At 30.0% G+C, this 120104-nt stretch overlaps 5 protein-coding genes and 4 long non-coding RNA genes across 19 annotated transcripts; 5 read left to right on the forward strand and 4 right to left on the reverse strand.

Moving 5' to 3' along the window:
- Positions 1–7913: 7913 nt before the first annotated feature.
- On the reverse strand, positions 7914–10515 carry LOC128396269 (uncharacterized). Its single transcript, XR_008326787.1, has 3 exons — positions 9049–10515; positions 8886–8957; positions 7914–8801 (listed from the first exon to the last, which is right to left on the reverse strand). It is a non-coding gene; the product is annotated as an uncharacterized LOC128396269 (long non-coding RNA).
- Positions 10516–17967: 7452 nt separating this feature from the next.
- Positions 17968–20157, forward strand: LOC128396024 (POU domain, class 4, transcription factor 2-like). The gene has a single exon (XM_053356573.1). The coding sequence runs from the start codon at positions 18654–18656 to the stop codon at positions 19422–19424; it is 771 nt and encodes a 256-aa protein (XP_053212548.1). The 5' UTR covers positions 17968–18653; the 3' UTR covers positions 19425–20157.
- Positions 20158–23662: 3505 nt separating this feature from the next.
- Positions 23663–30913, forward strand: LOC128395462 (E3 ubiquitin-protein ligase AMFR-like). Its single transcript, XM_053355928.1, is given in 5 exon segments — positions 23663–23898; positions 24340–25742; positions 26066–26504; positions 26507–26648; positions 28359–30913. Coding segments are annotated over 4 exon segments (2142 nt in total). The 5' UTR covers positions 23663–23898; positions 24340–24686; the 3' UTR covers positions 28864–30913.
- A 38372-nt stretch (positions 30914–69285) lies between these two features.
- On the reverse strand, positions 69286–80072 carry LOC128385481 (serine protease filzig-like). Of its 3 annotated transcripts, none has more exons than XM_053344373.1 (8): positions 79723–80072; positions 77929–79409; positions 77320–77789; positions 73036–76250; positions 72844–72923; positions 71807–71913; positions 70792–71057; positions 69286–70689 (listed from the first exon to the last, which is right to left on the reverse strand). In XM_053344373.1, exons 4-8 carry the CDS (start codon positions 74564–74566, stop codon positions 70277–70279), a joined length of 2397 nt encoding a protein of 798 aa, XP_053200348.1. In that variant the 5' UTR covers positions 74567–76250; positions 77320–77789; positions 77929–79409; positions 79723–80072; the 3' UTR covers positions 69286–70276. The 3 variants fall into 3 exon arrangements, with proteins under 3 accessions (XP_053200348.1, XP_053200336.1, XP_053200339.1); XM_053344361.1 differs by having other exon boundaries at positions 77929–79628; XM_053344364.1 differs by having other exon boundaries at positions 79698–80072.
- A 185-nt stretch (positions 80073–80257) lies between these two features.
- LOC128385531 (uncharacterized) lies at positions 80258–98547 on the forward strand. Of its 6 annotated transcripts, XR_008324797.1 has the most exons (7): positions 80258–80396; positions 80541–81289; positions 81382–82089; positions 82360–82541; positions 95199–95345; positions 96219–96853; positions 96922–97422. It is a non-coding gene; the product is annotated as an uncharacterized LOC128385531 (long non-coding RNA). The 6 variants fall into 6 exon arrangements; XR_008324796.1 differs by having other exon boundaries at positions 80541–82140; XR_008324795.1 differs by having other exon boundaries at positions 80541–82089.
- On the forward strand, positions 85477–92302 carry LOC128385562 (uncharacterized). The gene is made up of 2 exons (XR_008324802.1): positions 85477–90604; positions 90728–92302. It is a non-coding gene; the product is annotated as an uncharacterized LOC128385562 (long non-coding RNA).
- On the reverse strand, positions 92067–94749 carry LOC128385500 (serine/threonine-protein kinase pim-3-like). Of its 3 annotated transcripts, none has more exons than XM_053344385.1 (2): positions 93839–94749; positions 92067–93688 (listed from the first exon to the last, which is right to left on the reverse strand). In XM_053344385.1, exon 2 carries the CDS (start codon positions 93316–93318, stop codon positions 92383–92385), a length of 936 nt encoding a protein of 311 aa, XP_053200360.1. In that variant the 5' UTR covers positions 93319–93688; positions 93839–94749; the 3' UTR covers positions 92067–92382. The 3 variants fall into 3 exon arrangements, with proteins under 3 accessions (XP_053200360.1, XP_053200352.1, XP_053200358.1); XM_053344377.1 differs by having other exon boundaries at positions 92067–93691; XM_053344383.1 differs by having other exon boundaries at positions 92067–93691; positions 93832–94749.
- Positions 98548–111927: 13380 nt separating the features above from the next.
- Positions 111928–114578, reverse strand: LOC128385520 (G/T mismatch-specific thymine DNA glycosylase-like). Its single transcript, XM_053344396.1, is given in 5 exon segments — positions 111928–112112; positions 112573–113268; positions 113338–113645; positions 113827–113895; positions 113898–114578. Coding segments are annotated over 4 exon segments (843 nt in total). The 5' UTR covers positions 114235–114578; the 3' UTR covers positions 111928–112112; positions 112573–113139.
- LOC128385551 (uncharacterized) lies at positions 114169–119190 on the forward strand. 2 transcript variants are annotated; one of them, XR_008324801.1, is made up of 6 exons: positions 114169–114308; positions 114435–114599; positions 115663–115942; positions 116034–116160; positions 116775–117895; positions 118039–119190. It is a non-coding gene; the product is annotated as an uncharacterized LOC128385551 (long non-coding RNA). The 2 variants fall into 2 exon arrangements; XR_008324800.1 differs by having other exon boundaries at positions 114170–114308; positions 114408–114599; positions 118039–119189.
- Positions 119191–120104: the final 914 nt, after the last annotated feature.

Genomic DNA, 120104 nt, shown 5'->3' on the forward strand with positions numbered 1-120104 from the left:
AACAACTTAATTATCCCTTAATTAGCAACTTTAATAATCAATAAACAATTTGACCATTTATAAGGTAATTTTACTATTGCTTTTCTAAGAAAATCAATGTAACTTTCCAGGAAAGTAAGCATAATAATTGAACTCAACCAATTCTCCCACTCAATTATTATTTACGATTTTCATTTTGATCTAAAATTTTCAAACTTTTCTCTTGGTAATGGTTTTGTCATGATGTCTGCGATCATTAAATCAGTTGATAGATAATTGACATTGATTACTTTCTGAGCAACCTTCTCTCTAATGAAATGATATTTCACATCGATGTGTTTCGATCTTGATTGTGAAACGGGATCTTTACTCAGGGCAATCGCACACTGATTATCTTCATTTATCAATGTCGAATCACTCATATCAAATGAAAGTTCTTGTAATAATGACCTTAACCACAGAATTTCCTTGGTACAATTAGTAAGAGCAATATATTCAGCTTCCGCTGTTGATAACGAAACTGATGTTTGCTTTTTACTTGACCACGAAATTAGATTACCAAAGTTAAATATTGTCGATCCAGAGATACTCTTTCTATCAATACATGATGAAGCAAAATCAGCATCTGAATAACCAACCAGGACATTATTATCATTTTATTAAATAATAATCCATAATCAATGGTTCCCTTCAAGTACCGATAGATTCGTTTAACACAATTCCAATGTGATTGTTCATGATTAGTCATGAATTGACTAACAACTCCCACTGAAAAGGTAATATCAGGTCGTGTACATGTCGATAAATAAATCAAAGCACCAACGGCACTTGAATAAGGTAAATTTTTGTCTACCTTTTCATTAGTTACCGATTGTAATTTAGTTGAACAATCGAATGGGGTTGAAAATGGTTTACAATTAGTCATGTGATAACGATCAATAATTTCTCTTATATACTTTGATTGTTTAAGTATAATTGTTTCATCATTTTCACCAAATTCAAACTCAATACCCAAAAATGATTTTACTTTTCCAAGATCTTTCATCATGAATCTTGCCTTCAGTTTATCTTTGACCAAATTAATTTGTTCTTGTGACTTAGCGAAAATCAATAAGTCGTCAACGTAAATCAATACATAAATACGTTGATCATGATCATTTTTGAAATATAAACAGTTATCAGATTGAACTCGAATAAATTCAATTTCTTTCATGAAATCATTGAATAGATTATTCCATGAACGTCCAGATTGTTTCAATCCATACAAACTCCGTTTCAGTTCACAGACATAATCTTTATCTTTAACAAACCCTTCAGGTTGTTCCATAAAGATTTGCTCATTTACATTACCGTTAAGGTAAGCAGTTTTGACGTCCATTTGATTAATTTTGTACCCAAATTTCACAGTAAACGAGACTAATAATCGAAGTGTCGTAAATTTTGCCACTGGAGCAAAAGTTTCGAAATAATCTCTTCCTCTTACTTGTGTGAAACCTTTAGCAACTAATCTTGCTTTGAATTGCCGATCACCAGTTGTATCAGATTTGATTTTAAATACCCATTTATTTTTGATTACATTACATTTCTCAGGTCGTTTTACCAATTCCCAAGTACCAGCATTAATGAGTGATTGATACTCATCGTGAATAGCTTTTAACCATGAGTTTGAATCAGTTGAATTGATTGCTTCATTGTAATCTTCAGGTTCGTTATTTAAAGTTAAAAATGAATTTTCAATTCCATCATCATCATCTTGACGACTATCGTTTTCATTTGCATCTTCACCATTATTTTCATCATCTTCTTCAATCAAATTAATGGTATTAGTTACCGAATCATTTTGTTTCAATAAGATCAATTTTTCATCAAATTTAACATGACGACCATAAATAACCTTGTTATCGGCTAACTTTATAAGCCGATAAGCCTTTTTATCAGAAGCGTAACCAACGAAAATAGTTTCTTCACTTTTAGCTTCGATTTTGATCTTAGTTTCTTTCGGTACTAAAACATAAGCTTTACAACCAAATACTCGAAGATGTTGGACATTTGGTTTTCGTCCTTTCCATCGCTCGAAAGGAGTCATACCTTCGATGGCTTTGGAGGGACACCGATTTCTCAGGTAACCAGCTGTAACTACAGCTTCAGCCCAAAATTCGAGTGGTAGTTCAGCTTGATGTAGCATAGAACAAGCCATTTCTCTTATTGTTCTATTCATTCTTTCGGCTACACCATTTTGCTCATGTGAATATGATACAATCGTTTCATGTTTTGTACCTTTTTCTTTAAGATGATTTTCAAATTCTGTTGATAAATATTCACGACCATTATCAGTTCGAAATATTTTGATTGATTTTCCATGTAAATTTGTAACTTCAGCTTCATATTTCTTATATTCTTTGAATATTTCATTTCGATTTGTTACCGGAATAACTTTGACCCAATTGGTAAAGTCGTCGATGAATGTAACGAAATATCGACAACCAGAAAATGAAGCTAATCTAATTGGACCACAAATATCTGAGTGAATCAAATCTAATACTGAATCAGTTTTAACTTGAGTTCGTCCAGGATATTTAGTCTTGGTCATTTTACCCTTCAAACAACCTTTACAAATTTCACTTCGTTCACCTTTGATATCAATACCAGTAACTTGTTGATCATTAACCATTTTTATCATGTTGTCATAATTGAGATGACCATATCTCAAGTGCCAGAGGTTAATGTTATCATCATTTCGTTTAGAAATGATAACTTTTTCTCTCTCTTCAGTTTTATCGTCAACATTGAGCAAATTATCTTTTTCAATTTCATCGATGAAACAAGCATCAAGATAATACAATTTTCCTTTTCGTTGACCACTAACAATTAACTCATTGTTAAGATAAACTTTGAATTGATTATTTGCGAATAAACAATTAGCTCCTTTATCTTCAGCCTGTCCTAAAGAAAACAAATTAATAGCTAATTTGGGAACATGATAAACATTTTTTAGCATGAAATTCATTCCATTTTCAGATTTTAACCAAATATCACCAATACCATGAACATCGATAAAAGTTCCATCGCCTTGAGTAACTTGTTTACCTTTAGTTTCCAAATAATTGATGAACCAATTTTTGTTCCAACTCATATGATTGGAAGCACCAGAGTCAACAACCCAATTCATATTATCATTATTACCATTAATTAGAGTCAAAACTTTATCCTTTTCATTTTTCTGATCTTTGTTTTTCTTAAAATTTGTCCAATCAGTTTTACCTTTGCCCTTTAGGTTTGGACAATTTCGTTTGAAATGACCTTTCTCATTACACTCGAAACATGTAACATTTTTGAGATTTTTAAATTTACCTTTACCTTTAACCACCAAAGCAGATTCATCACAATCATTAGAATCCCTCTTGATATGATCCTCTTCTTGTAATAATCTTGCGAGTAAATCATCAAATTTAATTACATCCAAAGAGACTCGAATGGCTGAGACAAAATGCTTATAATCATCAGGTAGTTTACTCAATAACTCGATCACCTTATCACTATCAGTGATTTGATCTCCATTTTGAGCTAATTCTGACCACAACTTTTCCAATTCGGAAATGGAATCAATTATTGGTTGATTTACCTTGATTGTAAATTTCGCCAATTTCTGTTTAATAATCATTTTTCTCGCCAAGTCTTTACGTTCAAAAGTTCTAATCATAATATTCCAAACTTCCTTAGCACTTGTTGCTTCTTTAATTAGACAAATATATTTTGCTCCAACACAACAGCAAAGTAAACCAAGAGCTTTTTCATTACGTCTCTGAAATAGATTAACATTTCGTTGATCACCAGTATCCTCTTCACCAGTAATAACCGACCACAAACCTTCCCGTTTGAGACAATTCATCATTTTGAATTTCCAAACATCAAAATTCTTACCGTTGAAAATTTCAACCAAACCGAAATTGTTAACACTTGAATTATTAAGCATCACTGAGCCCATAACCAGTTGATATTTATTGGTTTTAGTAATTTAAATGAATCACAATTTAGGTTTAAATGAAAGTTTAATTGTAATTAAATGATGTTAATCAATTGAAGGTAAGTTAATCTACTTGCTTATTGTTAATTTGAGTTAACAATTGTCATAAAATAATTGACATTTAGATAAAGAAAATAGAATTTATATTATCAACTAATTAACAACTTTAATTAATCTACAATCTTATTAGGAAAATAAAGGGTTAATTATAGTTAATTTAGATTAATTTTACAAAGAAATAACTAATAGAATTAAGATCAAAAATTTAGATAATATTAAGAAAAATAAGTAAAGATCAAGGATTAAAGATTTGCATCTCTCTTTCTTTTCTTCTTTCATTTTCTTCTTTCTCTCAGGTATAAATTAAAACCCAGAGAGAAAGAAGAATCATCCTCAGTCTCCTCTCAACCCTTCCAATGAAAGGAAGAATCTCAGTGTTGAGATTCACCTTTTTTCCAACTTTTCCTTCTCTCTATCAACTCAACTAAGGAAGGATCTCAGTGTCGAGATCTACCTTAGTTCCTTTCTCTATCTTCTCCTAAACCCTTTTCTCTCACCTCTCTTAAACAAAACCTCAAGTCAAATGTATTAAAAGTAAAATGATAATAAAGTTATTTAAATCAACTAAATCAACTAAATCAACTAAATCAACATTCAATTGTCCAAATCCCAATTCTCTAAATAAATATCACTACAAATGGAGCCCACGATGAGGAAGGGCTAGTGATGGTACTCTCTTCGTTTCGTTTCAACTCATTTTTCAATAAATTCTGTCTCAAATATTGGTAAGCCTTTGATAAATTTCTACCCATCTCTAACTCCTAATAAAATTTCAATTGTTTCAATTCAATTTTTCCAATCATATGTCTCAGTGTCCAGACTCTGATTAATTCAACCTCGTCTCAATTTCCTTTTTGATCATATGTCTCAGTGTCGAGACTCTGATTGATTCAACCTCCTCGCAATTTCCTTTTTAATCACATGTCTCAGTGTCGAGACTCTGATTCCATTCCAATTATGTCGGACTCTGACTATCCTAATGTTTATGTTAATTCTGTCAATTACCCAAATAACTTTCCACACGTTCCTACAACAACCAATCCATTCAGTGGTGAAAATGATCAAGAAGACATTGTTGAATGGATTAGTAACTTTGAATTTAACGCGAAACTTTTAAATTGGGACGAAAACGATATGTTCAGATTCCTACCCTTTTATTTAACTCAGAGTGCCAAAAGATGGTACCAGTTTATTTCAGGACCCTTTGCTTCTTCAGAAAAACCTAATAACTATCAGAAACTTAAGACTAGACTTATTCAAAACTTATGTCCACCAGATTACAGAATTAAACTCTCCACTCGTTTAAGTAGCTTTAGACAACAGCCAGGCCAGCCTTCTTCCAATTTCATCTACGAACTGATAGATCTCTGTTTAAAAATAGATGACAAAATGCCCGAATCAATGATAATAGGAATGATTAGAGATAAACTTCTTCCTCAAATTCAGTACGGTATCGCAATTCAAAATCCACAAACAATCAATGATTATATTTCTGCTAGCAGAATAGCCGAAAGAGCTAGTAGCCAGGTTAACTTTTACCAAATAACCAATTCCAATCAACCTTCTCCGATTGATAAATCAAATATATTAGAAACAGTACATAAGCTACAGAAAACAATCAATCATTTAACAAATAAGATAAGCTATCTTTCAGAGCAAAAACCCAAACTAACTTGCAATTACTGCAGAGACCAAAATCACACAGAAGAATATTGTCCGAAAAAATTACAGATGGATTACAATCGTGTCTCTTATTTACAACCATTTATCCCAACACAAAACTTTGCTAATCTACAACCAATTCAACCAATTTTACCCCAACACACACAACACTTAAATACTAACGACCCAAATCAAGACGAAAAATTGATTGGCAGCTCAAAACCCCACACAAGTTTCTCTAACCAAGAGCCCTTTAAAACTTATGTCGGTCCTATTACCTTAGAAGAAAACGATAATCCGAATTCACCTCCTGAAATAAATTTAATTTCACCTCAGAACACCATTCAATTAATCAAACATCCAATAAAGATTGATGAAAACAAAATTGAAGCAATAATAGATACTGGTTCTGGTGTATCAGTTTTGACTCTACCTTTAGCCAACGAATTACAACTGCCAATTGAACCTTACAAAGGACCTGAATTATACGATGTTAACGAAAAACCAATCAAAATCATTGGCCAATCTCAAGCAAGCCTTAAAATTAACGATGGTCAATAAGCATTAACGATTGATAACGACATCTTGATCATGGAAAACCTTAAATCTAATAAGTTCATCATTGGTAACGACATTCTTTCAAAAGCTAAAATCAGTATCGACTGTCAAACTAAGAAAATAAGAATCAACAACGAACCACCCAAGATAACAAAACCACCTCAAAGAAAACAATTGAATTTTAAACAGAATTTAACTAAACGTAAGAGAATTATCAACGAAAAACCAAACAAAAACCGTCTAACCCAAAGCGCGAGAAAACGTAAGAAAACAAAGAGACATCATGAAAAGAACCGATTTCGCAAAGTTTCTTCACCAGTCAATTGGGATTACGATCAAAAGAAGTCATTTTCCATTACCCTGAAAAACAAACTGACCCGATAGAGAAATATTCCAAATATCGATCAGTCTCATTGAAATCTAACGGTAAAAAAAATTGGACAACGGAACGAAAAGTTTAAACATCATCCCTTCGAATTTTTTAGTAGTGATTTAATTTAGAGATTCCCTTATAACCAAAATAACAAACAAAATTACCAAATAGCAATACAAAGTAATCAACGAGGATCCTCGACGTTCATCCGAGATCACTCAACCAAAATACTAAGCAAAACACAATTGATCATCGACGTTCATCCGATATCAATTCACTACAACCTTTCAATAATCTTAACTAATCAATAATTATTCAATCCAAAAACAAATCTAACCCCTTTTCTGTAAGAAAAGAAAGAAATTGAGAACAAGGGACTGTTCTCGATAGCGGTGGGGACGTGTCATAAAATAATTGACATTTAGATAAAGAAAATAGAATTTATATTATCAACTAATTAACAACTTTAATTAATCTACAATCTTATTAGGAAAATAAAGGGTTAATTATAGTTAATTTAGATTAATTTTACAAAGAAATAACTAATAGAATTAAGATCAAAAATTTAGATAATATTAAGAAAAATAAGTAAAGATCAAGGATTAAAGATTTGCATCTCTCTTTCTTTTTCTCTTTCTTTTCATTTTCTTTCTCTTCTTTCTCTCTCAGGTATAAATTAAAACCCAGAGAGAAAGAAGAATCATCCTCAGTCTCCTCTCAACCCTTCCAATGAAAGGAAGAATCTCAGTGTTGAGATTCACCTTTTTTCCAACTTTTCCTTCTCTCTATCAACTCAACTAAGGAAGGATCTCAGTGTCGAGATCTACCTTAGTTCCTTTCTCTATCTTCTCCTAAACCCTTTCTCTCACCTCTTTAAAACCTCAAGTCAAATGTATTAAAAGTAAAATGATAATAAAGTTATTTAAATCAACTAAATCAACTAAATCAACTAAATCAACATTCAATTGTCCAAATCCCAATTCTCTAAATAAATATCACTACAACAATTTATACCAATTTAAGGGATTTGATAATTGACCAAATAAGAGAATGGTAAATTAAGGTTGACAACAATCAACTAATTGTTGTTTAATTTAGTTAAACAGAAAACAACTTAATTATCCCTTAATTAGCAACTTTAATAATCAATAAACAATTTGACCATTTATAAGGTAATTTTACTATTGCTTTTCTAAGAAAATCAATGTAACTTTCCAGGAAAGTAAGCATAATAATTGAACTCAACCAATTATGTTCATCACCTTTGCCCCTTCTACCTGATGAGTATAATGATCACTGTCAAATAATTAATCTTATTATCCGAGAATCTAATTTAATATCTAAGATAAAAATTGTGAAACTTTTAATTGTTGAGAGAAAGTGGAAACCATTATAAAACTGTCAATTGTTGCCTATCACCAATACCCTTAGGCAAATCTTTCAACTATTTATTATGAACATCTAAATGTTTGGATAAAGAAACGAAATTCAATTTAACAATTAAATTTACTTGATATGAGAAATTAACTGAGATAAATGAATTAAAAAACTAATCAAAATTGACGAGAAAATTTTTGAAGGAGAAAAAAATTCAATTTCTGAACACCAGGATTCGGATTTAACTCAACGTATTTTAATTACAATTAAGAAACGAATCAAGATGAATTTATATTTCTAAACATCCACTTTAAGAATACATGTATAATCTTTGGCTGAAATGTTTGCAACTGCGAGATTCTGATGATGGGAACAGTCGCTCGAAGCACTTTGCGTTCGTGAGAGGACAGAGTGTCGAAAGGGTCAATCGGACATCTCAACGACTCAACTTCCTGAGTAGTAATAAACTGCTGGCTTTGGCTCATGAAATGAGCCAAAGCTCAGCAGTTGTCTTTATTCATTGAAAATTGGTTATACATTTTAATAATCATGTTCATCAAGAATTTTAGTCAAAATATTTTTCAATATTTTTTCATTCATTGAATGTTTACAAATTTTAAACAATGAAAAATTTTTTCTAATTCTATTAACCAAGATTAGGAATAAGACACAAAAATAACCACACGCTGTAGAATCATTCCCTTGATATTTCATTGATGAATGGCTGTATCCATTTGGTGCATCATGGTGTATCATGGAGATCATAAACTGAAAGAATTTTCAAAGAAAACTCATCAATAGAACTGAAAAGTTCTGATAAAAGGTCCTTTTGAGACAAAATAACTTTCTTACTTTATAATCGATGTATTGTAAGTGTTCGGTATCGGGAATATCGCTGATGAATTTCGCTTCACAAATTGATACCTGGCACAAAGGAAGCAAAAATTAAACAAAAGAATCAGTTAATTATTGAACAATAATTGTTGAACAATTTAAGTATAATAATCATACTCACACTTTGATAAATTTAGAGAGATGGTTTTTGAAAAACGAATTCAAAAGAAAACTTGGAAAATATTCGAATTGAACAATTTGTTCAATCTATTTGATGTTCAATGTTTGATAGACGAACTGATAATGATGATTCTTCGATTTTGTCGATCTTATTTATATGATTTGTATCATTAATTAAAAATTTGTCGAATTAATTTTCAATTGAAATTTATTCATGCGATAAAATGTGTGAATCATAGTTAATTCTATATAAAAATGAGGAAAAGTTGGAACAACATTTCATGAGCCAAAGCCAGCAGTTTATTACTACTTTTCTGGTCCAGTTTTGAGCGAAAGACTCTCAGCAACAGGGACCAGTGTTCTTGCTTGTCTTTCGCCACCCGAACGTGTGTCCCCATCGATCGATGTCCGAATCGGCGTCAACGTATTTGCGAGTGAAATTGTACCAACATCATCGTCGATTCATCAAACTCAAGGCTCTTATTTGGACTGTTTTTAAGTTGATTTTGGTTGCTTTAATTGAACCCACTCGATGTTAATTCCGTTCTGATTTTAATCAACATCCATTTCGTTGAATTTTCCTAGTTGTGCTTCCATCTATTGGAAATTCATCTAACAATTAACTTTCATTTTCTCACAATTAAATTGTTACTATTTACACAGGTAACATTTAACTAACAACAATTAGAATAGATTGTTAGACAGACAGAGTTAATTGTTTACATTCATTGCCATAGATTAATTGATGTTCAGGGTTGATAATGATTATCGTTGCCAAGAAAATGAACCAAAGTTCAGTTTCAATCCCACGAATTCAAATTAATCCTTCATGGAAACTGATTCATCAAATGCTAATGATAATCATGACTTTCATTAGCTCATCATAATAATCAGTTAATTATCATAATCACAATGATAATCTTATTACCATGATATCAACATTTAAACAATTGCCAAGTTATTATTATTATTAACAATTGAATCAAATGATTGACTAAATCATAATGAAAGTTAATTTTAGTTAATCATTTAAATGCCAAAAATATGATTGAACATTTTTTTTACAAATTGTTTATTGTTACAAAGTCAACATTAAACTAAATCAAATTTGATTGTGAACAGTTAACGGAAACAAATTTCTTGATTACTTAACACAAATATCCAATTGATTAATTGTTGTTATTCATTTTGTCAATGTATTCATCAAACTTTGATTTATTTAACAACAACAATTAAAAATGATTGTAAAACATTTCTAATTACCGATGATTTGTTTATAATCACTTGACAACAAATTGTTACAATTTAAGTTAATTACAAATACATTTTCATATATAACTTATTATAATTTAATAGTTTCCAGTAAAAGTTAATTTGACAGTAAATCAAGTAACTATAATTTACTATCGGACAATCAACAGCAATTAACCTTGAATATGATGATTAAAGATTCACAATTACCTTGAAATTATGTCTACTAATTGCAAGAAGAAAAATTTTTTTTTTCTTCAAATTTGTTATACTAATCAACTATTAAAATCAAAAGTTAATTAAATGTTTGCAAACTAATCCATCAAATTAAAGATAAAGATAACAGTTAATCAATTTTAAATCATCTTTAATTTGATTTAGAAATGAAAGTTGAATAAATTGAGGTAAATTGTTGTTAACCATTACAATTAACAATTAACATCTTAATGTATTGAACAATTAAAAACTATTACAATCTCATCAAAATGTTGAGCAAAAAAAAAACAGTTACAATTTAACTTTATTTAGGTTAATTGAAATGAAAGCATCAGAAAGTAATTAACAGATTTGTAATTTAATGCAAATTAAACACAATCAACTAATCAGTCAAGTATTAAAATAACAAGTTGGCCAAAAATTAACAACATTAGTTTATTGATTATAACAGTTAATTGTTTGTCTGTTAATCAACGTACATTTAAATTAGTTCAACATGTTCAATGATAAAATCGTAGTTGATAAATAGATGGAGTAACTAAATTAAAAGATGATTAACAATTAAGTATTTATATTTATGAAATTATTTCCGTACCTTGATTATAATCGTAATCATCTTAATCATGATAACTTTTTTTCACCGCAAATCTAAATCATTAATCATCTTTAACCGATAATCATTAATAAAGTTTTAAGAAAAAGTTGAGAAAAATTTTTTTACAGGAAAAAAATGTCAACTATTATAACTTGAAGATGAAGATCTGGCCTAAAGATGGTAAATCGATATATAAATAAATTCACCCTCCAGGTAATTTCAGCTTAGATACACTGAATTTAAACTGGTTCAGGAAATTCAATTCCCAGGTGAAGATGAAAATGATTCATGAAGATGAGGAAAAAGTTGACATTCAAAATTGGGAATATCGGAAAGGTGAATTGATCTCTCTCTCTCTCAATCTCTCTTGTGATATTTCAAAGGTAAGAAAAAATCTGATTCTGAGCCTGAGAAGATAATTGGGTGTGGTTGATGGTCTATTACATGATGGTGGCGATTGAAGCTCAGGTACGATATTTACCTTTGCAATAATTGCGATTGAAAAAAAGTTTTTCACGAAAAAAATTTTCTGTTGTGATTTCACAAAATTTTTTGAGTTCAATTGTTAACTGAGTTGCTAAATTGTTGCAATTAGTTGATTTTTTTTTTCTTCATTGTGATTGCATGATTGTCAATGAAAATACTCATTGATGCAAATCGGTCCCGGGTCAGGTATAAACAATTGACCTTGTGTATGTGTCTCTATTCAATACAAAGGTATATTCATGATTCACCAACAATCAGCTGATTGTTTATCATGATTAGATAATGATTAATGAACATGTTGAATAATCGTTGCATAGTAATTACAATTTGGCCAGATTGTTAGCTGATCAAGCGACAATCTATTTCATCAGTAATATTCCAGTTGATTAATTTGATTATCCTTTTAATCAATAGTAAATATTTACGATATTTTTGATGATTAGTTTATCATCAATAATTTAAACTAAATTAACTGTTGCTTTGATTTGCTTCATCTTAATAACACCAATCAACTTGTAATGATGATGATGATGAACAAATTACCATGATTAAACTTTTTAAATTGACCACAATGAAATTACAATTAACTGATTTGCCAAATGTAACTAGCAATTTAAATTCTAAACAATTGATTGTTTGAGTTTTGATGATTGGAAGAAATAAAAAATTTTCTGTCAACTTTTTTTCCCTCTCGCTTTTCAAAAAGCTCAGAACTTTTACTTTTTTCATCAACATTCATCATGAAAATGATCATCTTCTGTTACCTCTTAATCAAGGTTCACAATTAAGTTCATTTTAATCCTCTTCCGGATAATCTGATTCAATTGATTGACACTCATAATAATCAAAAAAAAAGAGAAATGAAAAAATAATCAACCGAAAAAAATTGGAAAAAAAGTCAACAGGTGTCGCTGTTATTTTCTTTCCATTGATGATTAGTAAATTGTTTCGATTAAGATGGAGAAAAAAATTGTTCTAATACCAGTCGAGTTAGAATTGTCAAGTGCTAATTGTTATCGGTACGTTTCATCGAATAGTATTGAACAATTGAGACAGAGAGTGAGAGAGAAAAGAGAAGAAAAAAAGTTCGAAGAAAAAAAGTTCTAACTTGTTCTTTTTTTGTGTCTTTTCTTTACTCTTTCCTGGATACACCAAATGATAACCTTGATGATAATGATGATAGAAGATCATTGATTCGAGTAGGGAAAAGGGGGAAAGGGAAAAAATTCTGAACAATCAGTTGAGAAATGAGTCATAAGTGAAAGAAAAAAAGTTCTGAATAAAGTTTGAGTGTTATTAAACTTGAATGATTTGAGAATCATCATGAAAGTTGTGAAGAGGTGTGAGTACCATGAACGTTTAGATGATGAAATAGTTATTAAGGAAATTTAATTGTTTCAGTTTGATTGCAATCAAATTTTGAAATACAAGTTGTTTAAAAATCTAAGAGACAACAATCAAACAATCAAACAATTTGTTGCTGCTGTTTTTTTTTCTGTCAACAAACAAGTTAATTAACTTAAACTAATCAGCATTCATGATGTTAGTCAATCGTATCAATATAACAATTGATAAAACGTTTTCTTTTGCTTGATTATTAAGTAAAACAAAACTTTGTCACCGAAAAAAAAAATTGAAGAAAAAGAGATAAAAAAAATGAGGAAAAATAAAGAGATAATAATTATCCAGGTAAATGGAAACGGAAAAATAATCAATAGGTTAATTTAGATCTAAATTGTGATCAATTGATTCAGTTTCTTTTTGTTATTCTGTTTGTAAGATATTGAAGGTGAAACTTTTGCAAAAAAAAACGGGTTACGTTTGGTAATGAGTCTTGTTGGTATATTGATGTGATTTACCTGGTGAGGAGAGAGAGAGAAAGGGAGTTTGTGAATGAGTGAGTGAGTGTGTGTGTGAATGTGTTTGTATGGTGACGATGACGATGACCTTGAAAATAAATGCAAGGGAAAATATTGGAATCAGGTGTGAATATGAAAAGTGAATTAATGATCAATGGGGAGGGATAGAAGTACATGTTGTAGAACGGCTTATTGACCTCGGTTTCCCGAATTCGATATATATTTATACAGGAGATTCGGTTCTTTTAGATGAAGAGAGAGAGATGATGATGATGATGATGATATGTCCTCGAGAGGGTGGGAAACTGTAATAACTGAATGGATGCTGGCTATTGGTTTGAAAAACTTGTTACCAGTGATAATTATTGCCGTTGATTAAATTGTCTAATTTTTTATGCATCTTTCCTTGCGTAAAATTTTCAAATACAATTAGCAGCAATTTAATTGTTTTCAATTGCATTTCCCTAATCAAACTGTAAAATCAAAAATTCATAGCTAATGATATTTTTATATAATAACTTGATTGTTGTTGATTAACAACTAAATCATGATTAGTTTTTTTTTGTTTTTAAGGGAAACCAGTTTTCACTTTATCAGCAAAGTCCGTTGAAAATACTTCATCTAACTTCATCATCATCATCATCATCTCTCTCTCTCTCTCTCTCATCATCCATTTTGTTTCCGGTATGACTCATTGTCTTTCTTTTTCTCTTTCTTCTCATCCTTATCATCATCAACTCACTGAGTTTGTGTGTGTGTGTGTTTAAATACATTGCTTAGATTGCTTTTTGGTAAATTGAATTGAATTAACTTTCATTGAGTTTGCTTGTTGTTTTACAGGCTTGACTTTTTTGGCCTTTAATCATTATGATTATGATTATGATTTAGCTGATTTAGTTTATATTTTTATGTGTGTGTGTGTGTGTTTGCCAATAAGCAAAGGCCAAAAAATTATTACCAACAGTTAAACTAGTTACCGTTGTTATATTATAACAATCAACGTTAGAAAATTGTACAAAAAAATTAAGGCTTGTTGATGTTACTTTCAATTTAATCATGATCATGATAATCAACTAATTGTAACAATAACAACATCTTCCGTGTGTATGTTTGGCCTGTCAGTTTAACCCACAATCTATTCATTTTAATTGTGTTTTATTTGCTTCTTGCTGAGTTTTATTATCAAACAATGAAAATTTAATCAACCACAATTTATTTAATTGCAATTAAAATGTCAAGATCAAATCAACAAGTTTAAAAGTCAAAATTATTATCATTATAATATTGATGCGGATGCTACAAGTGATCATGATTGATTATCATCATAATGATAATTTAACTTTGTTTACTTTTTCATCAATTAAGATGATAATCTAATAATAATACAATGTAATTAATTTAATCATCAACTAAGAGGATCATAATTGTTTACAATTTTAATTAACATAGACAATGAGAGAGAGAGAAATTAATTGTTGAGCTAATTACCCGATTAAAATTCATTAATTAGTGGTTAATTAAAATTAACGTAATATCTTATAATCACTAACAACTTGATTAATATTGAACATGATTAAATTACTAATAATTTTAGTTGATTTTTGACTGAAAAAAAGTGAGGTTACCTTTTTGAATTAAATGTTAACATATAAGATGAAGTTAATCATTAAGATAATCAGAATGAAAAGTGAAATTAAAGTTAATCATAATATTAATCAACTAAATTGTTACCTTTAGCTTCGAGTTGATTATCATCAATGTCTATGATAGTTACATATACACTCCTGATCACGAATGAGAAACAAAACAAAATCATAGGCTTGGTCATCTCCATCTCCATCATCATCATCATAATCTTGCCACTTTCATCTTCATCTTTATCTTCATCATCTCTCCTTTAACCTTCATCCCAATCAATCTGGAAACTGATGTAACCTTAAGACGAAAATAGAAAACAAAAACATGGCCTCATCCCGAAAGGTATAAAGAGGCAACCTTAAAGTTTAGAACTACAGAAAGAAAAAAAAAATTAACAAGGTAATCATATCAATAGATAATAGCGGTTAATAGAAGTGATATTAGGCCGCCATCTTGGAAATACCTTTAAACCCATTTTCCCTCCTTATACTCCTCTCCAATCTCCTCCTCTCATCCTAATTACTTACCTGTGGGTTTTTGTAATAAGATGATGATGAGACCATCTCACTGATGAAATACAAATGATAATAAAACCTAAAAAGAAAACTTCATCTTCATAATAATAATGATTTTTTTGTTCTTTTCCTTTTGAAGGTCACATAATTTCTCAACCTTTACCTGTCAGGTAAATTTCAACTGAGAGGAAACAAAAAAATGTTAATTATGATGGAAAACTGATAAATGGTGATTAGGTTGATAATTTGAAAAGTGATTAACTTAATCACTTCAACTTATCATCATTGATTGTTGGTTTCATTGTGAATATTTCTCTCTCTTTCTCTGAATAAATCCCAAGCATACTTACCTGGATTATGATTTCTTATCATGATGATCATGATAGTAAAGAGTAGAGAGAGAGAGAGAGAGAGAGAGAGAGAGTAAATTTTTGCCACTACCTGACTGACCAACTGATAAATTGACCATGATAATGAAACAATAATATGTACCTATCATTAAAATACACACGAGCTGTTTAGATATATACATCAGTCATCATGGTCAGGGGTCAAAGTCACCTAGAGTTAGAGGTCAAAGGTAGCCTACAATAATAACAAATGCAGTTAATGATAATTATTATTATTAGTTGAAAAGAGATGCAATAAAAACTGAACAATCAGTGTAAATGTTTAATTGAAAAGAGAGAGAGAGAGAGAGAGAGAGAACTGACCAAAGGTACAGAAAAAAATACTGACCCATTGTAAATCTTGTTGTTTGTTGTAAAAGCGCAAGCTGAACAAAAAAAATCCTATGAGGATTACAGATGATGATAATGATAATGATGGTACTGATGGTGACCTGTGGTTACCTGTAAGTCTTGTTAACCTTTAACCTCATCTTAACCTTTTTCCTTCAGCATTTTCCTATTCTTAAACATTAGGAAGCGTAAAATTATTAGGCCTTAACCTTGTAAAAATGTGTGTCAACATGAGGTCCAATCAATATCACTCACCTGAAGTTTTCCTCCTCCTCCTCCTCCCTCCCTTTATCATCCTCATCCTCATCCTCATCTTCAACAACAACAACATGAAATTATCAAGACCATCATCAAGTTAATATCAATTTAGGGAAAAATATTTGATGATATTAATACACACAAAAGGTAAGATGTTCACAAGGATGGATGAGCAAAAAGATAGACAGAGGATGAAGATGCGATGATGATAAGATAAAAAAGGTAAAAGGCCATTCCCCTTGAATTCCCGTTGATTTTGCCCTTTTACCTTTACCTTTAAATATTACATTCTAATCTTGATTACTAAAGTGAATGAGAGAGTGAAAAAAAAGTTGATCTCATCCTCATCATCATGAAGATTATCATTAACTTACCTGAGTAACAAATCAACTTAGTAATTCATCTAACATGAAGTGAAAAAATTTTTCTTCCACACCAACAATTTGCTTCCTTGATTGTGAACAATTTAAACTCACATACTAATAATAATCACCATCACCATCATCCTCATCATCTTCAAACCTCCCTCATTACGCCAACGGGTTCATGATGATTATTCAACTGAATCTCGGCATGAAATCCCCATGGTGTCTTCCTATTGGCACCTTAACTTAAATCTGAAAACAAACCAGAATTCAATTTAAATGATTCCCGTCATCAACAATCAAATTCACTTGATTAATTACCTTTCTCTTGACCACAGGTAAGTAATGATAAGATGGTCAAACATAATTAACTTGATGAGAAAATGAATTAAAAAATTATTCCATTGGGATAAAATCATTTATGTAAACACATACAGTGAATTTATAATCAAAGTGCCAACGGTTTTTTTTTCATTGATAATTATTTTTACCTTTCACTTATTCAGTTAATCAACAATTAACTCAGAAATTAACAATTAAATCAACTGTTTGTTTCTAACCTTTGATCATCAATGAAATTACAATTAACTGATTCATCAGATATTATTTTGTTTTTCATTCTCAACAATCAATCAATAAACACTTTCAACTGATTATCAATTGTTAATCATTATCATTGTAAAATTAATTGCAAATGATTAATGATAATCGTTTTTTATTGTTATTTATTTTTCAAGTTCATGAACAATGATTAATATGATTGTTTTAAAAGCTAATCAATTGTAACTGATTATGATTAATGAAAAGACCAAAAAATATTGATCATCATCATGAATAGATTTCTGTTAATTGTTAATACATGAAAGTGAAATTGACAAAATCAGTTGGTAACAACAATTACAGAATAGAGAGAGAGAGAGAGAGAGAGAGAGAGAGAGAGAGAGAGAGAGAGAGAGAGAGAGAGAAGAGTATAAGTGAAAACAGTAATTGAAACCGAATCAATTTTAATTGTTCCATGAAAACATGAAAAAAGTTCAATCGTAGATTCAGTTTACTGGTTTTAACGTTAATCCGGTTGACAGGATTAGTCCAACTAAGGATAATGAGGATTGTTTAATTGAAAGAAACGCCTTCAAAATGGAAACCCGATTCATGTGTCTGTGTGCCTGGTTTACCATTCTCCCGCTTTCTCCCTCTCCTCATCTTCCTCTTTTTCCCCTTATCTTCATCTTCTCTCTCTCTCTCTCTCTCTCTTTTCTCCCTTTTATCATCATTTTCCTCTTTCTTTCACTCATTTCAGTTTTTCTATGGCGCAAATTGAGTCAACTTGAATTCTCATTTTTTTCTCTGTTTTTTTCTCTCTCTCATCACAAACTCATCATCATTATCATCTCTCAAATTCGAGTCTCTCACTCACTCACTATCTCTCTCATACTCTCTCTCTCTCTCTCTCATGTGTCTCTATCAAATTGGATCATGTTCATTTACCATTGATCATCATCTTCAATTGAAGTGATTACTTGTTTTCATCAATCTCGATTATAATTGTTTTCTCATCTCATCCTAATTGTCTTATTGTTAATCTCAACAAATTTTGTTCTCAAAAGTTTTTCCTAACAGTTATTGATTAACATTAATCTCTTACCCGGTGTTCATAATCCGTCCAATTGAATTAATCACATCATGAAACCTGCAAAGTTACCTGGAGTTGAAAAGTTCAAATTCTGGGATAAATCATTATTGGAAGATGATGATGATGAAGATGATGATAGTAGTAGTATCAATGACAATGACAGTTTGGACAGTGGCGGTGGCGGCGGTGGGTCAAGTGTTAAAAAGTTGACCTCAAAAAGTGTTACCAGTAGTCCCGGTGGTGGTAGCGGTGATAGTATTGATGGTGTTGGTCAAGGTGCTGGTCAAGGTGAGGATAATATATTTATCCGTGGTTATGTGATACGTAATACTTGCTCAAGTTTACAATCCTCAAAAAAGTCAGTTCTTTGTGATATAATTGATTCAACTGAATCAACTGAACAACATCATTCATTACCTTTATATCAAACCTGTCATCCTGCCGCTTGTCATCTTGTCCATCATCATAATAATCATCATTCTAATCATCATCATCATCATTATCATTATCGTCGTAAGGTAATCCTACCAATATCCTCACGATTAGCAGCCAAAGTGTTAACATCAACTGATCTCCCATTGGATTTATTTGATATTCGTGATCATTATAAATCAACACGATTAAGAGATGTTGTTGTCGGGATGACCACTAGTGGTAATTTGATTGCAGGTGTTGATGGTGGACTTGTTGGTAGTAAAGGTGATGGGGCAAGTGCTGGACGTGCGACACTTCAACCTAAACGATACATCAACAATAACAACAACAACAATAATAATAATAATAATATATTTATTCATAAAGATACAGATGATAATTGTTGATGTTGGTCAACGATTTAACATCCACACTGACCATAAGGTTTTTCTTCAATCTCTTCCTCCTTTTGTACAGTGTCAACATTTTCTGTCTCACTTTACTTATCCACCCCGTCACTTTGGGTATTGACAAAGGAGGAGGAGGATTAGTAGCGAGGAGGGATAATGTTACTTTCATCTGGACACTGAGAGAGAGAGAGAGAGATGATTTTACTTGTTGTTGTCTCATCTTTTTACATATTCACATTTTTGACCTGAGGTCATTTTCTTAAGGTCATCATCATCTTAAAGTATTTTCAAGTTGTTTGCTTACCTTTGTTGTACATCCCTAAGGTATGTAAATGATGCGGATCAAAGATGCGGATAAAGATGATCATATAAATGGATGATTACATGATGATGATGATGATTGACAGATTATAATCATTGTTATGGATTAACAATCAGACCAAAATAAACAACGAAAATTAAACCATCTGGTACAACAATCAATTGGTACAATCAGTGAATTTGACAAAACCATCAACAACAAGTAAATCAAATCAAAATGGATCTCGATTATTATTAAATCAACAATCAACTCATCTCACAATCAAACAACATCACAATCTTGCAATTAAGTCACTATGTATATAAATTATTTACTATGTATCAATATTACCAATCCGATTTGTAAATCAGCTTAAATTGAAACAATTTAGAAACTAAATTAAATCAATTTGTTTTTGTGTACAATTTAGTTCTTGTCAAATTGTCTCCTTAATTGTTTAACCTACAACCAAAAACGGTTTTAATGTTGATAACAATTTACATTAACAAGGAAATCGTAACAATTTAACCTTAACATTGATATTATTCATTATAATCTAAATAATATTATGCTAATTGTTTGGGTTAATTAAACAAAACAAAAAATGATGTTTAGATAATTGTTTAACTCAATTTACAATCACTGTGATTGTGATTTAGTTGATTGTTATTGTTTTTTTATATTGGTAATGTTAATTAACAGAACAATTTAATTTTAAAGAATTAGTTTCTCATGGTTAATTAGTTAATTCTTTAAGGATAAAAACAATTGGAAATATGATAAGTATAACAAATCGGTTAATAAAATTGGTTTTAAATAAGATTATCAAATGATTTAGATTGATCAGATTAACAGAATTGGTGAAAAAAAAATCAAATGAGGAAATTAAATTGCTTTTAATTTGGTCATGATTAAAGGGGATAATCATCAATTGGCAAGTTAATTGTAATAATAACAGTTAATTATTTAAACTGTATTATTTTGTTTCTGGTTTGTTAATCCAATTGGATCCTATTAACCCTTGACAACAATTAACTGTTGGATCAACAAAAAAATAAGTTCAATATCACAAATGATTTGATTTGAACGACAACAAGAAAAATCAAAATCAAATACAACAATTAAACATCAACTCATCATCATTAACATTGATTTAATTGTCTGACTTTAAACATTAAATCAATATCAATCAAAAACCAATACAAACAATTGTAATGATAATTGTTGAGTTTAGTTTTAATAATATTGGTTGATTTTTACCTGGTTGTTGATGATTAAACCTTAATCACTTTTCAATTATCATGATTAACGGTTGTGTGTTATGTGATAACAATTAATAGACAATTAAATACGTACATAAGTTTTAATACAATCAATTAGATCATATGAATTGTAATATATTGGTAATTACAATACACCCATTTATCATTGGAATGATGTAATTAATTAGATTACCAGATGATGATAATTAGATTTCAAGTTCGTAGTTGGTTAAAGATGAACAATCAATCAATCAGAAATTTAAAGGTTAGAAAACAATTAAACACTATTAACAAATTATTGATTAGAACTACGATTAATTATCAGAGATTTGAAATTGTCATTTTTGCATTGAAATTTAAGTTAATCAAGAGAAGAAGAAAAAATCTCATTAAAAAAAAAGGGAAACTAATTAATGGATGTGAAAGGTTTTCGTGTTAATTATACTGACAATGATTGGTAATAATCAAGAAAAAATTATTCGATTGATTAGTTAATTAGTTTGGTAAATAATTAAACAGCTCAATTGGAATCAAATGAGATTATTGATGATTAGAAAAGAGGTTTCAATTTCTGTTAACGAAACAAAGTTAACAATTAAAAGTGAATTATAGTCATGATTAAATATTGAATTTGAAAGAAAACTAATCTAAACAATTGGAATAATGGTAATAATTAGTTGATTAGATAATACAAATTGACACAACATTAATTAGTAACAAGTAATTAATGGGTTTCGTTCATGTAGGTGATCAAGATGATGGAGAATATGAAAATTAAACATTCGCTTGTGATGATTAGAGGATAGAGAATATAAAAATCAAGGGCTTTCGAAAATTGGAAATCAGTTCATTGGATGATGATGATGATGATGATTGATTGAAGACACACCAAGGGAGAGTTGGAACCAGGAACATGAAGAGCACAAGGATGACACACTCTCTCACGATCTCTGTCAATATGTAACCATATTAACCAAAGGTTTGTTTAAACAGATTGATTGTCATCCTCAGGAATCAATGGTTTTATCATTATCATCAACATTTCCCTTGATCGCCTAAAGGAAGCCATCTTTAGGTTAACCATTAAGCCTAGAAAATGCCGAGAAAAAGTAATTATCATTGATATTCTGGTCGTTTATGACATTAAATTAACGCGCACGGCAAATGATCCGATCTCAAAGTCAAAATAAGACGATAACTATTTCAAAACAGTAATTGAGATAATGTAACAATCAGAATCAATCGAATGGTTAATTGTTGTAAGTAATTAGATTCTAATGTCTTTATAATACACGTTTCTAAGCTAATGAAAGGGTTAATCTTACACCTTAAAATTGCTTTTAATCCTGGAGTAAAATTAATGAAACAATTAATATCAAATGAAGAGCAAATGATTTATTTTTCAACTGTTTTAAACATTGAGAGACAATTAAAAGTTAGAACAATTAAAACAGAAACTACGGTCGCTATCTGGTGTTTATTTTATAAACTAATGAACTTTTCAGTTTGGATTAACCGGAAAATCATCTCTAAATTGCAATCAACACAGAGCATTTCATCAAGTTTCCAATAAGTTTTTCTTGGATAACTTTTTTGTCTTTCATTATTACGACCTCAGGTTCGAGTTATTACTCAATTGTCACCTTTTAATATTATTGATCGCAAACCTTTTCCCGGCTATCAAATGGACTTGAAATCTTATCATAACAATCGGGATGAAACATAACCATTGATAATATTAGTTCAAACTCCCATAATTCGAGTCTGAGGTCGTAATAATGAAAGACAAAAAAGTTATCCAAGAAAAACTTGTTGGAAACTTGATGAAATGCTCTGTATTGATTACAATTTAAATGCTTTGAACTTTCGGCTGCGAATCTTAAATTTTGGTAGTTTTTTATTCAATCGACTTGAAATCAAACATTAGGTACAATCAAAACCTAATTTCATTAACATTTTCTTATTGTAACTCTGAAAAAGTTCATTGATTGACACATTAATAACCTTCAACTTTTGAACAATTTCCTAGGACATGATAATTTTGTCACATGTTGCTCTGATAGGTTACATGATTCAAACAACTAATGTGTTTTATAAGTATAACTGTTTAAGAATCTAAATTTTCTAATTTCTATCAATTGAAAATTAGAACGAAAAAAAATTCGAACCAAAATCGATTGAGTCGCCATCTGTTGCTCTTTAAACGAACAATTAATTTAGTATCTTTTTCGGATTCGGATTGACAACAATGTGAATTTTAATTGTTTTTATTTCTATTTTTAATCTCCTGTGAGTTTAATCAAGTGTATTTTCTTTCAATCACACCAAAAGAAAACTGAAATCACCAAGAATCAAGTAAGAGAATCAATGTAATTAATTTCCTTTTAAAAATTAGAATCTTTTCATTTCTAACAATTGACTTTTGTTTCTCTGATTCTCCTATGTTTTAAAAGGAAAATCAGTCATTAGGATTAATTGTTTTCTTTATAATTTAAACTGTTCAAAATTCTATATTTAAATTGTTTATTTCTACCCATTGACTGGATTAGATTGTTTATTATAGAAAAAGAAAAGAAAACCAATTCAAATTTAGAACATTTTTAATACTTAGTCTTCTTTTGTTGTGAATCGGATCCATTTTGGATCCAATCTTTGTGTCTCTCTTTTTGATGTTTGTTTTCATTTTTTGTGATTGTTTTGAATGAGAATGTTTTTAATCAACAATTATCATGGACCTAATTGTTAATTGCTGTTAATTGTTCTTTTTATTTTATCATATTTATCTCATTAGAATACTGGATTAGTCTACTTTCAACTCTACACTGATTTTTACGGAAAAAATCAATCACAATTTTCAATATCTTCCTTTTATCATCACCAGTCTTTCATTTAATTTGGTGAAAAAAAGGTAACTATGTTTGATGATAATCTCTCTCTTTCTCTTTCTTTTTTCTTTCTATCTCTTTCTCTCTCTCTCTCACTCTTTTAAGGTAATCCTTTATTTCATCTCATTCAGTCGGACCTTACTTTTCTTCTCTCTCTCTCTCTCTCTCTCTTTGCTCTCCTTTTTCTCTTCTTTCACATCGTCATCTCTTTTGTCTCTAATTTTTTCTCTCCTCTCGCTTTTCCAGCCCAACAATTTATCTGTAATTTTCTATTAATCACTCAAGTTCTTAAATTCTGTTTACTATGCAACTTTAATTCTCCAGTTTTCTTTTGTTCTCTTTTAATAATCTTATCTACTTTTTTTTATTCTATTCTCTTTTTTCTATCTCTTCTTTTTTCCCCTAAAATTACACATAATATATTTCTTACCTTTTTCTCATGATTCCTTTTGATCTTTCAACAGATAAATAACCAGCAATTGAATTTATCCGAGGCTAAAAACAAGAAACAACTGAACAAGGTTACTCCCAATTAATCTGGACGATCAAAGGGATTGTCAGAGGAAAGAAAGATTTTCCTATCATCACTACCGAAAGACTAACCAACCTTAAATAATTTTCTTCATCATCAAATTGTCAACCATCAATCAACAACAATAACATCATCAAACCATTTATACATTTTAAAAGTCTTTCTTTCCAATATCCTTTTCTATTTCTCTCTCTCTCTCTCTCTTCCTCTCTTACAAATCTCAACTTAAATCTTTCTTCTTCAAGTGCTGAACCAACACCTTAATATTGATTAACAATTATGCCAGCTTTTTTTCTCGATACTCCAGAGATATTACCATTACCTAGTCTTCAAGCCTACACAACAATCAGTGTACTACTTTTGTCCTGTTCCGTTTGGTATGCGTTTCAAGTAACAAGTGAACCCGATTGGAAATTAAATGCAACCCTAACCGTTGACGTCACCCTTGATTCAGAGGCCCTAATAAACCGAAGCCTAGAAGCAGAAGATGGCGGATTACTTGTTGGTCAAGGCCTTTCGGGTATTCTATCATCTTTCAATGAAACCTCAATCCATCTTGGTTTCCTACTTGATTCACCTGTTCTTAAGCGTTTCATTGATGTTCTTTACCTGATGTTACATGAGCCCCTTTGTGTTTGGACATTAATCAACATGGCCTATTGTTGCCTAATCTTATTGGGTAAAGTAATTCAAACACTGGTTTTCGGTGAACTAAGAGTATCCGAACAGCAACATATGAAAGATCGTTTCTGGAATTTCATTTTCTACAAATTTATCTTCATCTTTGGTGTAATGAATGTCCAATCAATGGATGAAGTTGTCCTTTGGGTCTCTTGGTTTTCAATACTTGGTTTTCTTACTCTACTTGCACAATTGTGTAAAGATCGTTTTGAATATCTTTCTTTCTCACCTATGACCCCAAAATGGACACATTTTCGTCTTCTTCTTCTTCTCTCCGTTATCCTTGCATCATCTTTCTCACTATTTGTTGTTTGCATAGTTATCGGTCTACACGCAGGATTAAATACCTTTGCCTTTATGGCCGCTGAATGTTCACTTGTTGCCGTGCGAACCCTTTACGTTTCAATACGCTACGCTATTCACCTTTGGGATCTTAATCATGAAGGTGTCTGGGAAAATCGAGCCTCATATGCTTATTTCACCGAACTGGTCTTTGAACTTGCTCTTCTTTTCATTGATTTCTTCCATCATCTTCATATGCTCTTCTGGGGTAACATTATCCTCTCAGTGGCAAGTTTAGTTATCCTAATGCAATTACGATACCTTTTCTTTGAGATAAATCGTCGTATTCGTAAGCATAAAAATTATCTACAGGTAAGAAATACAAAAAGAAAACAATATCAAAGAATCGATAATGAGTTAAAAGTATTATATGAAGAATCTTTCAAATAGAATTTCTTTCTCTTTTTCCTTCTTATATCATATAATCTTTTTCTATTATCTTATTTAGTTACGCATTCGATTACGCTTGATGACTCTTTTCTTTAATCTCTCTTTCTATTATCTGTTTTCTTATTCACTTATTTTCACGTTCTTATGTGTTTGTCATATAATTTTGTCTTAATCATCCTGATCATCTAATCTTAACTTGTTTCTCTCTTATTTTCTCTATTCGATTATGATTTGGAAAACAAAAGGTTGTCCGCTTGATGGAAGCCAATTTTCCGATGGCAACAACCGAAGAATTGGAAAAAAATAGTGACGATTGTGCCATTTGCTGGGATAAGATGGAAGCGGCTCGTAAACTTCCCTGTTCTCATCTTTTTCACAATTCATGTTTACGATCATGGCTTGAACAGGATACTTCATGTCCAACCTGTCGAACTTCATTGAAACATCGAACTGAAGAGGATCATAATGATGATGATACTCGAACCAATGGAGGTGATAGAGATAATAATCGTGGAAATGGAGGAAGAACCAATTTCTTTCACTTTGAAGGACCTCGTTACGCTTCTTGGTTACCAAGTATCTCAGTTGAAGTGACCCGACCTCTTGCTACAATGCATCTTAGTATAAACGATAATCTGGACAATACCAGAGCAACTCATGCATCAACTATTTCTTTTGAAGAAATGTCCGTCAAATTCAGATCACATTTCCTCATGTTCCTTTAGCCATCATCATTGCCGATCTAAGGATCACTCGAAGTATGGATTTAACCGCTGAGAATATTTTAGAAGGTCGAATTGGTCCTTACGAACCTGAAGACATTTCAAGGTAATCATTTTCTCTCCATCTCTCTCTCTCACACTCTCATTCTCTTTTCATCATGTCTGAGATGGAGGAGAGAGCGAAAAAAAGTGTATCAAAACTAAAGCAAAGTTCAAATATCTCTTTTCATATGTTTACGAGTTGAGGGAGGGTTTAATTATCATCATAGTACTTGAACAAGAATCGCTATCAGATGAGACCATTTTTTTTTGTTATTCTTTCAAATTGTTTTACTGATCACAATCAATGGTTTATCTGTTAATTGTTATTAATATGTTAGCACAGAAAAACTAATCAAGTTAAAGTGAGTAGTTGAAACTAACAATCTCTGAGTGTTTCTTTTACCCTGAATGTTTACTAGATTTTGTGTGATGATAAATTTTTCATGGAAGATAAAAATATAACTCTAAATATTTCATTCTAGAAATTATTTTGAGTTGAAAAAGATTGGGTGAAAGAAAGAGTAACTAGAAGAGAGTAAGAGGGAGCTTGCTTTCTACTATCAATGTCATTCATGTTACTCGCCAAGTTTTCAATTCCAAGGTTTCTCAGTTTTCTCTGAGAATTCAGATTTACTCAAGCTTAGCATTTCATCATCTTGTTTCTTACCACAGAGCATTAAGGTATTTCTTACCTTTTTACTTTCCATCATCATCATCATCTCATTTTCTTATTTAGTTTTCATGTAATATTTTCATTCCCTTTCTTATTGACACACCGAACGTATTTTTCTGCAATTATTATCAACATCACTCAAGAATAGTAATTTTTTTCTTATTAATATTAAATATACTCTCATGATAGTAGCCTTGAAGATGTAAACAAAGTGATAATACCTTTTGTTTTTTCTGTTCTCTCTCATTCTTTTTCACTTTTCATCCTCATCATCATCATCTTTTCCCTATTTACCATAAAACTTTGATTCGTCATGATGCTAATAACACCATGAAATAGTTAATTAGACAAGTGAAATTTAGATTATGTTAATTCAATGATTTGTAAATGGGTTGTGATTTATCCTTGATCAATTTGGATAATTTCCATTTTTTTTTTGTTTCTATTCTCATTCAGTCTTTGATTTTTTTTTCTTCGTTCTTAATTTTTTTTCTACAATAATAACAAAGTTAATGATCTCATTCTAATTTCTTTATTTTCTTTTCCTTTTTAGTTTAGTATCACATTAGGTTAATTCATTTACTCCAATCATCGGATATTACGGAAGTTGAAATAGTTTCGATTGCAAATACGATTCATCCCAATGCCTTTTGATTGACAGTTTTGTTGCTTGTTTAGGATCAACAACAACAACAACAACAATCAGCGAATAGAAAAAACTTATTCATTATCAAACAATTGGTTCTCGATTTGATTATTTTCCATGAAGGAGAGAGAAAAAAAAGTTTTCTTCTAAACTTATTTACTTTTTTTTCCTTCTTTCTCTACCTTTGATTACGTATTTGGATCGATCCTTTCTCTTTCCGTTTTATCCATTTTTATTGATCATTATCAATATTGTTATCACTGGACAGTTCAACTTTTCGAACTACTTTTTTCATCCAATCGATTGTTGTTAACTGTTGCGTTAGCAACTTGATCTGAAAAGTAACTGTGACCAACCAAATTAGTGATGAAGTCATTTTTTTTTATCACCTTTGCTTTACCTTTATTATCAACAATTTGGTCTCATTTCTCAATTGTTACAATTTATTTTTCCAGGTCAACCAGTCAAGTGGATAACTTTTCAATCAACAGTAACTCACCGAGTGGCAGTTCCTCCAGTAGTGATAGTAGTAGTGGTAATGAGAATCCATTTTTTTCAATATCTTCCACCACCGTACATAAAACACCACTAGATGATTTGTATGATACTACAATGTCACCAGCTTCATCATCATCATCACCATCAACATCATTTTCAACAACAGCACCATTACCATCCACCTCATCTACAATCATCTCACCAATAGCATCATCTTCATCTTCATCATCAACGAGAACAATAGCTGATGATCATCTTGTCTATCCAGGATCAAGAATCTATGGAAGTTCATTCTCAGAATCACCTTCAGAAAGACAATCAAATCTTGGAAAAAGACGAATAGATTTATTAACAACCGCAAGGAAAAAGTATCTCTCCAAAACGAGTACATCATCACCATCCACATCTTTTGATTCTAATCAAACATCTTCTTCTCCTTCCCAATCATCCTCGTCCTCATGATCATCATCAGATTTATATCTATTCCCTTAAATGTAATATCGCCTTCCCAATTCTCTCTCTCTCTCTCTCTCTATCTCTCTCTCTCTCAACAACTTCTTAACACAAGAAAACGAATCCAAGGCAAATGAAAAATGAGAAAAACAAGAAACAAGAAACAGAGATACTTCCGTTTCCATGTTTACTCTTTCTGTAACATGGGAGGTAATAAGCTGAGATGGAACAAAGAAAAAGAATTGATTACAAACCTGAGACTAAACAATTAATTAACGGATTTCAAAAGAAAGAGAGACGAGTTTGCCGATGACCGTTAATTCCTTGTCACTTTTGGTTACCCTTACATAGTCACTACAAGAACATCATGAATAATATTCAGAGGTCTAAATGTCACAATGAAAAGCACAAACTCCTTAAAGGATTATAAATCCTTATCACAATTAGAATTAATTTCTCACATGGGAGAGTTCAGAGTCATAAAGACAAAACAAGATGGAGCTTATTATTATTATTATAATACAATTTCTCATCAATTTGGATATATTATCAATGATCAAGTTGCAGCATTTCAATTAACCACCAGCAGTAGAAGTGCCATTACAATGACAACAGTTAATTGTAAATGATGAAATGTATTGTTATGTATAAAATGCGGATCAAAAGAGACAATTTATTCTGGGATAATCAAGTTTATTTTCAATTGTTTTGCTGATTTTTAAAGGAGAGAAACAAAATTAACAATCATTCAATTCATAATCATCATCCAATGGGCACAGAGCGAAAACGATTTGGTGAAAAAGCCAAATCTCGTTAATTTCCAATCGATTGTCAATCACCTGCTCTGCTAATGGATCTAATTAATGTACTAATTAACTATTCACTTAAACAAGGAACGATTAACAAAGATGATTGAGGAGAGAGAAAATATTAACCTTCCCGGTGTAATGTAAATCTACCTCTTGCTTTCGTACTCTTCGTCTTTCCTTCTTTCATCCCAATCAACTTTATCTTCATCTTCATCTTCATCACATTAAACATCTCTCTCTCTTTTTGATTTCATTACATCTCAAAGGAGCATAACTCCCACTTTATTGAGAAAGAAAGTCCGAAAAAAGAAAACTTCTCATGGAAATCGCAAACCTCGATAACAATCAACTCGAAAAATGAACCATCACCAGGAAAAGACTTTAATTGTGATGATCTGTTCCCTTTTTTTAATCATCTCTCGTTTCTGTTTTTTAAAATGATCAATATTTTTCAAAGAAAACAATTAGATTACCAATAGATTGTAAGAAGACACAAAGACGATAATAACTTAGCCATTATCATAATCATAATCATAATCGTCTTCCACATCTCTTCATCATCTTCATCATCATCATCATCATCTCTCTCTCCTGTATATTTAATATATTATTATTATGCTTATGGATATGATTATTATTATTATCTAATTCTGATTGTGATAAGCCAAACAATTTTTTGGTAAACAAAACAACAACAAATACATTGTAAGCCCATCCAAAAGGGAGTTGGATCTTGATTTTGATATCAATGGAAAGCTCATTAAACAACTTCTAATGTTATTATTATATAAGAAATCAACTAAATGAAATGTAATTAATTTAAAAAATTTACTATTGAAATTGGTCAACAACAACAACAACAACAACAAAAATGAAAACAATTGTCAATATCAGTCCAGAGTAACAGTTGATCAACTATCAAAGTATTTACTAAATTAATTGAGTTATTGACTCTTCCATCGGTTGATTGGATTGAGTAAAGATGGAGGAGCTTAGTGATGATGATAATCATCTTCATCTTCATCTTCATCATCTTCATCTTCATCATCATGATTGATTGAGCTGTGCAAGTGCCTCTCGAGAGGAGGAAGTGGGTGGAGGATGTTGATCCTCATCACTAATCATTTACCACCAAAAAAAGATGATTAATTAGTGTTTCAAGTTATAAACAGTTCGTTAGTTAATTGTTAAATTAAATATGATTAATAATATAAATCACATGGAGATTAAACAATTAACTGAATTGTCAATTGGTTTACCTGTTTTGCTTTTTTTTTCAATTCTCATCAAGTAAACTCACATTTGGAGCCTTTTGTCATATTGACAGTTGACAATTTAAGTTGTTTTTTTAACTTTGACAACAATTAACTTTGAGATGTTACATGTTTTACCATAATCATCTTCCAACAATTAACTGTAACAATTAACAACACTTTCTTTTTGATAATAATAAATTGTTATAATACAGAAAACTTTTCAACCATTTCAGAGAATTGAAATTTTTTTTCCCTCAATTGAAACGAAACAAAAAACCACAGAAGATTATCAACTAATTACAATTAACAAGAAAACAATTAACAACAACCACCAGGAAAAGGTTATCAAAGGTTAATTGTGACAAAAATTAAATCAATTGAGAAAATAACAGCAATTAAACACAAAAAGAAAACAAAAACTAAATCAGCAATCTAATAGTAAATCTATTGTTGAGATAATAAGAAATAGCAACAATTAACTTATTTGTTTACTTGAACTCGAGGACAATTAAGTTAACCATTTTGATCATCCTAGAGATTCATATTGATATTGAATGACAATTGAACTTGATAATGGTAATAATTAAAACGTTACTTTGGCTTCACCATGTAAATCAAATAGTTAATCCACCCAAGGGATTAACTATTAAAGATTATGAGTCAATCGGTATGAAGCTTAATCATCAGTAGATTAACCTTGAATTCAGCTACTGATACACCTGAGATTTAAGGTAAGTTAAGGTCCTTGACCCTCTTTCAATGAGAAACCATTTCATGGATAAGATGATAATTAAGAAGAAGAAAAAAAGAGAAACTGTCAAAAGAGAAATTTCTTTCATCTTCCTTATCATCCTCATCACTTGTGGATGAGAAAGATGTAGAGAAATAGAGAAGAGAGAGAGAGAGAGAGAAGGTAAAAGTTGACATTCCAAGAAGAAGAAGAGAAAATTTTTCTTCTTTCTCTCATCATCTTCATCCTAATCTTATTTACTTCTCATATTTGGTTACCTGTTTGTTTGTTTATCTTTTTCTGTAAAATTTACCTTCAGGGTTAATACAAATTCCTGGACATCATTTTACATCCTCATCACCAGAACGAAATAAATATCTAACAATTGAAACAACAAAATTAGAAAAGAAAAAGGTAAATTTTTTGTCTTCCTCTTTTATCATCCTCATCTTTTATCTTCATTACTTACATTTTTATCTTCCTTTTGCTTCATCGCGATAGAGGGAGACTCTAACTCCATGATAATAAGTTTCCTTCATTCAAGAATCTGAATAACATGATGAAATCTTAATCAACCAATTGACTAATTCAACTATTTCTTTTCATCTTTATCCATTTTTTTCATTAAATACTCACTTAAACTAATCTCGTTTCTTTATTATTATGATTAACTTTTGAATTTCCAAGTCCATCTCAAACAACAATCAATTCAAATCTACAAACAGTTGAATAGGTTAATGATTAACTGATTACTAAGACCAAAGTTCATTATCGTTGTCAAAAGATTATCCTGAAAACTCAGATGATTTCACTAGAAGATTCAATTGTTATTAATAAAGAAAACTGAGTCATTGATGTTCACCATGATATCTCATGAATCATTTGAAATATTCGCACCATTTGAACTTCGAGTTTGGACATTTGAAAATTGGTTGACTTCGCGATTAGAGTTTATCATTTTTTGTCTGATTATCGAATTGAGGAAATTCAGTTCTTAGTAGACTTAACCATCGAGATAACAATTAGCAAATGATTATCGTTTACGTTTAGAAATTGGTGAAAGTATTGATTCATTTTCATTTTATTGGTAACGGGAAAAAATTTCACTTGGTCATCATCTTGAGATGACCAATTTGATGATGATGATAATGGATTAACTTTTATTGTTATTGTTTTACACGTTTATTACTGATTGTATTATTATCATTGTGATACAATTGTGAACTGAATTGAACTGAATTAAATGTAATCATTTAAAATGTTTAACACGTTCAACTGGAAAATCAATGGATTCCTATGAGTTTAATAAAAATCATTCTCAAAGTAAGTGAACATGTAAACCATTTTAAGGTGGTGATGGTCAAGGCTTTAGATGGTAGTGGACATATTGGACCCTTGAGTGGGTAAAAGATGAAGATTAAGATGATGATGATGATGATGATGATTGTGAAGATAAATGGATCTCAAGCTTTTTCCCTTTCTTTTTCTCTTTCTTTCCACTTTTGTTTATGGTTTCTTTAAATTCCAATCCACAACAATCTACTCACACTTACCAGATTTTACAGCCTGATCATTGTCTAGGTCATTTAATTGTTTCAATGGTGATGATCATCCTCATCATCATCATCATCATTGGAACACAAAACCATTACAATGATTACATTTATCATGGTCACTTTAACTTGACCAATTGTTTGGGTCATCACTTTGTTACCCTAGATGTTGAAATCTTCAAGTCTTCAAGTTTCTCTTATCATCCTCATCCTCATCATCATCTTTCTCTCTCTCTCACTGAGAGTATTATCATCAATTCATCTCTGTCTTCCACAATTCAACTGTGATTATTTATGTAAGAAGAAAAGTTCTCAATTCGAATGGAAAAAAGTTCGAACTTTTTTTTTCTTCAACTTTTCTGGTTGAGAAAAATTTTCACTCTTCTCATAAGAAATGATGAGAAATTCAATTTTATTCATGATTCTTACAAGATAATAATCATAATCATGGTAATTTGATTCACTGATTTACATAATTTACTGTTTCAAATTAAATCTCTACAACTTGATTAAATTGTAACAAGAACAATTTAATGATAACAATTTAAAAATTCATACCAATTCTAAATTTTCTTCCTCCATTATCATTGTGATAATAGTATTTGATTTACAAACATTAACAATTAATCTTTATCCAGTTGATCAATAACATTAATTATCTAAATTGTTTCCCGTTTGTTGTTAATTAAAAGTAATTACCTTTCGTCTTAGTGTTAAAATATGTCTTATTTGTGATGATTAATTTAATTACAGTCTAATAGCCTTAGGGTATAAATGAAAGATTGATTCAATTCACTGATCAATATATTTATTTAATTCATTATTGTGAACAGCAAATGAACAATAATTAATTAAGATTGTCATTGATTGTGTAAGTTTAATTTGTTGTTGTTCCTGTTCAGGTTTTGATTCAGGAAACAATTAATTGTCCAGTTGATTGTTAACCTTGATTGTTTTTACTTTAATTGCTATTCAAGTTAATTAACTTGTCTCTCTCTCTCACTTATAATCAATCCAGAAATTCATTGTTAACAATTAATTTAAAGCTAATTACAATTACTGGATTGGGTGGAGAGAGAGAGAGACAGAAACGATTATTGATTAATTATTAATCAAATGAAAACTTAATCACAATCAATTTGTGTGATCATTTTTGTTGTCGTAAACAATTAACAATCAAATTATAATCTAATCCTTTCATCTTCTTGATTGGATAATCAAAATTAATCCAAATAATCAAGGTGACCAAACAATCAGGTAATTGTGATAGAAAAAGTTTCTTAATCAATTTCCAACGTGCCAACAATTTAATTCAATTTCAAATGATTAACTATTTCCTAATCAAATCGAGCATTTTTTTTTTGATTTAGTTGTTGTGAAAACTTTGATCAACCTTAATCATGATTAAAGACTGATGATTAAAATAATAATGATTATCGATTAGGATCAATTTTTAATGTTATTGATTAAATTACGATGATTAAAGTTACAATAACCTTTTACTTGACAATTAAGAGACAATTTAATAATCATCATTAATAATTAAATGAAAGGTATCAAATTGTTAACCTTAAATGTTGATTAACAATTAAATTAAACTATTACAATAGTTAATTTTGTCTGCTTGCTAATCAACAAGAAATGACAATTAACCTTTCATATTTTTTAATTACCTCTTAATTGTTTAGGTGCAACAATAGCAAAATTATTCACATGTATTACAACAATTAAAGTTAATTGTTGCCATTTCAAGATGCATACAGTTTATTAACTAACAATTAACACTAATAATAATCATTTCAATATACGAAATAGGTAAACAATCAATAGCCGTTAATTGGCTCAGGTAAACAATTAAAAATCCTCATCAGTCTGAATAAACAACATCAACAACAGTTTCCGTTGATGATCATGAGCTAATTAATCAATAATTAAACACAGTAATTAAAATGATTAACATTCAAATGTTATCCAATAAAAATATCTGACAAACTTTATCAATTGCAAAGTGACCATTAATGTTGAGCAACAACAATTAGAGTAATAATTAGACGAAGTGATTTAAATTCACACTAAATTGTTAGTGATAAATAGATGGTAATCATTGACAACTAATTACTGATAATCATGACAATTAACTAACAATCAACAGACCGAATCCATGTCATTGATAAAAAGGAGAAGAAGAAAAACTTTTTCTTTCGCTCTCATATTGACCTGACATCTTTATGATGATAATTATAACGATCGACAACGCTTCCAATATGGTGACCTTAGTATCGGCACAAAGGTTATTATTAACTTTACCTCTTTCCTTTTGTCTTTCTTATCATCATTAATTATCTTCATCATCATAGTCTTTCAACTGCACTTCCTCTCAGTCTCATTGGTGATCAGATGATAATCCGTCTCAAGCGGATTTGCTTAATTGTAACAATTAGTTGATTATTTGGTTGTTGATCTCTCTCTCTCTCTCTCTCTCTCTCTCTCTCTCTTTCATGAGTTTCAATCAGAATTTAATTCAAATCTGATCAATTTCATGAGATGAAAAAAGCAAAATAATGTTGACATTTTTTACTTTGATCAATTGTTATGATCAATTGGAGTTTTTTTTCATTGATCTAAATCAGTTAATTAAATTGGCAACAAGACTGAATTCTGAATGATAATTAGTAAATTGTTTTTTTTATCAGTTAAATCATAATCAATATGAATTATCTTATAATTGTGTGTGAATGAATCAATGGATTAGCTAATTAATTATTAAACTGTTCATGTACAGTTGATATCAAGACACACACACAAATTAATTGCAGTGGTTGATTAAACTGATTGATTGAGATGATTATAAACTAATTGGTGGAGTCACTTAATTCACTTGATAATAAATTATGAATTATATTAGTTAGTTAATTGTAAATGATTATGATTGACATCAAACATGTTGGTTGGACAAAAAAAAATTTCTTTCTCATATAATAATATTTACCTTGATTCTTATGCATGGTTAACCTTTCGTATGCTTATTAACTTGATTTACTTAATGAATACCCACCAATCAATATTAACCTATATGATTAGAGCCTCTTGATTGTGATTAAATTGTTAACAATTAATCAAAATTGTTGATTGTCCTTTGTTTTTTCCTGATTATTATTACGATTAGACTTTAATAATAACAACGATTAATGAAACGTTGATTGTGATCAATTTAATCTGATGGACAAATGAGAATCTCAACTTACAATTAATATAAATTGGAAAGTTAAATGATTAATTTAAAAATTGCTCTTCTAAAAACAAGGTTGATTGTTTGCTGATTGTAACAATTTACATTTCAATGAGTCGCTTTAATTTAGTATAATTTGTTTCTCTTTCTCTTACCTGTTAATTGTTTAATTATCTTAATTGTCTTTCCTACCACGTTTAAATTAGTAGGATGAATATATTTAAATATATCAACGTTGACAACGTGCTAGTTATTAATATACAAAAAAAAACCTCAAACAAAAAAGTTGACAAAAGTTTTGACATGTTACCTTATCCTAACCATTGACACATTAATTGTTGACTACGTGTTGATAATTGTCACACTCATTAACCTTGGATAGTTGTGTAAATCATTTATTGGTCAAGGATAAGTGACCAGTAAAATCGTGGCCAAAATGATGCAATTTTGTAGATACTTACGATCAAGTGAAAAAGTTTCGAAAACTTTTTTTTTCCGATTTCTTAACTTCATCTTTTTACTTCATCGAATAGCAAAAAAATCAAAGAGCCAGAAAGAGAGAGAGAGAGATAAATATATAATATATCCTAAGTATATAACCTTTTCCCCTTTTTCCTGGTCAGTTGGTGTTGACTGGTTGGTCAATCAAGCAAACAGTTTGTGAATGACTGAATGGTCAAGACTAATTAAAAAATGAGAAAAGCCAAAGATTACATCAAAGTATCAAATGTCAAAGTGGGAAAGTTAAACCAACAACAAGAACCTAAAAGTTTACATTAGTAAAGGAGAGTAACTTTGTCATCCTCATCCTCATCATCATCCTTATCATCATCATTCTCACCATGTCCATGGTAGTATTTGGAAGATTTTCTTCTTCTCATCATAATCCTCGGTGGGAAAACAATTTCCAGCATTTCAGTAAATGTAAAATTCAGTTTGATTCATCTTGATACAAGAAAAAAACAGATAAATATCTCTCAGCGTTTTGATGATGATTGTGAATGAATTTTGCTCATCGTCATCATCATTATCATCACCATCATCAGGTAATCAAACTGATGATAAGGATCATTGACTTATATTAATTTAAGTTGTTAACCAATTGGTTATGCATGAAACTCAATCTTCTGGACAAGACTTGAATCACGTATCAGTTAACATGTTTAAATGGCATCACCATTGAAAAACAGGTAAAATTTACTCACATTAGCAAATAAAATGAAACAAAAGCAGAAAACAAGGTAATATATTTACAATAATAGGTTGCAATCATATTTTAACAGCATTCCAATCATCCAGTTGACCTGATAACTGACCTCATCTAAGTCGGACATTTAACTTTAACATTATTCAATTTACTTACCTGTTCAATAGGAAAACAAGTAAAAAGTAATCTTTTACATTATTAACCATCTCATGTAATTACAATTAACTTTAATACATAATTTTTCTTTAGCATGTTCATAAGTATATGTACATTGTACAGGTGAAAAGATAACAGGAAACGGAAATGATGAGCAAATTTAAACGCTTTCTTAAAATTTTATATATTATATTAGGGATCCAAGTAATATAATACTTGGCATGTTTTACTTTTGTATTACCATTAAGATAATGATAGATAATTAGTTGAATGTTTCAATCATCAATTTCATTATATTGTTTTTAATGTCATCATCATTTCCCACCGGTGGAAAAATTTAGATTAACAGCTTACTGGATATTTGATTACCTAAACAATTTATGGTGAACTTTTCAAATTAAGTATCAAAGTTAATTCTCATCTTCTTACCTGATATTAATGCTTCAATTTCACCAGAATTTGCATCTCACATGCATACACCTGATCAATTTCATCTCGAATTATAAATAATTGAAACTAAGGTGAAACTAATTAGTTTTCAGTTTATCAATTTTTCGGAAGTGAAAAAGTTTGAATCGTTTGAAAAGGTAACTCGTTTAAAAGATCATCAAAGATTTATTTCAATTTCGATCAGTTTTTTTTCTTTACATTTAATAGGATGATAAGAGGAAGATGACAAGATAGTCGGTGGGTAAGATGAGATGAAGAGTGGACTTTGAGAGAGAGAGAGGATGAAGATGGAGGAAGTGGACAAGAAATTTTCTCTCTCTATTGTCTAATATTTTTGTTACTTTTCATGAGACTCAAAAGACAGACATTGTTGTAGTTTCATCATCACCATGGGAAGATGAAAATTCAATAGACAGGTAAATAGTTTTCTGAGAATAGAAAAAGGTAAAGGCAAAAGAAGATAAAAGTGAGAGTGAGAATGGGAGTTGGAGTGAGTTGATAAAATCATTGTTAGCTTTATATGGTTTTGATTTTCTCTGGCAATAAAGTCCCTCTGGTTTAATCTGATCTTTTTTATCAGAGTATTTTTTTGGTTTCATTCAGGTTGTTGGGTGTGAAAGTGAATCAGATGAGAGTGGCATAGATTTAACATTCTCTCCACCATCATCATGATCCTAATCCTCTTCCACCCACTCCTCTTACCTTTTTCCCTTTGGAAACTTATCTTTGTTTCCTACCGCCTGGGAGTTGATATAAGTTTATATCGAATGATCAATAACCCTCCCTCCCTCTCATCTCCCACCCTTTACATTTTTACTTCCTCTCCACCTTATTACCATCATTACGACCTCTCTCTCTCTCTCCTCTCTCTCTCTCTTCTACCTTTTCCCTCAGAATTTTTCATCTTCTTCCTTTTCTCAGGGAAACAGAGTTTCCTTCCAGTGAAACAAGTTCATAGTCTCTAACAAAAAGTATTCTTATTCTCATCATCATCATCATCATCTCTTCAGGGATTTACTAATATCTTGATGAAACCGATTTTCATCTTCATCCCGATTCAGATTAGCTCACATTCATCATCTGAATTAAATGAGATACAATATATAAAAAAGATGAATCCAAAATTATCATTGGCATTATTATTATTATCATTCTGATGATGATCATCATCATGATAAAAGTTCAGATTAGATTCCTTTCACTTAGATTCACGATAAGAAGTTTTTTTTCCTCCTCTACTCACATCTAATCATGAAGAACTGAATCTAAATCTTCTGAATTGAAACTAATCCATAGATTTTTATTTCTTCATCTTCATCTTATTTTAATTTCCTTTTCCTCTTTCATTCTCATTATATTTATATTCATCATCATCAACTCGCCATGAATAACTTTCAATTTGAGAAGAAAATAATTTCATCATTATTATTAACCCATTCAGATGATCAATACTAATCAATGAACTAAATGAATTACAATTAACTTACCTTTCGTCTAATATTACCAGTAAATTTCACTATTGTAAGCAATTAATGTTAATTAGCAATTGGTGAATCAACAAATGATCATAAAAAAAAATTATTACCTTTAATCACGTTAAACATTAACTTTCCGTTTCCGTTATAATTGAGTATCGATTGATAATCTCAACAATTAACTTAATGTTATATAATTTTCTTAATACAGTTAATCTTATACAAAGAGTTTACCTTTAATTGTGATCAGATTAACATATAAATTGTTTTGATTAGAGTATAATTTATATTCATTCTCAACGATCAAATTGATTGTTAATCAGGTTTGATTTATTCAACAAAAAAAATTTGATTGTTACTGTTGCTTAATCACACATCAATTATATACGGTTAATCATAACAATTAACATTCTGTCAGTAGATTGCAATTTAAATGATTAATTTCATCAAAATCAGTAAACAAACAAACAACAATAAACCAATTGCAACAAAGTGTTCAAATCAAGGATATTCAACAAATTGTTGACAATTTGTTGATTTCAAGTTAAAAAAATCAAGTACAATTAAAAGATTGCCTAATTGTATTGTAAACAATTGGTAATATATGAAATTACAACAATTAATTGCAACAATTAGAACCAGAAAATGAAAATTTTACCATAAAAATCCAATAGGTGGAAACTCTGTATACATAATAAGAAGGTAGGAAAAAGATTCCAACTCAGAGTCTGGATGAATTGAGGATATAAAAAAAATGCCATGAAAAAAATAACAATTTACCCATGAAAACACATCAACAATCAAGTACAAATGTAGTATATTGACCAATGTCCAGTAGTGTGAATGTCCAGTTAGAATTTATGAAATGAATGTTTTTCTTTGGTGAGAAAATTTTTTTTTTTCAATTCAAGTTTAGATATCTAATAATGAACAATTGAACAATATATTTTTGTGCATGGTGATGATTCAGTTCATACCCATGAGCAGGATGATGGTGAATATAATCTAGAGTATCATCATGAAATTCAATTGTATCATTTTGATTACCTTGAACTGAGAGACTGAAAGGGAAAAGTGTTACATTTTTTTTCTTCCAAAGAAATTCTGACATTTAAAGGTCAAAGAGTTTCCCACTCTCCCCTTTACACCCACTTCTTTTTGAGATAGAGAGAGAGAGAAGAAAGAGTGAGAGAGAGGGAGAGACTTACGATAATAATGATTATTATCAGATGAAAATGATCATGATGATGACGAGGAAGAGGAAGATGAGAATCGATCAAATTTCCAGGAAACTCAATGAATACGATTTCAAGTGACTGAGAAAATTTCATTTTCTGTTATCCAAAGGTTATGGTGGCGGTGGTTTCATGAGGGGGAGTGGGAAAATCATGATGAGTGGGTTGGTTGAAATACTTGGGAAAAGTTTTCAGATGATAATGTTACACAATTGATTGGATGACAATGAAAATCAAACCTAATTAAATGTTGTTGTTACTATTAAATTGTTGATGGAAAAAAAGTAAACTTTTGTTTCGATAATCCAATCAAGTGAAAACAAAATTCAATTTTTTTTCTTCCTTGATTTTGATTGTTATTACCAATTAACTTTATTGATTAACGAAAGGAAAAAAATAACGGTAAATTTCAATCAGACAAAAAAAAGGGGAAAATTTTTACACTATTAATTGAATTTGATTGTGATGATGATTAAATAACAACAATTAAAACAATGTCTCTCAATAGACAAATTCAACCAATTGGTTAACCTTGTTGATCAACAAATCATAATATCCAAATTTAGGTTAATTGATTTGATTGAATATAATTTACAGAATCACCTAGAGAATGATAATTATAAATAATGATCAATATTAATTGTTAATCGTCATATTATCAGTATATTAACCTAGTTACAATTAACAACAGACACAACAATTAACAAGGTAACGACCATAACAATGAAAATAAAAAACGTTACGTTTGTAATGATTAAATGTAAACAAATCATCACCTTGACTTTTTGGGTTTAATTATTTGAAACAGTTAAATTGTTCAATCAAAACAATTTGATTATCGTTAACTGTTGAAATGAAAATTATCATCAATTATTGTTAATCATCATTAGAATGATTAATTTGGTAGAAAAAGTTTCAATGTTAGTTTCATTTACACGCCATTCAAGATATGGGATGGGAATTTTTTTCTTCCTCATCTGACCTTGAATTTGTCTCATTTTTTTCATGATGAATCAGGATAACGGTACTTTTCATATTATCATAATCCACTCAAGGTCGACTATCGATATGTATCATTAGCCGATCTAATAATTTGGCCTTTCGATTGCAACAATAAAGTGACCAAGTTTGAAGACTCAAACGGAAACGGAATTGATGAAAATTCAACCAGAACTTTTTTATTGATCAAAACTCATCAGCTGTTTATTGTTGATTATGATCAACTAATTGTTGTCTTCATATTGATTGTTATGTTTAAAAGTAAAACATTTCATCATTTGACTTGTTGTTTCTTGTTGATTAGTTAATTGTTATTATTTATTTGATCAAGTGAAATTTACTCTTGAGATTGTTGTTGACTAATTATTAATATTTACAACAACAACAACAATTAAATCAAAGGTATCAAAGATCAAGATGTTGATCAAGTGATGAGGATGAAGATTAATAATTAACTAATTGTCAAATATAAATGAAATTGCAAAGTCTTTGAATTAGTTTTTTTTACCTTTAATCTGGAAACAAAATCTATTGCCAATTAAATTGCGATTACGTTAATTGATTGCTGATTGTTAATCTACACGAATTGGTTGATTTTCACAATTAATAATCATAATCTCCATTTTTATTTTGTTATGAATCAATGAACTTATATTATCCTGAGTGAATGATTTTGACATAAGATTGACAATTAATCAAACCCAGCCCATTATTTACCTTGATTGTAATTTAATTAATCAATAATGATTACCAATTGTTAATTGTTTAGGTCTTGAAATGAAAAAATCATCAATGTTTTGGCTTTTTGATTCAATGTTTAGAATCCTTGATTATTAATTAACTTGATTTGGATTAGTAAACAATTTAAACATGAAATTAACTTTTGTATGCAGACAATTTAATGGATATAAATTCAATTAAGTTAACTTTTAATTGTTTAATAACAAAATGATCATTAAGAAAACATCATTTTAATTTCTGGTTTACTGTTTGTTAATTGTTATCACTTAATGATGTTGATATTTGTTGATTGTAATGTTGTCAGTGAGTTTAATTTTTATTCATATTTAATTGTTGAAAGTTAATTGTAATCGTATAATATATTTGATAGTAAATTGATTCAATTGATGCATGAAAATCAATATTAATCAACTTAGTAATTTAAAGTTAATAGAATCAAAGATTTTCACAATTAATTGGCTCATTAGGCTGTGACAATTAAGCAGATTGACACGTAACGATTACGCTGATGATCAAGACAATCATTTAAAATTTTCATTGATAATCAATGAAAAGATCACTAAAGGTCACATCCGATTTACCGATTCGATATCAACTTTTTTCCTATTCCAATATATTAAATCATTTCGAGGAATTGGAATTGTTTGTTTTTTCATCATTATTTGTATTATAATATCTCAATTGATGTTAATCATTATGGTGATGGCTCAATTAATTGCTCTTACTGAAAGACATGATACAGTTTTCATCGGGTAATTAATTAATTGTAACCATAAGAAAAACAAAAACATTGTTTAATTTATCACCAATCAAGTAATATTTATCTTCCTCATGTCATCATTTTCCCTGGATCATTTTCACCATCAATTTGATCAGGTTCGAGTACAAACTTGTCAGGTCAAAACTTTTCGTCCTCTTTAAACAAAAAACGGACTTGGGATGAGGATGCTACGGATAAGCCAGATGATGGAAATTATAATCTTCTTTTATCTTCCTCTCTCTCTCTCTCTCTCTCTCTCTCTCTCTCTCTCTCTCTCTCTGCTCTTCCAGGAAGATCTTAAATATACTTTGACCTCTGGATCTTGATGCAATCCAGAGGTTTATCATCATCATCATCATCATCATCATCATCATCCTGTTAATTGTTGATTATATTGATCATCGTAATTAAACAAAAGTCAAATTGTCAATAAACTTTTGCTTTTTTCTCTTTCTTTTTCATCCTCATCCTCTTATCATCATTTTTCATCTTCCAATGTGATTACCATAGGAAAGGCCAAATGTCTGGTATCTTTTTTTATTACACTGGTCTCACAAGTACTAAGTGTAATTAACTAATCATAATTATCTTAATCATCTTGTTTACTACTTTTTTACCTTAATTACAGACTGATGATGAATACCTAACGATTTAAAATAGTAACAATTAAGTTAATAATTGAATGGAAAACAAAACAAAAAAGGAAACACAAATGTTAACGGTAATATTTAAGTTTTAATTTAGTTTATCATTGATTAGTTTGTTAATTGTCTCTCATTTAAATATCATATGTAATTTAATTGTCAATAATCAATCAAATGTTTTTCAAATTGTTGGCAACCTGAGACATTTTTCCTGTTTTCTCATTATTATTAATTTAATCATTTCCGTTTTGGTCAAGTACACAATTAAAGGGAATAAGACAATTGTATAGTTAATTAAGACAAGAATCAATCAAAACAATTAACTAAATGAACCAATAAGTTTTTGTTTTTCAATCAACACAATTGATTAGAGGAGAGGAAAAAAACTAAATGTATTAATGATTACAATTAAAGACTGACATTAACAACAATTAACTTTAACAATTGATGAAACCTTAACAATGAATTAATAGTTAATTTGTGATTTAATTGTAGCCTTGATTGTGATCATGAGATGTATTCAGATTCCTTGAAAAAAGTAAACAAACCCAACAAGTTTTTTCATTGAGAATCAATTGAATTAACTTTATGAGCTTAATTCCTAGTTGATTAATTGTTAATCTTAATCATCTCATGATAATCTGGTTAACCCAAAATGGGATAACAATTAAATCACCATCAAATTGTCCAGAATTTGTGAATTAAACATTAACCAAGAACTTTTTGTTTTCACTTGGAGTTTTTTTTTATAATTTGGTTAACCTTTGATTCTGATTCTGATTTAATCATTAGTTAGATTATCTGAATAATTAACAATCAGTTGATCATCAGAAGCATTTAGGAACTGATTGTGTATTTAGCTGCTGAATTAGATGATTAGTTGATTTGATTAACTTTTAAGGTGCTGATGCCGAGTGACTGATAATCAATGGTATTTAATTGTACCGTTAATTGTGCCGATTTAATTGATCACAGAGATGCCGACAAATTAATCAATTGGGAAACCGATGATTGATTATTTTTGATCACAATTAACGAAAAGAAATTATTATTATAATAATATAATTGTCACAATTAAGGCTTAACCATTAACATTAGAGGTTTAATTTTACTCAATCATCACAATTTAAACCTCAAGAGACAATCAGGTTAATATACTGATTGAGTTAATCCAGTTTTCTATTAATCAACTTAATCCACAATTAAGCTTTTAGATTGTCTTCCTTTTTCAATCAGTTAATTAAGTTTCATGTGAGAAAGACTTAATTTTTAGACACAATTGTAAATAAATTGTAAAAGTTAATTCAGTTGTCTCAAGTTAATTAATATAATTCCTGAGTAAATCTTAGATTCAATGTAAACATGATGATTAAACTTAAATTGTTATAACAATTTAAATGTCATTGTCATAAACCAGATCAATTAATTAGCTTAACTGTTTAAATGTCAAACAATCAATTGATTGAAAATTTTATCAATCAAAATTGAATTTGCCCAATTGGATTTTAACATTATATTATTATTATTAGCTGAATGATTAATTTAATTGTTGTTGATTAACTTTTCGGCTGATTGTTAAGTCTTACTTTATGACGTATTCATACAATTTGATTATCACTATTATTGATTGTTAATTGTTATCATTGTTTCCTTACGTCAATATATAATTTATATATTGTTAAGATACACTCATATGATGTTGATTGTGGTGATTATTAATTGTTACTATTAATTGAAACCAGTGATTAAAATTGTTGAGATGATTTTACCTTTGATAATGATAAATATTTGATTGAAATGATTAGATGAAAGAAACAATCAGCGGCAACAATTAACCTAAAAAAGGTTAATTGTACGAATTGTATCATAATTAACTTTAATTGTAAGAAAATTTTTCATCAAATGAACAATAACAAAAAGAAATCAATATAAAGTATCATTTGATTGTCCCAACAATTAATTAACTTGCAAACTAATTAATCAAATCAAGTTGAATAAACAATGATCATAACAACAAATTAAATCAATACCTAGAGTATAAAAATAAATTAACTGAACTAATCAAGGACAATCAATGATAACAACAACAACAACAACAATTAAAAGTTTCCATCTAAATTACAATTATCACAATTAGCAAACAATTAACAGCAACAAAATGTAAACAGTTGATTGTAAATTCAACCTTAAATTGTACAACAAAGTAAATGAACAATTAAAGAAAGAAATTAAATAAAGTTAATTATCAACAAGTTTAATCTTTAATTAGCTAATCAATTGTGTCAATATTGAAGCTTAAATTGTTTCCATTAATAAATTGTTACCGTTAGATGGCGACTGTGGTTAAGGAAACTGTTGATCCAGAAACAATTAACATTGAATAAAGTTGATTGTTATTACTAAATTGTTTGTAACTATTAATATACCCTTTTACATGAACGTAAATCATTAATAACAATTAACAAATTGTTACGTTAATTGGAGAGTGAGAAGGAAGAAAATCAAGTTGGAAAAGTTTTTCAGTTCCATTCAAGAATTGAAACCAGAATTTTTCTCTATTTAAATATCGGTAACTTGGCGCCTTCCATTGCCTCAGGCAATTAACCAAATTCTGGTTTTCCCTATGTGATAATCTCATTCATATATCTAAATATATATACAAACATGAAGCTAATGAACGTCATCACAATGAGTATCAACATGAATGATGAAATAAATTAATGAATCAAACGGGAAAAAATCAATAAAAACATCAACAACAACAACAACAACAACAATCAATGTAAATACCCAATAAAATTTCAGGTTTTCAATCAACAACAACAAAAAATAACAACAACAACACAACAATTAAGGTAAATCGAGAATCAATCAATGAGTAAACCTAATCAAGAGTGTAACAATTAAAAAGGTGAGAGATGAAAACAAAAAGTAACCATTTTCTTTTCGTATTTGTTTCCGTTAAGAAAATTCAATTTTCAAGGTAAGAAATTGAATATTTCACTTATGCTGATTATCATGGTGATTATTTTAATCAGCTTGTTCAAATGCATACTCACAGAAATCAATTTAATTCTCACTCAAACAACAATTTACCAAAAGAAAAAGGTAACAATTTAAAAGTTTTACTCTCTCTCTCTCTACACATCAATCAGACAGATTAACAATTTACTGCTTTAATCAACAATCAAACGTTATCATAAAAACTTAGCACGTTCAAAGCATTTTTAAAGATGATGATGGCAATTTCTTTATCATCATCATCATCATCATCATCTCTTACTTTTCTCCTTTCTTTTCATCCTCTTCTCTTCATCCAAAGCTTCAAGTTAACTGTACATATGAATGAAAAGTTTGTTTTCTTTTTCTTCTAATATTTTAATTCCACTTTTTAACATTGATCACGCAATTTTAAATTTCCAAGCAATTTATGGTTACCAATTTAGTGCGTGTTTGTTTATTTACAATCATCATCATCATCATCATCATCATACACCCACTTCTCCCTCTTCATCCTTAATTTTCATTATCCATAATGTATTGAATATGATTGAGTCTCGAATATTTTTTATTCTCAAATGGATTTTTTTTTGTACTTTCGATTTTATTTTCTTCCAATTTCTTGTCTTCTCGAAATTTACTTAGTACTAGTTCATCATCATGATAATGAGCTGAACTATATATACACTATTTAAAGGTTAAAGTGAATTCGTACTCTCTCAGTCAGCTGATTGCTATGATAACATTGCCAATCATGTAAATAATAATAATATAAAGGTCAACGTTAATATTAACTCACCTGAATAAGTTTCTGTTGAATATTTTTTTCTTGGTGCTGGTTAATAGGTAAGAGATGAAGTTGATCATTATTATCATGTTATATTGATGATTAAATAACTGATAATAGTAAATTTGTTACTTTAATCAACAATTTGAATCAAGAACAAAAAAAAGATACGTTTGATATTTAAATTGATCATTAATTTCAATCTAAAAATCTGAATAATCAACAGTCAGGATTAAATTTACTCTGATTCAATGATGATAATCAAATTGAAATTGATGAAATTTAAATTGTTTAAAATATTATCAATTTTATTATAATTGAAGTTGATTACAGTTAATTAACTTGTATGATATTTACAAAATTCTGTTGGACTTTGATTAACTTATCTGATGGATTAGATGATATTAGGGATTAGTTCAATTAAGAGATAAAAATTTGAGTTAACTGTTTATTATTTCAATTGGAAAAGTGAATGGAAGATAAAAAAATTTCATCTTCATCTTATCTTCATCATCATCTAACCAGATAAATTAATTCAATTAAGTTTGGTTATTATTTTGATCCTTATCCACTTTCCATTACCAAGTTAATCCTTCAAATCTTAATCCATTCTTATCTGATCATTTATTTTCATAGAGACACTGGTATATATTATTATATACATGGTGATATTAGATAAATCAGAGAGAGAGAGAGAATGAGTCATAATAGATGGGAGTTGATACAGGAAACGGAAATGATGATTGAAATTCAATCACGTTGTCAGTGTAATCACTTAAACTCGATGATGAAAAACACCCAAAGATGATAGAGAATGTTTTCTCCCTCTCTCTCTCTCTCTCTGTCTCTCTCTCTTTCTTTCATTTTCTCGATAATTAAATGATAATAACAATAGATGCCGCTGATTACCTGTTACCATTTATTAGTATCTTCAGAAATAATAATAATCATGATCAGAATAATTTCCTAATAATAAACCATTGAATCCATAACCTTATACTTTGTTGATTAACTGTAAATATCATGATATTGATCAATAAGTGCTATTCAGTGTAATCATTATCTTCATCATCATTTCATGGTAATTCCCAAAATAATATTTCCAGTACTATTAAATAATAATAATAATAATAATCATTGAATTTACAAGAAGGTAACAAAAAATTTCAACCAATAACAAGGTAAATCTTGAGATATTAATATCTAAAGGTGATTTCATCATGATGAACTTGAATGCAACGTTTCATAAGAATAATGAAACGAGGGGAATGATAAAGAAATTTTGTAAACAACATGATAAAAGTGAAAGAGAGATGATGTTATTTAATGAAGTTCATTTTCGTTTGTGAAACGTAGTAAAAAAAGTTCAGACTTGCGTCGAATGTGATGAAAGTTTCAATTCTATTTTTTATTCTCTCTCTTGTCTTTGATTTTCTTTCGTATATTATCACCTATTATCTTCATTTATCATCATCTTGATCGTTTTCTTTTATCTTGATAATAATCTGTTTCTCTCTTTTTGAAAAGTGCTAACGAACGTATCGTTTGAAAGATCTGACAGATTCATTGAGAGAAAAAAAAAGTTTTCTTCCCAATTAATGACTCACTTTATCTTCCTTTGATCATCTTTACCATGAAATTTGATTCATTTACTTACAGCCTGACTCACTCATCATGGTGTGGATGATAACGATTATGATGATAAGGAGGATGATGAAAACTTCCTGTTACTCATTCACAAGGCTTTTAATAAACGTCTCAACGAGTGGTTTGTTTTCATTTGAGAGATGACTAATCATCATCAGTCTTATCATCCTTAACCTAATTTCAATCACAAGTAATGAGAAAAATGAGAGAGAGGAGAGAGAGAGTGAGTGAGTGAGTGAGATGAAAATTCCATTGAAGAAAAAATTCTCAGAATCTTCAGCCTATTTAAGTATAAACTTAATGATGATGAAATTTCATGAGAAACTCATTGGGCTTTCATGATGAAATTGATGAATCATAATTTGTTTTGATTATACAGATGACCGAAAGTAATCAACTAATCAATAATCAAAGAAACTCATTAAACTTCATTATCGATTAAACCTTTTCTCAGGAAACTTTTACCTTTGACATTAGAACTTTTTTCTTTTCTCTCTCTCTCAAACTCGACAATATTTACAATTGTTTACACATCTTCCTTATCATCATCATGAAATCTATTAATAAATAATAACAAGAATGATGAGAAACTGATTAGTTCAATGATCTAGAGACTCAACTAACCCAAATGATAATATTTGAAAGTCTAGACCGAAAAGAAAAAGTCAAATTAATTTAAATCATCAAAGTTAATCAGTTGATGAGTTTTTTTTGTTGATTGAATTGATTTAATGATAATTAATTAATCAATGTGTCAATTGGATAAACTAATACTATGAGAGATTGATAATTAAATCACTGAATCAATCACTTGACAATTTATATAAATGTACTTACATGAGGGAAGGAGGAAAAAAAGTAAATATTTAAATTTTGAACTTGATCCGATTGTTGGAAACATTTTGATCAACAATTAATTAATCATCAGTAAATTACCGTTCAACCTTTAACCAATTGTGAATACATAATAATACATAATAAATGAATCAATGATAATAATAAGTAAACACAATTAAATAATTAACTTTGTGAATAAAACAAAAATGTAAGATACAATTAAGTTAATCATGATTAAGTTACAAGTTGGACAGTTAAATGTTTCAGTTTGTTTGCTAATAAAATATTAATAAACAATCAATCAAATTGTTTATTGGTAATTGATTATAATAATAATAATAATAATAATAATATGAGAATGATGAATGGTCAACAATCAACTAATCAAAATGATTATAATGATGACAAATGCTAATCAGTTTGTGTAAATTTTTAATCAAACAACAGAATCAAAGATAATTTATCCCAGTGATTTAATTTAAACGTCTCTCGCTCCCATTCAGATATCTAATTGTGATTATAATTCAATCACTCTGATTGATCCTTTCAATTGTGATTAAGTTAACAACAATTGAAAACCCAAATCTAATTAAGGTAAAAGCAAATGTCAACCCATAGTAATCATAGTAACAACAATCAAATACCAAAGGCAACAAAATAACAACAACAAAAAAACACTGACCTTTTTATGTTACTTATCTTTGAGTTTTGACCATTGGTCAGCTCTTTTTATTTTTGTTGTTGTTACACTTTCCTAACCATCTTCATCATCATCATGAAGATAATGATTGACTGATTAAAATGTAGATTCAATAATATAATACATTTACCATTGGTCATTTTCCCGGTTCCCTGATGATAAAAATACAAAAAGATTTCATATCCATCAGGAACAAGAATGAAATTGAAACAATGACCAATAGAAAAGATAAAATCAATCGTCTTTGACCTAATACAATGGCCAGTGAATAAAAATACTGACCAATGGTCAATAGAGCCTATTATTTGCTTCATTTCAATAAATTACATTAATAACTGAATCTTTCTCTCACTCATTCACTTACTCATCATCCATTTCTGGATGATAATATTTTTAGCATTAAAGATAAACTTTCATCTATACTCATCCTTTATCATCATCTTTTTTGGTTACTCTTTCTTTATCTTCATTATCATCTTATAGCTCATCATCATTATCATCATCACCTTCATCATCAACTATTGTGATAAAAATACAATATCATCATTAATAAACATAAGCAATAATAATAATCATAAATACAATCACAATCAACATTGATTGCTGACTGTTTACCATTAGTTGAAACCTCATCAATCGTCAAGTTACAATTGCATCCGTTATCATCCATCTTCCTTCATCCTTATCATCATCATCATCATCATCATCATCATTATCATCATCTATCAGCTGAAATTTATCAACAGAAAACTTTTTTTTTTCCTTCTCATACCTTAACTTTACCATTTACTTAAAGTACAGTTGTACTAAAACAAACTTATCTTCATTTCTTCCTGTTCATCATCATCATTATCATCAATATAAAGTTAAATTGTTGAAACTAAATTGTCCAGAAACAAAAAGAATCGTTATTAACTCAGTCAACAATTAAGGGTTTACAATTAAATCCCTTTCAAATTGGTGTTAAATTCAATGTAACATGTTACCCTTGCGTCTATTAACCAATAAATTCAAACTATTGACAGTTAACTAATTAAGGTTTTAGAGAAATTAAATTAAATCACTTCTCATTTGTTAGGGTTAATTGTTCAATTAAAAATAATGTAAATTCAGCGGTATTAACAATTCATGATAGAAAATGATTTATATCTGAATTTATGTTCAGAATGAAAGAGAAATTTTTTTCTAAAAAAGGAAACTTTTTTTCCTTTTACTTTTTTTATCTTCTTTTGCTTCCTGATCTATTAATAGAGTTTCTGAGCTTCTCACTCACTCACTCACTCACTCACTCTCTCTCTCTCTCTCTTGTTGTTATTTATATCATCTTCATGATGTAATCATCATTTTCGTCAACATATTACATTATCATCATGACGATAATGATTCAGGAAACCATTGGTCAAGTTCAAGTGACGCGTTTGAAAACATCGATTATAATAATTGGGATGAAAGAAAAATTTTCTAATTTCTGATCATTTCTAATGAGGAAATTTAATTGTTGTGGTCAATTGAAAATACTGTTAATGGTCATTGAATTGGAAACAACGATCGATAATCAATTCAATCATCTTAATCCGCTTATTGAGTTCAAATTGATCAACAACAATAATAATAGTAACAATTAAAGTGACAGTTACTGGATTTTTAATATCAAACTACAGTCCTGAAGATTTGTAAATTGTCAACAATCAACAACAATAATTAAGTATTGAGATAAAATCAATAACAATCTTGATTGGGTAACAAATGAGATTATTAAATTTGAAATGAACAAAAAATAACGTGACCAAACAAGCTGATTGGTTAAAGTTTAATTGTTTAACAACAATTGAAAGTTCAATATGAATTCATGAGCCTTCATGGTAATGTTATTAATAGAGAATCAGATTTTTATCATGAAAATTTTGCTATTTTTTTATTATCACATGAGATTTATTTTTCTTTATATAATCTCAGCAAATTATATAAACAAGTTTAACTTGATTAATGTTGTAAGTAAGTAAAAAATTTGATAATTGAATCAAAATCTAATCAAATTAACGTGATGATGATGATGATAATTTAAAAACTTAAAGTTCATTATCATGAATAACTTTTTCATATCATGATATATATATATATAAGTTACAGGGAGTTATCATATTTAATATATAAACTTACAATAAGATTCAATAAATAAGATGATCAACTAACCCTCAGGGTAAATAGTAATTTAAATGTTTAATCAAGTTAACGGTTGTTATTATATGACCTTGTCTATGTTTATTATCATCATGATTGGCTTAATATTTATATCATATTAATATAAATAATATTTACAACTCGAAAATCATAATCACTTCCGAGAGAGGAAAAAAAAACAACTCGAAAATCGTAATAAATTCAATTCTGATCTTTTCCCTTTTCCTTATTCATTATTATCTCATTTAATTATCATGGAAAGTGCGTCAATCAATTTAAGGAAAAGAAAAATGGAATTACAATTAACTCTTTATTAAGATTATTATGATTTTCAACAATATTTACTCAAAAACTATCTGACAAGAGCTCAGAACGTAACCATGGTAACCATGAGATTTTCAAAGTTGATTCTTTAGATTGAAACCAGAATTTTTTTCCTCTCTCCTTTTACCATGAATAGTTTTCTATCTATCTCTCTCTCTCATTGGTATGATAATAATTGACTTTTACACACTTAAAATGATGACGATGAGGAAGATGAAGATGATAATACAAAAGGATAACAAAAATTCATTGAGATGAAGAGAAAAATGTAAACAAACAAGAAAAAAAAATCCAAAGGTTACTATTAATACTAACATATGATAGTATCATGGAAAGTTATTAATATCATCTCTCTTTTTTTTTCTCATCATCACCATGAAGATGAGGATGAATTATCTTCTTGATCAACAACAACAATATGTTATGGTGACAAAAATAAACAGTAAATATCAAAAAGTGATGTTGATAAAATGAATGAGTTCATGTTAATCAGAATCTATGCCAAGGAAAAGTTTTTTTTTTCTTGTTCCTTATTCAGTTATCATTGTAGTTTGATATTATCTCATGATGATAATAATATTATCATCATCACCATGATTGATTTAATTGTTTAACCTTTTCAATTGTTAAACAATCGTCACAAACTTTTTTTGCAAACGTTAAAGGGAAACGGAAATGATTCAAATTGTTTCTATGTTTCCAATTCGAGTAATAATTAATTGATTGTAAGAGAGAGAGAGATTAACTAATTTATGCCTCATTTTTAATTGTTTACACCTTAAATGGTTATATTGTAACAATTAGTAAATCAATTGGAGGCTTGGCTTTTGTTTTTTCCACTAATTGTTTCAAGTTTTATTGTTATTGTTAATCTGTTGATTGAAGATTGATTAATTGCTTGATAATGAAGATGATTAAGGATGATTACAATTGACTAATAACCTTAATCAAGTGATTACAATTAACATATGAAATTGTGATATTGTCAAAAGTTAATTGTTATAACAATAACAAACTTATCAGATTAACCTTGATTGTTGGTCGTGTGTTCAAATTAGTTAATTGTGTCAATGGTTAGTAAATGTATGTGGTTGTATTTACCTTTATTTTGGTTAATTGTTACAATTAAAATATCAACAACAACAAAAAGTTAACAATAAAAAAAAGTTTCAATGAGTAAATGATTATTAGTATTATGATACAATTAACCTTGATCATAATCCAATACCAGTTAATTGTGATGATTTAGTCTCCTCAATTCATGTGATGAGGATAAACAATTAATAAACAATTAACATGATGAAGAGTAACAACAACAACTAAAAATGAGGATATAAGTTGATGATAATCAATTGATTATTACTCATTTAGAATCAATTAAATAATTAATCGCTCTTTTTTTGCAATGATGATTAAAAGTAAAAATGTTATTTACAACAATTAAAATTAATTATTGGTAATAATTAGATTAACGTCATTGAGAAATGGACTGAAAATTTTTCCCATTAGAGGGCAATAGTTGATTTGATTATCGTTAATGATGAAAATAATAATAACAATGAAGGTTCATGTTGATTATAACTCAATGAATTGGATTGGAAACTGATAATCAACATGAAGATGAAGATGATGAAGATGAGGATGAAGATGAAGAAAATGAAAAGAGTGATGGAAATACCGTTAATCATGTTTTTTTGGTTCGAAAGATGATTAAGAAAGAAAAGAAAAGAAAGAGAGAGAGAGAGAGAGAGAGAGAGAGAGACGTTTCAAGCTTCTATTTCCGGGTAACTTGTTCAGAAGATGAAGATGAAGATGATGAGGATGATGAAGATGGTGAGAGAGGAGAAAAAGAAAGAGAAATTCCTGAAGATGATGAACATTCCGTAGCACGTTAGGTGAGACCGGTTTACCACCCACTTTTCATCTTCACTCTCTTTTTCTCTTTCTTTTTCTTCAGACAGTCTGAATTGATCATCCTCATCATCTTCATCATCTTCATTCAACTTGTTCAGACTCAAATTAACAGTTAAGTCCAAGTAACCTGAATATTTCATTCACATACCTGATAACCTGTTGGGTTGTGATCATTTTTTTTTTGTTTTTACTACAAATTAATTCAAAAAATTTGATCAAACTTTTCAAATTTACTTTTAATTGTAGCAATTAAACATAACCAATCCAATGAATCCAGGATGTAAATATTATCGGTTAAAAATTAACATTAATTGTTAATTTGTACCTAAGTTATTCAATAGATTTGTTAACAACAATCAATATTGATTGTCAATCATTTGTCTTCAACCAAATTAACTTCAGTTGTTATTATTGATAAATTAATAATCATAATGGTGAAAATGATTAAATTTTATCATTAATTGCTACAAGGTTAGAATTTTATTTGTTATACTGAATTAATCATTTGATAAGCTGACAATTTCTTAATTGTTTTGATTTTCAATTGATTAATTCATTTATTTGTTTGAAATAATATTTAGTGAAAATTATGGTCAAACTATTTACTCAATCAAATTACAAGAATTAGGAAAAGATTTCAGGTTAATTGAGTAAATGTCAAGAAGTTGATTAGATTAAGATTATTATGGTTTAATGTTAATTGTTTTATGGATTTGATTTAGACGGGATAACCTTTGACTCTTGTTACCTGTGTTTATTTATTACTCTTGAGAGTTTATAATATAATTACAAGGAAAATTAACTTACCTGTAACAACAACAAAGGTAACCTTTCAATGTTTGATTCTCATTTTGATTGGAACAATTAACCTTGATTTGTTTGATCTCTCTCTCTCTTACAACAAATTATCAGTAAACAGGTAAAACTACACATGAAACACTTAAGGTATTTACCGGTAAATTGAAGGCACTTTTTGGTTAATCGTTGCGCTTTCATCTTAATTGAATAATTATCATCTTTCATTCAAGTTTTATGGTGAACCCAAAGGTCACTTCAAAGTCCAGTGGACTTTTGTTAACACAGTGGGTGATAAGTTTACCCTCCATATCCCACCACCACCACCACCAAGTCTTATTTTCTGGTAGCAAATAATAACAAGGGTATATAAATGAAGATGATATTGATAATGGAGGGAAAAAATTTTTCAAAGAAAGGGAAGAGAGAGAGAGAGAGAGAGAGAGAGAGAGAGAGAGACAACATCCAATGATGACGATGATGAAGATGAATATGCCTTCCAGGTAAATTAAACACTCTTCAGAGGGATGATAAGGATGATCGCAAAAAGTACATGGCAAATGGGATTAGCCAACTATTAAGATGAATGGCCAAGTGGAAGAAAAAGAAAGAAAAGAGAGAGAGAGAAGACAACATTCCATTGCAGGTAACCAATGATGATGATTATTTATCATCTTCTCTTTCTTTTTCTTCTTTCATCTCGATATTCATCAAAAAGTCTTTGATTAAATTTACCTTCTTTTCCATTTCTACCCTTACTTACTTATCATCTTGCACTTTCTCTCTCTCTCGCTCTCTAACTTATGTCTGTCTCTCTCTCCAGTTACTAAGCTCTTCTCACACCAGCCCCACCTCATTCCGATTCTGCCTTCATCATCCTCATCATCATGTTGTTATAATCTTTCTAGAAAATGAAACCAAAGATAAAAAACTTTTACTTGGGCTCAATTTTTTTTTGGTTTTGCTTTTTCTCCGATGGTTTTTCCTTCATCCAATCATCATTACCATGATAGTTTACCAAGAATTTATGTTTATCATCCTCATCCCCATCTTCATCTTCATTTCTTCATTTCTTCTTGACTATGATTAACATCTATTCAGTTCAGTTGAATTTAAAACTGTTACTCAAAAGTTTCATCAGCAAGAAAACAAGATTGATGAGGTTACCATAAGAAAAGTTTTTCTTATTCAATTTTTTGTTGTTTTTTCAGAGCAAAAATTGAGAAAATTTTTCATGATAACAATTAACAATTTTCATCTAATTTATGAGTCAATTCAAATATCTGATATTAGAAATAAACATCGATTCAAGTTATATATCATATATCCAGTTGATGTACTGAATGTGATTCCATCAACGAGATACAAGATGATGAGGGTGGGAAATTGAGGATATGTTTTCTTATGGTAAATAAATTGATATCAAAATAATCACCATGATGATAACAATATCATGTGATGTAAATATTATGTTACTGTTAAGAGAGAGAGAGAGAGTGAAACTCACAAGAGAAAATGTAAAATTATCATCTTTGCATAATCAATGCGATGATGATATTGTTTGAGTTTGCAGAAAAATTTGAATTTATCTTAAGCTTTTTTCAAATATAATATTATATGTTTAATATGAAAAGATGAGGATGAAAAGTTTTACTCATTATCTTTCACATGAAGGATGAGGATGAGGATGAGGATGATTATGATAATGTTGGTACAAGTATCAACCTTGAAATAGGTCAACAGTGATCCTTGTGTATTAGCATAAAAGTCACTGTCATTGTTATTTATCATCTTACTATTATTCATCCTTATTCCTCATCTTCATCATTGATCCTTTAATATTTATCATGAGTGAATTTTTTTATTTAGCATCTTCACTCCTACAATCCTACTCTCTCATCATCCGCATCACTTTTTAAGCTCACTTGAAAGTTCATTTAACCATGAGAAAGTCATAAGTTTGATGGTGATACTCATATTGTAGATGATGAGGGATGATGATAGACTTTCAAAGTGACAGTTTTATACCTTTAGGCTAAATAGAAAATCACATTTTCTATTTTCATCAAACAGGAAATTTCACTTTCTTTTATTACAGATTTAATCTTCTTTCCCTTTTGTTTGTGTTGGTAAAAAACACTTCAATCACAATAGATCATCCTCCCACCTAATCATCATCTTCATCCTCATCCTCATCCTCATCCTCATCCTCATCCTCATCCTCATCTTCATCATCTTACTTTGTTTATATCAATAATGATCAACATTGATGATATTTAATCAATGTGTCAATCAACTAACCAAAGGAAATGAATGGAAAGTAATCAAAATCTGAGAAATAAATGAAAAATGATTCTAATCAATTAACTAAATGAATTTGATTTCAAAAGTGAAAATTTTAAATAAAATTAGTTAGATTAACTGAATTAGAAATTGTCAATTGTTTAAGTGATTAAATTAAATCAGATTGTTGATAAATGAATCGGAGGTTTGACTCAATTACTTTTGATTAGAATAAAATTTTCATGATTAAGATTCAGTTTCATGAACTTTTTTCATCTCTTTCCCAATTTCAATTGATAACTTTAATCTTCGTCACCGTAATTAGTTTAATCATGTTTCAAGAATGGTGATAAAAGTTCAGTAGCATATGAACTTGATCAGAATCGGAAAATGAATCAAGTTTTTTTTAGAAAAGAAAAAAAAAGAAAATCAAATTTTTTCTTCTCTCTTATTATCATCATGTTGTTCACCAGGTTTCTAGGTATTTGTTCAGATTCTGATTCAATATATCATGATAATAATTCTGATACTGACAGTAACTGAACTTGGATGAAAAGTGATGAAGATGAAGATAAAGATGAAGATGATGACTGAAATTTTCAATAGTCTGCCAAGAATATTGGAACAAATGAGAAAACTTTTTCTTTTCTTTTCTATTCGAAATGTTCTAACATTCGAAAGAAGAAAAAAAAATTCTGAACTTTGATTTTCTCTACACATTCATGAAAATCGGTTTTAATTATATTCAGATAATTTCACCTTATCATTTTCTCCTCATCAACTCCGACATTAATGATAACTTTTTTATTGCTCTTCTTTTTTTTCAATTCATAAATTGTAAGCGGGAAAATGTAAAATAAATCAGTTACAATTAACTAATTATAATATCATCTCAACATTCATCCTCATCACGTTAAGTAAATGAACATGTTACAATGTAATAAATTGTTGATCAACATGATAATCTATGTGACAATTAAATTTATCTTTCTCTCGATGAGCAATTAAATTGTCGTCCTTGTTAATAAGGATAATGTGTATACATATTATACCAGTTAATTGTTACACTTTTTGTTTTAATTGTTAAAATAGTTTCAAAGTGTAACCCTTTAATTATCATTATGTCATGAAAGTTATTAACATATCACTTTTTGATTGTTGTTTATTTGATGAATAAGATGATGATTATTTAATAGTGAAGGTGATGGTGGTTTAGATGATGATGATAATTATGATGATAATGCTGAGGGAACGTGAGAAAGATGAAAAAAAAAGTTTATCATCTTAATCATCATGAGATTTGTAAGACTAAATCAGTTAATCAGACGCAAACGACCAAACTAAATTAAAGGAAACTATTAGAATATAAATTTAGGAAAAATAAATGAAGAAAAAAAAAGTAACAATGATTAAGTTGATTGTTGATTATTATTATCGTCATAAAGGAAAGATGCTTATTGAATCTTCTTATAACGTAACGTCAACACGTAACGAAATGATCACGCAACGTTAGAAGTTGATGATGATAACAATGATGATTAGAGAGAAAAAGAAAGATAAAATTTCAGAATTAATCATTTTTCTTTCTACATTTCGTTTGTATATCTTTTTCTAAACATTTTCCACCCTCTGATTTAAACCCACCTTCTCCTCCTCTTCCTCTCCCTGCCTTGAATGACGTGAAGGGGAAGAGGTGGTGATGATGACGACGATAAGTAGAGAGAGAGAGAGAGAGGCAACAAACTCTTAACAATGTCCAATGTCTTTACTCAGGTAAAAAAAAACAGAGGGAACAAAACTTTCACTTTTTCCTTGGAGATTTTGTTTTTACCTGCTGCTCATTTAACTTATTCAGGTAAATACCATGAAGATAATGATGATCATCATGTGACTATGAACCAAACTCAGACTTTTTTTTGCTTTTTTTTCATCATCCGCTCCTTACGCTCTCTCTCTCTCTCTCTCTCTCTCAAGCTTATTTACGTTTAAGCTCCTTCGTTTAGCTTGACCTTGTCTCGTTCAAACCAAACATTGACTTCGTTGGTAATTTTATTTTTACTTCATTTCATTTTCGTTGCAACGAAATCTTTATTTTTAACAATCTTTCCCTCTCTCTCTCTCTCTCTCTCTCTCTCTCTCTCTCTCTCTCTCTCTCTCTCTCAAGCTTATTTACGTTTAAGCTCCTTCGTTTAGCTTGACCTTGTCTCGTTCAAACCAAACATTGACTTCGTTGGTAATTTTATTTTTACTTCATTTCATTTTCGTTGCAACGAAATCTTTATTTTTAACAATCTTTCCCTCTCTCTCTCTCTCTCTCTCTCTCTCTCTCTCTCTTTTCCCGCACTTTTCTACTTTCGTATGTACATATTATTATTATAACATTAGTAATGTTGATAATCACGAGAATCATAATCCATGTTGAAAATTGAATGAAATTTGATATTCGATTTCAAATTAGAACCAATAAAAAGCCCACAATTTTTGAGCAACAGAAAAATGATGCAATATCTTCATTATATTTCTCTCTCTCTCTCTCTCTCTCTCTCTTTCTCTCTCATTCCCTCATCATTTTGTTTTCATCTTCCAATTCTTGTCAAACAACTTTTTCCAATAAACTATAATCATCTTTTATCATCCTAATCAAAATAATAAAAATGGTTCATAATATTGTTCAATAAATTATCTCAAGTCTCTCATCATCTCTTTGTCAAAATCTTCAATTATCATGATATAATCATCATCCTAATCACCCAATGTACTTTACTCACCTCCTGAATATCAAACAAAAGTAAAAGTTATCAAATCATCATCATCAACATAATCATAAGTTACCAAATATGATGATGTTGATAATGATAATATTAACTGTAAGCTAACATCATCAACATCATCATCATCATCATCATGTCTGTTATTGTTAATGATATCTCATTGTAACCCAAACAACAATAAAAAAAAGTAATATTAACTATTTTTTTTATTGTTGACAAACAATTGAATTGATTATGATACAAACTCACAACAATTAACTAACACACATTACCTTTTGTTTACAATCATAATAATCACACTTAATCATCATTTTGATTGTTAGCTTATCCTTACCTTATTTTCAAAAGTGATTTACCTTCATCATTACCAACAATTAAAACTAAATTGTAATTACTTAACCATCAAAGTTGATCTTTCATTGATTGACACAGGAATTATTAATTTATTTATCAATTAATTGTTTATTACTAATTAACAATTGATAATAGTAAATATTATTGATAAACTTTTGATGACTTTCCCACCGGAGGGAAAATTTGATTCCCAATGAAAAATTTTCTTATTTGAATTTTTGTTAATTAACTGGATTAGAACAAAATTTAAACTGATAAATTGATGAATGTGTGAATTAACAATTTAATTTAATTTTATCATTGGTCATATGGGAAATTAAATGTGATTATGATTGCAATCAAAATCCTTAGTCTCTCACGTTAATTAATCAAGTTAATTATTTGTTGATTGAACAAGAAAAAAAAAACTTTTTCTTTACACAAATCAAACAAATCTCATGATAATAATCAATTGATGATGATAATGATCATCTTATCATCTTTCATCATCTTCTCTCTCTCCCTCATCTCACTTTCTCACACTTTCTCTCCACTCCCACCACTACATCTGTCCCCTCATCTCATCCTCATCAATTAGAAAGAGAGTAAAATTTGAACAACAAAAAAATCATTTCTCTTTGAAATTGAATCAAAATTCATTGATTCAGATGATTCCAAATATTCATCATGATGATTATTTTCAATGAAGAATAAAAAAAATCATCATCAAGGATGATAATCACCTGGCAATCTTTACTTTCTAAACCTTTGTCATCATCATCATCACCATCAAACAGATGAAATTGAAACAAGAAAAACTTTTTTCATGATGATAATATATTATCATGAATTTGAATCATCATCTGTCTGAACAACAAAATAATGATTAAAGTGAAAGATAATAATCAGAAACTTTTACTTGATAATTATTTACAAGATTAACTCATGGTGACCCAGATTGAAACATTTCAAAACCAGATAATTAACTAAATTACAAATCATGATAATTATAATCATGAGATAATAATAATAAAATCATGTCCAAAAAGCATCATCAATATTTAAGGTTCATTTAATTTCGCGCTTTTTTCAAGGTAATGTTTTTTTTATATCATAATAAATGACAAGTCGTCCAAATATTATCATCATTTGACCTTCTTTCGCTTCACTGTCTCTCTCTCTTCTCTCTCTCTCACTGTTTTTCTTATCATCTTCACATCCTCATCATCATTTCCTTACCTTATCTTCATCTATCTTTCACGCAAGAGACACGATCATCATTTCAAGGATTCATATATCGTCTCAAGTGACCCGAGCTCTTTAACCTGCCAAATTTTTTTCTCTTTTTCTTATCATCCTTATCATCCTCCTACTTTTGAATCATTCATCCTCCAATGTTTACCTGAAATCATCATCATCATCATTATTATTATCTTTTGTTTCTCTTTTTTTTTTGCTTCTTTTTTTATCTGTGTGAGTTTAAGTGAAAATCCTGTAAGGTGAAAGATAAAGATGAGGATGAAGATAAGGATAAAGATGAAGATGCTTCAGTGAATTTAGTTTCTCCAATTAATCACCAGAGGGAGTTAGCGATTTCATGATGATAAGGATGATCAGGATGATGAGGATAAAGATGATGAAATTGTCTGAGCTTCTCAGGAGCAGAAAAAAAAGTTCATGATACTATTTTGTGTATATTTTATCCTGGACTTTGGATGCTCAAGTTTAGGTTTCAAATGAGTATGTCTGTCTGTCTTCATCATCTTCTCATCCTCATCCTCATCTTCATCGTCTTCCTCTCTCTCTCTCTCTCTTCCCTCGCCATCATTTTTCTCTCTCTTTCTTTTTCACTGTCTACACAATTTTTTTCCTCTTACTATCCGAATACCATCATGTTAATATTACTATTTTCATGTGTTTGCAGAAAAAAATTGCTTTTTTCTGTCAGAATTTTCTGTTCATTTCAATTCCTAATCAATTTAATCCAATTAATCAATTAACATGGTAAACGATTGACAATCAACTTCAAGTGTACTTTTATTATTCCTAATTATCAACAATTAACTTACTCAGAAACAAAACAAATTAAATTAACATCTCAACCTTAAGTTGTTGTTAATTATCATTAATATTATTTGTTACCTTGCCTTTTTATTAAATCACCTTGACAATTGATTATCATTATCATTGATTGTTATTATTATTATAAGTTTCAAAGTATTACAATTTAAATTATCAGTCAATTGTTGTAGTATGAACAACAAAAAAAAAATAATACAGACAATCAAGATGATGATAATTGTGAATACAATCAACGCCATCATATTTTGATTGACAATCAATTGTAACCTTGATTTGATTATAATATTTATGAAAAAAAACTATCACAACCCAATTTATAATATATATAAATTAATTTAATCAACTATCCGTACATATAATCAAATAATCAGAGTAACAATTAACTAACAATCTAAATTTTCCCAAAGATAATCTGAAAGGTCAATCATAATCAGACTGGCCACCCACTCAAATACAATATAATATATATATCGATGATTAATTCAGCCTCAGGGCAATTGAAAATGAAGATGATGATGATGAAAATGATACTTTAAAGGTGTGGTCATCGATGGGCTATCTTATTGAATCCTACACATTTTTAATCACCATCATAATCATTGTTACATTTTAACATGAATCAGATTAACAGGTAAACACATTGATTAAAATGATTCTCATGGATGATAATTATTATCATGATAATCATCATGTTATCCCTAAGGTTTTAAATGAGCTAACATGATGATAGAGATGAAAATTTAATATTAAACAACAGGAATTGATGTTAAGGTCAATAGAGTAATTTAATTTTGATCATATCAAATTAATCTCAATTTATCCAGACACCAATTCACATTTAGCTAATTATCACCATCATCATAATGCTTCAAGTATTCAACTTATGAGAAGGTGATTCCTAAATGATTATCATGATTATCTTGATGGTTATAATGATTATTACGTGTTAATTGTGGCCCTCAAAAAGTAATCAAAAAGAAGAGAAATTTAAAAGGAAGAGAAAATTAAAAGTTCGATTGACGATTAGAACTTTTTTTTTCTTCTTCTTCCTCTCTAACTTGATAATCTTTTACAACGATTATCGTTACAACGATTCTATGACGAAATGAAATAATTGTTGTTGATTTAACAACTACAATGATTAATGATTAAAGAATTAATCTAGAAAAAGTTTACCTTTAATTGTTTAAAATACTTTTAACGATAATTAAACTAATCATCATCATTAGTATAAACTGACAGGTCGAAAAGTAATAGAAGAGAAAAAGTTTTTTTTTCTGTTGTTCTAATTAGTTTACAAGAAACCATTTCGATTTATAAAATTGATTAATGATTATGATGATAATTTGTCAACTTGTCAAAACGATTAAGGTACTTAAATTGTTGTTAGACAACAATTAACTCAATTATGTAGAATAAAAAATTTATTATTAAACGTTGGGGTTGATAGTAAAGTCCTAACGTCAATATCACAACGATTAAGATTCAATATCAAACAATTTGATTGAATTTAAATTGTCAAGGACAATTAACTAATTTTTTTTACCGTTTTTCTTTTGCTGTCTAATTGTATGGACTAAAGGTAAATTAATAAATTGTTTTCCTCTTCAATTGTTTACAATTGTTGTCAATTAATTTGCAGGGAAAAAACCATTTACCTTTAAATCATGTGATTTTTAAATATCGATTAGAAAACAATTAAAAAAAACTGATTAAAGAAAGTGAAAAAATTAAACTTCTCAATGAAAAGTTAACATAATTGTCTCACTGTCTAGGCCAATTACTACTAATAATTAAAACTAATTGACTCTCATTGAGAAATTTAAAGTTAAACTTGTATCACCTTTTTTTTGTCTTAATTGCGCCAACAATCAAAGGAACCAAAATCTCATTGACACTTAAGATTTTCTGTAAAAGGAAAGATGATGATGAGAAGAAGAGGAGGTGAAGGTGGAGGTGGATGATGAAGATGATGATGGATGAAAAAGAGAGGGAAAGTGCGAGAGGAACTTTAAGTGACCTTGAAAAAAAGTGAAAGAAAAAAGCTCCAAGAATCCATAGAGAAAAAAAAAAGAAAAAACTTTTTTTTGTCTGTTCTAAAGTTCTGAAGTTTTTTTTTGTTCTCTTTTCTTCTTACCTGGTTACCTGTGTGTATAAATATAGAGATATTTGTGTGTGTGTGCTTACCTGTGTTCATCCATCTACAGCAAAACTATTATATCGCTTGAAATCTGAGGCCATTGGCCGATGTTGGATTCGTTTTTTTTTCTTGCTCTTCAATACATAATATTGGAGTAGCTTCTGAGCATTGAAAACTTTGCTTCTGCTTCTGAAGCTTTTGTACTTACCTGTACCTTTTTCTTTCTTTCTCTCTTACTCTCTCCATCATCTTCATCATCATTCTCTTTCTCTTTCTCTCTTTCTTTTTTTCGGGTTGGTGCCCTCAAAACTTTTCCATCTCTCTTTTTCTCTTTCTTTTCTTACCTTTCGGTTCCCTCGCTTTTTTTTCTTACCTGTCTGAGTCTGAGTAACTTGATTTCCACCTTGTTTCTTACCTTTCTTTTCATCATCAATGTCTACTGTTGTTATTTCATGTTATCATCATAATCATCATCATCATCATTATTATTATTATTATTGTTATTATATTACTACCTTTGGTATTTTTATTATGTTTGCAATGTTATGGGAAAAAATTTCTTACCTGTAATATTAATGATATATACTTTTGGGTTGCATCATTGATTGGGGCTCATTTTGTTTATATATCATGATGATTGTGATGGTAAATGTGATTAGGTTAAATTGTACAATTAAATTAATCATGTTTATACCAATTACCATTGTTAAAGTTATTTAAATATATCAATTTAACTTTTGTTTGGTCATAATGGTTGTTTAGTTGGAGACTTTAATTGTTTATAAGGTTAATTGGTTTTAGGTGTTAATTTGGTTCACGAGTTTAGTTGTTTTCGCTTAATTGTTGTTTAGTGATTAATGGCTGCTGATGATGATTAGTGGAAAGTTATTTCTCTCTCTCTCTCTTTCTCTCTATTTTGGTTTGTTTTGGTGTCGAAAAAAAGTTTTGGCGCGAAAAAAATGGCGGTTAAAATTTTTCTTGTTTCTTTCATCTTTTGCTTGACCTTTTAATGATTAAAGGAATTTAGAGAATGTCCAAGAAGAATTTTTCTCTTTTCTTTTTCTTTTCCTTCGAAATATTCTCTTTCTATTCTTATTTATTACATAGAATGGGTTTTATAGCCTCAAGGTAGACAGAAAGAGGGAGCGAAATGGTTAGAAAGAGGAGGAAAGAGGTGACAAGAATTGGAGAGAGAAGATGAAAAGGATGATTAAAGAAGATGAAAGGTAAACTTGAGAGATTTTCTTTTAACAGGTAACTGCGACTTTTTTGCGAAAGGAAAGAAAGAAGATGAAAGCATTTTTATTACAAGATCAGCCTCTCATCCTTCTTGTAGTAAGGTGGGACTCAACATCCTTTATTATCATCATCATCATCATCATCATCTCTCTCTCTCTCTCTCTCTTGAAATATGAGTTACCCTTTATTTTTGTGGTAATTCACGTGATTAAATAATCTAAACCTTGAAAATGGATGATAAAGTAGCTGTGGAAGTTGTATCATCATGATGATCATAATTTTCATCATCATAAGCCCGCCAAAAGTTGAAGAAAAAAAATGATGAATGATGATGAGACTTAAAGAAAGAGAGAGAGAGAGAAGTTGAAGAATCAAGTTTTTCGCGCGAAAATAAAAGTTTATTCTTAATGAAAGATCAGGTAGGAGAATTTTTCTCTCTCTCAAAATGGTATTATGAGTATTAGAAAAGAAAGAAAAAAAGAAAGAGAAGGAGGAGTAGAAGAAGAAGAAGAAGAAGAAGAAGAAGAAGATGATGATGATGAGGGTAGAAGAAAGAAAACTCCAACTGAGAAGAAAAGGGCAACGAGCTCTTACTATTCATTCACAAATATTTTCATCTTTTTCTTCTTCATCCTCTTTTCCACTTCATCTTATTTACCTTTTTTCAACAGGTAAGTTGCAATTTCTATTGTATATGTCTACCTTGTTATCGGCTAAATAGTGACAACAAATCGCACTTTAAGAAAACCAGAGTTGAAATGACGAGATGATGAAGATAAGATGATGATGAGATGTGAAATTACATGAAAACCATGCAAGTACATGAAGATGAATGAATCACCAATCAGAATTGGTCATTATCATGATCATGATAAACTCAAGGAAAAACAATTTAAATAAATTGAATAAATCATCTTTAAATTATGATTATACTTAATACTTTTTGACAAAAGATTGTCAATTAATTGTTAACTACGCAAATACCTCAATTATCATTTAAATTAATCACAATTAACACTTAAAATGAAAACAATGTTTCAAATAAAAAAAAAAGTTTCTCGAAATTACAATTATAATTATCATCTTTGTAATTGTTTATATTATTATTTTAATGAGAATCTTGATAATACTTGTAATGTAACATTGAAACTAATTATGATGATGATGATTGCTGATGATAACTGATTAACATACAGATAAATGATCAACAGTAACAATTAAATTAAGGTGGAGATGAGAATAAATTTTTTCAACTAATTTGATGTGTTTTTTTTTCAATCAATAACAATAACAGTCAATCAAGATTATTAGACAAGTGATTTAGGGTGAGTTCATTAAATCATGATTATTATTAACTTTGGTAATCAAGGTATTCTGATAATAATCATGATAATTGTTGGAGAGAAAAAAAAATTCCAGATTCAATGGCCTCCATCATTATCATCATCATCAAGGTTTTTACCACCAAAAGTTACTTAGTATTAACTCTAGCATTTCCCGCCATTTTTTCACATGTTCATGTTTTGATTTAGAATTCACTTTTTTTTTTACTTTTCGCTACAAATGACTGAGCAACTTTCTCACTCAACCTTTTTTTGTTCATCATCATCTTTGTCTTCTTCATCTTTTTTTATCATCCTTCCCACCTTATCCTCCTCTTTATCCGCTCTTCCCTTTGTCTGGATCCATCGCTTCACTGATTCACTTGAAATGATATCAACGATCTTGCAAAAGGTTTATGTCAATCTTCATGATGATGATAAAGATGATCAGGATGACGATAATGATGATAGTCCATTGGGATGATTGTTTGTATTTATCTCTCTCTCTCTCTTTCATCATCTTCATTCATCCTTATTGTGTCCTCCTTTTTTCTCTGACATCAACGATTTCTCATCATCTTTCAATCTTCATCAGATTGATTTCCTCTCTCTCTCTCTCTCTTCATCATCTTCAAGTTCATTGATCGATTCTGTTTCCATCATCATGATGATTTTATGATAATTTTATAATAGTTTCCTCGGTAATTATATGTATTGGAAATTGATGTTAATTGTTATCGTTGTTAACTTTTTATTGTTAATCATGTTTTGGGTTTTTTGCTTCTCGATTTGATTTGAGGTGAAAAACAAACAAACTTTCAAGGACAATTTATAAATTGTAATTAAATCTTTGGAGTAAAAAAAATCAACCTTGTTTAAATAACCCAACGTAATAATAGCAACGATAACAAACTGATAACAATTAACTACCAGACAATGAAAAATATATATCATATCAAACAATCAACTGATAATAAGTAAAGAAAAATTAACTAACTAAATATATACACTGATTTTAGATTGTAACAACAAATATAAACAAGTTTATGGTAATTTTTTTTTCTCAAAACCTTTAATTACAATTAAGGTGATTGTTTAATGATAAACAATCAAGATAGAGAGACATATAAATATATACACTACATTTAATTGTTAATTGTAATTGTAATTGTAATTCAGTTTCCCAAGCACAAAAGGAAACAAACAAAATAAGATTAACCAAAAAAAAAAAGATCCAACAATCAACTAAGGACAGGATAAGACGACAAGCAAGTTGATTGATGATTTATTGTGATGATGATGATGATGATGATAATGATTAGGGATGGCAACAATTAGCATTTCATCAGTTGAAACATTAGCACATTTACATTCGTAACGAGTTATATATACTTATGGTAATTAAATTGTACATGAGTCTGTCATTGAAATTGTAGTTAGTTGATTATATCCTTGTAACCTCAACTGTCAAGTTTAACTAACAAGACTCAATAATGATGATGATGATGATGATGAAGACAAGAAGATGATAAGTATGAGAGAGTGAGAGAGTGAGAGTGAGATGGAAAAGGTCATCATAACAGATAATAATCAAGATGATAAATTATGATGATAAGTAAGATAAAAGATGATGAATGAAGGTGTAGTTGTAATAGTAAAAAAAAAAGTTTGTCTTGTTTTTTTTTTCTTACGATTTTCATTAATATAAACTACCAAATATTTAACATGAAGCAATTTAATTGCTTATAACAAAATCAATTTGATTGTTTTCAACAATTATAAATTGATTACCAATCAAATTATTGGGTAGTAAGTTAATTATATTATGTTTTACTTTTATTATTATTGTTATTTGCACTATTATTATTGTTTTGATTGTTGGAGGTGATTCCAGATTGATTTAGATTATTGTTTTTCTTGGTTCGGTTAATTATATTATCGATCCATAAACGGTAGGCAGCGGTTTTCATATATACACCCGGTAAATTGGGTTCGGCACATTTTATCCCATGGGAAACGGTTCCAACTAATACCCAATGACCATTGGCACGTTTGACCATCAATGGTCCACCTGAATCACCTTCACATGAATCTTTACCACCATCGGTGTAACCTGCACATAAGAAGGTTGATTTTATCTCCTTATCATGCCCTGCGGCATCAAACATTTCTTGGCACTTATCATTAGCTAGAATCGGTAGTTTGACCACTTGTAAGATTGAAGGTATTGGTCCACCTAAAGTCCGAGAGAAAAAGAGACAACATTATTTTATCATTATCCATAATTAGAAGTTTATTCATTTCATTTTTTTTTTGTTCGTTCTCTTCCTCAACTGACCATAACTTAGTTTACCCCAACCGGCAACATGAGCTACTTGACCAACAAAATCTTCCCCTGGTTCAGGTAAACAAATTGGAACCACATGAGGTTGAACATCAAACGGCGATTCCAATTCCATGAGAGCGATATCGTTTTCAAAAGTGGACGGATTGTAATTTCGATGGACTATCATTCGTTTAACCGGCTTCTGAATTGGCTTCAGATTTTCAACATCTCCGGTCAGGTCATATTCACCGACAACAACCAATAGCGATCCCCAGAAACTGGATCATGAAACATGAACAAGAAAATTGATTCACAGAAAAATCATAATAATAATAATAATCAGTTTGAGAAAAGAAAATTAAAGTTTTAAAGTAAAATCATAATCCATAATTAAGATCAAGAATCAAGTTAACAACAATTTACGATTTAGTAACCAATCAGTTTACCCTAAAAAAAAAAATATTATATTAATTCAGTTTAAATGGTTGATTACAATTCACGATTTAAAAATCGTGTTCCAATTTTCTTATTATATAATTGAAAGAAAATCTCAATTTCCTCATTCTGATCATGATTATAATTCAATAATTACTTTTGATTGTTATGTACAACAGACTATTGTTATATCATCATTATTATCAATGAGTTAATGATTACAATCAATAATAATTGATAATTGGCACTAATTTTTGTTCAATCCCTAACTGTTGATTCACTTTCACCACTTCAAGATATTAATCATAATGTAAACTGTTAATTGTCCTACTTAATTTTTTTTTACTTTACTTTACTTGTTGATCATTTTTAATTTAGAGTGAGTGTGAGTTGGTTAATTGTTAGTTGATTGTTGTTATATGAGTTGATTTTTTAATTTAATTTGCTGCGGTTTTTGGTTCAATACTTTTTGATTGTTGTTGTTGTTGTTGTTGTTCTTGGTGACAATTGCTGATTGTTTTAAACTGTTTAATTGGAACAATTAAAGTTTTTTCTTTGCTAATTTACAATTAATTTCTTATTAATCACTTACCCTGGTTGACAATGTGCTGCTGTTAAAACCCACCGGTGGTCAATTAAGACTCCACCACACTTGGTTTTCATCCATAGGCCAAGCCAAGTTGCCTCTTTGATTAAAACCTTGTGGTCAATTAAAATTTTAATAACATGATTAAGTTAATTGTTGTTGTTTAATGTTGTTCAATTGATTGATTCTGATAGACCATATCCTTGATCAATCAATTTCCTATCACTAACATTTAATTCAAAACAATTAATTTACTAAGTAGGTCAATTTAAACGGTAATTTCCCATTATTATTGATCAAACAATTAAACTAACAGTTGATTTAGTAATAATAATTAACATATTGCTTATAATTAACTTACAATTAATTCAATAACAATCATTAATATTATAAATTTTTTTTTACTCAATCAATCTCAGTATTGTATTTAATTAAACTTAATCAATTGTTTGTAACATTTACAATCAGTTAATTGTGAGAGTTAAAAGTTTTCCCGCCTAAATTGTTAACTGTCCAAACAAAGGTGACAATTAACTAATTACATCAGATTGAATCAAGATAATTTATTGCTAATTATTCAAAATTAAATTGATCAATTAATAAAGAGGAACCTCAAAATTTATAATCAGGAAGTTAATCATGATGAAATTAATCAACTACAATCAACTTGATAATGATTAATTAATTTTAAATTAACCAACTAAATTGACTTGAATTAAATTTTCAATGAAAACCATTCAAATTAAACTAAAGTGATCAATGATTAAGCAAAAAGTAAAATTTATCAATAAACAATAATTATCAATTGATTGTTATTGATCAAAATTCAATGTTAATTTGATCATTGATTGTAATTTGCTAATTGTTGTTGATCTTGGAAATGAATTATATATTAGTAACAATTTAGTCTGAGGTTGATTTTGTTCAAATACGATTAATATTTGATTGAATACCAGGGTAATCAAGTTAATTTATTGTATGTTGATTAAGATAATTAATCGAGTTAATTAGTCAATTTAATTGTTAAAAGTGAATCAAATTACCTGCCAAGGCCATTCACCGAAATGAGCATTTCGACCTCCAACAACTCGAGCCATCGACTTTAACGGACTAACCCCACAATCTGACAAGCGGAAGAAAAATGTTCACAATTAGTGACAATTAGCTCAAGTAATTAACCTCCACTTTGAGGAGTAAATTAATAAATTGTTGTGAGCTGTCATTTTAACAGTTACCTAATTTGTTGTTATAAGGTCTCTGGGTATTCATTACTTTGTTCAAAAGGTTACCAATTGTAACAGGTAATTCTGATGGTGTTGGTGTTGGTGTTGGAGTTGTGGTTGTGGTTGATGTTGTTGTTGAAAGGGAAATTGAATTACTGTTCAGTAAATCAGTGAAAACGGTTGGTATTGGTGTTGGGGATGAAGCTGAAGATGGAGGTGCAGATGATGATGATGGTGGTGGTGATGGTGATGGTGATGGTGATTGAGTTTCTGTTACTATTACTGTTTCCGTAACGGTTTCAGTTGAAAAGGAAGATGAAGTTGATGAAGAAATAATTGTTGTCATTGGTTCGGTGTTTGTTATTGTTTCAGTTGATGTAGTTGGTTGGGTAGTTGTTGTTGGTGGTGCTGGAGGTGATTCGGTTGATGGTGGGTATGAAATATTACTAGAAGGTGTTAATATGGTTAATGGTTGGTCAACTTTTTGTGTTAGTTGTGTAGATGATGAAGATTCAGTTGATGTAACTGTCAATGGTTTAGATGTTGTAGTTAACGTTGAACTTGAAGGAGATTGTGATGATATTATTGATGAAGATTCGGTAATAGTTGTTGGGATTGTTGTAGGTGTTGTTGTCGTTGTCGTAGTTGCTGTGGTCAATGTTGATAAGGATGAAGATGGAGACGGAGTGGTCATTGTCGATATATTTACACTAGGAAGAGTCGTTATCACCGTTGAATTAAGTGTTGATCGTGTTGTTGTTTCATTTGTTGATATTGGTGATGAAAGTGGTGATTGGGTGGTTGTTAATTTGATTGTTGTTAAGACTAAAGGTTTAGGTTGTATAATTGTTGTTGTTGATGGTGATGATGTTGTGTGTTGACTTGATGTTTGGACTATTGGTCTCGATGTTGTTGTTGAAGGAATCACAGTAACAATAGTTTGTTTTGTTACTAATGTTGGCAATTTAGTTGAATAAATATTTTGATTATGATTAATATTAACACTATTAAATTGATTAAATGGTTTAGGTTCATCACCCGGAAGTTGACAGCAACTTCCAGCATAAATTGTATCCTTACAAATACCAATTGGTTTACCTTTTGATTGTCTACACGCTAATGAGAACATACAAATCCCTTGATTACCTTTGGCATCTGAACAAGTTATCGGTCTAATTGGTTTATTAATTGTATCACTATTAAAAGATGTAATATCAACCACAACCATTGAATTAGCAACAATTACGAATGAGAAAAAAATAATAATACTTAATACACTAAAATAAATACGATGATTTGATTGATGATAATTATTAACATTTGCTTTATGATTAGAATATAATTGATGATCAATATGATTATGATTCTGTTGATGACAATGAAAGTGATTATCATGATGAGAATGATGATGAAATAGATGATGAAGGAAGCGGAACCAACACATGATGATGATGATGATGATGATACCGATAGTGGTGTCGGTGGAAACGGAGGTCAATGTGGTGACGGTGTGAAGACGAAGGTGGTGGTGGTGGAGATTCATCAGTTACATTCACTCATCCTAAGAAATTTTTACTTTTTCTAAGACTTAGAAAAAAAAGTAAGAAACAAGAAGAAACTGAAGATAATGATGATAAGTGAGAGAGAGAGAGAAAGATGAAAAAGAAAGAGAAGATAAAGAAAGGGAGAGAGTGAGAGAGTGGAAACAGGAAAAGCAGTTTTCAAGGTTGGGTCATTGGCTTTTTCGCCTTATCCATGGTTTCTTATATTCTGTTGACATGTTCAAGGTTAACTAAGGAAGCTCAAGATGATGATGATGATGATGAGAAAGGAAGAGTACATGATGATGAGAGAGAGAGAGAGAGAAAAGGTAGTTATCATCATCTGGAAGAAAGTTATTAGTTAAATTGTTGATTAAAATTAATCACATTCAGAAATTATTTTCTACAAGTTTCTCAATGTTACCAATAATTCACAGGTAATCATACTTGTTACATGTTGTTTTACTGTTGCTATTTTAATGGTGATGGTTAATGATTAGTGTCAAATCTCATCAACAATCAGTAAAACCAGTTTAAAAATAAATATATTATTTAACCAGAAAAATTAGTTGAACAAGAAAAATTAATCAATGAGATTCAAGAAACTGTAGTTTTGTAAACTTGTTTCAACAAGATGAATGAAAAGTTATTTCAATTGACCAACAACAACAACAACAACAAAGGTCATCCAATTATTGATCAATTGATTTTACAAACGATCAAAGTTCATCAAATTGTAATATTATTTAAAGTTAATTGTGACAAATTAAAGTTAATCATTACAACTATTAATACAAGTATAAATTGGTTAAAAGTAAAGGTCAATGTTTAGGTTTATGTATTAGTTTTAACGAGTAATTTTGTTGGATAATATTTGATTGTTGATTATCAATATTGTGTATTAGCTAATTGTCATGATGATTAAACGATAAGAGAAAACTAATTTACAGGTAAATTGTTGTGTGTTATGTATTTTTAAAAAGTCAAACAATCAACCCTAACAATTAAAATGTTTCTCATTAACATTGTCTTGTTTGGTTGGTGGGGGTTGATTGTGGTGGTTTGATTGTTGATTGCGTCAAATTGTACAATTGTTATCATTATGATTACTGGTATTATGGTTGATTGTTGAGGGAGAGAATCTGGTTTTCCTAAACAATTTAGTGTTTCCATTATTCAGTTACCATTGAATTATAATGTAATCTCTTCAATTGCAGCTTGTTATTTGTTCATAGGCAAAACAATGGATACAATTTAAAATAATACGAAAAGTTGTCATAACTTTTTCCCTAATTTCTGTTGATTGTTGTGTGTTTGTTGCACTTGAATTATAATTGATTTAGATATAAATGTAATCATATTAAACATCCAAACCAATTGTAACATTGTTTATCAATTACAATCAACAACAATCATCATTAACTTGTTGTCACGTTGATAATTTTGTCATTATATTAAAATGATACTTTTCTTGTTAATTGTTGATCCTTTTGTTTAATTTTTTCTTTCAATTCTCTCACTTTTGTCTTTGGTGGCAACAAATTTGATGATGATTAGTATGATGATCTGGTTAATTGTTAATTATAATAATCAACTCATGTTAAATTATTGGGCGTTGGACAGGTAAAGGTAATTTCTGTTTTTCCAATTGATTAAAACCAAAGGTTTCTGGTTAACTTTTAAATTCTAGAAAATAAGAAGAGAAAATTAAAATTTAATTGTAATCAAAGGGAGTTGGTAATCTAATGTCAATCATACACGCGTTTAAATTAACATGAGATGACATTGGTTAATATTGTATTATAATTATGATTACGAAATGATGTTAATCATTACGATTAACATGATGATTACAAGTCCAACCCATTAATATAAACATGAAATAATCAAGTGTTCAAAACCTAAAGGTGACTCTTGATTTATATTAAGCTGTTAATTATAATCAAACATTAACAGTAATTAATAATAACTATTGCTAAAAAATTTGCTGACTTTTTTAATTGTAAATGTCAACGTAATCAATCATTCATTCAATTGATCAACTTTTTTTTTCTCATCAAAAGTTTGTCTATTGTAACAATTTACTTGTGATCATTATGATCATGTAAACGTTTGTTTTTGTCTTCTTTTCATTCATTGATTCATTCAATTCCTCAAGGAAATAAACTCATCACCGGAAGCTTATTTTCAACAGTCAGAAAATGATAATCAAATGATAATTTGTTAATGACAATGAAAGAGAGAGAGAGAGAGAGAGAGAGATGATTAAAATCAACAGAAAATTTTTTTGTAGTGATTTAGTTAATCATCATCCTGATAATTTCATCATCATTATCATAATCAGTTCAACAACATGAGGAAAAAAAATTAGAGTCAGATTAACATGTAATAAATTGTAAAAACTAAAACCAGATTGATAGTTGAAATTAAAAGATAATTAGTTGATTTAAATGTTGATTAGTTTAACTGGAAAACCAGATTTACGTCTTGTTTCACAATCGCCTACAAATATCCGACCATCATCATCTCAATCAGTAGATGAATGAATTTGAGTGAATGAAAATATGAGGAGGATAAAAAAATTTACGGTTTTAATTCATTGATGAAAATTAAATTACTCGTAAATTGCTGACAAGTTTAAACGTTACAATCTTTTTCCTTCTTCATCTTGTTCTCTCTCTCTCTCTCTCTCTCTCTCTCTCTCACTCACTCACTCACTCATTCAACCTACGATAGTTGTAAATTTTACGTTTACCTGGACTTTTTTTCATGTTGGTGTCAGTTTTACAAATACTATTATTATTATTATTATTATAATCAACATGATAATTGTTATCCATTCATTCATTAAATTTTTCTTAAATTGTTCTTTTGCTAAGTTAAGACCACAACTTCCGGTGAAATAAATTAATGAATGAATGAATAATGAGTTGAATGAAAAAGGTTGGTTGTTTTTTGTTTATGTTGATTGTGATGATGTTGATGTTGATTTAGTTGATTGTATCAATAGATATATAAATATACAGTATATTGTTTATCCTTCTTTGATTTTCTTTCTGCCACCTTACACATTGAATAGACTTTCAGATTGATGAGAAGATCATAATGAAGATAATAAATATCTTCCTCTCTTCTTCTTTATATCCAAATATGATTATTATCTTGATTGTGATATGATCCGTAAGGAGATGATGATGATTTTTGATCCATGGTGATAATGATGAACTAATAAGAAGATAAAGAGAGAGGAGGAAAAAAATTTTCGATTAGAAATGAGGTTTACTGTAAGAAAAGAGAGAGAGAGAGAGAAAAAAAATACAAATTCTATTAAAAGTTTTCACCTCTTTTTCCAGGTAATTCTTACCTTTATTCATCTCAATGTAGGTTACCTAATACGGTAATTGTTGTATCACAAGGCCTACATAGAAATGAGTAAAATGATAATATCAATCAATTTCTCATTTTATAATGAGTAGTTGTTGAGGTCACCAGTTTGGTCTCATTTTAATTTGTAAGGTCATCAACTTTCAATCTCATCTGGTATTCATCCTGATTTATCCCATTGTTGATGTTTCATTACCAGTTTTCAGAAGCTCATTCATCAATCTCTGACCATTGGAATTGATGGTTTTCCAGTTTCCTTGTGAAATTAACATTGGGTATTAATGTTTAATCAAATACACCGTAATGAAATTAATGTTCATCCTCTTGTTAGGTTATCATTAAATCTTTCTCATCTTCATCACCATCATCCTCTTTTTTCTTGCTTGTGAATGGCTCTTAATCAATTACAATTACTTCAGGTAATCGACTCATCCAATGATTAATACATTTTCTTTACTTCCAATATGTTGTTGTTGTTGTTGTTTGAAATTTTGGATGAGATTCTTTTTTTTCTTTCCATTCCTTTTGATCATTATCATCATCATGATAACGGAAATAATAATTAATAAAGGCAAAAAAGATTCCGGTGATAAACACTCAAGGGCCCAGTGATCAGGTATTTCTCTCGTTTAGATTATTAATTGTAGCTGGATATTGATAAGCCATTATCTTAATTTATAATTATCGTTAACGATCATCAACTATTGTGATTGAAATTTAGTTGACAATTATTATGATTAGGGTACAACCTTGGTGAACAATCAGAGTCAATAATTGATATTAAAGGCCATCAAACTATCAATTCATTTTGGTTGTTATATTTAAAGTCGTTGTTGTGATTTTTTTTTCAATGTTGCTTTTTCATCTCTTGATTTTTTTCCCTCTTTCTTTTGATTGTTGTAATCAGGACATTGAATGTATGATTCCCATGATGATGATGTCACATGTCCTTGATGAATTGTTCAATGATCAACATTTCCGGTGACAAAAAGCTCCAAGGAGGAAGAAAAGGATTATTATTACTATTTCCATTTCCATTCTGATTGTGTGTATGTTGCTTGTTTATCTTATGCTGTGTTTATATTCACGATTAACCAAAAGAAGTAAATAAAATCATCTAGAGAGTGAAGAAAAAAAAAATTCCAAAGTGAAAATGAAACAATTGATTGCCTTTCGTTGTCATGTATTGTAACTGTAACCACCAAATAGCAAACCAATATAATTAGAAACGATAGACATATGATTAACAGGAATGATGATGATTGTGCTTGGGGTTTTTATCGGTAAAAACTGATGATCAAGAAGAAAGCTGATTGAGGCATGATTGATGATAATTGTAAAGGAGAAGCAGCAACAGCCCAAGAAGATGGTGATGGTTGTGAAGAAGAAGAGGAAAAAAAGGTAACACACAGAGAAAGAGATCGAGTTGATTCAAGTTTATGATGATGGTGATGATGATATCTGTAAGTAGGTAATTAGATTAGTATCAATTAAAGATTAGAAAAGAAAAAAAATTCTATGAGAATCAGGAAAAAAAAGGATCAACAAAGGGAAAGTGAAGAGATGATTTTTGTCACCACAACCAAATGGACTTTAATCATTCCAGGGAACGAAAATTGACTTGATTCAGTTTCCAAGATCATCTCTCATCTTATGTCATCAACATGGTCGATTAATAGGCTTGATAAATAGATTAGATTAAAAGTCGGTAAGAGAAAATAAAAAGAGAATAAGAAAAAAAAACCAAACCCTTTAATCCTCAACATTTTATTACCATGGAAAAAGGATTAACACCAAACCAAAGTGGGCGACAAAAGATAATTAGAAACAATTAAAATTTCCATACACCAATTGGTCTAACAGAGAGACAGGAAAAGATGGAACTGGAGAACAATAATTAGAAGCACTAATTAAAATTTAGAATCAATTGTAGTAAGATAATCAATTAATCAATTGATTAACAGTAAACAAGAAAAAAAACACATGAACCCTTCAAAAACAAAGAAGGGAAAACCAATGATGATCATCTGATGTCGCGGTAAAGAAAAACAATCAAAGAGAAAAGGAAGATTATTAATGATTATCAGGGGAAAATCAATTAATTGGAACAAATATATTAATTAATTAAGAGAAATTGTGAATTAAATAAAGAAAAGAAATTGAATGTTTGATTAGGTGATGAAGAGAACAGAAAAATTGAACAAAAAGAATAAAAAATTTTCTCTAATCTAATTAACCGCCAAAAATAAATTCGCACTTGTTGTTGGTCTTAAGGAGACAAAGGAAAACACTTTCGGTCTGTTGATTGTTTATTTCCAAACGATTTGTGATTTTTCTCTCATTAATTAGATGATTACTATTAATTGCTGGTGAACGTTGGTTAATCTAGTAATTAAGATGACAAGTGAGATTAGGAAGAGGTTATTGTTACCTCTTTTCTTTTACCAGGTAAGTGAGGAATTTTTTTTTCTCTCCTTGGATATTTACCTTGATTTTTTTTTCTCTTTGTTTACAATTGTGAATATTTTCTTTGGAATGATAATTATCATCATCTTCTTATTTTTTTCTCTTCTTTTTTTTTCTTGACAAAAGGTGAACAGAAGATGAGTGAATGAATGAGAGAGGTTAAAGGTCAAGCCTTTTTCTCTTCTCGCTTTCAAAAATTCTTTTGATTTTGTTCCAACAACAGCAGCGGAAAATGGAGTAGCTTTTTTTGCCTGTTATTGAATTTTTTCCGTTTATTATGTTACTTTTTTTTCTTTAATTGCTGTTGAAAACTGGACTCTCATTGGTGGTGGTCCAGAGTATTTAAGATGCGAAAGGAAAATCATCTTTTTTATCATCATCATCTGTGTTATTGGGTGGAGAGGAGGAAGGCGATTCAAGAAGCTTCAATTGGTGAAAGGAAAAGCTTGATGATTAAGATGAAGGAGGAGGAGGTGATGGCGATGGAGGATGTTAGAGGTGTTCACTCTCTCTCTCTCTCTCTCATCATCCTTTGTTATTCCTCCAACACCAAGAATGTTACCAATGGATTGTGCTTTTTTCCCTCCCTTTTACTTATTAGCCTTTAGCCTTATTTTCGGGTTTGTTTTCAGGCTTGTTGCTTGTTGTTGACCATAAATCTAATCATATTAAAGATTCAATTTGCCGACTGAATTGTTAATCAACAATTGAAAGGGTCTAAAGTAAACCAAATTTTTCCCTTTCATTGTTGTTGAAACAACAATCAGCATCTTCATTATTAATGAACAATAACAACAAGCAACAAGCAACATCGTTTTTGTTTACAACTCAACATTATTAATGCATTAACCCGATAATAATAATAATCATATATGGTCAAGTATTTTTGCTTTAAACGCTATCATTATGATCACTTGTTTAAACACAGAATTAACAATTGATCATTATTACTATTTATCTTTTCCAGATTTCCTGATTGGAAGCAAAGAATAAGAATTAGAAGAAAATTCTATCAACATGGTCCATTCCAAGTTAATAATTCAACATGATTGCCGGATAATCAGGATAAAAGAAACATTCTATTCCGTTACCTGTTGGGATTAAATGTGAATTGTGTCTGTTTAATTATGCATCGCCAGTTAGTTTAATGATTACGAATAACAAACAACAACATTTAAAGAGAGAGAGAGAGAAACGGAAAAGTGTTCAGATGAGAAAAGAGAATAGAAAAAATGAGTTTTTTTTATCTTTTCTATTCTCTCCTTTTTTTTTAATTCTCTTTCTCTTTTACCTGTTTATCTGTCGGTGAACTTTCCACCACCACTAACACCAAGTTCACTGGGAACATCTATCACTACACCAAAGTACTTTTAATGATAAATCTCATTTGTCTTGAACACAATTAACTGTCTTCATTTGGGATAGACAACCTTACACATAATTCATCAATCACACAAATTCATCATTTCTTCCACCACCATAATGATAATCAACTAATCCGGTTCTCTTTTTTTTTTGTTCTTATGAACTTCTTTTAACCTGGTTAACTCTCATCTTCGTTACTTCGTCGTGCACTTTGAGTGCCAAAAGCAAGAGGAAAACAAAACGCCATTAACACCATCATTGGAAAGTCATTGATTCTAATGAATACCTTTAATGTTACCTTTTTTTTCAGGTATATTTATCCATCAACTCATTATTGATATATGAGATGATGATGGTGGTGGTAAGAATGAGATGATAAATATATCGGGGAAAGAGCGGAGGAGAATTTAGATGAAAAAAATCACAATAAACGCTTCGAGTAGCAACTTAAATTTGCACTTTTCTATTTAGTTTTTTTTTCTCTTTCTCTTTCCATCTTCCTCACTTTTTTATCATCTCTCTCTCTCTCTCTCCCTCTCTTGTCATCTAATCTTTTTTATAATTCTTTTTCTCTTCTCAGGTCATCTTCAGGTAACCATAACCATCTTAGTTTTTTTTCTTCTTGCCTTTCGTCATCTAACACCAATGATGATGGTGATGATATTTTACTGTATAAGTTGAATTCCCGCCAAAAAAAAGTAAAGTTTAAATGGTAACGATAAAGATAATGATGACGATGATGATAAGGATGATGATAACCACGTAAGTACATGTATATGTATTAATAAATTGTAGATATAAATGTGAGACTTGAAAGTGACTGACAAAACCAGAATCAAGTTGATTGTAATTGAGTTATTTGGACAATTTAAATGTCTCCTCAACCATAGAGAGACAAAGAGGAGAGATGAAGATGATGGCAGGTTGCCCATCAGTTTCTTCAAAAGGAAGAGGGAAAATAATCATTGAGAAAAGAGAGAGAAAGATGAAGAAGAAGATAAAAAGATGCTGAAAGAATAGACAAAAAAAAATTCGACTCAAAGTTATCATCATCATCAATATAAGGTTAGACAATTTGGTTTCTCATCATCTTTATCCCAGACAGAGAGAGAGAGATGCTGTCTGAAAGATGCTTAAGATTGCGAAATTGTGGTCATATCATCAATGGATGATAACAATTGTTATGCTAATGATGATTATCTTCATCATTATGATGACGTAGATTAACTTTAAGTCTAATGTCGTTGGCCTTAACGGGTTAACTTTAACTGTTTCCTTTTCAGGTAAATGGATTCAATTTTTTTTCTCTCTCAAATGTGATGGAAAAAAAGTGATGATAGACAAAAATGATGACGATAGAAATGATGATAAGGAGGAAATAAGACCAGGAAGAGAAGGAAAGAGAGAGAGAGACTTGTAGACAAGATGATGAAGATGAAAAAAAAAGTCGAGGATAAGTTGTAAATCCATGGATTGATGATTCGTGGGTAAGATCAACTTTTTACTCTCTCTCTCTCTCTCTCTAGTTTCTATTACTCTCACTTATCTTCATCATCTTGATCTGTGGTTCATCATCATTATGGTAAATCATATTTACAACCATGATTATTATTAACTGATTGTAGTCTTATTGTTAATGTACGCATGTTAAACATGATTAGTTGTGATTCTGAATGAAGATGAAGTTAATCAACCTTTTCATGAAAATCTTTTTCTTTCCTGATTTTTTACTCTCTCTCTCTCTCTCTCACACACACACACACACAATCTTTTTTCATTCTTTCTTTATCCATCTTATCATCATCTCTTTGTTGTTACTTAACATTCTTGTCTTTTCTTATTCGTCACAAATAAACACAGGTAAACATTATCTTCATCCTTGATCATCTGTCTGGTCTTTTTATGACTTTTCCCTTGTCATCCAATAATCATTATCATCATCATTAACATGAATGAATATCTGTCTGCTCTAGTTAATGAGGAGGAACCACAACAAGACTTATCGTCATTTTAACCATCATCATCATCGCTAATTTCATCTTCTCCCACCTTCATCCACCACCAACATCATCATCTCATTTGTGGTGGTTTACAAACTATGGGTTAACATTTACAAAAGGAAGACAAAAGATGATAAATGTTTTCCTCTCATTGAGATTTTAATTCATCAATTAAATCATTTTCGCAATTGAAACTGTTAATCCAGTTTCACAATTTGCGTTTTCTTGATTCATTGGTGAATATTTAATGTTATCACAATCAAGACAACTAATTGGACGAAATGATTAATCAACTGTCTCAATCACAGTTATGATACTTTAATGATTAAGAATACGGGTTACAATTAGTTTATTATTGTCTGGTTGGGATGTTAATTAATTATTAACCATCATGATTAATTGTTAATTAAATTACCAGGGAGAGAGAAAGGTTGAAAAACCTCAATTACCACTGAATGTAACAATCAAAATGATAATTAACTAACAGTTTACAATTAGACTTGCTAATTGTAATAATGTGGAGATTAAGTTAATCACAATAAGAACAATTTTTCAATTACAATTAAATATTCATTGATCAGGTTAATTGTTGAACAAAAAGCTCTAATGATTAACCTCGACTCCTTTTTTTTTACAATTGTGAATCACAATTGATTTAATTGTTGATTAACAATGAAAACATTGATTTAATTGTATTGATCAAGTTAATGGAGTCAATTGTAATAATTATATAACTTAATTACTACTGATACATTTAATTCAAGCAATTGAACGTTGATTGATTTAATTGATCAGAAATCAAAGTTGAATTAATCGAGTTTTTTTTATTCGAAGAAAAAAAAATTTTTTCTTCTAATCAAAAGTTCTGATCAATTTGATGACAATTCAACTGAATCATCTGTTTCCTTAACTGTGATGATTAAGATGATGATCATTGGAGGTTTTCCAATCATTCAATTGAAAGTTAATTGCTGACGATCGCAAATTGATGATTGAGAGTAATCAAAGTGATATTAATGATGATCGAGATGATCAACATGATGATAATCATCATCTTCATCATGAGCCTTGTTTTTTTTTCGCAACAATCAACAGAAAAAAATGATTTAATCTCAACAATTAACTTAATTGTGTTTCTCTCACTCTCTTTGTGACAATTTAAGTTTTTACCTTTCGCCAACCAGATCATTTGTTTTGCCAATTAGATGTTAATTAGTCACAATTAACAAATCATTTGTCATTCTTGATTTGACTGATTGTTTCGTATCATTTTCCTTTAATTGTAACTTTAATTAAACTTAATTTCATTGAGTTTAATTTGATTTTCTTTCATCCCAATTGATTGTTAATTATCATTGAGAGTTTTTTTTTCAATCTTTAATCATCTTGTGATTTATTTATTATTGTTTAATCAGCTTTTTAATTATCATTATCAGTTCAACACTTTCAATTGACAATTAAATATATACACTTAATTGTGATCAACTAGTTGATTAAACAATTAACTCTTAATTGCTATTAATAACTTACGATTTGTTTAATTATTATCATCAGGATAATTTTTTGCTTCTTTCAATCAATGAATATCACATGATATTAGTTTCTAATTAATTTAATTTTCTTTCAATGAAAAATTAAATTAGTTAATCGTTAATCGTAATCAGTTAATCATGTTAATCAAATTGAAAACTTTTTTTTATGTGACAAATTAACTTATCATCAACTAATTGACAGGTAACATTGTAAAAGTTAATCAACAACTTTTTTTTTTAACTAATTGCTAAGTTATTAAGATTTAAGTGATGATAATTAATCAAGAAAGATTAATGTTGATTTGATTAATAATCATGATTAACAAATGAAACAATTAAAATTTTTCAAGTTTACTTCGTTATTATTATTAAGTTTTCCCTCCTGAAAACATTGAGCCAACCAAAAAGTGATATCAAGAGATGAGGATCAAGATGATGAAGAAGATGATAAGAAAGAGAAAGTATTTAAGTCTTTCTTTTTCAATGATGATTAAGGTATTTAGGTCAAATGTCAAGTATAATCTGTCCTTTGGAAACCTTAATGTTACCTGATTTTTGACATTTCGTCATCATAAACATTATAAGCATCCTCATCCTCATCCTCATCAATTAACAGTTACTTTTGATTCATATTTTTTTCATTATGGATTCAGAGTCAACGGATGATGATGTTGATGTTGATGTTGATGATGATGATGATGATGATGAGGATACAGAAAATAATGAATTGTTTGATAAACAAAAGGAAGACAAGAAATGACTTTTTTTTATTACATGAAAATAAACAATAAGCTTGATTGTTATTGTTTGTTGTTAATGATGATGATTAACATGGTAACCTAACCAATGTTTTCATCATGATAATGATGATTATGATGATAGATACATTAAAACAAAAACGAGTTAGTTGAACAGAAAAAAAAAATTAGTAAATACGATAACAATTAGTGATGAAAATGAATGAAATTGAAATAATAATGAATTTGTAAGCTCATTGAAAAAAAAAGAGAAACAAAAAAAAAAGTTGAAAGCTGAAAATTTGAATGAAAAGTTGGTAAATTGTTACCCAACAAATTGCCAAACTTTGACTTGTATTACTTTTGATTGTTAATTATTGTTGCTTACTTATCACTAACTGCTACTGTTAATCATGATTGTTGTTGTTAAAAGTGTTATTGGTTAAATTGTTACCATTTAAACGTATACAACAATCATCGACCTAAAAAATTAACCAATTGAAGCGTTGATGGTTACATTGACACGCACCAATCACGCCTTGTAACAAATATCTTGTGTATCTGTTGATTATCATCATCATCATCATCATCATCATCATCATCACAATCTTCATCTCCATCTTCATGAGTAACTAAATTTATATCATCGTCATTATTGGTATCAGAATTTTAAAACGAAACTAATATTTAAAAGTTAACATTCTGTTTCTCAACTTTGCTCCAAATTTCAACAATCAAGTTAATCCCATAGATGATAATTAAGCTGATTAGCATGAAACAATTTAGAAAATTTGTCTGTTCATCATCAGTTAATCACTTGAAATGCACAAATCAATTGAAAGGGTTCGAAACAATTACCAAAAATAAAAAAGTTTCCAACATCTTCAATGTAACTTAACCGTTTCTTGTTATTTCTTAACTGTTGTTGCCTTTAATTTGAACTTACAGTTATTACCTGAATATTATTATAATAGTTAATTACCTTTTTTACCTGGAAGATAAATTCTTATCATCATTATAACAGGAAATTCAATATTATCATAAAAATCATTTCTTTTTCTATTCGATTTCTTTTTCTTTCTTTTTTTTTGAAGGTCGAATATTATTTTTTTTTCTTCTCATAATTAACCAATATTAGCCGTAGGGTTTTATTGTGGTTTTGTAATAGTAAATGTTATTATTAATGATGATGATGATAATATTAAATATCGTGAGATAGGGAGGGAGGGAGACGGAAAAAACATGGTTTCTGATTTAGGGAGAGGTGGATGATGATGATGATGGAGATTAGAGGGGATGAGAAGGTGAAATTTTGTTCTTTTTTCAAACTAACAATGAAAATGAATAGTTTGAGTTTCCTCTGTCTTGTTGATCCAGAAAAAGAAAGAGAAGACGATGGAAGAAGATAAATTTCTCTCTCTCTCTCTCTCTGTCTCTCTTACACAGATTTATATATGTATTTATATATACATTTAGAGTCTATGGTTGTAAGGATGAGGATGAGGATGGAGAGATATGATGAGAAGAGGGATGAAGGAGGGAAAAAGTGAAAAGTCTGACAGGAATCTGGTTGCCAAGAAAATTTCAAATTCTATGTTGATTTTTAAGCACGACTAGACTCTTATCATCATCTTCTTCTTCATCTTCATCCTCATCATCATCAGAATGTTTAGTCTTCCCATCCATACTCTTCTTCTCTTCTTCATCTTCATCATTCTCATCTTTGAAATGCTCTATTTCTTTATGTATATATACAAGATGACTTCTTGTCTTTTTTGATACAAATTTCATATGGGACATCATCTTCATTCATTATCTTCCTCATCATCTATATGTAGTGTGATGATTGTGACTCTTTCTTATCATCATCATCATCATTTCCCACTCTAAGTTGATCATCTCTCTCTCTCCTCATCTACTTATCCTTGTCACTAATTTTTTTTTGTCAATTTATGTTTTCTGGTCTGTAATCTGTAACCAAGAAAACAAGATTATCAATTTATCTGTTAGTTAATTTTTGATTTACTTGATTGGATTAACAACAATTTAGGGCGAAACAATTTCATTTACACCAAACAATTGGGATTAATCCAAGTTACCGATCATGATTAGCATAGTTAATTATTCTCGATGATTAAATACTAAATGCGAAATTGGTAAAAGGATTCGTTTCTAATTTCGTTTTATTTTTCCTTCTTCTATTGATTATCCTTGTATTATTTTTTTTTCTTAATTTCTATTCTTATCCTCCAACAATTAACTCTCACTAATTCCTGTCTGTAGATTGTTTCAGTTAATAGTAAATGTTATTCTCTTTTTTTTTCTTCATCGCTCTTTAATTGTTGAACAATCATTTCGACAACAATTAAACAGGGAAAATACCATAAGGTCAATGATAATAATAGATTGATAGTCTTGAGATTATCCTGACAATTAGGAGATAGAATAATAAAATTGGATTCTGTTATTCCCTCGATTCTGGTGAATGATTAAGTCCTTGAATCTAATTGAAAACGAGGTTATTCATGATCAGGATGATAAAGGATTGAGAATTCATCTTCCATGGTCATCAATCCAATTTCTATCATCATCATCTCATTTTACTCTTTCTCTTCCTTGTTTTTTTTGCATCTTCACTTTCTGACCTCGAGTATATTTTTCCCCTTCTCATCATCGTCATCGTTTTGATTGATAAATTTTAATGTGACAATTTAATTGATCAATTATGTTTACCAATCACAACAATTAAAAAGCATCGTGTAAATTGTGACCATTAAAACCATCCTGGTTTCCTTGTTGCTGTTGATTAAGATCGTGGATTAAGATTAAGATGATCTACTTAATGGTCAAGATATAGATTTTGGAAAATGGAAACAAACCCTTGACCCTTGAGGGCATTTTCATCTCTCTTTCTCTTGTTATTGTCAAATCACCTTTAACCTTTTTATTTTGATCATTATCAACTTAATCTACTGATTAAAAGTTTTCAAGTGATTATAAGATTAAGTTAATAAATCTTACAGGAAGTAGATCAACAAGATTAATTAAATACGATAAATTCAATTGTAATTGATAACAATGATTGTCAAGTGTTGTCCATTCAGTTTCAAGTTTATTTGTCCTCATTAACTTAATCATCACAAGACAATAATATTTAATCAACTGACCAAATGGACTATCAATCAAAGTTGATTAGTTAGATTTTCTTATTAAAAGTAATTAGTGTTTTTTATTTGTATGACAAAAAAAAACAAGACAATCAAAATTAAAAGTTAACAAAAATTTTCACCAACAAATCATTTCATTCATTTTCACAGTTAGGTGCAAATAGAATCACAATTAATGATAATTATCATGGTTGATTGTTAATCAACATGATTAGTGTATTATTTTGATTATCTTCATGATGAATTGTAGGAAAATCGAAAGAAAAATTTTCGAAAAAAAAAGTTTGGACCTTGAGAAAAGGCCTTTAGTTTACTACGCAGCGGATTCTTTTTCTCTTCCTCTTCAAGTAGGTTATATACCTGGAAGATAATTATGATGATAAGGATGAGGTGGTGGAGGAAGATGAGGATGAAAAGAAAAAGAGAAAAAAAAATTGCAAAGGTAGGAATTAAAAGGAATATGGTAACGCGTGTTTATCGCGTGTTGACCAAACATAAACAGTACCAACCTTTATTTCCCTTGATGTTCAATCTGCTCGATGATGAAAAGATGATGAAAGATGATAAATATGATGATAATAATGGATCGTAGTTAATGGTGAGCAGATGTTAACAACCTGAGTCTTGCTTACCTGGTGAGTGGTTTTCGTTGAAGATGCAAAGATGAAAGGTTAAAGTTGCACAAAAATCTGCGCGTGCCAATCATTGGTCAAGAGTAAGAAAAGGTAAGAGGTCAGTGAGCTTTTTTCTTGACGCTTTTACCTGTGTATCAATGTATCATTGTGTCTGTTGTTGTTGTTGTTGTGTGTGTGTGTCATTTTCTGACCAACTGTTACTAATACACCAACGAAGGTAAAAATGTCCGCTGGGGGTTGGTGATCGTTCAAATGACCTCGGACATCAAGGGACAAAGTTACATTGAACTTTCCAAGTCAATGGTGGTCAACAAATAACAACAACAACAACATCAACAATCATAATAATAACAATGTTTGACCGGTGGACTAGTAAGTTGACCTTTTGCTTTGAGCTGGTTCGTTGATGACCATATAATATATTGGTCATTATAAATGACCACCAGCAACTGATAGTATTTGAGTCTCTGTGCCGTTTTTGTTTATTCATCATTTTTAATAGGCAACAATTTACTTAACTTTTGGTAATTAACTTAATTTTTATCAGCATTTCTCCTCCACTTATTGAGTTACCTTTCAGCTTTGGCGGAGGAGGACGAAGAGGGTAAAGGACAGGTGATCTCTCTGTCTGTCTCTCTGTCTCTCTAGTCGAGGTTATTGAGTCGAAAGGAAGTTGATCAAGAGATGAGGATGGAGATGATGATGATGATAAACGCTCCCTAAAAACAGTTTCCTTTTCAAAAGAGAGAACCAAGTAAATAACCCAATCTTTACTTTCTTATGTCTCTCTCTCTCTCTCTCTCTCTCTTTGTGTCCCCTTTTTCGATAACAAAAGATGACCTTTTTTCTTTCTTTCTCTTTGACCTTGGGTCAAAAGTCTTACCTTATTTAGGTCCTTGTGTGTGAGGAAAACAGAAGAAAAGGAAATGGTAAAGATGAAGATGAAAGAAGAGAATAAGAGACAAGTCCAATGTGTTGTTGTTCGCTTGAGGTCAAAGCCCGTTTAGCATTTTTAGCGTCCGAAAAAATGTATAACTTTAATTCCCGTTGCAAGGCAGCTGCCGATGGATGTTGATAGTTAATTGTTGGTCTGATTGTTGGAGAGAAAGTAAATCAATATCCATTGTTTGTTTCGAAAATTTACTTTTTCCCGCCTCTTTTTTCATGGATTCTTCATTTTGACCAGACGATGAAATTGATTTCTCTTCATAAATGATTATCTATTATCATCTTGATTCTCTATCTTTCTCTCTTTCTCTCTTCAAGGTTCAATAAGATTTCTATTTGGGTACAAGGAAAAGCTCAACGAAGGAACCATGAGTCTGAAGGAGAGAGAGAGAAAAACCCGCCTTCCCTTTTTTAGCTCTTTCTTTTTCTCTCTTTCTTCATCTTCATCTTCATCTTTCTCTCTCTTTTCTTCAAGTTCTACACTCTTTTTTTGAACAAGTTGAATGACCTTACGAAGGCTCATGTCGAAGTAGAAAAAGAGAAAAGAACAAGATGATAATTTTCGACTAACAGCTTCTCTTTCATTTCTCTTTCTTTTTCCACTTTATCAACCTCTTCCAAGGTTATTCTGTCTCCTGGAACATTTTCCTCTCTCTCTCTCTCTCTCTCTACCATCATCATGCTCCTTTTTCCTCCTCCTTCTTCATCTTCTACTGATTATATTTCCATAGGCTTTCCCTTTCTCTCTCTCTCTTTTATTCTTTCAATATTTTCTCTCTACTCAAAGCTCACTCCTTCTCAGAGGAACTGATCGATAAACTCTCTCTCTCTCTCTCATAATGATGCAGTCTGATCATCATCATCATCGCTGTAAGAGAGAAAGAAAGAGAAAAGTCTTTTCTATTATTTTCTCTTTCTCTAAATTTTCCCTCTTCTTTTTGGAAAATATCTTTTTTTTCTTCTATTCTCTTTTGCTTTTGCGTGTTCTATTCTGTCTGGAGGTTTCTCATCGATCGTCTGTTTCCCGGTTAGAAAAGGAGACAGAGAAAAAGAAAGAGAAAGATACACATTCTCATATAATACCCTAGAATATGAATGTATATTTATATCAGAATTTAGAGATTTTCTCTTTAAGATCATATGTGTACTTTTAACAAAACACTTTTCCATTGAAGCTGCAAACAAATTTTCATTCATTAAAAAAGCCGAAGAAAAATAAACAAATCAAGATAACGTAAAATTTGCATATGTTATTGTTTTTAATGTGAAATGTGAAATGTGATTTATGTTGTATGTGTGTGTGTGTGTGTGTGTGTGGATGTTGATGTAGATGTGTATTGTGGTGTGTATGTGTGTGTATTTACAATGTAAGGTGTTGGATGTAGTATGTGTGTGGTATGAGTTGATTTTTTGGTGAAGATGAAAAATGGAAGAGATGTTTTCTTGCTTTTTCAAATGAGAAAGATAAAGAAAGGGAGATGGAGAGAAAGAGCAGAAAGAGAGAGAGACTTTGTACAAATGCGATAAATTAATAAGGTACAATTTAAAGATTTAAGGGTGAGGTATCTACAACAATAAGCGTGGTCAAATACTACATTGACTACTTGGTGGTGATTCTCCGCTTGTTGAGTCTGAATCGTCTATCGTTGTTGTCAGTACTTGGGAACGCCTTGTGTTACCACCAGTTACTGGAATTGTTGTGGACACGGTGGTGCAACCGTCAAGGTCTACACTCATCCAGGGATGCTTTAAAATCTCGTCTAAGGATGGACGGTACATTGGAGTTTTGGATAAACACCTTATAATTAAATCCTGGCATTCACGGGATAAACGTCGGGGAAACCTTATTTCACCTTTTAAAATTTGTTCATCTTTTTCAAAGGGAATGTCACCACACACCATATCATATAAAAGTACTCCAAGGGACCAGACGGTTGCTGATTTACCCTTATATTTATTTGATTTAATCCATTCGGGTGGACTGTAAACTCGGGTACCCTCAAAATCGGTATAATAACCTTCCTTCATGTGTGCACCTGAACCAAAATCGATTAATTTAAGTTTTAAAGTGTCCAAATCGACGAGAATATTTTCATCTTTGATGTCACGGTGAATTACTCCAGCCTTATGGCATGAGATAACTGTTTCAACTACTTGGTGGAAAAATACACGGGACAATTTCTCATCAAGTACACCCTTTTCACTTATAAAGTCAAATAAATCCATTGCTGATTCTGGTCTTTCCATGATTATGATAAAAGAATCTGATCTTTCATAAAAGTCAATTATACGAATCACTCCACTTAGATGGTTAACCTTTTTAAGCAAACTTATTTCCATAGGAATTCTATTTGGTCCACTATTATCCCAGCCGACAATTTTCTCTTTAAATATATGCTTTACAGCTACAGGAAGACCATCACGAGCCCTTAACGCGGCAAAAACGGTACCAAAACCTCCTTTACCCAAAAGTGGACCGACTTTGTAAGATTTTTCAAATGGTTCATGGTGAGGATCCATTGTGATTAAAGATTTGAAATTGTGGTTATTAATGATGAATAGATGAGAAAACAAGAAGAGAGATTAAATAGTAAAAAGTTGATAAAGATGTGAAGGAAAACGGGATAGCGATCGATGGTTATAATTAATAGTTCACTGAGTTATCAATGTTGAGAGAATGTTGTTGATTTTTTAGTTCGATGATGATGATGACGTTTGATGAAGGATTAAATAATAGTTAGAGAGATGATGGTGATGATGATGATGATTACGTTTTAGTTGATGAGTGAAAATGTTGAATTTTTCAATGATGAAGAATTAGAAGAGAATAAATAATAAAACAGAGAAGATAAATGAAAAGAGAGATAATCCAATTAATCCAAATGGTTCACTGCTGTGAAAAGATAGAAAGAGAAAGAGATATAAAAACAAGATTAGTACACAAATGATCAAATATTATATATATAAAATATTTATAATAGTGAAATAATCAAATGAGAAAAATTGATTAACATGAAAAATAATGAAACTCACAACCGACCTCGTTTTTTTTTCTTTAATGTAGAAAACTTATCCAAGGAGTATGAACACAGTGAATAATATAAAACATCATATTAAGGCAAGAATATCAGCAAACACACAAGGAGAATAAGATGTTTTGATAATATAAATGTTTTTCGCTTGATAATGGAAATAAGAGTAAGTTGTATTCAACCAATTATATCGAAAAACGATTAATAATTATTGTATCAGATGAATGATGGTGATGATGAAAATTTATAATAAAAACAATAATTTAAACAGTAATTAAACAGTGAAGATAGAGAGAGAGAGAGAAATTGAAAATGATAGAGGTTAATATATATTTTCCTTTTGACTCTCAATGGTAAGAGAAGTGAATGATTGAAGAGAGAATAAGAATTGAAATCCAAATTCTATTCTTTTTAGATTCAACACACACGATCAGAAGAGAGGGAGACAGACACAATTATAGTTGATGTTTTGATTGTTGATAATTTGGTACACAAATAAAATATCAAAAGGAAAAAAAGAATGAATTTTATTTCTTCTCCAAAATAGAAGAAAATATGTATTAAAGATAATTTCGAACAAGAGAGAGAGAGAAAGAGAAAAATATCCTTCTCTGAAAATGTAATGTTTTCCTTCGTAGAAAAACCCGGATTTTGACTTGAAGAACAGAGAAGAAGAAAACTGATGTTTGTTGTTGTAGTAGAGATGTTGTAGTAAAATATAATGGTGAGGTTGTTGATGATAATGAGAGAATGAAGACGAAGGAAAGAAGATGAAAAAAAAAGACAGAGTGAGTACTAAATAGTAGAACTTGTGTGTTGATGATGAAGAGAAGGATGAAAATTACTTGTATTAAAAAAAAGATTTTGCTTATTTACTCGATGTTGACTCTCTCTCTCTTTCTCTCTAAAGCTTTAAAATGGCAGCGACTCTTTCCTTTTATTCATATTCTATTTCGCTGGCTCCATCTACACGAGAAAAGAATAAATTTCATTTCGATTGGGCGCCAATTTTAATTCTCCACTTTAGGCGGGATTTTTTTTCTTCTTTTCTTGTGTTTACATTTCTATTTTGTTTCTCTTCGCATCCTTATCATCATCCATTTACTTTCTTTCTTTCTTTCTCTCTTTTTTTTCTTCAGCCTAAATGCCCTCGGGGTGGATTTAGACTTTAGAAGTTTACATCGCAAGTTTTTTTTCTCTTTTTCCATTATTTTCCTTTTCTCTTGATGTGTGGGGGTTATTTGGAATCTCTTTTTATCCTCTTCTTCATTTTCGTCTTCATTTTGGTTTTTTTTTCTTCTTCTTCTTGTTTTTTTTTTGACCGGAAATATTATTTTTCTCTCTCTCTCTCTCTTTTATATGTGGAAGGTGATGCGTTTGGTATTTCAACGATTTCCAGTTTATCCACGAGGGAGTAATAGTATTTATTACAAACTCTATGACTGTTTATATGATCTTATTACCACTATTGACGCTGTGTGATTATTATCCCAACATCATCTTTGTCATCAAATGGTAGAGAGAGAGAGAGAGAGAGAGAGAGAGAGAGAGAGATTTTGATAGTTGGTGGTAGTTGATGGTGATTATGTGAGTGGGTGGTTCGGTTAGAGAGGGAGAGGAAAAAGTTCAATTTGTTAAAACATTTGCCCCTGTGGTACAACTTTCACATTGGAACCAACATCTCTCTCTCTCTCTCTCCTCTTCCCACTCTTGACTTGGTGCCTTTCATATGAGGACATTTTATTCATTAATAATAAAATGGTGGTGGAAACAAATGGTAATAGTAACTCTGAAACATGATAATCATTTTCTATTTTTTATTTCTCTCTCTCTCTTTCTCTCTAGTTTAATGCAATTTGGTTAAATGTCATTGAAAGAGCAATAAATGAATCATTTACACTCTTAGTTGGTGGAAATTTTTTCATCCCATCGATGTGTCTATTAGTCGTTTTCACGTCTTCGTTGGTGGTGATGGTGATATTTTCTGCTGGAAATAGGAATAAGGTGGTGATGGTGACCGTGGTAATATACACTTGAGAAAGATGATGACGATGATGCGGTGGTTTTTTCTTCTCACTCTCTCCCTCTTCCTCTTCTCTTCATCATCTCCCTGACTCTCTAGTGATTGTTTACCCACTTTGATGGCAATTGTGTGACTTTATTATGTTAACTTGAGTGTGAGAAAGGTTGGAATTGGTGGTTTGATGATGATGGACTTTGCTGTTTACTAAATTACTGCAAATTATGAATCATTCAAAATCATATCTTCTTCCTTTCTCTTCCTCTCTCTCTCTCTCTCTCTCTCTCTCTCTCTCTAACTCTCCCTAAAATTATCTATCATTCGTGGGTGGATTTTCTCTCTAATATCATTTTCATTCTAATAAGAAGACAAATATTTCTACGGAAGTGGATTAGGATGAAGATGACGATGGAAAAGCCCAAACCAGTCAACAAGAAGATGAAAAATAAAGACAAAGAAAGTGATAAACATGAAGAGAGAAAAAGTAACAAAAGTGTGAGAATTTTCCTCTCTCATATATCACCACCAACATAGAGAAAGCTAATCAAGGGAATCAAAAAAAGAAATGGTAATTATCCTAATATCTATTAAATAGATTATAATTAACCTCAAAACTGACCATTTACTGGTCATTAGAATTGAGAGAGAAAAATGATTGAAACTTGTTGATCCAAATGGAGAAATTTAAAATGATTCATCAGTTTTTCTCTCATCATCATAATCTAATCCACTTTCTCACCATCATGAGTTAATCAACAGAAAATTAAATCATCCCTCCCATCGGTTAATATCTAACAACCGTAATCATTTGGATGATGGCTGATAATCCACAAGATGATGAGTAATCGAGAAGATTGTTGATCCATTTGGCGACAATATTTATGTCTACTAATTTTTATCTTTTTCTCTTTTTAATTATCTTTTCTTCTTTGATTAGTCGCCATTTTGGCTTTTTTTCTCATCATTTTCTCCGAGTTTTTTTTCCCTCGCATTTATGGAAAAGGTAAACAACCAACGGACTTTTCATTTGATTTATGTATTAATTACTTTTGATCATCTCTATCCTTTCAGTAATACATCAAACATGATAATCATCATTATCATCATTTAATTGGAAATGTCAATAGATCACCAGCAATCAAAAACCTAAATGGAGCCTCATCTTTGTTTTATTTTTCTTCAATCAAATTCTGAATTTCCCCTGATATTCAAGGACAATCATCATTACCATTCTTCTCATTATCGTCATCATCAAAAAACCAAAAGTTAACCAGAAAAAAAGAGCAAATAATCAAATCATCAACTCTCTCTCTCTCTCTCTCACTTGGATAATGTTCATTCGGAATGTTTGTTGGCTCGTACACATATTAACCTTTTTCTTCCTCATCCTTTATCTTTTTTCATCATTTATTCCATGGTGATGAATGAAGATGATCTCAGCTTTTTTCTTTCTTTCAAAGATTATACGTTTTCAGGTTAGAACTTTTTTCAATTTTCTCCCTCTCACTTTGTTTTGCTTCCAATTCCAAGGAAATATAACATATAAACCGAGAGAGAGAGAAAGAGAAAAAGTTACTCTAAATGACAACTTTTCCCCTAAACAATTAATTAATTAGCTATAAATCATTTTACTCTTTGTTTTTTACCTTTCACATTAACGACAATTATAATACAAATGATAATCAACAGGATCATCATCAATATAATTTCTCAATCTCAACTAATCAGTTTCTTTTTTTTTCCTCCAACAGATTTTCATTTATCTTTACTATTCCAAGGAAAGCGATTTAATATTATTAATTGTGTGAATTTATGGTTTAAATTATGATTTTCCAACCAAATCAATTAATCAGTCAATTAACGGTTGTATTAAATACTAAAGTTAATGTTTGTAAATTGAGAGATACCAAAGGTGTTTCTGTTATTATTATTGTTGTTGTTTTAATTGTTATACCTTTCTGATTACGTTAATTGTTAACTGTCTATCCAAATCAAAATCGCAATTTGAGTGATCCCCACCAGATAGTTAATTAATTAGTGTACATACTCACAATTAATTTCAACTTACACATTTGATGAAGAAAATCAAAGCTGATCAAACAATTGATTCTTTTGGTATTTAGTTTTTGTTTTATTCTGATATTTCCAATATAATTTATATCCAACAATTAAAATTGTTGACGTTAGTATTATATCGTTAGTTAATTAACGTAATCAAACTTTTAACAATTAACATCAAAGACACACACACACTTATTACTAGAAAACATTTGAATCAATATAACAAAATTTAGCCTCTTGAACTTAACAACATTAAACTAAATTGTCTTTGCAATTAATTGTTACGAAAACATTGGAAAAGCTAATATACTAATCTAATTGTTTATAAACGGCAACAATTAACTCTTACTCCTTCTGAATAGTTGATTAGATGATCATGTTGATTATCATATTATCTATTGGATGATTGATTAACACAATCAACTAATTGTTATGAAGAAAAAAAGTAAACAAAATTTAGAGAAATTAAATTAATCATTAATTTTGTTCTCTTACATGTTAATTGTTGATTAGGTTTAATTGTTTGCTGATTATTATTACAGAAAACATGAAAATCAACCTTGCCCTTGATCTAAATTATGAACAATCAATGATTAACTAATATTATTATTATTAAGTAATAAGATGAATCAAATTAAGTCTAAATCATCATGATAATAATTTCCTAACTAAATCAATGTTTATAATCAACACAGAAATTAAATTAATTGTATCTAACTTTTGATTTAATCTTGATTGTGATTAAATTTTAGGTTTGGTTAATCACAATTGGTGTATTATTATTACACTGATTTAGTTAATTGTATTGTAAATGATTATTAGTATTTATTATTTACTTGATAATTGAACTTACCAAAGGTCAACATATGATGTTGATTATTATTGTTAATTGTTATCAATTAGTTAATCAACAAATATCAACAGAAAGATGATGATGATGATGATGATCAAGAGGAAGATAATCAAATCTATTACAATTAAATGTAATCCACTTGAGATAATCACATGAGCTTAAAGTAAATTGTTGAAAATTTTAGAGGCAAATTATAATTTATTAATTGTGATAATAATTAATGAATTAAGATAATCAAATCATGATACAATTACAATCAGTTAATTTAAATTGTAAGTCAATTAACCTTTAACTCTCACTGATTGTTGTACTTTTATTAGTTTAATTTTCAGTTTCATCCTTGACTTTATTGTACAATTAAACTAATCACAATAACAATTAAGGTAATCATTGTTTGTCTGTCTCTATGTTTATTACTGTTAATTAATTATTGTCTAACAATTTAATCATTTCATTGAAATGTTCAGGTAAATTAAATTGTTTCTTATTTAAATAGTAAATCGAGTTAATTGTAAACACCTTTGGTGATAATTTAACAATTAGTTAATTGTTAACGTTTAGATTTTCTTAAATTGTTTTAATTGTTTATTATTGATTAAGTTTCACTTTAATTATGATTAACTTGATTATCTATTCTCATGTTAATTGTCAATTTAATAAGTTTAATTGATTGACAATTCAATTGTTTTAATTACGATTATTATTTAGGTAAAAAAACATTTGATCTTTAATTGTGATTAGTTTAATTACATTTTTTTTCACAGATGCAGGAGACACTTAATTGTTACCATTTTGTTTCAATTTGCACTTACAATTAAAAGGTTAATTGTTATTAATTTTATATACTTTTCCTTTTATACCATTAATTGTTACTAATTATTATTAGTTCCGGTTAAATCTAATTGATCAATGTTAATTGTATGAAAGATTATGATGAGCAATTAATCTGATTACAATTAATTGATCAACCTAATCAGGTAACAATTTAATTTTTCTTGTACCATTATTATTATTATTGTCAATTATTATGATTATCATGTGATGATTAAGGGGAAACAATGTTAATATTATTGTGTGATTAAGTTAATTGTTGTTTCAAGTTGATCATCACCATCATGTTGTTACATTGTTTTAGGACAATTAACTAAATAGGAAAAAATATTCAATATTAAAACAATTAACACCAAATGATTAGCAATATAAAAAAACAACTAGAAATCAGTTAAATTGTATTATTAATTGTTAGGGAATATAAGGACACAAGTAAGATCGTATCGAGTGAATTGAATTTTATTAAACACTGAAATTATCAGAACTTTCAAAGGTATCACAATTGACGGTTAATTTTATTGAAGGGTAACTTATTTGAAAAAGGTTAAAGGGTGATTAGGGTTAGTTCATCTGAGGTAGTTAATTAAAGTATTTTAAAGGGAATTAATTTGATCTTAACAATAGAACACTAAAGACACTAAGAACACTAGCTTGAGTTTCTCAAGCTGGTGACTATTTAAGGTATTCAATTGTATCAGCTGATCTAATTATTGAGGGATGATTTCATAATTACAAATAACAAAGGCTAATCCCCTTACAGAGCCCCTTTCTTGACGGAAATATGGGGTTCGAAAATGGACTAAGTGGAATTGACTCCTTCTGGTGTTAATTATTCTTGGTCCAAATGTCTCCTTGTTTCCGTGTTTGGATGCCTTTGTCCCAAATATTGAGTATCTTTCCAATTTCTTTTTAGAATTATTGGTTTATTAATGTTTCCTTTGAATTTGTAAAATCGTTCCATTTGTATATCTGAATAAGGTGGTCTGAGTTGAACACTTTGGAACTCGCATAATTGATCTTCATTGAAGGATGGAGTCATTCTCCATCCTCTCATTACCGGTTTTCTCAATTGATACGGCCAATCTCCAAGAATTTCCATGATATTTGCTATCAATCGGGCCATTTGTGAATTGATCGGATATTTGATTCTCGGTAATGGGTTCATGAATTGAACATCATTTTGACACATATTATAACTTTCTTCGAACTCTTCATAGTCGATTAGGTAGGCCAATAACGTAAAACCAGCATCCACAAAAGGTGAATGACATCCTTCTTGAATTACGATTCCAAATAACGCAAAGGTTATAAATCGCAATGATAATTGTTCAACGTTATCTTTACAGTTATAATAACAATTTACATCTCGTATCTTTGGTTGTATAATCGACCAGTCGTGTAAGTCGAAACCCAATGACACAAAATCAGTATGACCTGATGCCATTATGATACGATCATATCGAACAAGTATTTTGATTATTTCTTTTCGAATCACTTCCCACGGTTTACATCCTTGAGTTACTTTGTATTCGACTCCATGAAACATTGTATTCATGTCGAAGATTGAGTCTTTTGGATAACGTACGAGCGAATTGTAGACAATATTTGCTTGAGAGTCCAAAATTGAAATCCAAATAGGTAATGCTTGGTTACCTTTGAGCGTTTTAACAATACACTTTTCCACGTCCATTGAACACACTTTAACTCCTTCATCATTCAGTTTCTTCCAATTCATGAAGATTCGTTGTCGGTGGATGTTGTCTCTCATGTTAAAGACATTGTGTTTATTTGAATTTTCTCTCAAAAACTTTTCTGTTAATTCATTTCTTCTAATATCTTGTCCACGCAATTTTCCTTCTTTTGTTCTTTTCTCTTGTTGTCTACGATTTCTAATTCTTTGTTTTCTTTGCTTGGGTGTAAGACTTTTATCAGCTCTGATCTCTTCCTCTGAAATTTTAATTTTCTCTTTTGATCTAATTGGTCTTAATTTTGGATCTAATTCCAATTTGATTTCAGGATTCACAAAGGAATAGTCGATGTATGATGATGAAGATGGAGTAGCTCCATCTTCCAAATCAATCAATCTTCCAGTTGTTGCCATACGAGCGGCAACGGCTGATGGTGAGAAGTCATCTTTTTCACTTATTGTTGGTGGAATCACAATTACACTTCTCACTGAACTTGTTTCTTTTTCTTTTTCTTTGGTGGTCTCGTCAATTTCCATGATTTCTTGACTTGATTGTTTCTCTTGACTTGATCCACTCTTTTCATCGAAGTCCGAATAAATTAATTGATCACTTGAAGCATATAAAACTTCAACTCCTTCCGTTCGGTTTGTTGCTGATAGAGGAGCTCTATCACTACAACGGGACGTTGATGGCATTTCCTCTGATACTAATCCAATTTTGATAATCTTGTTGTTATTTGGATTATCTGGATCGATGATTCTTTTCTCAGCGGTAAAACCACATTTCGGAATAAAGGCTTCGACATTTTGAATCATCAATCTATTATCAAAAGCATCAGCAAACTCTTCTTGTTTTCGAATAGATGTTTCACTGATTCCAATTTCTGAATTTCATTTCCTTCTCTTTCCATCTCTTTCTTTAGAAAGAAGAAGTAATTCAACAATGAGATCACTTTATAATGGTCACTTTTACAATCGACTAAATGAGTCAACATTTTGTAATAAGGTCCAAACTCTTCGCACTCGTATGATCTACATTTTACAATGAGTTTACTCATCATTGTTGTCTCATCACTGTTCAAATTTCCAATCTTTGTCAAGGTCGAAGGCTCACATCTAATACACATAAAGTGTTTACCCTCTAAATCGTCCATATCTGGAGTCCAATTGCCTTTCAATTTGTGACTGAGACAATACAATAAGATGGTACAACCTCTACAATAATAAGATTTACATTCAGTACATTTGAATGGTTGAATTGGAACGTGGTTGCAGAATCTGCACCCCAACGTTACCAAGGTTGTAATTGCGGTCATATCGGGTTGTTCATGTAATACAAGACCCGGTTTGAAATATTGAACGTTTACTTTTCCCCAATTGTTTCCAAATGTTCTCAATAGTTTATCTTCAACCAACATGTGAATGTTGTTCTCATCCATTTTCCAAACTCGTTCATTCATGTCCATGGTTTTTTCTTTGAGTTTACTTGGTTTTTCTTTTAATTTGATGAATAGATTGAGATGGAGTTTCTCCGATCTCGATTATCTTTAAATTTAATTAGATAGAGAGACTCTTTCTAATCAGCTTTTGGTTGACTTCCGGAAACACTTGAATATGCGGTAATTTGATGTTAAGAATTTTTGTTTTAAAGGCACAATTTGATGTAAAAGAAAAGAGTTGGAGTGTCTCCACCTCTTTAATAGAATAACTGGATTTGTTTAATTAACATAAAAAGATTCAATTAATTAAGAGACTTAATCAATTTGATTTAATTTGAGAATAAATTAAAAGAATACTAATTATACGGAAGCACAATGTTAACTGAAGCATGTGAGGGAAAATAGAATTTGATTTTGTTCTCTTCTCCTCTGCGCATGATCGTTTCCATGGTGATAATTTTGACGCTAAATTCAATTAGATTTTCTTTGTTAATTGTTGATTACTAATTGTTCGGATAGAGTTTCTCTATCCGTAGTAATTAAGTTTTTAATTGATTAAAATTTTAATTACTAAGGGTTAATTAAATTGTAATTGATTGTAATTGTTTGAATGATTCAAACAATTATGATGAGGTTAAAATTTGAATGTATGAGTTAGTAAAATTAATTAAGTGAGTTAATTAGATTGAGTGTCTCAATCTAATTAATTGATGATTATTAAAATGACCAATTCGATTAATTTGTCATTTTCTTCTTGTTCTTGTGACCATTGTATGTGTCACTTCATTCACAATTTTCTTTGACCCTTTTGGTCTTCCTGGTTTTCTTTTCACTTCTTGACCAATTTGTTCATTAGTGTTTTCTTCTGTTGAAATGGCTTCGAATTCATTCTCATTTCGCTCCATTACATTTTCTCTTTCAACTTGGTCAGTTGTTTCATTTGTAATTGATGAAGTTGCTTCATCGATTACAATATCCTCAGCTATTTGATCCTTCACAATTTGTTGTTCATAGTTTTCAATCTGAGTTGAATTCGGTGAGAAGAACTGTTCTGATGCTGATGATGATTCTTTGTTCTGTTGGTCCTTTTCTAATGATGAAGTAGCTTCATCCTCAGAAACAATTGTTTCTTCATCTTCTTCCAGGTAATTTGATTTGTGTTTATCACTTTCTTTTCACTTTCTAAATCACTTTCACTATCTTCCTCCGCTTGATTTTCCTTTTTGCTGGAGGAGATGAAGTAGCTTCATCTCTATCGATTGGATGTCTTTTGAGGAGTAACTTGTACCTCAGGTTCTTTACACACAATGAGTTTGATTCTATCATAATTCAAAGTTTTCACTTGACCTGTATAGATGTTTACCAATTTGCTGCGATTCCATTGGCTCGATTACAATGTATTTCCCAATGAAATTTTTCTTCGAAACTTTTGATCCACTTGTATATGGAATCGGTTTAATTTTACCAAGTCTCCACGTTGATACTTAGGTTGAACTAATGTCTTATTTCTCCTCTGTTGACTCCACTGCCAATTTTTCGATCTTTTCTTTTACTTTTCTTACTTTTCGATTTCATTCTCCTTGTACATTGGACTGATTTCTAATTTATTATGAATCGAGGTTCTCGGTTCGTAATTAAATAGAAGTTGGAATGGCGATTTTCCCAAATTTGATTTGATTGATGCATTGTAACTGAATACTAATGCTTGAAGATTCTCATCCCATGCAGATTCTTTTTCGGTGAACATTCTGATTCTAGTTTTGATGATTCCATTTAATCTCTCAACTAAACCATTGGTCTGCGGGTGATAAACTGTTGAATTTACTAATTGTATTCCTTTTCCGCTGCGAACTCTTGAATTTCTTTTTGTAAAATTCGTTCCATTATCACTTTGAATTATCTCTGGATCACCAAATGTATCGGCGATGTTTCAGAAAGGAAACAACATCTTTCGCTGTTCCTCTTTAAAGGCTTTTGCAATTCCATATCGTGTTGTTACATCAATTGCAACTAAACAATATCGATTTCCAGATCTCGACGCTGGAAAAGGTCCAATCATGTCGATCTGAATTCTATCGAACGGTTTATCCGGCACTTTCATTGCTCTTGCTTTACCTTCCTTGATTGTTTTCGATTTGTACTCTTGACATTTCTCACATCCTGCGATTTTCTGTTGAATGATATCCTTCATGTTCGGAAACCAGAAATCTAATTCTATTTTCGCCATCGTTGGTTTGTATCCAAAATGTCCTGCGGTTATCGAATTGTGATATTGTTCGAAAACTTTGTTGATTAATGAATCAGGAAGATAATAAACATAACTTTTATCTCCTTTTATCTTATACAAAATTCCTTCACGAACTTCATATTGTCTCTTTTGTCTTCCTTGTTCCAATTCTTCCTTAATCATTTTCACTCTCGAATCGTTGTTTTGGTGAATTGCTAATTCCGATTGGTTTTCTTTTTGAATTCTCGCTGTTTTACATGAACAAATGAAATTTTGAGCTTGAATACGATCAAGATGATCGAATTCACGGATTAGATTTAACTTGTATAATCTTGTTTCTTGATTAATTATTTCTTTTTCTTCCTCAAGTTCCATATCTTCTTTCTCTTCTCTTTCTTCTTCTTCTTCTTCTTGAGATGGAGTATCTCCATCTTTAATTAAATTAAGATAACGGTCGAAATGATTATCTTCTAATTCTCCTTCTTTTCGATGAGCCCATTCATTGGAACGTGAGATACAATCTGAAGGATGTAATTCTCCTTTCAAATATTCGATGTCGAAATCGAATTCAGCTAAATCGGATTGCCAACGCATTATCCTGGTGACTTTGAATCTTTTCTTCTTTAGCTCACATAGAGCATGATGATCGGTAACGACAATAAATTTCTTATGTCGAAGAAAATGAGCAAATTTTTGACAAGCATATACAACTGCAGCACATTCTTTTTCTGTGGTTGTATATGAATATTGATACTTTTTCAATTTGCATCCAAAGAAATAGATTGGATTCCAAATTCCATCCTGATCTTTCTGAGTTAGTACACCTCCAATTGCGACTGCTGAGGCATCGACCAATAATTTCGTTTCTCTATCAGGGTAAAAATGAGTTAACATGCATCTTTCTGTCAATGCTTTCTTTAAATTTAACCATGATTCTAAGTATTTTCCTTGAACGGTAACTGGAACTCCTTTGTATCTGTTTTTAACGAGCTCTTGTAATGGTGCGGCAATAGCGGCAAAATTTTTGATGAATCTTGAAAAATAATTGAAGATTCCAAGATGTGATCTTATTTGTGATTGTGATGTCGGAGGATTAAGTTTCTTAATCCTCTCGATTTTCTTTGGATCAGGTTGGACTGTTTTCCCTGAAACTAAGTGACCTAAGCAAACGAACTTTGTCACTCCTGCTTGTAGTTTCTCGACACGATTTTTGAATCCATAGACTCTCAATGCGGCCATTACTCTTCTTGTATTTTCACATAGTTGATCAATTGTTTTACCATAAACGACAATATCATCGAAATATCCAAAACAACATGTATATCTTAATTCTCCAAGAATTTTACTAATCACTTCGATGAAATAGGATGGCGCATCCGCCAATCCCATTGGTAATCTCTTGTAACGATAACATCCATCTTCAGTTACGAAACTGGTTTTGTCTCTTTCCTCTTCGGGAATTTCCAATTGGTAATAGCCTTGAGCTAAATCCAATGTTGTAAAAAACTTGTTTCCTTTCAATTGATTTATCGCTTCATCGATATTTGGAACTGGAAATTGTCTTTTATTGATGAGCTTATTAATCTCGATATAAGATGTAACCATTCTCCATGAACCATCAGGTTTCGGAACGACGAAGGCTGGAGCACCTCCACCCACGTCAGAATCCTCGATTATCCCGTTCTCTTTGAACTCACTGATTATTTTTCTCATTTCTTGTTTCATCTTCTCACTGGATCTAAATGGTTTTGTTTTGGTATCGCTTTATCTCAAATATCGCTTTTAAATTTTGTAATTTCTGGAACACATCCCAAATCGAATTTATGAGTTGAGAAAGAAGCTTTCTCCTCAATCAATAGTTGATGAATTTTCTTTATCTTCCTCAGGTAATTCTGGGTTGATTTGCTGGTATAACTTTGCTTCAATATTGTTAATGTTTTCAGGTAGATCGATTGTCATTTCTTTAAACTCTTCAACAACTGAAATCATTGCTGGAAATTCGAGTGGATACTCATTCTTTACAAACTTCACTGTATTGATTTTTGGCTTTTCGTTTAACAGATTCTCTGATTGTTTAACTTTAAATAATTTCTTTAAATCATAATTACCATCATACCATTTGTTTAACATCCTTTCGATGTCTTCAATCTCGGGTTTTTCAATGACTAATTTGTATTCAGTATCTGAATCAAATTGTCTCAATTCATAGGGTCTTTGTGGTCCTTTGGCTTTGATGATTAACTCGGTATACTTAATCACATTTTCACCAAGGATGATATCATTTGAAAGATCTTTAATCACATACGCAGCTAATAGAGTTGATTCATTTCCTTTATGAACTCTGAGAGGTATGAATGAATTACACTGAACTGGAGCTGAATTGATTGCTTGAAATTTCAAGTCATAAGGATAAGCAAGAAAACCTAATTTGCTTGCAACACTTTGATTAATCAATGTTGTACATGCTCCTGTATCAATTAAACCTCTTATTGTATTCACACAATTGTTTGCGATTATCACATCAATCATCGGATGTCTTTGATCGTCTCTATTAGAATTTGTAGTATTAAACACTTTAGCTGTATGGATGAAGTGACCTTCATCCTTACTAGCTGGATTTTCACAATCAAAATAACTAACATTATTTCCCCTTTGATTTGAATTGAATCGTTGATTTGAGTTTGTTGTTGAACTTGCACTTGAATTTGGTGATGATGACGGTGATGAGGTTGGTGGTGAATTGTTTAATGGTTGATTTGTAACACTGTTGTTATCGGTGGAAGAGTAACTCTTTCGCCGATCGTTTCCATCTTTGTACCAACATTTATCTTCATAATGAGTGTTCGATTTACACTTTGAACACCACTTATTTCTTGTGTTTCTATTTTGTTGATTTGCTTGACTTGAAGATTCATTTGATCCTCTTTGATAGCCATTTGATTGTCTACCTCTACCTTGGTATCCATTTCTCTCTCCTTGTTTTTCATTTGACTTTGAAGAAATTTTTATCTTTTGCCAATAGCCAAAAATTTTTCTTTTTACCATTTCTGTTTCCAATTCGGTGACTTCTGGTATAATCTCATTTTGTAATTCTCTTGGGAGAGCCAATAATAGGGTTAGAGCTTTAATTTTATCATCACTTTGAGGATAAATTACTTTTAACGAGCTTTCAATTCTCTTGATGAACTCATTCGGATCTTCTCCATTGTTGTATCTTTTTTGTGTTAGCGTAAATAACGCTTGTGTAACGCTCGAGGCTGTTACTGTTGATTTTAACATCTTCGCTTTCCATTCCTCATATCTTAAGAATGGCGAAGTGTGATTGAGTGACTCAGTCACATTTCGAATTTCCCCTTCTAGCAACACCGTTATGTGGTCTTTCCACGTTTCTCTTGTCGGGTCAATGATTCTCAGATCATATTCCGCGCTTTCAATGAATTCTGCGAATGTTGTCTCTTTATGAGGGAATTTTCTTTTATTCAGTCTATCACGAGCCAATTGAGCAGGAAGCGATAGCTGTCTCGGCATTTCGAACGGTTGTTGAATCGATAAATTGTTGAATCTCGATAGTGTTGAATATTTGTTAGCCAACAATGTAGCTTGAGCTCTATTAATTCCAAGCTCTTTTAAATGTTCACAATTATACGATCCCAACTCTTCAATTGTTCTAATACCATTTTCCAATAATGTACCAAGGGTTAGAAAATTTGCACCATTCTTTCTTAATTCTATTCCATCTTCCCATTTAAATCTGATATCTCTCGTAATATCGATTGTCGTAGGTATCTCTTCATTTTGATAAATGTATTGAACGGCATGAGCTTCAAGTAACTCTTTCTTCAACATTTCATCATTTTTACTATTAATCTTTGTTATACCCCATTGACCTGCCAACTCCATTAATTGTTGTCGATTAAGTTCCTTAATCATCAATCTTTGATCTATTGGCTGTCGTATTGGCGATGACGTAAGATTATCTTGTATTTCGGTCATTTTCTTTTCTTTCTTTAAACGCTTTTTTCTTTTGTAGAATTTTCTTTAATTCTTTTCCTTGGCTTTTCAGTCGATGAAGTAACTTCAATCTACTGTTTCTTTTGTTGAGTGTTTTAGTTTTAGGTTTATTATTGATGAAGATTTTCCTAATTCGCACAGGTGACCTTCAGAAATTAAGATTGTGACTAATTTGAGATAGAGTAACTCTGATCTCAAATGGTTCTAATGAAGTAAAGAAAACCCTTTACTTAGCACAGTGTCAATCACTAGTCCAGATACTGATGGAGTAGCTCCGTCAATATTTAAACAACTGGTGATTATTGGGTACCACAATTAATATCAATTCAATCACTTATGATAGCGAAGACATCTCCACCATTTGTTAGGGAATATAAGGACACAAGTAAGATCGTATCGAGTGAATTGAATTTTATTAAACACTGAAATTATCAGAACTTTCAAAGGTATCACAATTGACGGTTAATTTTATTGAAGGGTAACTTATTTGAAAAAGGTTAAAGGGTGATTAGGGTTAGTTCATCTGAGGTAGTTAATTAAAGTATTTTAAAGGGAATTAATTTGATCTTAACAATAGAACACTAAAGACACTAAGAACACTAGCTTGAGTTTCTCAAGCTGGTGACTATTTAAGGTATTCAATTGTATCAGCTGATCTAATTATTGAGGGATGATTTCATAATTACAAATAACAAAGGCTAATCCCCTTACATTAATCAAATTAAATTGAATGAAAACTTTAATTATCATGACAATTTAATTGTTTACTTTACTTTTAACTTTTACTTTCTTTTGATATTTGATTTTGATTTAAACCTTTAGTATAATGAGATAGATTGAGTAAATAAGATTAGTTGATATTTAAAAGAAAAAGTTAATTGTAAATCATGTTGACGTTGATTATTGTGATTACAGCTTAATTACAATGAGAGCACATGAATTAAATTAACAACAATTAACAAACAAGAAAACAGGTAAAAAGAAATGAATAAAAAAAAACAATGAAGGTTAAGTCTGATGATGATTTTTCCCCTTTTACAATCAATACTTGTTACAATATTAATAACATTTAATTGTGATTAAGATGATAATTATTATCATGATTGTTATCCAATTGACTTTTCCTCTCTTTGTTTAATTTCATAATGATTAACGGTAAATGATTAGATTATGAAAAAAGTTCCTAAACCTGGAATTAGTTGATTTCCAGGTGAAAATGTCAAGGCACAAATACCTCAAGGCCTCAAAGTTAATAAAACTATTATCACAATTTGTTTTGTTTAATTTGATATCCTAATTAAATAATTAACTAATTTTATCTCTGATTGTGTTCCTATGCTCCTGGTGGTGATGGTTAAGGTATCAAAGCGGTCACAATTAGGATAAACATTAAATGTTATTGTTAATGTTCAATTATCAATTGATAGACTAATTAAATGTTCTCATTTGTTTAACTTAATGTATTGTACTTGTTATCGAGTTCATGTTGATAACATTTTCACTTGGAACATGGTGATCAGGATAATTAGTGGAAGATAATTAAAAGAGAATCAACATTTTTACGATCATCATTTTCTTAGTGTTTCTCTGCTTTTCGTTTGTTAATTGTCGTTCTATGATAATTTACAGAAATATGATTTTCCCTTACCAGCTGATTAATCTGTAAATGAATATCATCATCATCATCATCCTGATTATTGAATTGTTGGTGAGTGGGTGTGAGATTTAACAGTTAAATCGATGACGTTTATCCATAATCACTATTTGCTCCAGTTGCTTCTGTAAATGTCAATTGTTATAAAGAAAGAGAAAAAGAAAGAGAGATAATGTTAGATCGTTGTTGACACAGTTTCGATCAGTGAAAGTCTTTATCATCAGCAATTTCTTTCATATTTCCAATTGGTATTATTATTTTCCATCAGCGCGACAATTAAGTTGTTGACAGCCAAATGACGATAATAACCAGAGAAAGGGAAAAGGAAACAGAGACTGATCAACTAACGTCAATCGAAATTCATTTTTCTCGTTTACGTTATTAAACAATCACTTACGTATTTAATCATCGACTTAATCGTTTACTTTTCTATCCTCGAATAAAACAAAAACAATCCTTTCTTTTTTCACTTCGTTGGGGTTTTTTTTTCTGTCTTATTATCTATCTTAATTATCCCTCCACAGGTAAGGGATGATTAGTTGATTAAAGAGAAGCAAAAAATCATCTATGAAACAATTTATCGCGATCTATTGTCGAAACGACCTCGACCATCAACAGTAATTATAAACGAAAATTTAATCCAAACCAAAGTAACGATTGTGTGTGGAGTAAATGAGTTATCCCAACTATTGAGTTCTAATGGTGAAAGAGCAGAAAAAGGTAATTGTATTAGTGAAAGATAATAAATAATAATAATGATCATGTAATAAGAGCTTATTGAGAGAGTATGTTGCTTAAGAGAGTCAAAGATAATCAAAGTTTTTTTTTGTTCACCAAAAAGGTTCAATCACAACAAATAATAGTTCAGGAAAAAAAAATAACATTTCTAACCTCGGATATATTAAATTTTGCTAATCTTTTCACCTTCATTTTTATCCTGATAATTGGGTGACCTTCATTGATGATTACTAATCCAATCTCATTGTCAAAATTGTTTTTCATTCACTTAGAAAAAAATCACTTTTGCTCCAAGTTGTAAAGAGTAATGTGGTTGTAGCGGTAGTTAGGTGGTTGTGATTATGATTGTTGTGTAGTAATGATGATGATAATAATATCTTTCCATCTAACACCATTAACGATTCTTTCATTTTATTTTCTTTCTCGTCTCTATTATCATTCTCATCCTCTTTTATCTTCATCTTGGTACGTGTATGTGTTACTTTGACTTATTGGGTTGATTTACTTGTTCCATCCTTCTTTAAATTTTTGATTGCTCGATATCTTGTTTAGTCTTTTGTTGTTATTGTGTGTGTGTGTGAGAGAGAGAGAGAGAGAGAGAGAGAGAGACACTCTCGTTGATATTGTTGACGAATGTGAACATAACTGATGAAGTTGATGATGAAGAGAAACAGTTTCGTGTGTGGTTGATGTATTCCTTTGATCGATTGTGAGTCTCGGTGTTCAGGATGATGTTGGTTGATTGCCAGGAAAAACCTTCACTGTTTGTGTGTGTAAATGAGAGAGAAAGAGAGAGAGAGGGAGAAAAGATAGTAGAAGAAAATCAATTGAGGCACCTCATCATCTATAATCTCATATCTCACTCATTCTCATCATCATTTCTCTCTCTCTCTCTAACTCTCCCTTTCCCTTGTTTGATAGGTTGTCGTTGTAATAGTGTACTGCAAAGAGTACAAACCTGGTACTTGTTAAGAAAAGGCAATTCCTTAAGAATCTAGGACAGTAACACTTAAATTTTTGTTTGTCACTTTTTTGCCTTCAAAAAAGAAAATAACAAAACAAAAATGTACCCAGAAAATTGAGATTATATCAAAAACAAACACGAAAACAACACCAATCAGCATAAAATAGCAATAGTCGAGTTCAATTGTGAGCGGAGAGAGAGAGAGAGAGTGATAGAGAGTTAGAATGAGAGTGAGAGTGATATAAGTTCAATCTTACTCATGAATACCGGATTAAAATAGAATTGAACCAAAATGTTAATGATGATGATGATGAAGAGACTGGTAGTGGTTAGGATGACGGTGGTAAACTTGTTATTATATATTAATAATAATAATGTAATAAGTACCAGTAGCAATAGTGTTAATGGTTGTAATAGTAGTAGAGGTAAATTGTGATAAAAGAATCTCCAAAAACAGGTTGTTAGATTAAAATTACATCGGGGATCCTTTTTTTTGGTTCTTCTTCATCTTCTCCTGGTTATATTTATATAAATACATCTCTAATAGCTGGTGAGAGGGGTTAGGTTATCATCTTGATTGTTTGGCTTTTTTTTTCTTTCTTTTCTCTCTTTGTTTTCTTTATATTTTCCTTCCTTCTTCCTCTTCTTTGCGTATAAATATATTTATACATTGCTGATTGTGAATGTCATCATCATTAGTAAACCACCACCAACATCACCATAAAATCCAAATCATTTGATTACGATGGAAAATTAATAAATTATCATCTCAAATTCCAGGTTAACGTTTTTCTTTCTTGATTTCCTTTATGTTGGTAACAGTTTCAATCACTTGATCCAAGAAAATAACGGGAACAGACAGTTACCTCTTCTTCTTTGTCTTCTTTAATGGTACCACTGGTTTCACCTTCTTTACAAGTTGATAATTGGTTGAGGGTTAATTGATTTTCGACCTAAAATAATAGAAAAATTAGAAAAGAAATTAAATTAATTTTAATCCAATTTCTTTTTCCACTTGTTACTTTGAGATTTGGTTCGGTGTAACTAGCGACATCTCTTGGAGAATTTTTCATTCTATTTGTTTGTTTGTTCTTTTTTTCTGTTGGAGGGAAAATGAACTCTAATTGATCCAATTGATTAAATTGATTATTTCGAAGTGAATTAAGTAATTTTTTTAATTTTTCGTAGAATTTTAATTTCGACTGAAGTGTAGGATAAGCTGAAGATCGTGGAGAAGATGAAGGCATGACGAAAATTAAAGTTCCATCCAGTGTTTCCTTTTGAAGGCCGAGAGGAAAATTTTTGGTTCCAGAGAAAATCTCATAAATTCCTATTATTAAATTAAATCAAATTAGGTAAGAATAAATTAATTTTCAATTCAAATTCAACAATCAATCGAATGATTGAAATGAAGAAGAAAAAAGAAAAAAGAAAACAAGACTAATCTAAATGTTGGTAACAAGTGATTTTCTTTTCTCTTTTTCATTCCTTTGTCTCTATCAATCTCTTACCTATTCCATTAAAAACTGCAACCTTAGGTTTGTATTGGATTAATTTACGACGTAATTGTATTGCTCCATTTTAATTTCTTCTTTACTTAGGTCAGATGAGCCACGAGTTGTTCTTTCAACAATATTAGTAAAACCAATACCATGGTCAACTAGTCTTTTATCATCTTTGAATGTTGCTGACCAATCAATTATACCTGAGGCATATAAACATGGCCAAAAGTGATTACCAACACCAGCATAATGATGACCATGATAAGCTGATGATAATCCAGGATTAATACCAATTATAACGCAATCAAGTCCTGGTTTTAGTGAATCTTCTAACTTTCTCTCCAATAATATACTCTCATCAACATCAAATCTGAATCGTTTAGATTTACCACCAGTGGAAAATGATGATGAAGCCATTTTCAAATTTCTCTCTAATACTTTACCATTTACCAGGTTATAAGGTCAATAGTACTTGCCTTATATATATTATGGTAAATAATAATAGTATTTATCTAACATAATACAATAAGAGATAATATAATATAATCTCTGTTTATACTATATTAATATACTAATGTAATAAGCATCAGCCTCTTGTCTTTCCCTCTCTCAAAAAGGATTTGATACACTGATGGAATATAACAAGAAAACTATCTATGGAAATGGTTTTTGGTGATAATCAAGAAGATGAGGAAACAAAAGAGCAAGAAACAAGAGTGAAAACAAACCAAAGTAATTTCATTTATAATAAACAACACCAAAAGTAACTGTAAACCCAAACTGTAAGTAGATTTTTAATCTTTCCCATTACTATTTCTATGTGTCGTTGTTGTTGTTGTTTTTGAGGGTGGGATGGTAATCTATAGCTTTAGGGGGTCTTTTCTTAATCCAGTTAATAGTGAGTGAGAGAGAGAGGTAGAGACATAGAACCTATGAGAAATTGTGAAAGAGAAAAACAAATCAATCAATAGAAATCAAATATTGTCATTTGTTGTTGGTTCCATCATCACATGTTATCATTTCTCTTTTAACTCAAACTTTTGACTTTCCAAATTTTCCAAATATTTTATCTCTCACACACTCACTTGCTCTGTGATTCTATTTTAATTAATCAACATTCAGTTGACAAATTAACAACGATTAAACTACCAGACAGTCTAATATAATTTAACCTTGATACAAATTCTTAATTCTAACTAGCTAACAATTGATTACCTTTGTAACAGTTTCTAAAATTACTTTTAATTGTTGATTGTGTAACTTGTTGTCTGTTTTTTCTTGACAGTTATGAGCGCACAATCAGCTGATTTTTTGTTGTAATCAAGCCTTAATCGGTAACATTTACAGTTGAAGGATACAAAAAGGTACATATCAAGAAAGAGGAGAGATTAAGAAGACACAGATTTAGACAATTACAACAGTAGAAAAGGGATTAAGATGAAGACAGAAGGGAAAAGTATGTAGGCAGATTTATCATGGAAGATGAAAAAGATTATGCTGAAAAGGAAAAGAAAGAATAAAAAAGATGATGATGATGATGATGATGAAAGAGAAAGATTTGAATGTCAGCCTGTGGAAAGTTATTAATGTGTTTTTGTTTCTCTGTTCGAGCAAATTATTCGAATACTTTTAATGTTCTAACTCGAAATTTTCTATTTTTTTATTCTTTCTGCTATTTTATCATATTCTTTAGAATTTCCATTTATTAAGATGATGAACGATAAATTTCTCTTTTTTTAATTACTCTCAATGAATGTACTATTATTGCAAAAGATTATATTTCCTAACGGAACTTTCATTTTCTTTTGAATAATAATTAATCTCTTTTCTTTTCCTCTCTTTCAGATGATTTTCTTTGAATATTCTTTGTTATTTCATGAGTAACAGAATCGTTTCCATGTTTCGTTTAATCAACTCATCGCCATGTTGATCATGAAATTCAATTAATAACCTTTCGTACTTGTCAACTTACACGTTGTTTTGGAAGGTGACAGTTTCAAAATGAGAGAGAGAGAGAGATAAGTGATGATTGTGTAACTTGTTTACAATTAAAGCGAGTGAGCAAATTGTTTCTCGCTTTTTTCGACACTAATTAATTTGTACATCAATTGAAAGTAATTCGAAGGTAATATTTTCGAAATTTTTTCTCTCATCAAAAGTAGTAAACAAAATTCCAATATATTAATATTATTCTCTTCATCTTCTTTCATTTACAGATTAATATTCTTTCTGGAACTTTTCTGTTTATGCTCCATGAATGGACTCATCGACCAACAGAAGTTGTAACTTTCGAGTTGAAACTTGATCGCTAAATAATTAGATGAGAATTATTAATAATTTATGGTGAGAATATTTTTTTCTCTTCTACTATCAAGTTTTTTTCTAATTCCTTTTGCAAGATCTTCTTCTTTGTCAATAGTAACAATTTGTTTCAATTTTTTCTTTCATCAAATTTAGTATCATCATCAAATAATCTTCATCATTATAACTCAATCAAATTAATCACCTTTTAATTCCAACCATTATTATACTTTAGAATGATGATTAAAATGTTGAAAACCGTTATTTTTGTTATAATGAAACAATGATAAATTAACAGGGATTATAAACTGTATTACATGGATAATGATGATAATTAAATAATCAAGAGGTAGTTATGATAATATACTAAACGTGCACTTCCCAAGTTGGATAATGTAACAATTACAATGAGAGAGAGAAAAAAACAAAAAATAGTTACATAAATTGTTTACAATTACGGTAACACTTTAGGTTTGCTCTGTTTTCTTTTACTCTCTACTCTTCTCATTAATCAAATTAACAACGATTTGTTTACTAATTAAGAGGAAAATGAAATTTGTTTTTGCCGAATTTTCTAAACTTATTCTCATTATCGTAAATGTCGTAAACAAAATACCAATGATATTAAATAACTTTTTCTTACTCATTTCTTACAGAGCGATTATGGAAATCAATTGAAAATAAGATCATCAAACAACAACAACAACTACTCAATGAAAAGTTAAGGTGATGACCTGATTGTTTGTAAGCAGATAAACAAAATTGAAGGCAACGGAAACTATTGATATTATTGATACATTGTGAAAGTAAAAGGAAAGATGAAGAGAGAGAGAGATGATAACTACTGTATGATGCTCCCCTTGTACTTCCGGGAAGAGAGGAAGGTTACAGGGGCTCTCCTCTATTTTTTTCCCACTTCGGCAGGAGCCAAATTAGGCCTTGTGAGCGATGTAAAGAAAGCAAAAAAGTGTCAATGAAACTCAATGATTAATGTGAATTTTGTCAATTATTGAACATCTTCACAAGAATCAGGAAAGAGAAAGCTCTCTCTCTCTCTCTCTCTCTCTCTTTCATCGTTCTCATTATTTCATCTTTATCATCATCATAAGCAGCTCACTAGCTCTTTACTCAATCAACATCATTATTTCATCATCATTATCATACTATTATATTTAGTTAATTTACTATCTCATTGTTTAGTAGTAGTAGAAAAAAATTAATGGTTGTTTTTTTTTCTTGTTGATTGTAAAATCTCATCTAATTTTTTTTTTGTTATATTATTAATACAACAACATCATTAGTCATTTGACAATGAAAAATTTAGGCCTGCGTTCATAAAGAAACAAAATTAGTTTAATTATATTCTAGTGAAAAGTTAGTTAACTATTAGAATCATTAACTATTGCGAGGATTGTTTGTTTTTCATGTTACTGATTGTTGGTGATGATGATGTTGATTATGACGATGGTTAAATCATATTTCCCTTGTAAATGAATTCTTCTTTATACTAATTAATTTTATCTTCACTTATTTTTCCTCTCACGCGCTTCATCATCTCATAGTTTTCCATCTTTTCAGGCCTTCTTATTTTTCTTCCATAACAACATAGTAATTGACTCTTCATCTTAATTCAAAGTTAATCAACATTCCAACGGGAATCATCTTAGGCTTTTCTCTCCACCAACCCAATAAAACGCATTTTTCCAAGACTTGGTTACATTTTTGTCGCAATTAGATGATTCCATCATCTTCATCTCCATCCTCATCATTATCCTCAGTAATCATAGAGAAACTGTTTCTTTTTTATATCAACTTCAAAGGAGAGAAACATTAATCTCTCTCTCTCTCTCTCTCTCTCTCTCTCTCTCTCTAACCTTTTCTTAATTTTGTTTTAAATATAATTTTAATTCTTAACTCTAGGAGTACAATTTATCAAGGGATAACACTTAAAGATTAAGATGATAACTTGGGAACAGAGGATTAATGGTGGAAATGATGATGATCTCTTTTCCAGTAAAACTTTTATCATCTCTCTCCAACTTTTGTCGACTGTTGAAAATATCGTTTAGTCAACTATTCATGGTTACTCTTGATCATATGTTTAGATGATGTTCCTGATTACATCAACAGAACATTTTTCATCATCTCTTTGTACTTAAATTAATTGCTGTTGACCCGTCAAACAAATTATCATCCCACCTCATCCTCATCCTCATCATCATCATCATCATCTAATCTTATTCATTCTGTTTCTGTCCATTAGCAACAATTAATTAACATTTTCTTCCTTCTGTTTAATTTTTACAACCCAAAGGAACCTCAATAGTTAAAGGTCACAATTAATTGTTCCATTGATGGTTTACCCCAACTGAACAACAATTTAAACCAACAACGAGAAGGAAAAAAGAGACCAGAAGCCTTCTGATCATGTTAATCATCATCAGCATCTTTTCTCTTCATCTTTAAACATTTAAACTTGGATAACTCAATTTAGAAATTACAACAATTAATCATTTCCATCATTAAGCTTCTTGTTTTAACAGAAAATTTATATTTCTCACCATTTTTTTTGACAATTTCTAAAATATTAAGTAACAAGAAATCAAAAAATCTGAATGAACTTAAGTGTATTGATTGTTTCATTAACAATTAGATAATTACATTGAAAATATTGAAGTGGGAAAATTAGTAATAACAATCAGATGGAAAATTAATCATTATTATTAATCATCTTTACCTTTATTATTTATCAATATAAAAGGCGATTGTTATAAATATAGAAACAGATTCAAGTAAAAATCATCTTGTTATTAAATAATTAGAATGATTAGAAAATTAATATTTCCTAATAACAATTAACTTTGAATTTCATTAAAATTGAATTCGAGGTTAGTTTATCTGGAATACGATAGATGGCGTTTCGACTCGACAATTTACTTAACAATCGAGAGGGAAACGTGTTTACCTGTGTACCCTGAATTTTTTTGTTTTATTTCGTGAAAATAATAATAGTTAATTATATTAAGTGCTCTAAAATTGAATAACAAGGTCGTAGAAATACCCTAAAAAAAGGTAAGAAAGTTAAAGAATAAAAAATAACACAAAAAATATATAAAAAGACTGAGCCACGTTGCTCTTCATCTTTTTCCGTTAACAATATAGAACGTTTAGTTCAAAATTTAAAATTTCCCTTTGGGAGTAAATACTTACATTTAATTTTTTAATTTTTCAATTTATTTTCTTTTCTGTTGACTTGTTAGAAATGGATAATTTTGATATTGATAAGTTTGTGAGAAAAATAAATCTTAAGATTCCGACAAGGAAAGACTGGACAAGCTCGATTGCAGCCATTCCAGTAAAGGATTTGCTTGACCTTATTAGTAATATCGTAATCGTGTTTAATGAACAAGAAAAAGGTGTAATCTCAGTAAAGAAAACAGTTTTACAGAAAATGAGTCACATCGTAACCTACGCCAAGGAAAGTGTAGACACATTGAATCTCACTGATGAAGAGAAAGTTATGATTCAATCAATACCGAAGGAAATGACTATTTGCATACCTGCTATCTTATCAAGAGAGGGCAAATCAAATGCAAGCTACGCAAGTTCAACAGCATCAACTTCGGTTAAAGAAGGTGAATCTTTAAACATAAAAAACCCAATTATAATAGAAGAAGAGACAGTTATTCCAGTTGTAAACAATCCCGAAACAAAAGAAAATCCCAATCCAGTCGCTGGAAAAAGTGACGACATGGTTGAAGAAGAACAAGTAATAAATAAAATGGTAACGCTCATTGAGAAAATGGATGAAGAAGAAATTGAGGAAGAATCGGGAGATTATCAAGAAGATGAAACGTCAGGAGAAAACAAACAGTTGAAAGGGAAATTTGGATCAGTTGATTTATACTCAGAAAACATCAAGGTTCGATTGGATAATGTGAGAGAGGTCAAGAGGGTGTTCCACCGAGTGGAAGATAGAACGATGC

Source organism: Panonychus citri, unplaced genomic scaffold (genome assembly GCF_014898815.1).
Source record: "Panonychus citri isolate SS breed McGregor unplaced genomic scaffold, ASM1489881v1 Contig00001, whole genome shotgun sequence".
Classification (NCBI taxonomy): domain Eukaryota; kingdom Metazoa; phylum Arthropoda; class Arachnida; order Trombidiformes; family Tetranychidae; genus Panonychus; species Panonychus citri.

Coding starts and splice junctions, on each gene's coding strand:
- LOC128396024 (XM_053356573.1), top strand. CDS start 18,654: ATGAAACCTGCAAAGTTACCTGGAGTTGAAAAGTTCAAATTCTGGGAT.
- LOC128385481 (XM_053344373.1), bottom strand. CDS start 74,566: ATGAATCTCCACCACCACCACCTTCGTCTTCACACCGTCACCACATTG. Junction 72,924..73,035: donor ACCTTATAACAACAAATTAG/GTAACTGTTAAA, acceptor TCCGCTTGTCAG/ATTGTGGGGTTAGTCCGTTA. Junction 71,914..72,843: donor TCGGTGAATGGCCTTGGCAG/GTAATTTGATTC, acceptor ATTGACCACAAG/GTTTTAATCAAAGAGGCAAC.
- LOC128385500 (XM_053344385.1), bottom strand. CDS start 93,318: ATGGATCCTCACCATGAACCATTTGAAAAATCTTACAAAGTCGGTCCA.